At 50.6% G+C, this 121,896-nt stretch overlaps 4 protein-coding genes across 7 annotated transcripts in view; 1 reads left to right on the forward strand and 3 right to left on the reverse strand.

The window, feature by feature from the left end:
* Window positions 1-30,376, reverse strand: part of MAPK4 (mitogen-activated protein kinase 4) — a 67,718-nt gene extending 37,342 nt beyond the window's left edge. Inside the window, exon 1 of one of the 2 annotated variants that reach the window (XM_064736016.1) lies at window positions 30,290-30,376. The gene's annotated coding sequence lies outside the window, so the exon portion shown is untranslated. The other variant, XM_064736015.1, reaches the window with a different exon arrangement.
* A 28,055-nt stretch (window positions 30,377-58,431) lies between these two features.
* SKA1 (spindle and kinetochore associated complex subunit 1) lies at window positions 58,432-75,404 on the reverse strand. 2 transcript variants are annotated; one of them, XM_064735792.1, is made up of 8 exons: window positions 75,055-75,404; window positions 74,189-74,292; window positions 73,456-73,580; window positions 72,410-72,498; window positions 68,850-68,996; window positions 64,065-64,234; window positions 60,024-60,181; window positions 58,432-59,288 (listed from the first exon to the last, which is right to left on the reverse strand). In XM_064735792.1, exons 2-7 carry the CDS (start codon window positions 74,286-74,288, stop codon window positions 60,033-60,035), a joined length of 780 nt encoding a protein of 259 aa, XP_064591862.1. In that variant the 5' UTR covers window positions 74,289-74,292; window positions 75,055-75,404; the 3' UTR covers window positions 58,432-59,288; window positions 60,024-60,032. The 2 variants fall into 2 exon arrangements, with proteins under 2 accessions (XP_064591862.1, XP_064591860.1); XM_064735790.1 differs by lacking the exon at window positions 58,432-59,288 and adding an exon at window positions 59,625-59,766.
* A 1,697-nt stretch (window positions 75,405-77,101) lies between these two features.
* LOC135460061 (tetraspanin-36-like) lies at window positions 77,102-94,187 on the reverse strand. The gene is made up of 7 exons (XM_064736704.1): window positions 94,052-94,187; window positions 82,478-82,669; window positions 81,551-81,625; window positions 81,000-81,095; window positions 80,242-80,394; window positions 79,247-79,330; window positions 77,102-78,419 (listed from the first exon to the last, which is right to left on the reverse strand). Exons 1-7 carry the CDS (start codon window positions 94,109-94,111, stop codon window positions 78,333-78,335), a joined length of 747 nt encoding a protein of 248 aa, XP_064592774.1. The 5' UTR covers window positions 94,112-94,187; the 3' UTR covers window positions 77,102-78,332.
* Window positions 94,188-104,493: 10,306 nt separating this feature from the next.
* On the forward strand, window positions 104,494-121,687 carry CFAP53 (cilia and flagella associated protein 53). 2 transcript variants are annotated; one of them, XM_064735838.1, is made up of 8 exons: window positions 104,494-104,628; window positions 105,991-106,220; window positions 108,436-108,612; window positions 114,171-114,474; window positions 117,246-117,464; window positions 118,466-118,682; window positions 119,131-119,233; window positions 121,101-121,687. In XM_064735838.1, the coding sequence occupies exons 1-8, from the start codon at window positions 104,524-104,526 to the stop codon at window positions 121,321-121,323; spliced, it is 1,578 nt and encodes a 525-aa protein (XP_064591908.1). In that variant the 5' UTR covers window positions 104,494-104,523; the 3' UTR covers window positions 121,324-121,687. The 2 variants fall into 2 exon arrangements, with proteins under 2 accessions (XP_064591908.1, XP_064591910.1); XM_064735840.1 differs by lacking the exon at window positions 104,494-104,628 and adding an exon at window positions 104,654-104,850 and having other exon boundaries at window positions 105,924-106,220; window positions 121,101-121,601.
* The last annotated feature ends 209 nt before the right edge of the window (window positions 121,688-121,896 follow it).

Raw genomic sequence — 121,896 nt, forward strand, 5'->3', positions numbered from 1 at the left:
GGATCATCAGTTATCCCCTCCCAAGGCATGCAGCACCACCAGCATTTTTCAGCTGCTTAATTTTCCCTTTCCCATTTGTAAGATGCAGAGAGCTGCAACTCTTCCTTTCCCCTTTGCTGCCCTTACTTTTTTCTTTTAAAAGATTTTCTTGAAAACATTACAGAGCAATTTGCAGTGGCTGCATGCACAATGTGTCATGTCAGCGACTGCCCAGGTAAAGCACACAGCAAAACCAGCACAGAAACGAGGGTGCAAACACTCCCTGCAGCTGAGAGAGCCACGGAGCTTTCCAGGGTATAGCAACCAGAGTTACACCCTTTCGAGGGTATAGCAACCTGAGTTATACCCTTTCCAGCAGGTAACAACCAGATCTGCTCAGGCAAACAAGGAGATTTTTTGCAGAAAGCCTTCAGAAGTGTCCGCGAGGATGTGGCACCCCCTGAACTCAGGTCCCACAGCAAATGGTGGCAGCAGCCCTGGGGATGCCATCCTGGGCTCTCTGAAATTACAGCTGAACAGGTAGATATACACATATTTACATATGAAGGACATAAAGTTTGTTTTCTCCCCCACTAAGGCATTAAGAACCTGTAACTGGTGCGTGTGGACCCAAGAGCAGCTGGGTGAGCAGTGGCAGCAGGGTGAGCCATCTCTGGAGCCCAGGCCCAGATCCCAGAGCTCTCTGGAGCCCAGGCCCAGATCCCAGAGCTCCCTGGAGCCCAGGCCCAGATCCCAGAGCTCTCTGGAGCCCAGGCCCAGATCCCAGATCCCAGAGCTCTCTGGAGCCCAGGCCCAGATCCCAGAGCTCTCTGGAGCCCAGGCCCAGATCCCAGAGCTCTCTGGAGCCCAGATCCCAGAGCTCCCTGGAGCCCAGGCCCAGATCCCAGAGCTCCCTGGAGCCCAGGCCCAGATCCCAGAGCTCTCTGGAGCCCAGGCCCAGATCCCAGAGCTCTCTGGAGCCCAGATCCCAGAGCTCTCTGGAGCCCAGTCCCAGATCCCAGATCCCAGAGCTCTCTGGAGCCCAGGCCCAGATCCCAGAGCTCCCTGGAGCCCAGGCCCAGATCCCAGAGCTCTCTGGAGCCCAGATCCCAGAGCTCTCTGGAGCCCAGGCCCAGATCCCAGATCCCAGAGCTCTCTGGAGCCCAGGCCCAGATCCCAGAGCTCTCTGGAGCCCAGATCCCAGAGCTCTCTGGAGCCCGGGCCCAGATCCCAGATCCCAGATCCCAGAGCTCTCTGGAGCCCAGGCCCAGATCCCAGAGCTCTCTGGAGCCCAGATCCCAGAGCTCTCTGGAGCCCAGTCCCAGATCCCAGATCCCAGATCCCAGATCCCAGAGCTCTCTGGAGCCCAGGCCCAGATCCCAGGTCCCAGATCCCAGAGCTCCCTGGAGCCCAGGCCCAGATCCCAGCTCCCAAATCTCTCTGCCCTTGGGCTGTACCCACAGCTCCCTAAGCAGCCCCAGAGGAGTCTCTCAGAGCTGCAGAGGCTCAGGAAGGAGCCGCTGGCAGCTCGGAGGGGCAGAGCCTCGCCTCTGTGGGCAAACACCAGCACTGCTGGGCCCAGGGTGTGCCCCAACCAGAGGTGCCCAGTGCTGGGCATCTCCCTGACAGTGTCCTTGTCTGGCGGCAGGTGGCCATGCAGAGGTGGCCAAGGCCAAGGGACCATTTCTCACAGCTGCTCCAGCTGGGGAATGACAGCTCAGGGCCCTCAAAGCACTTTAGTTTCCCACTGTGGTTTTCACCTCATTTGGGAGCAGAACTGAACAAAGTGTCTGAAGCAGGAGGGAACAGCCGGGCTGATCCTCCCAGGTGATCAGCACAGGGTTCTCAGTGCACTCAGTCTCCCTGAGGCTGTTGGTGAGTCTAGAGGAACAAGGACACCTCTCCTGCCCGAGCCTGGCCCCCATCCTGCTCCCAACACCCCTGACCCCTTGATGCACCCCATTTTCACCCTTGTGCCACCCCCTGAGGGTCCTTTCAGGCCAGGGGGACCTGTGGGACCACCCGGCTGCACAGGGGCCGACCTTGCACAGGGAGGCCCCAGGTTACCCGCTGGGCCCAGCACTGCACAGAGGAGGAACACTGAAATTAAATTAAAATAAAATAAAATAAAATAAAATAAAATAAAATAAAATAAAATAAAATAAAATAAAATAAAATAAAATAAAATAAAATAAAAACAATTAAAATGAAAAATAGCTTAAAATAATAATTTAAATGAAATAAATTTTAAAAATGTATAAAGTAAATTAAAATAAAAAAAAAATTAAACAAAAAACCCATAATAATTACAATTAAATTATAAAATAAAACAAAACAAAATAAAATAAAATAAATAAAGTAATAATTAAAACAAAACAAATTAAAATAAGATAATAATGAAAATGAAATAATAAATCAAAATAAAATAAAGTAAAATGCAATAAAGTAAAAATTAAAACAAAACCAAAACCAAAATAGAAATAAAAAAATAATCATTAAAATGAAATAATAGTATAAAATAGTAATTAAATTAAAATAAAATAAAATAAATAAAGTAATAATTAAAACAAAACAAATTAAAATAAGATAATAATGAAAATGAAATAGTAAAATAAAAAATTAAAACAAAATAAATAAAAATAAAATAATAATTAAAATTAAACAATAGTACAAAATAATAATTAAAATTAAATAAAGTAAAATAAAACAACTGTGGATCTGCTCCCGTTGTGTTCTTCATGCCAGAACGATGTCTCTGATAGACCCCTGATCACCAGAGCTGCTCCATTGACCTGGCAGAGGGTTCACAGCCTGGTCCTATGCCCTGTGCTCCCAAGGCAGTGCTGCTGGGACCCTCATGCTCCCTGGCAGAAGTCAACAGGAACAACAAAATAGCAGGGAAAAGACAGAATAAAGAAATAGCAGGGAAAAGATTGAAGGCTGAGCAATCACCCTGTGCTGAGGGTGGATGAGAACGGCGGCGCTGAGGGGATAAGGGGAGGGAGCCAGCTCGCAGCTGAAGCGAAGGCACACCAGAGGGAGGATGTGGGCAGGGCAGGGATACCCTCCCAGAGCATCTGCCAGCAGCTACCGAGCTGCTTGGCAAGCGCTGCCTGCTCCTCCAGTCGGGAAACAGAAATAATTACAGCCTCTGTGCAACCCAGCAATTATCCAATGCTGGCTTTGGCACGCAAGGACCCAGTAGGGAGAGCTGCTGGCGCTGTCAGGGAGCGGGGCAGGCACCAGAGGGGCAAACCAGGGGGCAGAACCGGGTGGGGAGACAGGGAGGAAGGGAACAGGGATGCGGATAAATCCTGGGGCTCTGCAAGGAAGGAGCGGGAAGGTGCCCCAACTGCAAGGCCACAGAAAGGGAGAAGGTGCCACCATGGAAAGGGAGAGGGTGCTGCTGAAGCCACCACCAGAGCTGCTCTGGGGGCTCTGAGGACCACGGCAAGGCTCAAGGGCAACCTGGGATCCGCTGAGCAACCAGGGGCTGCAGCAGCACTGGGGCTTTTCCTCTGTGGGCAACCACCTGCACTGCAGACCCGCGTCTCTGCAGAGCGCTCTGGGAGAGAGCCTGATGACAAAAAACCAAATAAAAGTAACCAAAACCAAATAAAAGTAACCAAAATCGCCTGCTGGCAAGGGGAACTGTGTGAAATAGGGCTGGTGTTGTGGTGGCTGTGAGACCCATCCTGGCACCTCATGGTGGCCCCAGCATCCAGCCCACAGCCCCAGCCCCAGCATCAAAACTCAGCCCAGCCCCAAAACCCAGCCCAGCCCCAAAACCCAGCCCCAGCCCCAAAAGCCTGCTCAGCTTTCTGCTACTCCAGGCTCATGGTGGTGGGACTGGAGGGTCCCGGGGACCCTTCCCACCAAACCCTCCTGCTCAGCTCTCTGCCACTCAGTCTCATGGGAAGTGGGGCTGGGTGGTCCCGGGGACCCATCCCAGCCAACCCTGCTGTGGTTCTGCCAGCAGAACCCCGGGGTGCTGAGCCCCGGTGGGGCTGGGCAGGACCCAGGGTGAGCTCCCACGCTGAGCTCCTTGGCTCGCTGCAGACGCAGTGGAAAGAAACCAAGTTCTGCCTCGTCAGCCTAATTATTAATAATTAGTAGAGCTCTTGAAGCGCTGGAAGCAAAAACGCAACATATGAGGGGGAAAAAAGAGAAGAAAGAGCTCTGTTTTTCCTCACAAGAAGAGCGACGGCCTTTGTGGTGCTCCGGGCTGTGCCTCATCCCCAAGCTAAGCCAGGATCCCACGAGATCCCATGGGATGGGAGAGAGGCAGGAAAAGGGAAGGGATCCTGCCCCTGTGCCCCTGGGCTCAGGTGAGAGCCCACCTGCAGAGCTGCCCCAGCCCTGGCTCCAGCAGCACAAGGAGCTGGAGCTGCTGCAGCCAGTGCAGAGGAGGCCACGGAGCTGCTGCCAGGGCTGGAGCCCCTCTGCTCTGGAGCCAGCCTGGCACAGCTGGGGCTGCTCAGCTGCACCAGAGAAGCTCCAGGGACACCTGAGAGCCCCTGCCAGGGCCTGCAGGGGCTCCAGGAGAGCTGCACAGCCCCTGGGGACAAGGCAGGCAGGGACAGCAGCCAGGCAATGGCTCCCAGGGCCAGAGGGCAGGGACAGATTTTGGCCCATTGGGAATGAGGAATTGCTGGCTGGGAGGGTGGGCAGGCCCTGGCCCAGGGTGCCCAGAGCAGCTGTGGCTGCCCCTGGATCCCTGGCAGTGCCCAAGGCCAGGCTGGATGGGGCTGGGAGCAGCCTGGGACAGTGGCAGCTGTCCCTGCCCATGGCAGGGGTGGGATAAGATGACCCTAAAGTCCCTTCCCACCCAATCCTGGGACTCAGTGACCTCTGCCAGCATCAGTTCTTATCTCTGCCTCCTCCCACCCGAGACAGCAGCAAACCCCTCAGACCAGGCTGAGCAGTGCCCGGGGAAGGCCAGAGGTGGCTTCCCTGCCTTCCCCATTCTCCTGAGCACACCTGGCTCCTGAGTGTCCCCAGCAGCCCCGGGGAAATGCCACCAGCAGCCCCATCTCTGCTGTGCTGGCCCCGGCTGCTCTAATGAACAAGTGTTAATTTCCTAATGAGCGCTGCTGCCGCTCCCAGCAGTGCCCAGTGTGGCACAGGGAGGGTGCTCAGCTGCTGTGGGGCTGCAGAGCAGAGCCCAGGAGCTGTCAGGCTGCTCAGCCCAGCTCTGGTGTCCACCCAGGGAGCCAAATCCAGTGGGAGCCTCCGGGGAGCTGCAGCAGGGCAGGGCCAGCAGCTCCTGCAGCACGGCGGGCAGGGAGACAGCACTGACAGGGTGTGGGAGCACCAGAGGGGTGTGCAGGGAGCAACCCAGCATGGTGACACAAACCCAGCCTGGTGACACAACCCCAGCCTGGTGACACAAACCCAGCCTGCTCACAAACCCACCCTGCTGACACCCAGCCTGCTCTCTGTGCCCCACAGAGGGACAGCAGAATACAGGGACAGCAGCTCCTGCAGCACGGCGGGCAGGGAGACAGCACTGACAGGGTGTGGGAGCACCAGAGGGGTGTGCAGGGAGCAAACCCAGCCTGGTGACACAACCCCAGCCTGGTGACACCAACCCAGCCTGGTGACACAAACCCACCCTGCTGACACCCAGCCTGCTCTCCGTGCCCCACAGAGGGACAGCAGAACACAGGGACAGCAGCTCCAGGGAACAAACCTGACCTGCTGACACCCAGCCTGCTCCACAGAGGGACATCAGGGATCAAATCTGATCTGTTCACAGCAACCCAGCCTGCTCTCTGTGCTCCCCAGGGACAGCAGAACACAGGGACCACCAGCTCCAAGGGGACAGTAGAGAAAGCGACACCAGCTCCAGGGATCAAACTCACCCTGCTGACACAAACCCACCCTGCTCCCTGTGCTGCACAGAGGGACAGAAGAACACAGGGACAGCAGGGAACAAACCCACCCTGCTCCCTGTGCTGCACAGAGGGACAGAAGAACACAGGGACAGCAGGGAACAAACCCAGTTTGCTCGCACAAACCAACCCTGCTCTCTGTGCCACACAGGGACAGCAGAACGCAGGCACCCCAGCTCCAGGGCTCTGAGGGAGTGCTAGCTTCACTCCCAGCCCCTGTCCCAGCTGCTGTCAGTCCCAGCTGGAAGAGAGGGAGGTTCTGGGTGCCCCCAGGAGGCTCACACCAATGGTGCCGACCGTGGATCCCCTGATTAATAAATATATAAATTATTATATAAATGTCTGTGATGGCCATCACCAAACCACAGCTGAGGGAACAGAGCCCCGTGGTGCCAGCACCTGTCCTGCAGCCACCAGGCACGAGGGGACACGACAGGGACCAGGAAAGGACCAGGGGGAGAGTTAAACCACCCAATTTAAACACCAAAGCACTCTGCATTTGAGAATAATGCAGAGATGTGGAGCTGCTCCCCACAATGAGCACAGAGTGCATTTCACAGGTTCAATTCACCCCTCACTCACTTTTTCACTTTTTCAGCTCCAGCAGCTGCCACAGAGGCAGAGATTTTATGATGGGCACTCTTAGCACCATATAATACAGTGATGGGGGAAGAATTTAGAACTTTTCCTTTGTTCTTCCATCCTTCCTGTCTCTCCCCTGTGTACCAGGGCAGCGTTTGCCCTGACGGTGCTGCTGGGATTTGTGCTGGGATTTGTGCTGCCTCCATCCTCTGAGGGCCTGGGGAGCCCCCACAGGGCTTGGGGGGCTCTGGGTGCCTTTGGGGGGGGCTCTGGGTGCCCTCACAGGGCTCTGGGTGGGCCCTGGGTGTCTTTGGGGGGCTCTGGATGCCCTCACAGGGCTCTGGATGCCCTCACAGGGCTCTGGGTGCCTTTGGGGGGGGCTCTGGGTGCCCTCACAGGGCTCTGGGTGCCTTTGGGTGGGCCCTGGGTGCCTTTGGGGGGCTCTGGGGCTGTGTCAGAGCCAGCTGTGCCCTGCAAACAGCTCCCCAGGCTGCCCAGGGGGATGGTGCTCCTGCTCCCCTGAAAACACCACTTATCAAAATGCCTTTGCTGCCAGGAGCCACGCAGAAACTCATCAGCAGAACGAGCTGCCAGCCAAAAGCCAGAGGGCATCAAGCAGCACTGTCACAGGAGGACAAAATCCTCATTTTGGGGGAAAAGGGATACTCCCAAACCCAAGGGAAACAGCACAAAACGACCCCAAATCCTGGCGTGGCCAGCAGTGAACACACATGGGAAACCATGCACTGAACAAGCATCACCCAGCCCTGCAAAGCCAGCTCTGCTGCCCAAACCTGACTCAGGGAAACAGGAATTCTCCCCCTCCTGAACAGCCAGGGCAATTGTGGGCAGGCCAAAATACACTGAGAGGAAAAAAAAATAAAAGGAGAAAGGAAAATCAGAGAACGCTCGTTAGCTCAGAGAAAGAACAGAAAACAAAGGAGAACTTGCTGACACTCGCAGGGGCCTGGGGCAGTGTGGGAAAGCCATTGCTGTGTCCCGAGCAGGGGCCAGCCTGGCCACTGAGCCGTGCCGGGCCGAGCAGGGCCAGCACAGGGACAGGCCCTGTCCCCGTGGGACACAGCACTGAGGCTGCCCTGCCTGCAGACAGACACACGGACACACAGCCACACACACGGACAGACAGGGCCTGAACAAACACAGCCAGGCCTGCCCGGGGCCAGCAAGGCCGCCCCACTGCCGGCCCCACTGCCCCTGGCCATGGGGCACCCACTGTGCCACACACACAACTGCATGGCCCAGCAGCCTGCGGCCCCCATGGCTCACACACAGACCCTGGTCACACACAGACCTTGCCCCTGGTCAGCCTTAGTCCCTTGGCAGGTCCTGTCCCTCTCCCTGGTCAGCCCCAGCCCCAATCTCTCATCATGCCCAGCCCCAGTCCCTGGTCAGTCCCAGCCTGTGGTCAATCCCAGCCCCAGCTCCAGTCTCTGGTCAGCCCTGGTCCCAGTCTCTGGTCATCCCCTGTCCCTGTCTCTGGTCAGTTCCAGTCCCTGGTCATCCCCAGCCCCAGTCCTTGATCATCCCTGTCCCTAGTCAGCCCCAGTCCCTGCCCCTGGTCAGCTCCAGGCCCAGCCTCAATCCCTGAGCAGCCCCAGTTCCTGGTCAGTCCCAATCCCAGTCCCTGGTCAGCTCCAGTCTTTGCCCCTGGTCAGTCCCTGTACTTGGTCAGCTCCAGTCCCTGCCCCTGGTCAGCCCCAGTTCCTGGTCAGCGACAGTCCAGGGTCAGTCCCAGTCCCTCATCAGTCCCTGTCCCTTGTCCCTAGTCAGCCCCACTCCCTGTCCCTGGTCAATCCCCGTTCCTGTCCCTGGTCAGCTCCAGCCCCTGGTCAGCCCCAGTCCCTTGGCAGCCCCATTCTCTCTCCCTGGTCAGTCCCAGCCCCAGCCCCAGTCCCAGGTCAACCCCAGCCCCAGTCCTGGGTCAGTCCCTGTCCCTGGTCAGCCCCAATCCCTGTCCCTGGTCAGTCCTTGTCCCTGGTAATCCCCTAGCCCCAGTCCCTGGTCAGTCACACCCCCTGTCTCTGGTCAATCAGAGTCCCTGACCCCAGCCCCAGTGCCTGGTCAGTCCATGTCCCCAGTCAGCAATCGTCCCTGTCCCTGGTCAGTTCCTGTCCCCTGTCAGACCTAGTCCCTGTCCCTGGTCAGTCCCAGGCCCAGTCCCTGGTCATTCCCAGCCTCAGTCCCTGTCCCTGGTCACCCCCAATCCCTGATCATTCCCAGCCCCAGTCCCTGGTCATTCCCAATCCCTGATCATTCCCAGTCCCAGTCCCTGGTCAGCCGCAGCCCTGCCAGCTGTGGTTCCCATCCCACACATTTGCTGACTGACACCACATTGATTAAAAACCAGCAGAATTATCTCCGTTACCAAAATAAAGCAGTTCCTGGAACGGATGACTCAGAAGCCTCTCCCCTCGCCATAAATCAGAGCAGAAACATGATACCTCAACGGGGCAAATCACTTTGCCCTTTTGGCTTGGCACCTACAGCCTTTTCTTCTAGAAAAAAGGAGATTAAAATCCACTCTGAGCCAGCGCTGTGTCAGAGAGCTGAGCCTTTCCTCCCCGGGATGCCACGGCCAGGGCTGAGCCTCTGTTATCACTGGAGGGGCTGGACCAAGATAAGCAAAAGCAGGATGGATATTAAAAAAATAATTTTTTGAAAAACACACAGAAACAGCCCTAGAGGGTTTTCTTACTGTCTCTGAGAAGCCTGCGCGAGGAATTTGCCCCAGAGGAGGTATGTGCAGCATGTGCCAGCAAGGCAGAGCCATGGCAGAGCGGCTCCTCCAACCCTCCACGGGCCCCAGAGATAGGTATCTGTGCAGAGAGAGCTCTGTCCTCTCCAAACACGGCTCTGGGATTGCTCAGGAGCCCTGCACCGCCGGGCTGTGCCTCCCCTCTAATCCTGATGGCTGACAAATATCACCCAGCTCGCCTGGGGCTGCATTGTGCACTGATCTGCACACCCAGCATGGGCAAACAGCAAAGAGGGGCTTCGTGGAGAGGGGGACAACACACATTTGTCTGCTCAAACTGACTGGAAAAGGGGTTCCACCCTGCTGCTTGTTGCGGTGTGCTTGCAAGGTTTACCCCAGAACCAGGGTCCCTCCCTGATAATTCCCTCCCAGGTGTGTTATTTCTCCTTTCCCCTCCCAGCACTGACTGTCAGTCCTGGCATTCCAGGTGTGATTGGCAGATCCAAAGGATGCCCTCTACCCCCGGGGGACATTGGGCCATCCAGGTGTCCTTTGTCCCTTTGTCCCTCCCCTCTTGTCCCTGCTTGGTGGCTCCCTGCCCCTCTCTCCCGGGTTAAAGGAGCAGCAACCACGGGCCCAGGGAGTTCTGTTGGAGTTGGTGCTGCATTCAGAGGCCTGTGGGCCTGAATAAAGCTCTGCATCCAAACCCTCCATCAGAACCCACTCCTTTCCTTCACCATCGCCTTAAAGCTTCTCTGCCACAGGGAAACCTGAGGAGCAGCCTCTGTTATGGGGGGAAGCTCCATCCCAGCACCACCAGAGCTCCTGCAGGCCTGGAGCTCTCTCCACATGCCCAGCTGCAGCACCCAGCCAGCCCAAAGTGTCTGTGGGGTGAAACACCACACACCCAGCCAGCCAAAGGTGTCTCTGGGGTGAAACACCACACACCCACAGCCAAAAGTGTCTCTGGGGTGAAACACCACACACCCACAGCCCAAAGTGTCTGTGGGTGAAACACCACACACCCAGCCGGCCCAAAGTGTCTGTGGGGTGAAACACCACACACCCACAGCCAAAAGTGTCTGTGGGGTGAAACACCACACACCCAGCCGGCCCAAAGTGTCTGTGGGGTGAAACACCACACACCCACAGCCAAAAGTGTCTGTGGGGTGAAACACCACACACCCACAGCCAAAAGTGTCTCTGTGTGAAACACCACACACCCACAGCCCAAAGTGTCTCTGTGTGAAACACCACACACCCACAGCCCAAAGTGTCTGTGGGTGAAACACCACACACCCAGCCGGCCCAAAGTGTCTGTGGGGTGAAACACCACACATCCACAGCCCAAAGTGTCTGTGGGGTGAAACACCACACACCCACAGCCAAAAGTGTCTGTGGGTGAAACACCACACACCCATCCGGCCCAAAGTGTCTGGGGGGTGAAACACCACACACCCAGCCCAGAGTGTCTGTGGGTGAAACACCACACACCCAGCCAGCCCAAAGTGTCTGTGGGGTGAAACACCACACACCCACAGCCCAAAGTGTCTGTGGGGTGAAACACCACACACCCACAGCCAAAAGTGTCTGTGGGGTGAAACACCACACACTCAGCCAGCCCAAAGTGTCTGTGGGGTGAAACACCACACACCCACAGCCCAAGGTGTCTGTGGGGTGAAACACCACACACCCAGCCAGCCCAAAGTGTCTGTGGGGTGAAACACCACACACCCACAGCCCAAAGTGTCTGTGGGTGAAACACCACACACCCAGCCGGCCCAAAGTGTCTGTGGGGTGAAACACCACACACCCACAGCCCAAAGTGTCTGTGGGGTGAAACACCACACACCCACAGCCCAAAGTGTCTGTGGGTGAAACACCACACACCCAGCCGGCCCAAAGTGTCTGTGGGGTGAAACACCACACACCCACAGCCCAAAGTGTCTGTGGGGTGAAACACCACACACCCACAGCCCAAAGTGTCTGTGGGTGAAACACCACACACCCACAGCCAAAAGTGTCTGTGGGGTGAAACACCACACACCCACAGCCCAAAGTGTCTGTGGGTGAAACACCACACACCCAGCCAGCCCAAAGTGTCTGAGGGGCGAAACATCACACACCCACAGCCCAAAGTGTCTCAGGGTGAAACACCACACACCCAGCCAGCCAAAGGTGTCTGTGGGGTGAAACACCACACACCCAGCCAGCCAAAGGTGTCTGTGGGGTGAAACACCACACACCCAGCCAGCCCAAAGTGTCTGTGGGGTGAAACACCACACACCCAGCCGGGCCCAATGTGTCTGTGGGGTGAAACACCACACACCCACAGCCAAAAGTGTCTGTGGGGTGAAACACCACACACCCAGCCGGCCCAAAGTGTCTGTGGGGTGAAACACCACACACCCAGCCAGCCCAAAGTGTCTGTGGGGTGAAACACCATACATCCTGATCAGACACTGATGTACCTTCAGGGGTGACAGGGACAGCACCCAGGGACAGCTGGAGCTGTTTCAGGAGGTTTAGGTTGGGTATCAGGGAAAGGCTCTCCCCCAGAGGGTGCTGGCACTGCCCAGGCTCCCCAGGGATGGGCACAGCCCCGAGGCTGCCAGAGCTCCAGGAGCCTTTGGGCAGTGCTGCCAGGGATGCCCAGGGTGGGATTGCTGGGGGTCTGTGCAGGGCAGGAGCTGGACCTCCTGTCCAGCTGGTGATCTGTTGTGGTGTGTTGCAATGTCCGGTTTTAAACTTCCGGGGCCCTTCCCATGTGTACCTATCCCTTCTCCCTTCCCCCTCACCCCTTGCTGAGTGTGCCCTGTCAATCAGGCTAACATACCAGCAAGGCGTCGTGTGATTCGTCGATTTCAAAGGATGCTCCTCAGGCCTGGGGGTCATTGGCCTGTCTAAGTGTCATCCTCCCTTGAGACCCTGCCCCCTTCACCTGGTTGGTAACTCACCTGTCCCCTCCCCTTCCCCTGTCCCCGAGCTTATAAAATGTGAATGAGACCATGCGGCCTTATTCTGTTACCAGCAGTGGCCCAGTGCAGACGTATCTGTACTCATGGAATAAACATCTGGCTACCTTCTAGCAGAATCCATTCCCTTTCTCTCCACCATCGCCAGAAGCTCTCTCCTGAGGAGAACGGAGTCCTGTCTTGTGCCCCGCTGCACTCTGCCGCCAGCCAAGGTATCTCTGCGGTTAAACACCACAGTGCTGCCTGTGGCCCAGCAGCGAAGGTCAGAACTGGCCTGGGCACCATCTAACTGGTTATATTGGGATACATATTCCAATAGTGATCCATCTCATTGCTCCTCCACAGGGAACAATGAGCTTCCCAAAGCTCATTGCTGTGGCGTTCTCCTCCCTGTCTGCTCAGCCACGGCTCTGATCCACACCCAAGGGTGATCCTGGTGGGTCCCTTCCAGCTCAGGGTATTCTGTGATTTGATGATGATGGGGCAAGGCCACCAAGCAGAGCCAGAACCAAGCAGAGCCAGAACAGAGCAGAGCCAGAACCGAGCAGAGCCAGAACCGAGCAGAGCCAGGACTGAGCAGAGCCAGGACTGAGCAGAGGTAGAACTAAGAACAGCCAGTACCAAGCAGAGGCAGAACCAAGCAGAGGCAGACCCAAGCAGAGCCAGACCCAAGCAGAGCCAGACCCAAGCAGAGCCAGAGCCAAGCAGAGCCAGAACCAAGCAGAGCCAGAACCAAGCAGAGCCAGAACCAAGCAGAGCCAGACCCAAGCAGAGCCAGAACCAAGCAGAGCCAGAACCAAGCAGAGCCAGAACCAAGCAGAGCCAGAACCAAGTGCAACCAGAACCGAGGAGAGCCAGAACCAAGCAGAGCCAGGACTGAGCAGAATCAGAGCCAAGCAGAACCAGCACCGAGCACACAGAGCCCTGCACCCCACACTGCCCAGCCAAGGCTGCCCAGGCCCTGGGGAGCACCAGCAGGACCCCAGCACTGCCCAGATGCAGCAGGGCACAGGAAGCACAGCAGGGCTTGGCAACTTCAGCCAGCCCTTGAGCCGAGCACACGGAGCCTCTCCTGGGATGTGCCCTCTCCCTGGAGCCGCCTTCCCAGCCCAAACTCCTGCTGCTCTTCGCTCAGCCAGCTTTCCACACATCCAGCCTGCCTGGTGAGGCTGGGCAGGTCCTCCCATTGTGGGGAGGCATCACTCAGCACCCCAAAATCCACCTTTTCCTTGGGCTGACTCCCGAGGGAGAAGGGCTGCACACACAGCTGGAATCTCACAGCACACGTGGCAAAGCTCCCCCTCATCTGTTGTGCTGCCAGAAACCATCCCTGCTGCTTTAATGCTGCCCAGTGATTTTGGGAGACCCTGCTACACAGCCATGGGGTGCTAGCAGCCAGCAAGGCTGAGGGATGGGAGCAAAAACGCGCTGGAACTACCACAGACAACACAGGACATCTCCTAGGGAATCAAAACAAAAATAGGTAGGTCCTGCCCCTAAAATACACCGACCAAACCCAAAATATGCTCCCAGTGACTTTTAGCCACCCACAGAACAGACAGGGAATAAAGGGCTTTGCTGGAGCACTGCTAAAGCTTGCTGTCAGTATAATCACCTACTACTATAATGGGATTACATGGATTAGCTGCATTTTAAGGAAACATCAATGAGCCAGGCTGCCTTTCTAGGCAGGATCTTGGGGCTGCATGGGATAATACCGGAAAAAATCAGGAGCTGGCTGTTTTTAGAAAGCATTTCTCCAAATGACCTGGGAGGGGGGATCACAAGGCAGCAGAGGTGTGTTAATGCAGGCAGGAGCTGAATGAATGGACTCTGCAGAGGGAAACAGACCCACCCCTGGCCTCCCTTGGCTGAGCTGCACCAGGAATTCATTGAGGCCTGCATTCCCCCCGTGCTGAGCTGCGGGATGGGCTCAGGGCTGGAGGGGAGCGGGAGCACAGGATGCACTGTGGAAGGGATGCCAAAGCCAGGCTGACCAGGGATAAACAGCTTGTGCTGGGTCCCCTCGGGGCACCTGCACTCCCAAGCCCTCTCTCTGCCTGCACACAGGAAAATGTCCCCAAAAACAAGTCTGAAATTAGACTTCTGGCCCCCATCACAGGGTGGGACCTGCAGCTCTGTCCCACGGAGGGCAGGGGTGCCAGCCTGCACCTGGAGGGACAGGGCTGCCAGGAAAATGTCCCCAAAAACAAGTCGGGAATTAGTGGCACCCATTGGCAGGTGGGACCTGCAGCTCTGTCCCACACAGGGCTGGGGTGCCAGCAGGGCTCCCAGGAAAATGTCCCCAAAAACAAGTCTGAAATTAGACTTCCTGGCCCCCATCGCCAGGTGGGACCTGCAGCTCTGTCCCACACAGGGCAGGAGTGCCAGCCTTCACCTGGAGGGACAGAGCTTCAGGAAAATGTCCCCAAAACAAGTCTGAAATTAGACTTCCCCTGCACCTGGAGGGACAGGGCTGCTCTGCAGGCATCACATCCTCACCCAGGACATCCCACACCCTCATCTGCTCCCAGCAGCCCTCAGGATTTGAGAGGAACTCTCAGGCAAGCAGGTTTTTTTTTCATTGCTTTTTGCCCTTGGACCGACCATCCAAAACAAACTGTGCGCTTCATTTTCCAAAGTCCTGTACTCTTCCTTTCCAGGATGGATCCAGCCTGGAAGCCTTGGGGAGCTGCAGCCTGGACATTTTGCTCCCCATGTTCCATCCAGCACCTTCTCCCTCTCGTTGTGACTCAGCTAGGGCTGGTGAATAAAACCCAATTAGGGATCAAACATCAGAGCAGCACAGCAAAGGGATGGTCCCTACCCCAGGCAGCTCACAGCCTGGGATCTTCAGCTCCCACCATGGGGAAGCGACAAAAATAACCCATTAAAAAGCCACTTTAATTGCCTTGCCAGCGGTTTGCACAAACTCCAGCTAAAACTGGAGGTAAAAATGAATTAAAAGCCTTAAATAGAAAATTCTCTTTCACTACTCCCACTTTAACCCTTAAATTTTAATGGGGTCGTGGTGAGGGAGGAAGCACACCCCGCCAGTCCTCCAGCTCCCCTGCCACAGCAACCAGGCTGGGCTCTGCTGGGTTTGCCACACCATGGCCTCCCAGGTGCAGGGACCCAGGCCAGGAGAGACAGCCAGGTACCCTGGGACAGACAGACAGACAGGCTGTCCTGAACACCCAGGCTGTCCCGAGACAGACACCCAGGCTGTGCTGGGACACCCAGGTTGCGGCCAGGCACAGCTCAGGCCGCCCTCAAGCTCACATTCCTCAGGCCAAGCGAGCCTTAAAACCAGGACAACAAAATTCAGAGGGTGATCCCTGCACCAGAGTCCCCCAGAGCCCTGGAGCTCTGTCCCACTGTGGTTTGCGCTCCTCAGCCACTGCCAGAGCGGAATCCCAGCAGGTGAGGAGCTAATGTTCATGTCCCAAACAACAATAGCTTGGGCATGGTGTGGAGCCAACCAAGGGTTTTTGGGAATTACAAGCAAGCACTTGGTAGAAACACACCAGAGGAAGTCCAGGATGTGGCTGGAGAAGGGGCCATGTGGGAGCAGGGCAGCATTCTAGGGACAAATCTCCTGGTTGTGGCTCCTGCAGGAAAGCACAGCCTGGCACAGGGACAGGGCCAGAAGGGCCGGGCACTGTGGGGGGAACTCTGAGCCCATCCAAGGGCCCAAAGCCCCAAACCGTTTCCAGAAAGGCCTGAAGGAACCACTGTGAATGAGAACTGACTTGCACAAAAAGTGGGAAACTTCTCCCCAGGGAGTGGAAGATTAAAATGTGCCCCACAAAGCCCAGGGCCCCAGGACATCCCATCAGCTGGATCCACACTGGAGTCAGGACTGGTGATCTCTCTTTTCTTCTGTCTCGCTCTCTCTTTTCTTCTTTAATCCATCTTTGTTTCTCTCTTCCCTTCACCCAAGCCCCTCTGCTGTGTGCTTGCACTGGAGATCAAGCCCTAGCACACCAATTCCCACGCCAAGGTGCAACCCACCAAAAATCTCTGCCAGCTTCTGCTGCTCCTTCCAGCCCGTCAGTCCCGGGTGCTCCCTCACGCCTGCACACACAGCACTGCGTGTCCGGGCTGGATCAGGAGGAGAAGTGCTTCACCACCACCCTTTGGTGAAGAGCAGGAGCCAAGCAGGAGGTGGGCAGAGGTCTCAGACCCCAAAGATCCCTCAGGGAATCATAGCCCAGTGTTGGGAAAAATGGAACAGGAAATTCTTATAAATATGATTGTCTGGCAAAAGATTTTGAGAATATGGAAAGTATGAGTGAGATTGAAATGAAAGCAAGCTTTGAGATGCCTCAGTTACTGAACAACTGGAAAACAATGGTGTGGCTAGCTGAAGGTGATCCCCTTTTGATGGAACAACATCCTCTGCTTGCAAGCAGCTCCAAGGGTCAGAGCAGACCCGCCAGCTTGGCAGAAGGGCCCAAAGAGGAGTTTGTAGGGTTTGAAATGTAACACAGTGTGGTAATGTAATGATTCTTATAGGCTGTATGTAAATGCTATAGGATTTGCATCTTGTACTAGATTGGTTAGTGAGAATCAGAATATTCCGCACAGAAGATGATTTATTGTATTGTAATGGGAATTTCACTCTCTTACTTTTCTATGCTCTTAGCTCTTACCTCTTGTCTCTTAGCTCTTGCCATTTACTCTTACCCCTTTTACTCTTACTCTCTCACCCTCTCATCCTCTCTCCCCCTCTCTTCTCTCAGTCCTGCTCTGAGCTGTGCTCCCATCAGGGCCCTGCACCCAGGCCCTGTGCAATAAACCCCAAATCCCAGCAGGGCCCTGCACCCAGGCCCCGTACAATAAACCCCAAATCCCAGCAGGCCCCTGCACCCAGGCCCTTTGCAATAAACCCCAAATCCCAAAAGGCCCCAGCACCCAGGCCCTGTGCAATGAACCCCAAATCCCAGCAGGGCCCTGCACCCAGGCCCTGTGCAATAAACCCCAAATCCCAACAGGGCCCTGCACCCAGGCCCTTTGCAATGAACCCCAAATCCCAGCAGGGCCCTGCACCCAGGCCCTTTGCAATGAACCCCAAATCCCAGCAGGGCCCTGCACCCAGGCCCTGTGCAATAAACCCCAAATCCCAGCAGGGCCCTGCACCCAGGCCCTCTGCAATAAACCCCAAATCCCAGCAGGGCCCTGCACCCAGGCCCTTTGCAATAAACCCCAAATCCCAGCAGGGCCCTGCACCCAGGCCCTTTGCAATAAACCCCAAATCCCAGCAGGGCCCTGCACCCAGGCCCTGTGCAATGAACCCCAAATCCCAGCAGGGCCCTGCACCCAGGCCCTGTGCAATAAACCCCAAATCCCAGCAGGGCCCTGCATCCACGCCCTTTGCAATAAACCCCAAATCCCAGAAGGGCCCTGCACCCAGGCCCTGTGCAATAAACCCCAAATCCCAGCAGGGCTCTGCATCCACGCCCTTTGCAATAAACCCCAAATCCCAGAAGGGCCCTGCACCCAGGCCCTGTGCAATAAATCCCAAATGCCAGCAGGGCCCTGCACCCAGGCCCTGTGCAATAAACCCCAAATCCCAGCAGGGCCCTGCACCCAGGCCCTGTGCAATAAACCCCAAATCCCAGCAGGGCCCTGCACCCAGGCCCTGTGCAATAAACCCCAAGTTCCATGACCAGGCTGCAGAGATGTCTCGTGTCCATCCGTCCTGACCATCCTGCCCACATTGCTTCTACAGCCCAGCACTGCCTGCCCGCTGCCAGCCTCACCAGGATCACCTGAGCCAGGTGTGACCCTGCTCCCCACCCAGGCTGGGGCCCAGAAGGGAGAATGGAGGGGGCAGCACTCACAGCACAGCTGGGAGGGAGCTGCTGGAGGTTTTTGGGTGATCTGCTCTGCTCCCAAACCCGGTGGTTTAATTGCAGGCTTGGAGCATGGCCTCGCTGAGAGCAATGCAATCAGGCTCCAGACCCCACGGTGCCCAGCATTTATTTAGCTAAATACTGCCCTGAAACGTCCCTTCTGCTCTGCCCAGGATTGTGACAGAGCCATCAGGATGGAGCAGTCTCACACCTTTAATCCCTTCCTTCCCATTTGGCTCCAGTGGGCAGCAGCAGGGCCATTTTGCAAAAGGAATGCAGCCAGGGAAACCTGGCTGAGGGGTTTGGTTTCTAAGTCCCAGAGACTCATTTTTCCCCCCTCCCCTTTCAATCTCTGTTGCTCAAAAAGGTCCTCATGTTTCCGAAGCATTTTGCAGCTCTTACAGCACTTTGCTGGGATGAGGAAAAGCTGACACACATATCACGGCGGCAGCAAAGATTATTTTTGCTGTCTGAGTAGTAGCAGGCACGTGAGATTTATTTGGATAAAGGAGGTCAGAGTCGGAAATGAGCTGGGATTCCAGGCTGTGAGTCCAAGCCCCTGGGAGATTCGGGGTCTCCAGGGGGAGCCCAAGGTTGTGTCCTGTGTCAGCATCACCCCACAGCCTCTGTGGGGTCAGTGGGGCTGCCTGGCACCCTCAGCCTCAGGAGAAAGGTGGGATGGGCACAGGCACCAGCCCCGGCTCCTCCACAGGGAAAAATGAGCTTCCCAAACTTTGGGATGAGTACAGGCACCAACGCAGACTTGTCCAAAGAGGAAAACGAGCTTCCTGAACTTTGGGATGAATACAAACATACCAGCCCAGGCTCCTCCACAGGGAAAAATCTTCCCAAACTTTGGGATGGGCACAAGGACCAGCCCAGACACTCCAGAGGGAAAAACAAGCTTCCCAAACTTTGGGATGAGCACCAGCACCAACCCAGGCTCCTCCACAGGGAGCAATGAGATTCCCAAATTTTGGGATGGGCACAAGCACCAGCCCAGGCTCCTCCACAGGGAAAATGAGCTTCCCAAACTTTGGGATGGGCACAGGCACCAACCCAGGCTCCTCCACAGGGAACAATGAGCTTCCCAAATTTTGGGATGGGCACAAGCACCAGCCCAGGCTCCTCCACAGGGAAAATGAGCTTCATAAACTTTGAGGTGAGCCAAACCAGGCTCCTCCACAGGGAAAAATGATCTTCCCAAACTTTGGGATGAGCACCAGCCCAGGCTCCTCCACAGGGAGCAGTGAGCTTCCCAAACTTTGGTGTGGCGTTCTCCTCCCACTCTGCTCAGCCACGGCATGGATCCTGGCAGATCCTGGGATCTGCTGGAACACACAGCACCCTCATGTCCTGAAATGATCCTGTGAGTGTTATTACAATCGGGAATTCCTCCCAGCTGCTTCTCTTTTCCACAACACGGCCTGTGTTTGAAGCAGACAGCAATTTGCTTTCCAGCTCAGAGATTTGTGATTTTTTTTTTAACCTTAGACCCATATTTAGCAGAAGAGATTGGGGAGGGTGCTGCTAATGACTCGGAGAGACAAAGACTCAAAGCTTTTCCAGAGAGCAGGATAACACAGGAGATAAAGAGCTGCTGGAGCGCTGTGATCCAGCAGGGAATTTGGGAGCAGATATGGCCAGCAGGGATTTTGGGAGCAGGGATTTTGGGAGCAGGTGTGGCCAGCAGGGGTTTTGGGAGCAGGGATTTTGGGAGCAGGGATTTTGGGGGCAGGTGAGGCTGCCTTCTCACCCTCGGTGATTTTGTGTCCTTTTCAAACAGGTGGGACAAGCCTCTGACTGACAAGGTTCAGAATCCCTCAGTCAGGAAAATCAAAATTGGCATTTTCTGGCAAGTATAAAGGCCATCAAGATGCCCTTTGCGACTTCCCTGCCCCTTGCTCAGTCAGAAAGGGGATGACCCAGAGATGGCACCGTGCTCATCTCGATCCCTTCATGGTCACCACCGACCACTCCAACTTCATTTTCCCAAAGGAATCTCACCCAATTTCACATTTCCTTGGCTCTCCCACCAAAGCACCCAAAGCTGGCACCAGCTGTAGAGTGAGCTTGGGGGGAAAAAGGAGAAATGACAATTTTGCACTGAAATGTAGCTCACTGGAGTTCAGGATTTGGTGTCACAGGGGTGAGGGAGAGAGGAGCACACCCCAGCCCTGTGCTAGCACAGCTGGATGCACAGCTGGCCCCAGAGCTGCAGCACAGCTGGATGCACAGCTGGCTCCAGAGCTGCAGCACAGCTGGATGCACAGCTGGCCCCAGAGCTGCAGCACAGCTGGATGCACAGCTGGCCCCAGAGCTGCAGCACAGCTGGATGCACAGCTGGCCGCAGTGCTGCAGAACAGCTGGATAGACAGTTGACCCCAGAGCTGCAGCACGGCTGGGCACACAGCTGGCACCAGAGCTGCAGCACAGCTGGACGCACTTCTGCACAGCTGGATGCACAGCTGCAGCACAGCTGGATGCACAGCTGGCCCCAGCGCTGCAGCACAGCTGGGCACACAGCTGGCCCCAGAGTTGCAGCACAGCTGGACGCACTTCTGCACAGCTGGATGCACAGCTGGCCCCAGAGCTGCAGCACAGCTGGACGCACTTCTGCACAGCTGGATGCACAGCTGGATGCACAGCTGGATGCACAGCTGGCCGCAGTGCTGCAGCACAGCTGGATGCACAGGTGGCCCCAGTGCTACAGCACAGCTGGATGCACAGCTGGCCCCAGAGCTGCAGCACAGCTGGACGCACTTCTGCACAGCTGGATGCACAGCTGGATGCACAGCTGGATGCACAGCTGGCCGCAGTGCTGCAGCACAGCTGGATGCACAGGTGGCCCCAGTGCTACAGCACAGCTGGATGAACAGCTGGCTCCAGAGCTGCAATACAGCTGGATGCACAGCTGGCTCCAGAGCTGCAGCACGGCTGGGCACACAGCTGGCACCAGAGCTGCAGCACAGCTGGATGAACAGCTGGCTCCAGAGCTGCAATACAGCTGGATACACAAGTGGACACACAGCTGGATGCACAGCTGGCCCCAGAGCCCCTTTCAGCCCGGCAGTGACTCCAGGAGCTACAGGACCCCTCTCCATCCCACAGGCATTCCTGCTTCCCAAGAGTTCCCTTTTCTAGCCCCCCCAGGAACAGCTCCCTGGCCACCATTCCTGGCTCCCAGCTCTCCTGGGCACGAGGACAGCCCTTGCCTGCTCACTGCCTCGCTCAGAAGACATCATTATTTCTAATTTATTGTATTTCTGTACTCGGCCTGGGAGGTTGTGTGGAAGGGAGCTAAGCCTGGCCTGCTCATTGCAAGCTCTGATAAAGCCTTTCTCAAGTTGATATAACCTCACACTGAAAAAATAAAAATAAAAAAAAGCCAAACAAAAAACTGCGGAGAAAGGAGAATTCCCAGAGAGCAAAAGAACTGCAGTTCTAAAATTATCTGAAAAATAGTCTCCTGGGTACAGGTGCCTGAACACAGGTCAGATCCAATGCTTGTAAGAAAAATGCAAACCAGTGACAGAATTCCAGAATGGCTTAGGGTGGAACAGACCTCAAAGCTCATCCTGTTCCACCCCCTGCCATGTGCAGGGACAGCTCCCACTGTCCCAGGCTGCTCCCAGCCCCATCCAGCCTGGCCTGGGACACTGCCAGGGATCCAGGGGCAGCCACAGCTGCTCTGGGCACCCTGGGCCAGGGCCTGCCCACCCTCCCAGCCAGCAATTCCTCATTCCCAATGGGCCAAAATCTGTCCCTGCCCTCTGGCCCTGGGAGCCATTGCCTGGCTGCTGTCCCTGCCTGCCTTGTCCCCAGGGGCTGTGCAGCTCTCCTGGAGCCCCTGCAGGCCCTGGCAGGGGCTCTCAGGTGTCCCTGGAGCTTCTCTGGTGCAGCTGAGCAGCCCCAGCTCTCCGAGCCATCCTCTGGCCAGCATTCCCCCTGGCTCAGGCCCGAGGAGCTGCAGCACATCCATGACCTGGTGAATTTCACTGGCCCAGGACCACAGCTCTGACCCCCAGAGGTGCAGCCCCTTCCTCACCCGCCCATCCCAGCACCGCTTCTGGGATGCAGGGTGGGAATTACAGCAACCTGGGACAAAACCTGGAGCAAACCAACTTTTCTGGGCACTGTGGGCAGTGGGAGACGAGCCCAGCACTGAGCCCAGCCCAAGGTTTCACGCTGCAATCCCCACAGAAACGCACAGATATCTGCCTGTTTTTCCCTCGTCCCATTCTCCTTGATCTCATTTTAGCTGGAAGCAGTCCCAGATGGATCCCATCCCGAGCAGCCCAGCACCTACCCTCTGTCCTTGGAGTAATTTTGAGCCGGGACCTATTTCCACACCAGCATTCCCAGCCCTGCCCCCTCGCAGCAGGGAAAGGGTTTAATTTACCCTTACCGGAAAGGGTTTAATTTATCTTTAATTTACCTTTAATTTACCTTTACCCAAAGGCACTTTGTGATGATGGCTCAGAACTTCCCATGCCCACTCAGTGGAGCACAGAGCCCGCAAAGCATGGGGGGATTTCCAGCCTGGCTCAAACCTGGTCCTGCCCCCAGAGCACCCGACCAGGGCTGGGAACACCCCTGGGCATCATCCCAAACCCAGAGGTGGGCAGGGGGAGCAGCCTTGTCCCCAAGGCTCAGCCTCCCTGGACATTGCTGCATTCCCCAGCCCCATTTCAAGGCTCAGCCTCCCTGGCTCATTGCTGCATTCCCATTTCACTCATTTCACAGAGGAACAAGCCTCACTCGGGGCTGGGAACACCCCTGGGCATCATCCCAAACCCAGAGGTGGGCAGGGGGAGCAGCCTTGTCCCCAAAGGCTCAGCCTCCCTGGACATTGCTGCATTCCCCAGCCCCATTTCAAGGCTCAGCCTCCCTGGACATTTCTGCATTCCCCAGCCCCATTTCAAGGCTCAGCCTCCCTGGCTCATTGCTGCATTCCCATTTCACTCATTTCACAGAGGAACAAGCCTCACTTGGGGCTGGGAACACCCCTGGGCATCATCCCAAACCCAGAGGTGGGCAGGGGGAGCAGCCTTGTCCCCAAAGGCTCAGCCTCCCTGGACATTTCTGCATTCCCCAGCCCCATTTCAAGGCTCAGCCTCCCTGGCTCATTGCCTCATTCCCCAGCTCCATTTCGCTCGTTTCACAGAGGAACAAGCCTCGCTCGGGGCTGGAGATGACCTGCAGAGCCTCCTCCGGGGAGGGATTTCCGAAGGGCTCAGGAAGCCTCCAGCTGGAAGCAGCCTGCACGCCAAACCATGAAATTTGATTGGCCTTTTATCTCGGTTTACATAGCTAATTGTTGCAGGTGTATCAGTTGCCATGAAATTAATCCCGTTGTAAAACCAGGTGTAGCCAAGAATTAAACTGTGCAAATAACCCAGACCGCTGGGACAGATGGACACCAACACAGGGCTCAGCTCGGGGAGGGGGTGGTTTGCTGCTCCCCGAATCCAGAGGGGATGTAAGGTGATGCTGAAACACGGCCCAGCCACTCCCACGGGAGACCACAGGGACCTGGAGTGCCCGTGGAGCAGAGCCAGGCTGGGGGCAGCAGGAGCTGAGGGCTCACCTGGCGCATCAGGGCAGGGCAGGTGAGGCGGGGTGGCCTCAGGACACAAGGGCAGCGTGTGTGACACAAGGCGGCCGGCCCAGGAGGGGACAGCCGTGCCCCGAGGAGCGTGGGGCACACACGAGGCACTCTGCAGAGCTCCCTGCTCCTTCCCGCCTCCGGGAACGAGCCGGGAAGAGCCGGGAAGAGCTCCGGGCTGCGGCAGCGGCGTGGGCTGCCCGGCCTCCTACGGAGATGAGCGCTGTGTATGGAAATATAGAAACCGAGCTGCCTGTTCCAAGCACAACCACGCCGGCTGCTTTTTAAAGACAGGCTGGGCTCGGGTGGAAAGTGCTGCAGGAAGGAGCGGCGCTAGTTCCCCCCGCAGCCTCCCAGCCAGGGGAAGCTCTCAGTGGGGAGCTGGTCCCGCTCCTGATGCAGCCCCGGGTATAGGGAGGGATGGCAAGGTCACCCTGGCACCTTTCAGCCGGGCTGAAATCGGCTCCTGTAAATCCTCCCTGCCTGGAAAGCCCTGGAAGGAGATCAGTGTTTAATCTCAGCCTGGCGCTGGGCAGGGGGAGCCCTTGGGGAGCCCAGCCCAGGCTGCACCACCAGCACCACTGGCAGCACATGGCCAGGTCTGAGGGGTGCCACGGTCACCTGGGAGAGCAGCAGGAGGCACAAATTAAAGAGTTCAGCATGCCAAAATATTTCTATCGCGTGGAGGATGTGATTTCCCTCCTCAGCGGTGTCAGACACAAACACCACAAGCAATGAATTTCACTCTTCTCCGTGCACACCTTGCCACCATCCATCACATCCACACACCCAAGGGGTGCAAATAAAAATGCCACCATGCAAACAACTCGTGAGTAACTGCTACCAGGCCCAGAGAGCTCACAAATCTTTGGGATGAGAAGTGGCTGCTGGCACAAGGAGCGGGTCACGTTCCAGTGTTAATTGCCCATGGAGTGGCAGCAGGTCTGCGTGACAGGGACGAGGCCAAAATGAACTGCCATGCCTAATGCAAGTCTTCTTCTATTATAGTTTCTCTCTGCTTCTCTGCTGCTCACGGGAACAGCGAGCCCAAAATAACGGCGGCAGCGTATGACTTTAAAAGGGCAAATTTTAAAAAGCCCAGAGCAGTCGCTGGCATCAGTGAAAGCAAGGAACCTGCTTAAAGCTTCTACCAAAGACCCCGAAAGTCACAAACCTGGAGAAGCAGCAGGATTTAAATAATGAAAAAGCCATTCTGGCAAGGATGAGACGTGGAAAATGCGTGGGAACGTGATCTTTCTAGGCACAGGGAAGGAGAGAGGAACGGCACTGGAAAAGAAACGTCCGGTGCCGGTGACTGATGGGGACCTCTAAAGGAATCCATTAAATCCGTACAGCTAACAGAATTAATTGAAAAATAAGGCACTTTTTAAGCATGCCAGGAATAGAGAATTAGATATCTGCCAGATTCACTATTAGGTACCGTCAGTGAAACTGATGGAACAGCTGCCAAAGAGGAGCAGGGAAGCCCCCAGACCAAGCACCATGTGCACCCCCCTGTGCCAAGGCAGGGCTTTTCCCACCAACCCCCTGGGCAACCTCTTTAAAACCCCTCAACGACCCCTTAAGGCCCTTTGATGACAGAAATTTCAGTATGGCCAGGCATCTGCCAAAATAAAGCATTTTCAGACCAACTGGTGGAACTCGGAAACTTTGTGCAGTCAGAGTATTTGGGTGAAAGGCAGGAGCAGCAGGCAACCCGGGGTCAGCTCCAGCTAGAACAGCAGGACAGAAGTCTCAGGTAAATACACGAACCAGAGACTAAAAATACAATTCCAATCAGCCAGCTGAGTTTCCTGGAATTAGATCTATTTAGGAGCCTTATTATCTACCTAAAGGCATTACTGTTGCCTCGACGCAGTGTTTGCCCACATTTCTCCAGAGCACAGAATACCCCCGAGGATGGATCCCACAGCAGGTGCAACCAAACTCCACACAGCATCAGGTGTGGCTGCTCCCTGTGCAGAAAAAACATCCCAGCACCTTCCTCGGGGATTTGTGTCACTGCCTATCCCGTCCCCGACTCCTTCCTGGGATTATATTAAATGTAAATCTCTAACACGGAAAGCCGCAGTAACTCATGGATGGTTGGTTGGTTGGTTGGTTGGTTGGTGGCCCAAATCACCTCAGAGAGGTCACAGTGGGACAGAGCACGGGTTTGTGTGGCAGGGAGATGGACACAGAGCTCTGCCAGGGCCAGGAAAGGTTTGGGATGAGCACGGAGCGTCTCCCGCCTAAGGCACAGCACAAAGCGTGTGTTCCCTGAGGGGACAGCGGGAACGCGTCCCTAAGGATCAGAAAAGCGAGCTCACACCCACGGCTGCACCCAGATGGGCACTTGGCCACACAGCCACGTCCCCAGGGTGCCACATGAGAAGGGACAGCACCCTGGGGCTCCCGAGCAGCGGGGATGGAGGGGACAAGGAGCAGGCAGTGACCTCCGCGGTAAGGACACGGCAACATCCCCCACCTTGCAAGCCAAAACTAGATAGGTTCAACCTTGAAATGAGATAGCATCTCTCCAGAGTGAGAGCAATTAAATGTTGGCACAAGGTAGGGAGGAAGAGGGTGGCGGAGGGAGGCGGCGGGGGGGGGAAATCGGCGTTGCTCAGAGCCATTAACACAAAATTAACAGGCTGCTTGTTTAACCCGGGCTTCTGCAAGGAGGATGAGCTGCAAATGCTTCCCTGCAGTTGCATTTCTGCAACACCTCCCACCTGGGGGGAGGGTGGAAACTTTCAGAAGCATTTTCTGCGCCTGAGAAGAGTCCTGAGTGGTAGGAGAACAGCAGGGTCGTGCTAAAAAAAGGAAAGATCAAGGCGAAAAGTCTGAAAAGCAAGGTTTGCAAGCACCGGGTGAGATGTGAGATTCATCTCGCTTAAATTTAGACCTCTCAAGCTCAGCTATCCAAATCAGAACCAGCACCCTGAAAGGCATTTGCCTGGTCTGCATGCGAGGCTTTCCGAGGAGGGAAACAAGCCTCATTTGGAGGTGCCTGTCACCCCTTTTTGGTGGGGGACAGCTCGGAACAGACCCTTTTAGGGCCCTCAGCAAGGGCAAACAAACAGCATCCACTAGAGCAGCTCCAAGTGCAAGCGAGTTGGCTCCCGCAGCCTGGAAATCTGAGGGGTAATTCCAGCCCTGAATACCCGCTCTAGAGATTTTGGCAGCCCAGGGGGCAGGAGCTAATCCAGCTCCTTCAGGACTCTGTTCTGGGCAGAAGGAAGGGACAAACACGACCCTCTGCCTGGAGGACTCGGCCTGCAGAGCGGGATGTTCCCAGATCAATGTCGTTCTTTGCAAACACGGGTCATTGGATTGCGATTGCAGGTTTTATCAGTCCTCGCTAACAGCCCGGGCTCAGCTGCAGGAGGGAAAGGACTGCGATGAATCACAGCCAGAGGCTCGTTTAGGTTGGAAAAGCCCTCCAAGATCACCGACCATTAACCCCGCACTGATAAACCCACCTCTGACTCATACCCTCAAGTGAGCCCGACTCCGCTCCGCTGTGCCTCCAAGCCCAGAGCAGGGCACACGCTGACGGCTCTCCCAAGCACAAGGGCATCCGTGGAACAGGGATAATCGTGTCCCTTTGCCCCCTTCTCTTTTGTGGGGATGGGGAATGCTGATGCTCACTGGCTGGGTGTGACATTTATCCACAAAGGTCCAGCTCTGGTCCTTATTCCTGCAATATCCTCATTACAGTCCTGACCTCCCTCTCTCCCTGCAAACCTTCACGGGGTTTGTCACCTTCCCCCTGACTGACACCTGTCCAGCCCTGCAAGGTCAGGGCACTGCAGGTCTGAGCTGCCACCCCTGATCACGTCCACAGGGCTCAAAACGATGTCCCTGTCCCCAGGCCTTGCTCTGCACGAGGCTGCGATCCTGCCCAGACCAGGACAGGGAAAAGCACTCTGGCTTGCTGGGACGTTCCCAGCGCCAGACAGGATTAGTCGTGTCTAATTAACTGTGAGCAGCACAGAGCTGACTGCAGAGACCCCATCCCTCGCAGCAGCCAAGCCAACATCCCACTACCGAGCCAGCTGCTTGGACAAGGGGGGGCCCTGCACATCCCCTCCTGTGGCCACCATGTCCCCAGGCACAGCCAGGCTGGCAGAGGCTCCCCAGCACCTCTGACAGCCAGCAAAGGCCAAGCTCTGAGCTCTGCAGCCCGGGGAGCCTCTCCCCTGCCAGCCCCACGCCTCGGGGAGGAGGGAGGGATCCTCTGTGTGTGTGGGGACAGCCCAGCAGAGCCACTGCCACACCAGGGTCGGGTTTGCCTCCCCCTTTCTGCTCCTCACACCACAGCAGCCCAGGGATGGATGTCCGCAGCCAAACTCACCTTCCCCACACGCCAGGCATGTCCCAGTGCCATCAAACCTGGACTGTCACCACCTGCCACCTCCCCCCCAGGTGAGAGGAGATAAACCTGGTGGAGAACAAACGCAGCGTGCCCTGGAGCAGGGCAGAGGGAGAGGAGCAACCTTCTCTCTCTGGGCACAGGGAAGGGCTCCAGGGACCTGCCAGGCAGTGACAGCGGGTTTGTCTGGGTGAACACACGGGTGTGCACAGAGGGACACACGTGGCACGAATGGCACACACAGGACCTGCACAGAGGGGCACACATGGCACGAGTGGGCACACAGGACCTGCACAGAGGGACACACATGGCACGAGTGGAACGTGCACGGCCATGGGGCACGAGTGGGCACACAGGACCTGCACAGAGGGGCACACACGGCACGAATGGCACACACAGGACCTGCACAGAGGGACACACGTGGCACGAGTGGGACGTGCACAGCCATGGGGCACGAGTGGGCACACAGGACCTGCACAGAGGGACACACATGGCACGAATGGCACACACAGGACCTGCACAGAGGGACACGCATGGCACGAGTGGGCACACAGGACCTGCACAGAGGGACACACGTGGCACGAATGGCACACACAGGACCTGCACAGAGGGGCACACACGGCACGAGTGGGACGTGCACGGCCATGGGGCACGAGTGGGACACACCAGACCTGCACAGAGGGGCACACATGGCACGAGTGGGACACACATGGGACCTGCACAGAGGGACACACGTGGCACGAGTGGGACACACCAGACCTGCACAGAGGGACACACATGGCACGAGTGGGCACACAGGACCTGCACAGAGGGACACACATGGCACGAGTGGGACACACACAGGACCTGCACAGAGGGACACACACAGCACGAATGGCACACACAGGACCTGCACAGAGGGACACACGTGGCACGAGTGGGACGTGCACAGCCATGGGGCACGAGTGGGCACACAGGACCTGCACAGAGGGGCACACACGGCACGAGTGGAACACCCATGGGACCTGCACAGCCATGGGGCATGGGTGGGACACACATAGGACCGGCACGGGTGGCACACATGGCACGAGTGGGCACACAGGACCTGCACAGAGGGACACACATGGCACGAGTGGGACACACCAGACCTGCACAGAGGGACACACATGGCACGAGTGGGACACACACAGGACCTGCACAGAGGGACACACACGGCACGAGTGGAACACCCATGGGACCTGCACAGCCATGGGGCACGGGTGGGACACACATAGGACCTGCACAGAGGGACACACATGGCACGAGTGGGACACACACAGGACCTGCACAGCCATGGGGCACGGGTGGCACACACAGAGCCCGTTCACAGGGCACGAGTGGGCGCACAGGGCGGGTACAGCCCATTACGGCACCCATGGGTGGATGGATACAGCTCACAGGGACACCCCGGGGCACGCAGGGACTCACAGGGCAGGTACAGAGCCATGGGGACCGTGGGCACACACAGCACGTGTGGGCTCGCAGGGCACGAAAGGACACAGAGGGACCGTGTGGGCAAATAGGGCACGTACGGACACACACCGCCCAGACAGACAGACAGACAGGGCACATACAGACGCATGCTGCCCGGACAGATAGGGCACATACAGACACACACCGCCCGGACTGACAGACAGGGCACACACGGACAGACAGACAGGGCACATACGGACACACACCGCCCGGACTGACAGACAGACAGGGCACATAGAGACATAGATGTCCAGGACAGACAGACAGGGCACATACAGACAGACATGGCCAGGACAGACAGGGCGCACACACGAACACGGACAGACCGGCAGGCACGGACAGACAGATCGACAAGGCACACACAGACACACACAGAGCCCGGACAGAAGACACACAGTCAGACAGGGCACACAGAGACACTCGGGCACGGACAGAGCCGCGAGGCACGGACACACAGACAGGGCACGGCGCCCGAACGAGCCCACAGGGCACACAAAGACGCACCGAGCCCGTGTGGAACGGCGGAGCAGCAATGCCGGTGTCTCCGCTCGCCCTCGCAGGCAGCCCGCCGGCGCTCCCGGCGGTTCCAATCCCTCCGTTCCGGGCGGGGGGCTCCGGGGCACGGGAAGGACGAGGCGACACCGGCACCGCTCCCAGGGACGCTCCCGCGGGCGGTCCCGCACGGGGCACGGACGCACGGACACACGGACGCACGGACGCACGGACGCACGAACACGGACCCGCCCGGCCCCGCTCAGCGGCAGCGCCCGCCGGGGCTCGGGGGCAGCGCCGGGGCCGCCGCACTCACCGGGGCCGCCGCGCTCGGCTCCGCCATGGCCCGACCGGCACCGGCACCGCGCCCGCCCCGCCTGACGTCACCCCCGGCCCCGCCGCGCCGGCACCTGCGGGGGGCGGGGCCGCCGCCGCCACCCCCCGGCCCCGGAGGCACCGCCGCGCTCCGGGCATCCCTCGCCGTGCCCGCGAAACGACGCTGCGGAGCTCGGCGCCCCCCTCGCCATCCGCGGGAGGAGCCGCCCGCGGGTCCCCTCCTCCCCCGCCGTGCCTGCGAAAAGCCGCCCCCGCATCGGGAACCCCCACCCGTTCCGGGGAGGGACCGCCCGGGGTCCGGCCATCGCTCGCCATGCACAGGAAAAGCCACCGGAGGGGAGCGAGCCCCTCTCGCCATACCCGGGGGAAACACCCTGGGGTCGGTCCGGTCATCCCTCGCCATCCCCGGGAGGAAGCACCCAGGGGTGCGCTCACCCCGCTCCCCCCTCGCCATCCCCCGGTAAAGCTGCCCCAGGGGTCCGCTCTCCCCTCGCCATCCCCGGGGGGAGCGGCACGGAGAGGTCCGATCCCCCTCACTATGGCCGGAGGGAGCCCGGTGATCCCGAGCATCCCTCGCCATCCCCGAGAGAGCCCGGTGATCCCGAGCATCCCTCCCCATCCCCGAGAGAGCCCGGTGAGCCCAGCATCCCTCCCCATCACCAAGAGAGCCCGGTGAGCCCAGCATCCCTCGCCATCCCCGAGAGAGCCCGGTGATCCCTCGCCATCCCCGAGAGAGCCCGGTGATCCCGAGCATCCCTCCCCATCCCCGAGAGAGCCCGGTGAGCCCGAGCATCCCTCGCCATCCCCGAGAGAGCCCGGTGAGCCCGAGCATCCCTCCCCATCCCCGAGAGAGCCCGGTGATCCCTCGCCATCCCCGGGAGAGCCCGGTGATCCCGAGCATCCCTCCCCATCACCAAGAGAGCCCGGTGAGCCCAGCATCCCTCGCCATCTACGACACAAGCCGCCCAGGGGATCCGCTCCCCGTTCCTTGGAGGCACCGCCTGTGCGGATCTGGTTCCCCGCTTGTGCCCCAGCCGCTGCGAGGAGCCGAGGGAGGGGGATCCCGCCTGGCCCCCGCCTCGGGGCATCCCTCGCAGCGGAGGGTGCGGAGCAGCCGGACCCTCCAGGCTGGGCGTTCTGCCCTTTCCTCTGCCCGTGCCCAACGTGCACTCGCTTATCAGTTTTAACCTGTGGGTTTCTGGGTCTGCCCCGAGCCATCGTCCCCGTGGGACCCGTTCTGGGGCCGCTGTGGCCCCGGGGGCTTGGCAGTGTCCCCTCGAGTCCCTGCCCTCCGGGGGTGTTCCCTGCGGGGAAGGTATGACGGATCACAGGTGAGGCAGCTGAGCTCTTCCTACCCGCGGGTGCCTTCACCCACCGAGCAGCCTCAAAGGGAAAAAAAAAAAAAAAATCACCGTGCTCTGTATTTACAGCGTGAAAGAGCAATTAAAGGAAGCTGCTTCAACAGTCTAAGTGGAGGAAGCGTGATAGCTCAATAGTTATTGATCCCCTCCAGACAGGCACGCTGCTTTGTTGGAGCTGAAGGAACCCTGCCTGATGCAAGGGAAGTGGTGAGAAAAAATAAAAAATGGTCCCGTAAATTAAAACTCCCAGGGAATTACATGGGAGGAAACGAAGGTGTATAAGCAATTTCTGGTGGCATAGTAATCTGTAACTCTACTGTTTTGCTGTCTAGGATTAAAATGAATGTTCCCATCTGGTTTCCCCGTGAGCAGGAGGGTATTGAATGGATGCTTGTGCCTTGTGTGGATGGAAGAGTGGAAACAGAGCAGAAAGAGGAATAGGAGCATGAGCAGTTATAGTTAAAACCTCCCAGGTAATCTGCCCCCATGTGCTCTCTGTGCAAAGTGTGGAGGTTATTTGGCCCCAGGTGACAAACACGCAGCCAGGGACACTTAAGGGCATCCTGGGGCCCTCCTGGCAATCCCAGTGCTGAAATACAGGGCTGTTTGGGTGAGGGTGTTCTCACGCAGGGCTGTTGTGTGGCAGAGTGCAGCAAACACACGGTGACATGCCCGGCTCCAGCACCGTGATCCTGGTCTGGCCCCCAGCACAAGGTTCCCAGCTCTGGAGTGGCCAGCAAAGGGCAGAGTGGGAGCAGGGGATGATAACTGGCCACCCCAGCCTCAGGATGAGGCCAAAGCTCACAAACCCTGTGCCATGGGAGTGTTCCTGGCACCTGCCCTGCTGGGGTGAGGCAGCATCTGAGGGCTCTCCTTCCACAGCTCCAGCCCTTTGGCTTGTGGCACAGGCATGGGCTGGTGTCTGAGCACCTGGGCCAGTGAGATCTGGAATCACAGAATCACAGACTCACAGCATCACAGCATCACAGAATCACAGAATAATGAGGTTGGAAGAGGCCTCTAACATCAGAGTCCAACATGTGCCCTAACACCTCAACAAGACTCTAGCACCAACTGCCGTGTCCAGCCTTTTTTAAAACACATCCAGAGATGGTGCTTCCATCACCTCCCTGGGAAGAGCGTTCCAGTGCTTTATTACTCTTTTGGTGAAATTTTTTTTTTTCCTGATATCCAGCCTCTACCTTCCCTTACGCAGAGGACGTCACCAAGAAGATCAGAGGGCTGGAGCACTCCTCCTATGAGGAAAGGCTGAAACAATTGGGATTGATCAGTCTGGAGAGGAGAAGATTTGGGATGACCTAATTGTGGCCCTCCAGGACCTGCAGGGACTGACAAGAAGGATGGAGAGAGATCATTTACAAGGCATGGAGTGACAGAACAAGGGGAATGGGTTGAAACCTAAAGAGGGCAGGGTTGCATGGGGTATTGGGGGTATTGGGAAGGAATTGCTGGCTGCGAGGGTGGGCAGGGTGCCCAGAGAAGCTGTGGCTGTCCCTGGATCCCTGGAATTGTCCAAGGCCAGGTTGCATGGAGCACCCTGGGACAGTGGAAGGCGTCCCTGCCCATGGCAGGGGATGAAGAAGATGCCCTTCAAGGTGCATTCTGTGACTCCATGATTCCCTCTTACAATTAGCAGCAACAGCACTGAAACGCTCATATTTTCTTCTCAGGGGGTAGGCATTGGTTTGGTTGTTGGGAGCTTGGTTTGGGTGAAGAGCCGGGGTATTTGGGTGTTTGTCACCAGCGCTGCAGGAAACGAGGGCAGCACCTCGCGGGACCTTGGCAGCGTCCCCGGCGCGGAGAACAACAAACGCTGGCAGTGCCCCGGGCTCCCACACCGCCCCGGCAACTGCAGCGAGGCTTGGCAGGGTCAGCGCCCAGCGCCCAGCACAAAGGGGCTCTGTGCGGAGCGGGGATTAACCCGTCATCCCCGGGAGCATCCTCCCGCAGGCTCCGGCGCCCCGGAGCCCCTCCGGAGCGGGGATTAACCCCTCATCCCCGGGAGCATCCTCGGGCAGGCTCCGGCGCCCCGGAGCCCCTCCGGACCCATGATTGACCCCTCATCCCGCGGAGCATCCTCGGGCAGGCTCCGGCACCCCGGAGCCCCTCCGGACCCGGGATTAACCCCTCATCCCCGGGAGCATCCTCGGGCAGGCTCCGGCGCCCCGGAGCCCCTCCGGAGCGGGGATTAACCCGTCATCCCCGGGAGCATCCTCCCGCAGGCTCCGGCACCCCGGAGCCCCTCCGGAGCGGGGATTAACCCGTCATCCCCGGGAGCATCCTCCCGCAGGCTCCCGCACCCCAGAGCTCTGTGCGGAGCGGGGATTAACCCGTCATCCCTGGGAGCATCCCCCCGCAGGCTCTGGCGTCCCGGAGCCCCTCCGGAGCGGGGATTAACCCGTCATCCCCGGGAGCATCCTCCCGCAGGCTCCGGCACCCCGGAGCCCCTCCGGAGCGGGGATTAACCCGTCATCCCCGGGAGCATCCTCCCGCAGCCTCCGGCACCCCGGAGCCCCTCCGGACCCGTGATTGACCCCTCATCCCCGGGAGCATCCTCGGGCAGGCTCCGGCGCCCCGGAGCCCCTCCGGAGCCGGGATTAACCCGTCATCCCCGGGAGCATCCTCGGGCAGGCTCCGGCACTCCGGAGCCCCTCCGGACCCGTGATTGACCCCTCATCCCGCGGAGCATCCTCGGGCAGGCTCCGGCACCCCGGAGCCCCTCCGGAGCGGGGATTAACCCGTCATCCCCGGGAGCATCCTCGGGCAGGCTCCGGCGCCCCGGAGCCCCTCCGGCAGCAGGAGCCGCCGCTCCCAGCCCGCGCTGGGTGCCAGGGCGCATTTCCAGGCGGGATGGAGACCGACAGCACCACAAACAACTTAATTAAACACCGCGGAGCCTGACGAGATAATCACGGCCCCTGACTGGATAATCTGCGCGGCATCCTCACGCACGAGGGATGGTGCGCATCTCTTCTCGAGCAGGGGAAGGAAAGCTCTCAGAAAGCTGCCGGAGTGTTTACATCAATTTCCCGGTGATTGCTGAGGAGGGCTCTGGCACGCTCGATCAGAGCCGGCGGTGCCTGGGGTGCGTGTGGGTAGCGGGAGCCGTGACCATCTCTTTTTCTCACCCTGGCGCTGTGGTTTTTAATCCAGGCTCTCTCTCTCCGCGGCGAGAGACAGCCACGAGCACAGGTAAGGCAGAGGCAGCGAGGCGTGGCTTTAGTCCTGCCTTGCCAGGCGTGGGCTGTCGGATGCTGCCTTCAGGGAGAGGATGCTTATCTCCATTTCCAACACTTTTATTGTCGTGGGCAGAGGGAGCATTTTCGTCTCCCAGCCACAGCCCCACAGCCCAAGATCCACCTCCGTCACAGGCGGAGGAGCCAAGAGGCACGGGAGGGATGCTCAGGCTGCTCTGGGGGCCTGTGCCCTGTCCGGGGCTGGATTTCACCGTGCTTGTACAAAAGGGCTGTCACATTCACTGCAAAGTGCTTGTCTTGCACAATATCCCTCTGTCTCCCATCACAGGATGCATTCAGCCTCTTTCAGGGATTAAATCGCTGGCTGCTGAAATAAAAGGGACTGGAGTGTCTCGTCAGGAGCAAGTTTCAGACATCCCCTGCCAGATCCGGGCGTGCTGACACCGGTGAAGTGACACCAGTCAGGCTGGCACTGTCGCTGCCCGCTGGCTACAGCACACTCAGCACATCCTCCTCGGCAGCCGCGGCACCACCTTCTCCAGACACATCCCTGGAGCTCCACCAGCCCTTGGAGCACCATGCAGAGCGGGTGCAGCACACCCCGGGGTCAATCTTTAATGCCCTGGATGAACCCTACCTGCAGCAGCACACTCTGGGGTGAATCTTTTAACATCCTACCTGCAGCAGCACACCCTGGGGTGAATCTTTAACATCCTACCTGAGCAGCACACCCCGGGGTGAATCTTTAATGCCCTGGATGAATGCTACTTGCAGCAGCACACTCTGGGGTGAATCTTTAACTCTTTTAACCCCTTGGATGAACCCTACCTGCAGCAGCACACCTTAGGGTGAATCTTTAACATCCTACCTGCAGCAGCACACCCTGGGGTGAATCTTTATTGCCCTGGATGAACCCTACCTTCAGCAGCACACCCTGGGGTGAATCTTTAACATCCTACCTGCAGCAGCACACCTTAGGGTGAATCTTTAACGCCTTCACAGGCCCAGACACAACAGAGAGCAAAGGCAGAGTTCTTTTTTCCAGAACAAAGGCAGAGTTCTTTTTTTTTCAGAACAAAGGCAGAGTTCTTTTTTTCCATAACAAATACCGTAAAATGAAGAACTGGTGTGAAACCAGCCGCATTTCCAGAGGTGCTAAAGCCTGTCTGCTGGGCAGCATCTCAATGCCCTTGGGGGAAAAACCACATTATAAATCAACATTGAGTGGGCTGACCTCTCTCTGTGTGGATGGAGAACCCTTAGGAATTGCTCTCCTCGGATCAGTTTCCTCACAGGCTTCTCCAGTGGAGTGCTGACCATCTCCACGCATGGCAGGATAGGGGGAAGGGGATTTGTGAGCCAGGGTTTGTGTGTGAGGCAGCTAAAAAAGCAAACAGTGTTTGTGGCCTCGGCAGCCTCCTCTGCCAGCTGCAGGCTGCCTACCCCACATCCACACGCTGCTCACTAAATTTTAGCTTTCCTCAGCACTTCGAGCTCGCAGCCCAATTCTGTTCTGTCAGCTGTATTATTAATCAGCAAGCTGCAAATTATGTTGCTGTAACCCACGTACTTTTTATATTTTAAATTCAAAATGAAATAAATTGGCGCATAGTAAACAAATCCCAGCTCCCTGGGAGCAGCAGGCGGCTGAGCCGGGGAGCTGTGGGGGATCTGGGGCCAGCACAGATGGGAGCCCATGGAGAGCCACCCCATCTAGGCTGGAAAGGCATGGAGGGGCTGGAGCCCCAGGGAATGGAGCTGGGAAGGGAATGGAGCCCCAGGAGAGGCTGAGGGAGCTGGGAAGGGGCTGAGCCTGGAGCAAAGGAGGCTCAGGGGGCCCTTGTGGCTCTGCACAGCTCCTGACAGGAGGGGACAGCCGGGGAACAGGGACAGGAGCAGAGGGAACGGCCTCAGGCTGGGCATGGGGAGGTTTAGATCAAATATTGGGAAAAATTCCTCTATGGAAAGGCTTGTTCAGCCCTGGCACAGCTGCCCAGGGCAGTGGCGGAGTGCCCATCCCCAGAGTGGTTTAAAAACTGTGTGGATGTGGCACTTGGGAACATGGGACAGTGGTAATGGTGGCCTTGGCAGTGCTGGGGATGGCTGGACTCCATGGCCTTGGAGGGCTTTTCCAACCTAAAGGATTCTGTGATCCTTTGATTTCAGCCCAGCTGCCTCACAGAGAGCTGGGTACAGCACTGGCCTGAGTCACTGCCTCAGCCTCGCACTGCTCTGAGCGAGCAGCTCTCCAAACAGGGAGAAAAGGACAACATGAAACATTTAAAAAGCTCTTTTGACTTCCTAACCTTTCGTGCAGGAGCGCCAAAGGAGAGGCTGATTGATGGCCAGGCCAGAGCGAGCCTCCCATGCCCATGTTTCATATTCAGGCCTTCATAAAGGTCAGTTTGTATTTCCAGCACACAGAACAAAAATGCCATTTAATAATGCATGCACCTTTCTTGCCCTGCCTGTTGCTCAGAGGTGCCTTGCTTGGCAGGGCTCTGGCACAGCTTTGGTGTGGTTTGCACATTGTTGTAAAGCTTCACTGGAGTAGTCCGGGTGCCCTAAGCCCTGGGTTACTCACACCTCTGAAACTGCTCTGCCTTCCCACTGCTGCCACCAGGAAAAGATTAATTCCCCAGGGAAATGTGTGACAGCAATGTGTGATCAGCTGCCCCAGAGTGGTATTAATGTAGAAGAATAAAGTGGAAATTAAAAACAGCAGGACAGAAAATGCTGTGAGTGTCAATCTGGGGAAATAAAACTGCTGCGGCTCGCCGTGTGCTCTGCTCAATCCTTCTCACACACTCTCATCTCTCCCCTGGGTGTTATAAATCAGATTGATACTCAAATATCAGTGTCTAGGAAGCAGCTGTGCAGGTGGGCAGCTGTGCATGGAGTGCAGCAGCCCCACCCTGCACCTGCTGGGTCACGGTGCTGCAGCACCAGTGCTGGTGCAGCTCCAGGTCAGTTTATTGGAACAGAAGGAAAAGGAAACCTCCCAGGAAGCTGATGCTAAACCGGTGACAGTCTGGGAAATCAAAGGTTGGCTCTTGGCTAGTTCTGCTGCCTGTGAGGTGGAAGGAGCAGCCTGGGATCCCTTGCAGCTGGTCAGTGTCAATGCTCACCACCTTGGCCTGGTGCTGGGTGGGAGCCCCAATAACAGCATTAAATCAAATGTGATGTGATGGGGACAGAAGGTACTATTGTTCTATTTGTCCTTACTTTTCTGCTTCTTACATAATTTTTCTGCTGACCTATCTCATGGCTACTGCTTAGCTCTAGTCACAGTTCTGAGTTCTGCTGTCTCTAAAGCCTGTCTTTCACAGCTTTCCCAAAACCCTGTAATTGTATAAATTCCCACACTAAACTGGTGACAGTTTGGGAAATCAGAAGCTTGGCTCTTGACTAGTTCTGCTCCCCGTGAGGTGGAAGGAGCAGGCTGGGGCAGTCAATCCCAGCTTTTGGGGCAGTCAATCCCTCCCTCTGCCTCCTTACCTTTGGGGAAGCTCAGGGGCTGAGTCTGAGCCTCTGAGAAGGGATCAGCTGCTGCTGCAGGCCAGGCTCACCTGGGGCTGGTGGAGCAAAGCCAGCAGTGTGTCAGGGCCCCTGCCCTGCCCACAGCTCTGGGCTCAGACCACTGTGGGACACCAGGACACAAGCAAGGCACTTCCAGGGGTGTCCTCTGGGGAAACAGCTCCCACCACAGTCTGCCTCATGGAAACGGGAATGCTTTGAAGGAGGAGATGTCAGAGCTGCCTTGGAGCAGCCCTGGATGCAGGGCTGGGTGGTGTGGCAGAGCACAGCACAGAGCAGCTGGTGTGACAATGATGGAGTGGTGAGCAGAGATGATGTCCAGACATGGAGTCCCTGGGGCTGGGTCTGTGTGGAGAAAGAAAAATCACAGCACAACCCATCTAGTTCTTATTTATTGCAAGTTCTTGTTCACGCTCTGTGCTCGCACTGTCTGTCCCTGTGCCTTCCTTCCTGCCCCACAGCTGCACCCAGGCCCCCTGGCATCCTGAAATGACAGTTTATTCACTCCTCCCTCCATTTTCTCACATCACATTTGATTTAATGCTGGTATCAGGGCACCCACCCAGCACCAGGACAAGAGTGGTGAGCACTGGCACTGACCAGCTGTGAGGGATCCCAGCCTGCTCCTTCCACCTCACTGGCAGCAGAACTAGCCAAGAGCCAGGCTTCTGATTGCCCAGACTGTCACCAGTTTAGTGTGGGAATTTATAATATTACAGGGTTTTGGGAAAGCTGTGAAAGACAGGCTTTAGAGACAGCATAACTGTGACTAGAGCTAAGCAGGAGCCATGAGATAGGTCAGCAGAAAAATGATGTAAGAAGTAGAAAAGTAAGGACAAATAGAGCAATAGTACCTTCTCTCCCCATCACATCACACTTGATTTAATGCTGGTATTGGGGCACCCACCCAGCAGGGGCACCCACCCAGCACCAGGCCAGGACAAGAGTGGTGAGCACTGGCACTGACCAGCTACGAGGGATCCCAGGCTGCTCCTTCCACCTCACTGGCAGCAGAACTAGCCAAGAGGCAAGCTTCTGATTTCCCGAACTGTCACCAGTTTAGTGTGGGAATTTATAAAACTAGAGTGTTTTGGGAAAGCTGTAAAAAGAGGCTTTAGAGACAGCAGAACTGTGACTAGGGCTAAGCAGGAGCCATGAGATAGGTCAGCAGGAAAATGATGTAAGAAGTGGAAAAGTAAGGACAAATAGAACAATAGTACCTTCTGTCCCCATCACATCACACTTGATTTAATGCTGGTATTGGGGCTCCCACCTACCCCCAAGCCAGGGTGGTGAGCATTGGCACTGACCAGCTGCGAGGGATCCCAGCCTACTCCTTCCACCTCACAGGCAGCAGAACTAGCCAAGAGCCAAGCTTCTGATTTCCCAGACTGTCACCAGTTTAGCACCAGCTTCCTGGGAGGTTTCCTTTTCCTTCTGTTCCATTAAACTGACCTAAAACTGCCAATGCAAAGGAAAAAGATGAAGCCTCTCTCACGTTGTAGGCAGGATTTGTCTTTGTAAATCCTTGGGATTGTCACAACTTCCGGGCACCGGGGGAGCTTCTCGCTGCCCACCCACATCCCCACCACTTCTCACCTCCTGCTGCTGTTTTTTAGGTGCTCTGCGAGCACCCAGAGCATGCTGGAGAGGAGGCAGCACACAGGACACCCCTGAGGTGACAGCTCCAGGTGCTCCATCCAAGGATGGCCTTGGAGGGCCCAGACTTTGCCACAGCCCCTATCCCAGCCCAGACAGTGCTGGAGCATTTTGTACTGGGCAGCAGGAGCTCCCTCACACCACAGCACTCCTGCCTTGCCCAGCATCCTTCCTGCTGGCAGCACAGCCCATTTATGCTGGCACTTTGCTCATTAATAAAGGCTCTAATTGAAAGCACAGCCTCTGCCTGCTCATAGACCCCACAGCTTCTGGACACAAAGACATCATGGACAGGGAGAGCCCAGGCACAGCAGGAAGGCCCCACACTGACTGTGGGGTGCAGATTTACAGTTCTGGGAGAGCCCAGGAACAGCAGGAAGGCCCCACATGGATTGTGGGGTGCAGATTTACAGTTCTGGGAGAGCCCAGGCACAGCAGGAAGGCCCCACAGGGATTGTGGGGTGCAGATTTACAGTTCTGGGAGAGCCCAGGCACAGCAGGAAGGCCCCACAGGGATGCTGTGGTGCAGATTTACAGTTCTGGGAGAGCCCAGGCACAGCAGGAAGGCCCCACATGGATTGTGGGGTGCAGATTTACAGCTCTGGGAGAGCCCAGGCACAGCAGGAAGGCCCCACAGGGATTGTGGGGTGCAGATTTACAGCTCTGGGAGAGTCCAGGCACAGCAGGAAGGCCCCACATGGATTGTGGGGTGCAGATTTACAGTTCTGGGAGAGCCCAGGCACAGCAGGAAGGCCCCACATGGATTGTGGGGTGCAGATTTACAGTTCTGGGAGAGCCCAGGAACAGCAGGAAGGCCCCACACTGACTGTGGGGTGCAGATTTACAGTTCTGGGAGAGCCCAGGCACAGCAGGAAGGCCCCACAGGGACTGTGGGGTGCAGATTTACAACTCTGGGAGAGCCCAGGAACAGCAGGAAGGCCCCACAGGGACTGTGGGGTGCAGATTTACAACTCTGGGAGAGCCCAGATCTGCTGCATTCCTGACCCTACCCACAGCAGAAATCCAGCCACAAGAGGTAAAATGGATAGCATTATTTCAAAAATGGTGGTTTTCCTTCTGAAAGCAGAGGCCTTTCTTTTGTCATGGCTGTCCCCACAGTGTCAGATGGAGATGATGCCCAGGTGAAACAGCACCATCTCAAATCTTCTACTCCCCCACCCTTTGGAGTAAATCCCTTCCAATACCTGGATCCCAGCTGAGCTTTAAGAGAGGAGCTATCCCAGGAACAACTCACCTCCCCACCTGGTTATCCCTGAGCTCCTATCCCAGCTCCCAGCACTTGCATTCCTGGCTGTTTGCAGGACTGAGCCTGCAGAAAACAAGCAGCCGGGTTATCCATTGTGTGGACTTTCACCAGGCATTGATCCAAATTATCTGGGAAAAGCATGGGAAGCAGAAGAGAAATAAAAATGAGACTTAGTCATGGTCTTCCTATTTATTCACAGATTATTTTTCCTGTTAATTATAAGAGCGCATGCTTCAGAAGGGGAGCTGCCTCCCTGTGGTCCCAATTAAGCAGGATGGCTCTGCAGCAGCCCCGGTGGTGTCTGAGGGGCTGGGGCAGGGGGCTGATGGATGGCACTGATGAAGGAGCTGTCTGGACCCTCTCCAGTGGCCTGTGTGCCAGGAGATGCTCTCTCCTGCAGGGACAGCCCACCTGAGGCATCCTCCATGTTGAAGATTGCAACCAAGATGTTTTCCATTACCATCTGTATGGCAGATTACCTTTGTCAAGTGGGCAGTTTGCCTTATCTCTCTCTCTGAGTGGCCACATTCACACCTCCCTCGGGAGGGGATGTCTGCTGATAACAGCTATGGAATATCACTGCATGGCTGATAAGAACTATAACATCCCATTGTGAGAAGCTCCACCCAGAGGGAGGAGCCAAGCATTGCTACCCAGATATAATCCAGAGGTTTTTAGACACCAGCACGGCTTTCTCCACGGGATTCCCCACAGGAACAGCAGATATCTCTTCTTCCACTGGATCTTTAGAGAAAAAATACATCCTTCTCTACATATTCCCCTTGCTCCAACAGAGCCACACATGACACTCCAGGAGGGCTGCAGCCACATTTCCAGTTAGGCTGCCACCAGCACCCTGACCCACAGGGTGTCAGATTGGGTTCTGGCTCTGTCAATGTTGTCTAGTGTACTGCACTGTTTATTTTATCCTTTTTTTTTTTTTTCCCTATTAAAGAACTGTTATTTCCTGCTCCCATATCTTTGCCTGAGAGCCCCTTAATTTAAAATTTATAGCAATTCGGAGGGGTGGGGAGGGTTTACATTCTCCATTTCAGGGGAGGCTCCTGCCTTCCTTAGCAGACTCCTGGCTTTCCAAACCAAGAAACTCCAGCCCTCTGTGCTCCAGATCCAGCGCCTTGGGAGAGTTCCAGCCTCAGAAACCACCACCATGCCAAGTGCACACCAAGATAACTTTTTATTTTTTTAAACTCCCCCAAGACTGGCCATTTTCCTGCACTGCTGTTCTCATTGCAAATAGTGATTTAGAAGCTTAAAACCTGTTTTGGAGGTGATGGAAGCTGCCCAGCCTCCCTGATCCCAAGACACACTGAAGCTGAGCAGTGTCCATCTGTGTTAGCCTTTCCATAGGGGGCAATTCACACCCGAACCCCAAACACTCCACATCTGGGACTGCAAAGGGCTCCAGGAGCTGGCACTGACCTCCCTGCAGAGAAACTTCCCAGCCAGCACTGCCAGCAGCATCCGAGAGTCTCATGGGGAGAACACTTGAGATAATGCCCAAGGCAGCTTTTAATTAACACTGCTGTGCCTTTTCTAGAGGTTCTTAGCTGGGAGTTCACAAGCGCAAGGCAGGCAGTGAGGCAGAGCTGCTCTCCACCCCAGGCTGAGCACATGGAAACACCCCACATCCAGTCCTATCTCTTTATCCAAGCCACTCTGCTGTGTGCTTACTGTGGGAAACTAGCAACAATTCCCATTCCAAGTGTGTAATTTGCAAATAAAACTTCGGGAGTTCTTGTGGATTTTCTGACATTGCAACTCCTTCCAACCACAAGCATTTACCGGCCTTGGGTGTTCCCTTCCAGCAGCTTGCCCTTCCAGGAGGTCCAGCAGCCCCAGGATGGGATGCAGGCAGTGATGCTGTGGATTGCTGGCACATGTGGCAGCATCCCCAGCAGCACAGGAAAATTTGGCTGCTGCTGAGATGGAAATGATGGCAGAGCTGGGAGTCTGCCCTTCCCACCAGCTGGGGCTCACCAGCCACATGGGCCTGGGCAAGGCTGGCAAGGCCATCCCTGGGGGGCTTGAGCCCCAAAATCAGGCAGGGAACACAGGGCAGGGCTGGGCTGGGCTGGGCTGAGAGTCCCCAGATGTCCCAGCCATCTCCTCACAGGTCCCTGGAGCTGGATTGTGCTGGAGGAGATGTCCAAAAGGCACAGGAGGCCACTGCTCACTCCTCCTGGCTGTCTTCTCCTGGTGGAGATAACTGCTCACAACTCCTGGCTGCTTTCTCCTGGTGGAGGCACCTGCTCACACCTCCTGGCTGTGTTCTCCTGGTGGAGGTAACTGCTCACACCTCCTGGCTGTGTTCTCCTGGTGGAGACACCTGCTCACACCTCCTGGCTGTGTTCTCCTGGTGGAGGCACCTGCTCACACCTCCTGGCTGTGTTCTCCTGGTGGAGGTAACTGCTCACACCTCCTGGCTGTGTTCTCCTGGTGGAGGTAACTGCTCACACCTCCTGGCTGTGTTCTCCTGGTGGAGTAACTGCTCACACCTCCTGGCTGTGTTCTCCTGGTGGAGGAAACTGCTCACACCTCCTGGCTGTGTTCTCCTGGTGGAGGCACCTGCTCACACCTCCTGACTGTCTTCTCCTGGTGGAGGTAACTGCTCACACCTCCTGGCTGTGTTCTCCTGGTGGAGGCACCTGCTCACACCTCCTGGATGTCTTCTCCTGGTGGAGGCACCTGCTCACTCCTCCTGGCTGTGTTCTCCTGGTGGAGACACCTGCTCACTCCTCCTGGCTGTCTTCTCCTGGTGGAGATAACTGCTCACAACTCCTGGCTGTGTTCTCCTGGTGGAGGCACCTGCTCACACCTCCTGGCTGTGTTCTCCTGGTGGAGGTAACTGCTCACACCTCCTGGCTGTCTTCTCCTGGTGGAGGTAACTGCTCACACCTCCTGGCTGTGTTCTCCTGGTGGAGGTAACTGCTCACACCTCCTGGCTGTGTTCTCCTGGTGGAGGTAACTGCTCACACCTCCTGGCTGTCTTCTCCTGGTGGAGGTAACTGCTCACAACTCCTGGCTGTGTTCTCCTGGTGGAGGTAACTGCTCACACCTCCTGGCTGTCTTCTCCTGGTGGAGGTAACTGCTCACACCTCCTGGCTGTCTTCTCCTGGTGGAGACACCTGCTCACACCTCCTGGCTGTCTTCTCCTGGTGGAGGTAACTGCTCACACCTCCTGGCTGTGTTCTCCTGGTGGAGGTAACTGCTCACACCTCCTGGCTGTCTTCTCCTGGTGGAGATAACTGCTCACACCTCCTGGCTGTCTTCTCCTGGTGGCTCCAGGCACTGCTTTTGTGCCTGATCAAGCCAGCAAGCCTCGTGTGTCCCCACTGCTCCTTGCAGGAGTGCTCTGCTCTGTGGGACATGTGGGCTGCTCCTCCCAGGCTCTCTTTTCCTGGGTGTCTGCAGCAAAATGTCACTGTCCTGGGGCTCAGCTGATGTGGTGTCAGAGCTCAGTGCATCCCTCTCGGTGTCCAGAGCTGCCGAGGACCCCGCTGGGGGGCTCAGAGACCCTGGCACACAGCCCAGAACACCTGGGGATTTGATTTTGACCCCTGGAGCAAGTTGCCAACTTTGTATGAGGATGTGAAAGTCACACAGGCTTGAATGGTGTAATAACAAAATGATCACAGGGTGAAAATGTAGATTTTGGGATTTTTTGTTATGGGGACAAGATGGAGGAACTTGGGCGTGTCCAGCCTTTCTTCTTCTTCTTCTTCTTCTTCTTCTTCTTCTTCTTCTTCTTCTTCTTCTTCTTGTTCTCCATTTTCTGCAGTGATGTTGGCACTTTGGGATTGGTTTAGAGTAGAAGTGCACTGTCTAACATAGGTGATGGGTATTGGGAATTAATGTAAATATGTTATATGTACTTTGTAGTATAAAAGGACAACACTGCCTCGGGGGTGGTCAGAGTGCCTGTTGCTGTCCTGCTGAGCAGACTTTGGCTGGGCAGAAAGAAAATTTTATAGATAAGAATTAATAAACAACCTCAAGACCGAAAAGTGAAGAGTCCAGACTCGTTCTTCAGCTGCATGGGCTGAAGCAGAGACATCCTGCACATCTTGGGGATGTGGGGCTGTGCCTCTCAGCCTGGGGCTCCCATTTCCAGGGGCACAGCTGATGTTGGGTCCCTCAGTCTGTGGCTGCCACTTCTCCTCTCAGTGCCCCCAAGCACTGTCCAGTTTCGCCATGGAAAGGATGTGGTTTGTCCCTGGGAAAGGGTCTGTGTCAGATCTCAAGATCTCAGTCCTGAGATGCTGAGCCACCGAGACCACCTTGGGGGGCTCGGGAGTCCTGGAATGTTGCCAGAAGTGTCTGGTGGCTGGACTTTGGTCCTACACAGGAGACGACAAGGATGAGGGCTTCACAGGGTGAATGGTGAAGGGATTAGTTAATTAGAGGGTGAGACACAGGGTTTAGGATTTATGTACAGGGGGGTTTAGAGGAGTAAGATGGAGGAATTGGGGTGTGTCCTGTCCTTCTTCTTCTTCCTCTTCTCCTCCATCTTCTTTGGCCACGGTGGCACCTTTGGATTGGTTATTACTGAGGGTGCACCCAGCAATGAGAATAAATGGTATTGGGGAAAAATGATAAATATTGTACACGTAACAATGAGTATAAAGATACGTAGCTGCCCGGGAGGGCAGACAGTGTGTGCTCATGGCTGACTGCTGAGCAAATCTCTATTCGGCTGAAAGAACATCTTTTAAATAAACAATTAATAAACATAAAAACCGAAAGAAGAACTGAAGCCTCTTCTCGTCCTTCGATATGCGGAGTGCCCCAAGGCCACCTCGGGCCTTTCCAGGCCCCTCAAACAGCCGAGATAACCGGACAGGTCTGGATCAGCCAGAGCTGCTTTGGTGAGGGCTGAGGGCAGCATCAATCCCAGCTCACACGGACACACAGAGCCCTGCACGCTTTTGCCGTGCTGGTTTCACCTCTCTGCTCCTTCCCAGATGCTTCCAGCTGAAGAACAAACCAGAATTACCAGCTGGGCCACTGGTGCCAGGCAGAGCCTTTGGTCTGGAGGAGGCTGCAGCTGCCAGAGCCAGTCCTTGGACAGCCAGGGGACCCTGGCCAGGCTGCTGTGGAAGAGGCAGAACAGCCTTGAGAGGACCCTGGAGCACCTCAGTGTGGCTGTCACCAAGGGCCAGTGACAGCACCTGTGACAAGAAGCAGGAAGACACTCCAGGATTTTTTTGTATGCGACAAATTAATCTGTAACTTGATGTTTAAAGCCAGGGAAATTCTACCTCATCTGAGGAACTCTATTTGTATATTCTCTGTGTGTTTGTGGGCTGCTGCTCCCACCAGCTGGGGCTAAAGCCTGGCCTCAGCAGAGGAGAATAAGAGGTTGGAAAAGCTCCCATGAAAAGCACGAGCAGGCTGAGGAGCTTTGTGTCTGGGTGCTGCCATTAATCAAGCTAATTCACATAAGTGAGCCATTCAAGTAATATTAGGCCCAGCAAGAGCAGACAGAGAAAATTAATTAAGGCTTTGGGAGAATAAAGGAGACTCCTGAATACACAGATCAGATTTCTGATGGTTTCTGTGGGCTCATGTAGGAAGCCAGAAAACCAGAGGGACCGACGGCCGGGATACACTTGGGGGTCAGAGCACAGAGGATTTGGTGGCCACACCAAGCAGGAGGGACCCTCCAGTAGCTGGATCCGGGTGCAGATTGGTGCATTTTTTAAAAATAAGTGGTTCAGCTGGAGATTTTTAAGCACCCTAAGAACCCTCCCTGCAGCCACCAGTGCCACCACTGCCTAGGGGCCCTCCCAGGCATCATCCCCCAGATGTGGGCACAGAGAGGAGCCAGAGCTTCAACCCCTTTCCTCACTGCCTTTGGGATGAGAAGACATTTGGTAGACCATTTGTATCACGCCACATCAGGGTTAGGTGTTAGGGAATCAAGCCAGATGAAATCAAAGGATAAAAAGTGAAGATAAAGGATGGCTGCTCAGGCCACCTTATATTTCTTTGTCACCTCCTTCTGTGTTTGTGCCTTGCAGTGGCACTTTGTAGAGGTGAAAAAAGCAGGACTTGTCTTCCCCAGCCACCAGGGCAAGAACTCCCTGCCTGGGCTCCCCATCCATCACGGGAGGCAGCCTGGTGCTCCCATGCTGCAGAAAAGGCAGGACCTCAGCTCTGACGGGGTGAAAACATCCCTGCTGAAAGCAGATGAAAGGAAACACTGAATCCAACACCAGAACAGCTTGCAGCAGTCCTGAGCTGAGCTGAGCCTTCCAAAGCCAGTGCCTTAAGCTTGATCTGCTCCAAAATCTGAGCCTTCCAAAGCCTGTGCCTTAAGCTTGATCAGCACCAAAAGCTGGCTCTACGAAGCCTGTGCCTTAAGCTTGGTCTGCTCCAAATCTGAGCCTTCCAAAGCTGGTGTCTTAAGCTTGATCTGCTCCAAATCTGAGCCTTCCAAAGCCTGTGCCTTAAGCTTGGTCTGCTCCAAATCTGAGCCTTCCAAAGCCAGTGCCTTAAGCTTGATCTGCTCCAAAAGCTGAGCCTTCCAAAGCCTGTGCCTTAAGCTTGATCTGCTCCAAAAGCTGGCTCTACAAAGCCTGTGCCTTAAGCTTGGTCTGCTCCAAAATCTGAGCCTTCCAAAGCCTGTGCCTTAAGCTTGATCTGCTCCAAAAGCTGAGCCTTCCAAAGCCTGTGCCTTAAGCTTGATCAGCACCAAAATCTGAGCCTTCCAAAGCCTGTGCCTTAAGCTTGATCAGAACCAAAATCTGAGCCTTCCAAAGCCTGTGCCTTAAGCTTGGTCTGCTCCAAAATCTGAGCCTTCCAAAGCCTGTGCCTTAAGCCTGGTCTGCTCCAAAATCTGAGCCTTCCAAAGCCTGTGCCTTAAGCTTGATCTGCTCCAAATCTGAGCCTTCCAAAGCCAGTGCCTTAAGCTTGATCAGAACCACAATCTGAGCCTTCCAAAGCCTGTGCCTTAAGCTTGATCTGCTCCAAATCTGAGCCTTACAAAGCCTGTGCCGTAAGCTTGGTCTGCCCAAAAGCTGAGCCTTCCAAAGCCTGTGCCTTAAGTTTGATCTGCTCCAAATCTGAGCCTTACAAAGCCTGTGCCTTAAGCTTGATCTGCTCCAAATCTGAGCCTTACAAAGCCTGTGCCTTAAGCTTGATCTGCTCCAAAAGCTGGCTCTACAAACCCTGTGCCTTAAGCTTGATCAGCACCAAAATCTGAGCCTTACAAAGCCTGTGCCTTAAGCTTGATCTGCTCCAAATCTGAGCCTTCCAAAGCCTGTGCCTTAAGCTTGGTCTGCCCAAAAGCTGAGCCTTCCAAAGCCAGTGCATTAAGTTTGATCTGCTCCAAAAGCTGAGCCTTCCAAAGCCTGTGCCTTAAGCTTGATCAGCACCAAAAGCTGAGCCTTCCAAAGCCTGTGCCTTAAGCTTGGTCTGCTCCAAAAGCTGAGCCTTCCAAAGCCTGTGCCTTAAGCTTGATCTGCTCCAAAAGCTGGCTCTACAAACCCTGTGTCTTAAGCTTGGTCTGCCCAAAAGCTGAGCCTTCCAAAGCCAGTGCATTAAGCTTGATCTGCTCCAAAAGCTGAGCCTTCCAAAGCCTGTGCCTTAAGCTTGATCTGCTCCAAATCTGAGCCTTCCAAAGCCAGTGCATTAAGCTTGATCAGCACCAAAATCTGAGCCTTCCAAAGCTAGTGTCTTAAGCTTGGTCTGCTCCAAATCTGAGCCTTCCAAAGCCTGTGCCTTAAGCTTGATCTGCTCCAAAATCTGAGCCTTCCAAAGCCTGCGCCTTAAGCTTGATCAGCACCAAAAGCTGGCTCTACAAAGCCTGTGCCTTAAGCTTGATCTGCTCCAAAAGCTGAGCCTTCCAAAGCCTGTGCCTTAAGCTTGGTCTGCTCCAAAAGCTGAGCCTTCCAAAGCCAGTGCCTTAAGCTTGGTCTGCCCCAAATCTGAGCCTTCCAAAGCCTGTGCCTTAAGCTTGGTCTGCCCAAAAGCTGAGCCTTCCAAAGCCTGCACCTTAAGCTTGATCAGCACCAAAAGCTGGCTCTACAAAGCCTGTGCCTTAAGCTTGGTCTGCCCAAAAGCTGAGCCTTCCAAAGCCTGTGTCTTAAGCTTGGTCTGCTCCAAATCTGAGCCTTCCAAAGCCTGTGCCTTAAGCTTGGTCTGCTCCAAAATCTGAGCCTTCCAAAGCCTGTGCCTTAAGTTTGATCTGCTTCAAAATCTGAGCCTTCCAAAGCCAGTGTCTTAAGCTTGATCTGCTCCAAAAGCTGGCTCTACAAAGCTCTGCAGGTTTGTGTTTCCCCCCTCACCTCTGTGTGCTCCCAGCTTCCAAAAGAAAGCCTGGTTTGCTGTTTCCTGATCCTTCTGATAACATTCTGCTGAGTGTGTCTCCCCTGCTCTGTTTCCAGGAGATCTTCCCGAGGCTTGTAAAAAATCCAACTGTGGGGCTGCAAAGCCACATCCAAGGGTGCAAATCTGAAGCTCGGCTGGGAGAGGTGGAGAGGCACGTGGCTGCTCTTGGGAAGAGCTCCTGCAGCAGCACTTGCATGGGATTTGGAGGCAAGGAGCCCCAGAGATGGTGAAATTTCCCATTGTTCACCTGCTTCCCATCTCTTCCCCACTTCTGGGCACAGACACCTCAAAGCCTTCCTTTGAGGTGTCTTCCTTTGACTTCCTCAAATCAAGAAGAACCAGAAGAACAGTACAAACACGGAGAAAGCCCCCAAATCACAGAAGATGCACATCCTGCGTGCTCAGGTGAGGACCCAAATCAAAAGTTCCAGACCATTCGTAAGGGAATGATTCTGGTGGGAAATTCACCCCATTCAGCCTGGTGTTCCTGGCCATGAGCCGGGTCTGCAATGCTTGGTCCCACAAATGGTGGCACCAAATTCCACCAAGCAAAGTGGGAAGGGACATTCCTGCCAATTCCTGGCAGAAGCATCCCTGGCTGGGGAGACACCAGGACAAGGAGGGAGAGCAGGTCTGGCATAGAGAAGAGGGAGAGGTGCAGGGCCAGAGCTCGCACTAAGCAGCCCCCAAGGCCAGACACAAGGCTGAGAGGTTTTTCTCAGCCATGGCTGGATTTAAGCTGAATACTGGAAAGGTTTTTCCCTGTTAAGGCAGAAATATCAGGGCTTCCCGAGCTGAAGGGGCAAAGGTGCAGTCAAGTGGTTTTAATGTGGAGCTTGTCAAGTTCATGAGCAAAAATCATCACAAAAAATCCAGCCTTCTCCTTCTCCTTCTCCTTCTCCTTCTCCTTCTCCTTCTCCTTCTCCTTCTCCTTCTCCTTCTCCTTCTCCTTCTCCTTCTCCTTCTCCTTCTCCTTCTCCTTCTCCTTCTCCTCCTCCTCCTCCTCCTCCTCCTCCTCCTCCTTCTCCTCCTCCTCCTCACTGTTTGGCATAGGTGGTAGGTATTGGAAAGTAACTGTAAACATGTTATTATATGTAGTTTTAAGTATAAAGAGATGGCACCGCCCTGGGGGCAGGCAGAGTGCCTGGAATTGTCCTGCTGGATGGACCTCAGCAGAGCGGGAGGAAAATCTTTATAGATAAGAAACAATAAACAACTCTGAGACCGAGAAATGAAGAACTCTGACCCATTCATCCAATGCGTGGGCCAAACCAGAGACCTTTCACACGTCTCAGGGCTGCAATAAACTGCAACCCTCTAAGGGAAAGCCGCGCTGAATCCCCAGCCGTTCCCAGATTTCCCGTCTGGCCAGGAGGGCCCCAGAGCTGGGCTGGGATGGATCCGTGACAGGACCCTCAGGTCCAGCACCTGCCCAGCTGCTCTCATGAGCATTTCCATCGCCCACCCTCGGCGTGCAGCCCGTGGGCAGCTCCCGGGGCTGCTTCCCAGCCGGGAGAAATTCCCGAGCCTTTCTCTCCTCAAGCAACCGAGCGACAACCAGGAGGAAACGCCGCTGCAAAGAATAAACACAAAACACAAAGTATTTCCAGCTTGTAACAGCCAGCGTATTATTTAATTAAAAACCCCTATTAAGATCAGTGTGCTTTCCCAGAGGGAGAACATATCTAAATTATTTCAGCAGCTGATGCTCGCTGCTGCTGAGACAGAGAGACAGCTCTGCCCCAGACACCCTCGGCACCAAGGAGCGATGAGAGCAGGAATATTTTTAATGCCATTTCTTTGTGCAGTCAGGTTACAGGGCCACCTTTGTGTTCGTGAGTCTTCCCAAGCTGCAGCACGGGCTGAGAATTCACAACCCATTTATTCAGACATGCCTAAACAAGTAACCTCAACCCAAGGGGTTTTTTTGGGTTTAGCAGGATACTGCAGGAATACATTACTGGGCATTGCTAAAGAGCTAGAAAAATGAAATTTTGATTTAAGCTCATCTAAATGCAGATAACTGCAGCACCTAGAAGAGCAGTTTTTTCTTACAAGCTTTCCTGAAGCTCTCACCAGGCAGGACACACCATCCCAAATGATTCTAATTAAATAAACCTGCTTAATCCACCATAAAAGATGCGGGTCTTGAGCAGAGTATTTTTCAGAAATGAGAAACTCCTATGGCAGCAGGAGGGGATCTAGGGGTCCCATTAATGCATTAATTTCATTTATTTCCTTCCTTTTTAGCAAGGGTGCAGAACGGGCTCATTAGACCTTCGATCCGGGCTGCCAAGACAACCGGCACAACCACGCTCTTCCCAGATGGAAGCAGACAGAAGACTAGCAACAAACCTGCTCTTAATTAAACATTTGTCTTGCAATTACATACTTCTGTGTAATTATCGCCATCAAGGCAAACACCAACTGGATGACAGCAAGAAAAGACGGACAGCAAAGGTTAATGGGCCTTTTTCTCCCTTTGCAGTTATTCCCCAGGTCTGGCAGAGGGAAGGGCAGGACGTCCGGGATGCCGCTGCTGCTGCAAGGGAGGAACAAGCCCGTTCCAGGAGCAATTAGCCTGAGCTAGCAGACTCTGAAATTACATGTCTGAGAGGATGGATGATGAGCTCTTTGAGGTCTTGCTGCAGGCTTGGTGTAACAGAGAGCGTGGCCTGCTGCAGTGCTGCTGCATCATCCTCCTGCACTCACACCCTCCCGTGGTTCACCACCCTCCAAGATGCACCACCGAGGGTTCTGCATCTCTCTCTACACCAAATGAGCCCAACTCCTTGCTTTTCACTTTCATCCCTTCCTAGCCATCACTACTATGTCACAGCTCCTCTTGAATTTCTCCTACCAGGAGCCAGGACCTCACAGAGAGTCCAAGCCCAGTCCTCACTGTAATTAGGATGTTGACTGACTACTTTACATTTCTAACAGTTTGGTAGACCAGATCCCATCTGTGTGTACTGGCTCACTTTGCCATAGCCACACCGATGGATTCCGGCTTTAATTGTGGTCTGCTGTGGCCATCAGGTCTCCTCTGACCTACCACTGCTGGCCAGCTCATTCCCAGCCTCTGGAGTGACTCATCCCCAACCTGCAAAGCTCCTCATTCCCATGGGTATCTCCGCCTGCCATCACCCCAGGATGTGGCACCAGTGTTAGGTGCCTGAGGGAAGGGAAGCAGGCATGTCTGGATACTGGATTTTAACAAATTTTTAACAAATTTCACCGACACAGCACCTTGAACACCTGGATAATTCATTGCACCTGCTTGCGATTGAGAACAAGAGGATGCCCAGGTGAAGCCCGTGAGTAACAAGACTGGGATTTAGCACTCTGATTCTCCCACAGTGAGTCCTGTAGCAGCTCTCAGCCCTCCTGACATCCCTTGTGACACAGCTGAAAGCACCACAGAAAACCAGACTACTGAAACAACAGAAATAATGTGGATTATTAAACCAAACATCTGACTGGTCTGAATGAATCTCAGACTTGCACAACAACCAAGCCACGCTTAGCTGGGGCCGCTGCTGTGAAATGAACCCCCCCAGACGGACGGCGCAGGTCTCCCCCTGCTCAGAAAGAAAGATTTTGCTGCTGTAAGAACAAAGCTTTGCACGTAGCAGCAGCCTCGGTGTGTTCCCAAAGGTTAACCCCGCGTGCTGAGCCACAGCTGAATTATTTATGGGCAGGGGGGCAGTTTGTGCTGAGGAAGGAGCACACAGGTAGCGACCACCAGGCCGGCAAAGCCTGCTGGCAGCACAGCTCACATCCCCCAGGCTGCTCGTCCAGCTCCTGCTCGGGCCACAGGGAAATTTAATTATTTAGGTTTCTCAGCTGCTGCATAACTATCAAACATAAGGCATTAGCTCATAGCCGGAGTGCTGCTGCTCAGCACAGGGCAGGAGGAGCTGCATCAGCAGGGATGAGCGAGATGAGGCTGGCCAGCACGAAAAAGGAGATGGGAGCAGGAGCTGGGCTGCTCCGGGGAATGGATTCCCCCTGAAATCTGGGAAAAAGGGAAATAAAAAGGGGAGAGAAAGGGCAAACCTTGGAATTGGATCAATCCACAAAACTTGCATGAAACAGCCTTAAAACAATGCCGGGAGAGTCCAAGCAGCTTTGGTTCAGGAATTGATGAAAAAGCCTGGACTCCTCATCACTTACCAGCCTCACATCAATTAAATAAGACACACTAGTCAACTGGAACAGACAAAAAACTGTGCTGCTGTTCAGCACTATGATATTCCACTGATTTTTCTGCATTCTTTAAATTCACGATGAATAGAGGAAGTGGGAAAACCAATTTTCCTCCTGCAATTCTCTGTCCATAAAAACTGAGACTACCACCTGATACACCGAAATACAAATACACTAATTGGTTTCGATCCCAACTTTCCAAAATACTGAGTTTTATTCAGCTTTGGAAGCAACACATGCAGAAGTAAACTTTTTCCATGTTTCTGTCTGTACATAAAATGTTACAGAACCTCTGCCTGCACATAAACCCCAGCATGTTTAAAGCTGTTTTGTTTAAACAAGTTTTCCTGCATTTTAACTGCATCCCAATTCCCAGGAAATTCAGTGTGACACAAAAGTTAGATTAAAAAAAAAAAAGCCACTTAATAAGGGAGCACCATTTTAATGTGGAAAATGGTTAGCCTAATTATGGGATATTAATCTTTGCGAGAGCTTAACTGTATATTATCCTGGTTGTGACACACACAGATCCCAAATTCAACATGCAGAGCAAGGCAAACAGATCTTTGATGGCAATCACTGTGGTTTGTCTGGATTATTCAGTCCCACGAGACACAGCATGCACCATCCTGGACAAAAGGTTTTATACTTTTTAATTCATTATATATTTTTTTTTTTCAAATTAAGAGAAAAAATTGATAAAACCTTTTATGGGGGAGAAACCTTTTCCAGCTCAGGGACTGCTCTGTGATGTTCCTCAGTATCCACGAGCTTCTTTGCCCAGTTCCCTGGCTCAGCATCAGCTCCCTGCGAGCGGATGGTTTTATACAAAAGGTTTTATACTTTTTAATTCATTATATATTTTTTTTTTCAAATTAAGAGAAAAAATTGATAAAACCTTTTATGGGGGAGAAAGCTTTTCCAGCTCAGGGACTGCTCTGTGATGTTCCTCAGTATCCACGAGCTTCTTTGCCCAGTTCCCTGGCTCAGCATCAGCTCCCTGCGAGCGGGGATCCATGAATGACATGAAATGCTCCTTTTCTCTCCCTCCTCACGGGCGCAGTGAAAGGGAACATGTGCTCTCACAGATGGAAATCACTGCCTCCCGAAACAGCGCGCAGCAAAAATACTCAGGGGTACGAGCTGCTCCCAGCATTGATTTCTGCCGATAATTATTTCCATTAGCGCCTCCTCAGAAGAGGAGTTAAGGAGAACAAAACATTATTTATTTTTAAATTATTTTTTTTTCTTAACAGACAAAACAACAAAGCAGCAGGAACAAAGAGCATTTTAAAAACCGGCTTGGTTTTGTCTCAATTTTTTGGAGGCGTGCATGAAGAGAAAGAAATTGACACTGACCAGACAGAATCCTGTGTTTGAATGGGATTTATGCATCATGTATGAGGTGTATGAATATGCAACAGGCTGTTGCTTTTAATGGTCAACCCTCTGTTAACATGGGACCTTTTTTGGGCTTATTTTGCCCAGAAAAGGTACCCGGAGGTCCATAACTCTTTGTTTCTATTGTCTCACATTGTCCTAATCCAAAGCGTCCAAATTTTTGTTACTCTAATTGTATTGCTATTTTTATAGCCATTTTATTACTATTAAACTTTTAAAATTTTAAAAACAGTTTTTCACACTGACCATCCTGGCAGGATTCAGCATCCACTTCTGTCACCTCTGCCGGGACACCCACCACAACAGGATGTCACCAGCACTGTCACCCTGTTTATCTAGGCCAGCCCAGACTTTGCTCCCCAAATCCATATTCAATGACTTTACTCCCCAAATGCATATTCAGTGACTTTGCTCCCCAAATGCATGTTCAATGACTTTGCTCCCAAAATGCATGTTCAGTGACTTTGCTCCCCAAATGCATATATTCAGTGACTTTGCTCCCCAAATGCATGTTCAATGATTTGCTCCCCAAATGCATGTTCAACGACTTTGCTCCCCAAATGCATGTTCAATGACTTTGCTCCCCAAATGCATGTTCAGTGACTTTGCTCCCCAAATGCATATATTCAATGACTTTGCTCCCCAAATGCATGTTCAATGACTTTGCTCCCCAAATCCATATTCATGACTTTGCTCCCCAAATGCATATTCGATGACTTTGCTCCCCAAATGCGTATATTCATGACTTTGCTCCCCAAATGCATATATCTGATGACTTTGCTCCCCAAATGCATATTCAATGACTTTGCTCCCCAAATGCATATTCAGTGACTTTGCTCCCCAAATCCATATTCAATGACTTTGCTCCCCAAATTCATATTCATGACTTTGCTCCCCAAATGCATGTTCAATGACTTTGCTCCCCAAATGCATATATTCAATGACTTTGCTCCCCAAACCCATATTCAATGACTTTGCTCCCAAATGCATATATTCAATGATTTTGCTCCCCAAATGTATATATTCAGTGACTTTGCTCCCCAAACACATGTTCAATGACTTTGCTCCCCAAATCCATATTCGATGACCTTCCTCCCCAAATGCATGTCCAATGACTTTGCTCCCCAAATCCATATTCGATGACTTTGCTCCCCAAATGCATGTCCAATGACTTTGCTCCCCAATAATGCATATATTCATGACTTTGCTCCCCAAATCCATATTCAATGACTTTGCTCCCCAAATGCATATATTCAATGACTTTGCTCCCCAAATGCATGTCCAATGACTTTGCTCTCCAAATGCATATTCGATGACTTTGCTCCCCAAATCCATATTCGATGACTTTGCTCCCCAAATGCATGTCCAATGACTTTGCTCCCCAAATCCATATTCGATGACTTTTCTCCCAAATGCATGTTCGATGACTTTGCTCCCCAAATCCATATATTCAATGACTTTGCTCCCCAAATGCATATTCGATGACTTTGCTCCCTAAATGCGTATATTCATGACTTTGCTCCCCAAATGCACGTTCAATGATTTTTCTCCCAAATGCATGTCCAATGACTTTGCTCTCCAAACACATATCCAATGACTTTGCTCCCCAAATTCATATTCAATGACTTTGCTCTCCAAACACATATTCAATGACTTTGCTCCCAAATGCATATTCGATGACTTTCCTCCCCAAATGCACATATTCAGTGACTTTGCTCCCCAAATGCATGTTCAGTGACTTTGCTCCCCAAATGCATATATTCAATGACTTTGCTCCCCAAATGCATGTTCAGTGACTTTGCTCCCCAAATGCATATTCGATGACTTTGCTCCCAAATGCATATATTCAATGACTTTTCTCCCCAAATGCATGTATTCAATGACTTTTCTCCCAAACGCATATATCCAATGACTTTTCTCCCAAATGCACGTTCACTGTTCATCACCCCCGCGCTCTCTCCGCGGTCCGGGGGGCGCGGGGGTGAAATCACGAGCAGAGCCCAGGGATTGGGGCTGTGGGATGATCACAGCTCCCTCCTCGCTCGTTGCTACACCAGGCAATTAAATCGGCGCTGCCTCTGCTCCGTGCCCTTGTTTTCGGCAGCTGCCACCAGCAGTGAGTGAGCACACGGGCTGCGCTTTCAGGGGTTTTAAATTGAACCATCTGGCAGGGCTGGTACGCGGGGCTGTGCCTTCTGTCTGCCGGTGAGTGATGCAGGGAGCCCTGGACAGGCAGGAATCACAGCACATCCTGCAGAATACAGCAAATTTTTAAGGCAACTTTGCAGCCACTTGCCCCTGGCAGACAATCTGGAAATTGGCAAACTCTGCTGGATTTCTCCAATACTAAAGCTGCCAGCAACTAGGAACCTGCAAATCCTTAGTGTCCCAAAAGCCACCTCCTTGCTGATACCCACACCCAGGCAGTTCCTGAAAGCTAAGGTTTTGTCCCCAAAATGCCTTGGACACAGCAAAAAGCTCATCCAAGACAGGAGACAGGTGCTCACCGAGCCCCTGGGACAGCAGGGAATTGCTCTTTTCCAGCTCCCTGGCCAGAGTGAGCTTTTGGAGGAAGAAAAGTGGAAGGGCACAGTAGGTGACCACAATCCATGGGCAGAGCTCCTCGGGAGAAGGAAAACACAGCGTTAGGACAGGGAATTAAAATAATGAGCACATTTGTGAGAATCTGCCCGAGGGAAAATAGTTCAGAAAATTAAAAACTCCATAGTAACAGACCGAAAGCTGTTAACCAACATCTAATTAAGCAAAAACTGCAATCCCCACAACAAAACAAGAAAAGGAGGGGAAAAAAAATTCATGCAGCAACCAAGCTTACCCAGACCAAGTACTAAGGAAATAAAAATAAAAAAACACTGTTTAGTGACATCTGAAGAGAAAAAATCCTGACAGGACTTTACAGTGAGTAGGCAAAACCAGGGTAAAGTTGCATACTATCTGATCTTGCTTTTTAATACCCATCAGAAGCCAAGAACAATCTCTAGGGTCCTCAAATATATTCCAATAAAATGCAGAGTAGAGACCACAGCTTGGATCTCTATGTTCCAGAGCAAAAGACCAAAAAGCAAAACCCCAAAATGCAATACACACAAAGGGAATCTAGAAACTCAGCAGAATCTCTTTATTGACAAAGTTCAAAGATCATTTAGAGTATTTTGCACATTAAATTTCATGTTAATGCTGACAGGGGGCAAAAGGAGGCATTCTAGATGAGATGTTAGGATAACAGCAGACATAGGCTCATGAAAGAAAAAGAACACAGCTTTTCTTATCAAAACAGTTTTTGTTACTTGCAGAGTTTATATTTATCACAATAGATCTACTCTGAACCATACTACGCTAATAAGTAATTTGAAAGCAACAAAAGCTGTAATAAAGACTTCTATAATAAAAACAGGACAAGTTTGACCTGAATTTTCATGATTAATGTGAATATTTTCATTTCAAACCCCAACTGTTTCAGGCCAGTCTGACTATCTGAGGGAAAAATCTGTCTGCATGAAGAAGGTGGAAAAGCACAGGACTAACAGAATCACCAATCAGTCTAGAAGTATTTGGATCTCCTCAGATCTTCCTGTTCAGGTGATGTAGAAAACTCCGAAATGTACAGTTAGTATAAGAAGAAAGATTAAGAAAAGCAAATCTGGAAATTGCTTTGATACCCCACAAACCCTGTCCCAGCCTTTTCCCGCCGCTGCAGTTCCGCTCACTGCCAGCAGGGGCGCCGCTGGCTGCCGGCCGAGCAGGGCGCAGTGATTCCTCCGCGGCGGCAGGGGGCGCTGTGCGGCGGCAGCAGCAGCAGAGAGAGCACCCCCGGGGTGGTGAGCAGAGCACAGCAACGACCCCAGAGCTTGCCAGGACCACAGGGTTCCGGCGCTCACTGGGTATCAGGTCAGGTGAAAGTGGAGCAAAAAGCCAGCAGTGGGGGAGAGCAGTGGGGCGGTGGCAGTCGGGCTCCTGTGAACAGACAGGAGATGATCTCTCCCTCCAGAAGGGGTCAGGGTCCTGGGTTTCTCCTGAGGCACTTCAGCAGATGGGAAGGGTCCCTCCCAGTGAGGCTGGGGCTTGGAAAGGTGCCAGTTTGATGGCTGCTGTCACAAGCAAAGGCGCACTCACGCCAAGGAGAAGCAGTGCAGGGCAGTAGCAGTGCAGTGCAGTGCAGGAGCAGTGAATTCTCTCTGCAGCACAACCCAAAACCACAAACCCCACCTGTCTCCCCTCCAATCCTGAGAGCACTGAAGGCCAAGCCCAGCCCCTGACCCCCAGCCCAGGCCCCTCTTTGCCTTTCCTAAGAGAAATCCCCCCAGCTAAGGGACAGTGCCAAACTGCATCCCTTTTCCCCCCCACCTCACAGTCCCACCCCTCTGCTGCCACATCTTTTGTCTCCAATATCCATTGTTCTCATCTCTTAGGCAACAAACGGGAGAAAAATTCTCTGAGAGAAAGAGAAAAAAAGAAAAAAAAAAAACACTCAGAAACACAAAAGGACCAAAGGAGCATGGTTAAAATGCAGAGAACTTTACTGACCATAAAATGCGCCTAGCTGACTTTCTGGTGCGGGTTTATAGCTCCCATAACTTTGCAAATTAAAACTCATATACTTGAACGCCACTCCTAATTTAGGGTAGATGCCCGAAAACCCCTGTCTGTCTGGCCCCGCTGGAGAGCAGGGCAGGGTGTCTGGTCACTCACGGGGAGCTGTTAGCAGATGACGTAGCGGATGAGCCCCGAGCCACGAATCTCTCTCACTCTCTGGCAGTGCCTCAGGATGCTGAGGATGCTGTGGAACTTCTTGTCCAATTTCAGGTGAGTGAACATCTTGATATCATCCTCCACAATGAAAAACGATCCTGGAAAACGAACAACAGTTTTGTTACAGAAATGACTCTGCTGTGGGATACACTCAGCGTTCCACAAGTGACAGCACAGCCTCTTCTTCATCGTTCCACAATGTACAATTCATAATTCTACAGTCAGTAGGATGGCTCCACACTAAATATTGGGAACTTTGTTCTAGTTTTAAAACCTGTCATCAGAAAGAGAATTGCCAGCCTTGCCCTGAAGTTCAGACACTCTGCATCATCCACAGGCCCCGCTCCATGAGCTCTGTCTCCCAGCAGGCTCTCACTTTCTGGAATGAGATCTCTGCCATAAGGACAGAGCCCTGCATGCATCAGAGCTATGCAGCCCACCATTCCCTTGACTTGTATCCTATTTGAAAAAGAATGGTCCATCATTACTTAAGAAAACCAGGGGAAAAGACTCATCACTTGCAACATCATCCCTGTGTCTCCAAGAAAATGGCACAGGGAAGTCCTGCATCAAAGCTGAGAGCTCCCCCCTTGTTGTAGTTGATTAACTACTTCTGTAAGCAAATTGTCAATAAATTTCAGGCTGCCCAGGGCAGTGGTGGAGTTAACATCCCTGGAAGTGTTCAAAAAACCATGTGAACGTGCCCCTGGATGACGTGGTACGACATGGTGAATATGGTGCTCATTTGACACCATATTGTTGGAATTTATGATCTTAAAAACCTTTTCCAACCTAAGTGATTCCTGAATTATGTGTAGTATATCACGCTTCCAAGTCTAATGGGAAGGAGGACACAAGGGTAGGGGTGTTTCAGCTTAGAAAAAGAAGACAGCATCCTCCCTTCTTGTTTTATCCTTAACACTGAGGCAGTGACATCTTGGGAAAAATGGAGCATCTCTTCCTCCTGTTAAGTCCTTCCAGCTTCACTGGGATATAGCTGATACAAGCTGGAAAGCCGATGCTGCCAGAAAAGGACTGAGGTTTCAAGAATTATGTTTGTAAGTGCAATGTCCCCCAAAATCTTGCTCAGACAGAGCTGAGAAATAACAGATCATGTTTTCTCACAGCCTGGGCCTCTCATGAGAGTTGGTGGCACACTTGTCTCACAGGGAGTAGAATCTTCCAGAGACAGCAACTGTCAAAATCTTAGAGATATTTCCCTGGAGAGGAACTCTGCTGGAATCTCAGAGCTTGTAATGCCACCAAATCCACATACAGATGAGAAGTAGGAAGTTTGTTTACTAGGAAAAGAAAGAAGAACTGCATTACTGCTCAAAATAGAAAATGGTCTCAAATAGAGACCATTTACAACTTCCAGGGACACCAACACACCCAAACAGTGTTGGGAAGCCAGGCATAACCTGCCTGCTGCCTTCACAGTCTGTTACATCTGGGGGAGCATCAGAACATCCTGAATTCTGATAAAACAAGATTCCTTCTTATATTTGCTCGCAATCCAGAGTGGCAACATTCAGCAGAGCAGGATCTTTTTTGTGAAGAAATGAGAGCTGGGTGAAGGGCAGTGTTTTGGTCCACGTGCTAAACAAGCAGCTAAACTCACTGAACCACCTGAGTGGCTGTAAGTGACCCCGATAACCCAGGCAGCATCTTCTCTCATCTTGAAATCAGAGAAGAGGTCAGCTGGCAATCGGCCCAGGCTGAGAACCAGTGGGAATCCTAAGCAGAGAGACACTCACAGGAGAGATTTAAACAAACAAATCAATGGATGCGGAACGTCATCCTGAAAAATGCAATGGATAAAGACATTTAATCATTTTGTGCTGGCCAGATAAGAACCATCTGACAGCCTGCCAGGACTTTTCTCTAGGCTTTCTAAATGATTAATCACAAAAAAAACCCCCAAACAAAACCATCTACCACACAACTACATACGCTCTATCAGATGCTGAATGTCCTAGTTTTCTAACTGAGCTTCCCAAGATAAACAAGAAATAAAGACCATCTCTCAGGTACTCAAAGCAATTAAGCACTTCAGTTTTTCAGACTTAAGGCCCCCAGCTGACAGAAGATTCTCTGACCAGCTGTAGCTTTCTCATGTTGCTAGAATGGCTTCTTCCCTGAGCCAAGACTGCTGTGGATCACAGTGCAGACTGAGCAGCACTCCAAGCCCAGGAGGGCCCTTCTAGTGTTCAGCCTCTCTTCTACACCTGTGTGCTCAAACTCTTTACTACTGTCCTAAGGACAGGAACAGTGACACCAAAAATGTGCTGTAAATTAAATTGATGAAGCCAGTATTTTAAGAAATCCAGATTAATATAAGCTTCTGTTCAACGGAGGCAAAACATGCTTAGAGAGAAGCCAAACCATCACAGCCCAAACCAAAAGTCAGTCACACAAATTTATCTAGCCGCATTAGTATGAATTTACCTAGCTGCATTCTGTGCTTAGATTGGTTTTAATAAAGCCCTTTACAACAATGACCTTTGTATGGCAACTGAGATCTCCTCTGGAGTCCTGTGTCCAGCCCTGTGACTGCAGCATGAGAAGGAGCTGGAGCTGCTGCAGCCAGTGCAGAGGAGGCCACGGAGCTGCTGCCAGGGCTGGAGCCCCTCTGCTCTGGAGCCAGCCTGGCACAGCTGGGGCTGCTCAGCTGCACCAGAGAAGCTCCAGGGACACCTGAGAGCCCCTGCCAGGGCCTGCAGGGGCTCCAGGAGAGCTGCACAGCCCCTGGGGACAAGGCAGGCAGGGACAGCACCCAGGCAATGGCTCCCAGGGCCAGAGGGCAGGGACAGATTTTGGCCCATTGGGAATGAGGAATTGCTGGCTGGGAGGGTGGGCAGGCCCTGGCCCAGGGTGCCCAGAGCAGCTGTGGCTGCCCCTGGATCCCTGAGAGTGTCCCAGGCCAGGCTGGATGGGGCTGGGAGCAGCCTGGGACAGTGGGAGCTGTCCCTTCCACCATGGCAGGGGGTAGAAGTGGTTTAATATTGAAGGCCACTTCCAACCCAAACCATTCTGTGATTCTGTGTTTATCTTACGGGTCTCAGAACAAAGTGCCAGCATGTCCATCAGATGAGAATTCCCTCCCTACAGAAAAGCTGCATTTAGAACCCAGAAGTCACTGATGTTAACATCATACTGTAATATCTACAGCCTTGAAGAGCAGCAAAACCAAAGGAAGGAAAAAAAAGTTGCAGTTTATCTTCAGGGCCCTCCCGAGTGCCCAGTGAATGCTCAGGGCAGAAGCTCTAGCATTCTGTCCAGGGCTAAAACAGAAGGTGGGTGCCATGGTGCTGTCAGAGACAGCTCTTTTTATGGGAGACAGAAGACAGTTTGCTCTGCTCTTTATGCCTGAACTTGGAAACATGAGGGCATTCTAAGCTGGGTACGAGCACTATGCCCCCAGGAGTAATTATGTACTTGTTCTCAAGAGGAAAGGCATGCCAAAAAGGAGATTTTAATATTAGAGACTTACTGTGCCACATGTTTTTGGGAAAACTAGCCTGTAAGTGCAACTTTTCAATTGAAAGAAAGGTATTTTGGTTTTCACTCCCTCTATGCTTTTAAGAGGAGAAAATTTTTTTAAGATTACCAGACAGACTTACCTCTTCCACAAAGCCACTGCAGCACAATTAATTAGCCAGATTTCCCAACTTCATAAAAAATTTTTAATAATTCATGTCCAACCAAGTTTAACACCTGAGAACACATTTCTATGGTTTGGTTATCAAACTAAGAGTTTCCAGAACTTGTAGCGATTCCAAACTAAATCTTTGTGCACTCAGAGGTTCTGCCATGACACATCATCAAAGGGACATATTTTTCAAGGAAAACATTGAAAAAGTGAGCCAATCACTATGGGAAACTTCAGTCAAAAATACTGAAAAAAAGACCAGTATTTTTATACTTCTCCTGCAACTTCCAAGTGTTATGAGTTTGGTACTAACAAGGAAAAAAAAATACCTTTTGTATCCCTAGTTTCTTCTTCTATGAACCTGTGGTAGAGGTTTCTGACTGGTGCACTCATAGACTTCAAAGGCTGATACAAGATCTTGTACTTGCCCACCACGGCCTTGTTAATCTCTTGAACAACTGCATTAATCTGATCATATGTTATTCGGCCTTTCAAATACCTACAAATAAAAATAAGAATCAGTAACCAGAAAGTCACAAAGTTCCGTGTTTATTCTTCTCTTTCATCTGCCTTAACTGAAGAAGCCATTCCTAGTTAGAGGCAGTTTCTCCTGTTTTGTATAAATGAATATATCTAGTAGTTAATTCTGTTCATTTCCTTGATTGCTTAACAATCCTGAAGGTAAAAAGGCTGTGACAGAACATAAACCAGAAAGATAAAATATTAGGAAGTTAAATTAGGAAGCAGAATGCATTCAGTGCTTAAGCTGTAAAAAGCTTTTCAAAATGGAATAAAGGTTGCTTTTATAGCGTACCACTTAAACACAGAAAATTAAAGCAACTTTGCAGAAAACAGCATGAAATGAAATGTCTGCCTAGGAGCACAACTTGGCTCATATTATCACCACAAATGAGCTGTGTTTGATGTTACAGCCATTTATTGTTTGGCCAGGGCAGTGAACAATCCGGCAGCGGGCATGGATCGGGGCCGGAGCACAGCGGCCCCGTGCCCACCACGGGCCCTTTTAAAAATTTTTTGTTGGTTTGTTAATGTTTGTTTGGTTGGTTTTTGCTTTGTTTTTTTTTTCATGTGGCACTAAGTGCCATGGTTTAGTTGAGGTGTTAGGGTATGGGTTGGACATGATGATCGTGGAGGTCTCTTCCAACCCAGTGATTCTGTGATTATTGGGTGTTTTTTGATGAGCTGCTAGCTGTGTGTTGCCTTCTGTATATTTCTGTGCAGCCTACTGAGCTGTGAAGATAAGGTTCTGCACCACCAGCATCCATTTCTGAACTCTCAGAGCTTTTCATAATACTAGTACTAGAAGAATAAGGTCTGTTGATAACAGCCTAGAGGTACAGGAAGCACAGAAGATAAAGAACAAAGTGATGTGGAAATACTAGAACATTGGAAGATTTGCAAGTAAGGCTATTGAGTATTTATAGATGTAAAGTCATGCCTTCAAGGAAAAGGAACTGTGCTGCACACTGAGAAACCATTATATAAAAATGAAATCTGAACTCTAATGACAAACAGTAAGCTAAATACAACAATACTTTCCTTCCCCCCAAAAACGGCAGTAAAGGCTGGGCCAGCCCTGCAATCTGCATTGTCCCGTGGCCTTCATTCAGTTGCTACAAACAACCCAGCCTGGCTGTTTGTGTTTTGTTCAGTATCGGTTTGCAGATGTGAGGAATTACACAAGTGTTACAATTCACTCTGAGAATGAATGCTCTAGGTCAGTAGAGCAGGTGGCTCAAAGCTGCGGGACAGCAAGACTGAAAACATCAATGAACAGCGAGTTCCTCCCTCGTTTTAATCTGAGCAGACAGGCTCAATCTTTGGGGAGCACACAAAGAATTCAAAGCAGAAGTAGGTAATCAATTACAAGTTCTGTATTCCAAACCAGAATTCAGACAGGCATTCTGCAATTGCCAACTCAAAACAAGTGCTGTAGATTTCAACAGCAGCCAGTCCCTGCCAGGCAGACAGGCCGGCTAGTTGTGTGAAACTGAATTCAAAGCAATTGCTCTGCCTCCAAACCGAATTTGAAACTTAGTAGCCACTAAGTTACTTGCAACCAGCTTTCAACTTTATTGCTACCTCGATGAATTCAGGAATTCAGCATTGGAGGCGCAGCCACCCCGTAGCTATAAAATCGCTCTACTTTGCCCAGTGACATGCAGCCACAGCCGGAGCACAGCCTGTAACCACAGCAGGGCTCTGCCTGCTGCATTAACTGCTGTTTATTGCTCTCTTTTTCCTCCCTGCGCCACAGGAGAGCGTGCCGAGCCAGGAAGGCTCAGCCCAGAGGTAGAAAACAGCTTTATTTAAGTTCCTGTGCTCCCACTGTCAACACACAGACAGTGTGCACTTAAGAATGCACTTAATAAAGGCAAGGCAGCACCTCAGCTCATCCTGAAACTGAAACAGAGAGGCAGGACTGGGCTGCCTAAACCTAAACACAAATGTTCTTTGAGAGGCCCTCAGGCATCCAAGATGCTTTAATCTGAAATTAAAAACCCTGTCAAAACCAAATGGAATTTTTATTCTGTGCATAACTAAGGATCATAAAAACTCCAGCTGTCCCACAGCCCTCTCATGTTTCTACACAACCATGGCTGGCAAACCCGTTAATGCTGACATTTATTTCAGTCCATACGTACGCTAATATAAAAATACAAAGTTGAGAAGTTCCAAATTCAGGCATTTAATTTAGATTAAAAATAACTTTAAAATCTGCTTCACTATTCCAAATGCAGTAAAATTCAAAACTCTTCTAAAAAAGATGCAGTCAGTTTCTTTTTTTAATCCACAGAAGCCCTTTTTCAAATCATTTTTTCTATAGGTATGAAAACCAGAGCACAGTGCCATGTTCCTCAGAGAAAAGAATAACATCAATATAACACATATATACCACTCTAAAAGAGATAAAGCTTGTAATGGCCACCCCCTGCTCTCTCAAAAATGGTTGGGCTAAAATAGCCATGTATTCTCCCAAGCCACTGTCTTTTGAGACTTGAGAGTTATAACGAATGCACAGAATCTAAAATGCTTTCAGCAGTAAAATTTTTAGAAAGGAATAAAAATTCTAGACACAGAATAAAGCAAACATTTTCCTCTGCCTCAAAGTCAAAAGTTAACAAAGACAGGTACTGTGAAATGCCCTTTATCTTCCTCCAAAAAGCACCTTCCTGCAACAGATTTGAAGGGTAAGATAATTTGCAGGTTTTTTATTGTGCAAAGTGCTCTGTTTGATCAGGGTGCTCCACATCTGCCCCTTAACACAGTGTGTACCTTTGCTAAATGCCAGCTGCCCAGTCCTAGGACTATGAAGTCACTGAAGCCTGTGTTCCTTTTAAGTGGCCTGATGGTGTTAGGAATAGATTTTCTTTCATGTTCAGCATAAAGCAAGTGAAAACAGCCTCCATTTTTCAGTGGCAACCCCCCATCTCCAGTGCTCACCTGAAGAAATGGGCCCTGAACCAAATTCTAATTCTTCCAAGAGAATACATTCAGTGTAAGAGAATTTGTATTACAAGTATTTGCTGCTTAGATTTGGTCAATCAGTATGTGAAATTGCAAGTACTCCCTCAATCTTGTACTACAACATTGCCAGGCAACAGAAATACTGGTAGATTAATAGATCTATGTAAATTCATGTAAATTTTCCTCAACAGAACAAACATGCTTCTCCCATCTGAATAAGATTAAATTATTTCTAGAGCTCTACCAGCACAGTCCAAGCTGCAACCTTTCCGTAATGGGTACCTTCCAACACAGCTGCAACATTTTCACAAGGGGTGCCTTCCAACTCTGCTTATTCTGTGGTTTTGTGAATCTGTAATGGATCATCTGGCCTCTGTCCCCGTCCTCCATGAACAGCAGAGGAAAACCTTCCACTTTCAAGGGTTATCATAAACACCTTTAGGTGGGAAAAGGCCTCTGAGATCATCGAGTCCAAGCTTTCCCCCAGCATGGCCACGGCCACCACTAAACCATGCCCCTAAATGTCCTTCCACCTGTCTTGTGATGTGGAAGATCATAGCCTCAACTGGAAGTTAAAACAGTATTTGTCTGGAATGGTCTGTGTCTATTTTTCTTGCCACCGCAGAGATAAAGACTAAAAATTCCCAGGCTCCGGCTTTATTCTCTTATAATTTTATCAGGAGAGAACTACCTAAGGGAGTAAATCCACAAAATACCTGACGTCTTCTGCAGAATAAAAATACCAGGTGCATGCTCTTCTAAGGAGTCCTTTATTGTTAGCTCAATATTCAGGATAAGGAAGAAAATGGGCATTACTCACCTGAAAATTTTGAAGGCTATAGAAAAAAATTATTGGAAAGCTTTAAATAAAGTACAGACTGAAAACCATATTTCTTACGAAACAGGTATCGTCAGGGAGCACAGTAAATCTAGAATCTCAATAACAATTTAGCCTTAGGCATCAAGAGAAATTTCTTCTTCTTGCAGAAACATTTAACCCTGCCACCCAAATGCCCTTTAAGAAGTTATTCCTATATATCAGACTTCAGACAAGGATATCCATTAATCAGGTCCTGATGTTAGGGGAAAACACCCACAGCTTTCTATTCCAGAAATTTGGGAATTTTAGTGCAAAGTGGGTTTTTTGCTTTTAACAAGTCTGATTCCTTTTCCTGTCTCAAAACAGAGTGGTAAGTCAACCAATATTTGGGTCAAATAAAACCAGTATTTATCCCTGTTTTTCTTTTAATATGTAAACAAATCCTCCATGTTATGAGATGATGGCTCTTTTTTTTAATGTCAGTTCTCAAAACAAGATGAGGATTCACCTGTTAGCTAATAAATCTCTGTTCATACAATTACAGTGACTTTTGAGATAAGAGGTTTGGGTTCTGACTGATCAGTTTTCATCTTCCCAATACCAGCATAAAGAGGAGCCCAATTAATTAATTAGATTTTCAGGTTTGCTAGCAATGCCTTTAAACCATTTGGAGCTGTTGTCATGTTTCACCCCATGAAATATTTAATCTCTGTCAGTCCCAGTTCTGCAAGAGGTCACTCTCCCAAGCCTATGTGTGCCACCCAAACTGATATGCCAGGGTACAAGGGAAGCCACGCTTACTTACCCAGGAACACTTTCAAACTCCTCCATGGTTATTAATGGTGCTTCTTTAATGGGTTTTTTCTCTTTTGCAGGTTTCTTCTCTTTCTTCTCCATGATGGGTTCTACAGCCTCTGTTTCTCCATTGTGTTTCACAGCTGGCACGGTGTTGCTGTAAAATGAAGGAATATTCAGTGCACAAACAGCAGGTAAGTAGGAAAGAGAATTCCACTACACTGCTTAGTCACAGACCTAAGGTCCATCCTGTTAGGCTGGATGAACACAATTAGTGATATTTCACAAAAGAAACATCAGTAAAGCAAGCCTATTCTGTTTCAAATCATATCCTTCAGCTGACTTCAGCACAGCTCTTGCTTTCTGTGCTACAGAGGCTGCTAGCAGGTGAGCTGGAAGCAGTCCAAGTGCAGCATGGCACAGCTCAGAATTCAATGTACCATTATATTTCACACAACGCAAGGCCTGGCTTTTTATCGGACAAAACACAGCCCAGAGCTGCAGCCTTCACAGGCAGATTTGAAATACTTCATGGCTCTTTGAAACAGGTTCAAATCTTGGGAAGCCTGACTCATCCATTAAACTTTTGAAGCAAAGAAATTCTACACCACCTAGCAGACACAAAAAAAAATTTTTAGGCAAGATCCAAAAGGTCAAAGAATTTCCTGATTTATTCCTGATTATTAGAACATTATTTTATAAATTCATCCTTCCTCTAAACCCTCAGCTTAGAGCCTCCAACCCCAAGGGATTTGCCAGCCACCCACCCAGCTGCTCCTGAGCAGGACAGCAAAGGTGATGCATATGGCCAAATCCACTGTCATCAGTGGGCATTACTGGCATGTGCAGCAGAATTACATAAAGCACTACAGAGATGACCTGGACAAGGAAATAATCCTCTGCTTGGATCTGACCGTCCCAAAGAGATCATGGCTGCAGATGGGGTCCCACGGCAGTGAAGGGCAGTGCAGTGCCCCACCTGTCCCCCCACAGGGGCAGGATTTGAGGCGTCGCTGCTGTGCTCCCCGAGGAACAGGACAGGACAGTGAGAGGACAGTGAGTGCCACCTGCTGGCTCCCACACCGCTGACACGGGGATGGGAGCGGCTCTGCTCCGCGCTGGGACACCGCACAGAGCCCTTGTGAACCAGCACATCTGCAGCCAAACTGTAGCAGATGTCGTCATCTGGAGAACATCTGTTTGCGTCTGAACAACAACAGAAGGAATCTTGGCACCCTGCAGCTAGCAGGGAATGTCAGCAAACTGGAGGGACAGGAGAGGAGGGAGCATTTAGGGTGGTGGTGGTGGAGGTGGGTTTGGAATGAAAGGATAAACACAAGAACCAAGGAAGTTCACATCTTGAAACTTCATTCCTCCCACGCTCCAGTCTCCTGCTGCCTATCACACTGCAACAAACCTTTTCCCATATCCAAGCACTCTTCCTTTGTGTTCCCACCCACTCCTTTGCCCCTGCACTGCTGCAGTGAGGTGGTACACACACAGTTCACCACTGACCTGAACCATGAAAAGGAAATATTTATGCTTGTTTACAAAATCTGGCTCTGGTGGAACGAGAAACTGAATCTCAACAAACGCAGGGAATACAAAGAGCTTGAGAGATATTGAACTTGCTTTTTTTTTTTCAGTGAGATTCCTCTGGTGAACAAGAACAGAAAACCCAAGGATATAGGAGAGAAACAGTAGCTAAAGCCATGAATTGCTGAGTTTCTCTGTGTGGGTGTTTTCATTTTCCCAGGGACTTCGAGGCCTGTCTCACCAGCTTCTCTGCTTTCTGCATTATCTCACAAAAACCACAACATTAATATTCACAGCCCCATACATGCAGGGACAGAAAGAAGAGGAAGGTTTGGGGAAGAGGCCTGAAAACATATTTACACTGATACAGTGGGTTTTGAACAATTATGTCCCTTACACTTCCTTGACCCTCTGTTGCACAACAGAGTGAATATCAAGAAGTGACAAAACGGGGAAAAAAGAAGAAAGTGTGTTTTGACAAATGGCATCATCACACAATGTATTATTAGTCAAGAAAAACCAGCAACAAACTGACACTGACAGAACAGCAGCTGTGAGCTGGCTGAGCACAATCTGTAGAAAATTATCAGAAAAGCTTGGTTGGTTTTACATACTGCGGTTCTCTCTAGAACGGGAAGAAATGGCTAAAGTCATATTAACTTCCTAATCACAAGCAGGACAAGACTGTAAGGGAAATAACATCCCAAAAAATCTTTTGGTGTCAGAGGTGGCACAATCACTGAACAAGCCTCCTTTACATCTAAACAATTTCCAGGAGCTAACACAAAGTTAAGACAAAGGATTTCCCACAATAAGAAAGTAAGTTATGACAGGAAGGCAGAACCCAAGTGGTAATTTCTGAGAAACTTCAATTCTTACACACAAAAAAGCAACATCTAAATTGAAAAGGAACACATCACCCCTAGAGACATTTTGAGAGGCTGTTTCCTAAACTGAGGGCATCATCTCTAAAGGGTGAGAATAAGAATAGTCATCCCTTCACCAGCTGAGAACAATTTCAATACAATATCTACACCAATGACCCTACTGCTACACACCAACAGAAATTACCATTTATTTTTCTCTTTTAGAACCCTTTTTCCACACATTTAACCTTTTACTTTGCTGGAATATGTCTGTCATGTTTTGAGACAGGTTTCTGTGGCATGAGGAGCCAGGCCAAGTGGAGCTGGTTGATTCAGGGGCACATACTGGAAGCACTGAGTTCAAACTAATGCCTTGCCTCCTGACAAGCGACAAGGCGGGAAAGAAAATCTGGGATCCCCAGATAATGAGGGTCACTCTGCAAGTGACCCCACCTGACACACACTAATAATACTCTATAAAAAAAAGCAGCTCCAAAGGATGGAGAAAAAGATGAGAAACTCAGAGTTGAAATGTCTTAGAAGTCTTCTGAGTAACAATAATTCTGTTGAAACTGTTAATTCACATCCTTGTCATTTTCACACACTTGAGCTACTTGACTCTGAAAAGCTTCTTACCACAGCCCTCTCTGAGGCAAGCTAGCTGGAAAAAAATGTAGGAGTCGTGTAGGGAAAAGGGAACAAAACTCCCATAAACACAATTCAAAGTCCTTCAGAAAGACAACTGAGTTAGAGGATTTTTGATTTTGAATTGTATTTGGAAGGGCAGTGGTGAACTTCACTTCTAGTGACCCAGCATTTGAGTGACTAACCCTTTAATGAGTAGGTACTGCAGTTACAAAAGTGGTGTGTTTGTGATTCCAAAGGAAGGGATGCCCAGACTCAGAGAAGCACTTGCTTTCTACTACATCACACCTGTCCCTGGAAGCTCCCTTTGGAACAACCTGGGATTTTACAGACTTGATCTGACAGATTTGTTGGGGTGCTGGCACAAGCCTGGATGAGATCCAACTCCAGAATCAACAGACACAACAGCTTTGGCTCCCAGAGTTCCCCAGTTAACATGGAGTGAAAGGAGCACAGCTGTACAGCGCTGCAGCTGGACAGTGCTAGGAGCAGCCCAGATCCCCTGGGCTCAGGTACCACATACCAGCTCTGGGGTTTAGGCAGATAGCGTGGAATGTTTTCAAGGAGGTGCTGTGCTTCCTTCTGATCTCTCTCAGCAGCCTTCTGCATCTCCTGAAATTGATATCAGACTGTATCAGAAATCTCATCCTGCTACCACCACGCACGTAAAACTAGGGCAATAGTAAATTAATTTTCAGCTTTTTAAAGAGATGTCTTTGTTTTCTCCCCACCATCTTACCTCCTTATCCCATAATTTCCCCAGGAAAACTAGTAAAGATACAAAGGAAGAAGTGTCTGTCCTTGCCCTCAGAATATCAGAGAAATTTGAGCAGGCAAAAGGAACTTTAGCAATACACCCTGCGCAAGGTCTGGTTGGGGAATGGTGGTGGTGAAGATGAGATACTGTGGTAAACTCACCTCCATTCCCCAGATAACATTTCCACAAAAGACTTAACAAAAGCACCGTGAACATACAGTAGAAAACCAGACAAATATTCTAATTGAATACTTTGTGCAGCTATTGCAAAGATGTGTAAGTAGAACTGCTCTTTAGATCACCGTATCTATTATGATAAAGACATGTTTTCAAGGCCAGTGATAAACACATGATTTTAATGTCCTTAGGATGAAGGAAGGTAGACTTAGATTAGATATTAAGAACAAATTCTTCCCTGGGAGGGTGGGCAGGCCCTGGCCCAGGGTGCCCAGAGCAGCTGTGGCTGCCCCTGGGTCCCTGGAATTGTCCAAGGCCAGTCTGGACAGGGTTTGGAGCAGCCTGGGACAGTGGGAGCTGTCCCTGCCCATGGACGAGCTTTAAGGCTCCTTCTGATTCAAACCATTCTACAATTCTATGATTCTATGCACAAGCCTTGAAAAATACAATTTTTAATGTTCATTGCTCTGGAGAACTGCTTGACAAACTGCCAGCAAGCCTGTTCCAAGCCCCAGTTTTTCCTGTAAGCACATGTACCCCAACATCACTAAGAATCCAGGGGAAAAAGTGACATACGTATCAAAGACTTCTTTGAATCTTTCAGTATTTTATGAACAGGAAAAGAAAAAAATTACTTTGAGTGAATCTTTCAGTTTTTCTTGCTGTTTAACTTCATTTTCCATTTTATTCAGGAGATCATGTACAAGGACCACCTCATTCTGTATTTTACGGAGGATAGGCTTGTAGAAATCATCCTCACCTGTAAAAGAGAGAACATGAAGCTACAAGGCCTCCAAGAAAAAAACAAATTCCAATATTCCTCCCCTTCACAAGCAGTGATTATCTAACTCCCTGCTCCTCAGCCACCATACCCATCCAGGAGAAGCAGCAAACCAAACTGTCAGCCTTGTACTCCACGCAGCCAACAGAGTTCATGGAATCACTTAGCTTGGAAAAGCCCTCCAAGACCAGGTCCAACTAATCCCCCAGAGCACTGTCAAGGCCACCACTAATCCATGTCCCAAGTGTCACAGCCACATGGCTTTGAAATCCCTTCGGGAATCAGGATTCCACCACCTCCCTGGGTGGATTCCTGACCTCCCTTTCCATGGGGAAATTCCTGCTGATGTCCACCCTGAGCCTGCCCTGACCATTCCCTCTGCTCCTGTCCCTGTTCCCCCCGGCTGTCCCCTCCTGTCAGGAGCTGTGCAGAGCCACAAGGGCCCCCTGAGCCTCCTTTGCTCCAGGCTCAGCCCCTTCCCAGCTCCCTCAGCCTCTCCTGGGGCTCCAGCCCCTTCCCTGCTCCAGCCCCTCAGGGTCTTTCCTGGAGTGAAGTGCAAGCCAAATGCCACTGCTGCTCTTGTTTACCTATATCTCTCAATAGGAGACACTTTTTAATTTCTGAAATCTTCATATTGATGTGGAGGCATAAATCTTCCAGTCTTGAGGATGCCATATCCTTCATCATCACGCTGAGGGGAAACAAAAATGAAGGTAGGAATTTAACAAAGACCCGAGTTGCAAACATTGCCTACAAAAGCAGAATTTTTAGAAAGACACTGATCTGTCACAGAAGCAAAGGGAACATAAATGAAACAGTAAATGGAGTAATTATTTTTTATCTTTTTTATCTAAATTGAAGGCAGGAAAGGAAACATAAAGTGGCATTAGACAAGGCAATAATTTTTGCAGAACTTTGGACATAAATGCAGTGTGATATCAGTGCAGTGATTTTTCACCAGACAAGGAGCATCCTTATTACGTTGAAGTGTGCAGTAAAAAAGGAGCTGGAATTTACTGCAAAAACCAAGAAATACCTGGCTTATGTGAGGCAGTTTTAGAAGACTCTCTCAGGGAGACTACATCAGATGATTGATGTTTAAAGAGGTGTGTTTTTTAAAAAACATAATTAAGTAAAAAAAAAAAGTGTCAGCAGAGTTATTAGTGAAGTCTGAAGGCATCAAAAAGAGCATTTTATATAGACTACTATATTGTCTATAATAATAGAATTATTAACCCTCTTATAGACAGGAATTGATTAAAAGAAAAAATTATACAATGTGACAAACACCCGCATTTAACACTGTGGCCCGGCGCTGAGCGCTCACACAGCTCCGTCCGGTGGCTCACACTTGGAAACTTTTAAAACGTCTTTATTTCCCTTTTGTCTTAAAATACTATCAACTACCGCGCTTATTAAACCCGTTCTTAGAGACCTGCCTCACCCTCCGTACCTGCGTGGAACTCCGAGGCGGATCGGGATACCCTGAAGGGATCGAGCTCACCCCTGCGCCCCCGGCAGCGCCCGTTTCTCCTCAGGTTTCACCAGGCCCAGCGCCGGTGATGCACGGCCTCCGTCCCTGTCCCACTCCCTCAGGAGGAGGCCGCTCGGCCGGGGTTGGAGGGCGCTCGGCAGGTGTTGGAGGCCGCTTGGCCGGGGTTGGAGGCCGCTTGGCCGGGGTTGGAGGCCTCTCGGGCGCGGCTGCCGCGGCCCGAGCGGAGCCCCGGTTTGAATCTGCCGCGCTCGGGCGGGCGTTGGGGAGGGCGGGCACGGCGCGTGCGCGCTGAGGGCCGCGCTCAGGGCGGGCGGAAAGGGCGGAGCGGGAGCTGCGCTGAGGGAAAGCCGGGCGGGGAGGGCGGGAGCGCTGAGAGGGAGGCGGGGCGGAATGCTGGGTACTGTAAAGCAGGTTGTGGGCCAGGTGAGGCTCGGTGTCTTTTCCCAGGCCGCCAGTGATAGGACAAGGGGATATGGTCTCAAGCTGTGCCGTGGGAGGCTCAGGTTGGACTTCAGGAGGAGTTTCTTCATGGAAAGGGCGTTTTGGCCATTGGAAGGGACTGCACGGAGAGGTTTGGAGTCCTCATCTGGAGGTGTCCAAGGAAAGCCTGGACGTGGCACTCGATGCTGTGGTCTGGGTTACAAAAGGGGATCAGTCAGGGGTTGGGCACGATCTCAGAGGTGTTTTCCGGCCTTTGACTATAATTCTGTGAGTCTGGTGGGGCTAGGAGGAAGGGCGTGAGGCGGGAGCTCTGGGGGGAGCGGGAGTGTGGAAGGTATTGTTTTTAGGAGCTCTGTGAACAAAGAGTTCACTTTAGAAACAAGACATTGTTTATTCAGCGCAGCGTGCGAGGAGGACGTTCCAACTAATCAGCTTGCCAGGGGGTAAAAAGTTACATCTGTTATACAGTAAAATTCACACGAACACGCCCGCTTACTGCATATTCTCCGCCCACCTAATAACACATTTATTTGGGTGATGTAATCTTAACGCACAGCTTGAAACAGGCTCTTCCTTCACTAGGCAAACTCCTCTCGTACAAGTAATTTCACATAAGTTACGTTAACAAAAGGCGAGAAAAAACCGGAAAGTCATAAAGGACAGCGGGAAAGGAAAGGGAAAGGGAAGGAAAGGAAAGTGGAGGCTGCTGAGAGAAGGAGAGCAGGAAGGCCAGGAGGGGGAAAGAGAGGCGGGATCACCGAGGAGAGCGGCAAAGAAGGGCGGAAGGCAGGATTGCTGAGTGGAGCCGGGATTGCCGAGGGGAACGGAAGGAAGGCGGAATTGCTAAGGGGAACGAGAAGGGAAAGAGGGATCGCTAAGGGAGGCAGTAAGGGAGACCGGGTCGCTGAGGACAGCCGAAAGCGAAGGGAGGCGGGATCGCTGAGGGGAGCGGCAAAGAAGGCGGGATTGCTGAGAGGGACGGGAAGGAAGGGCGGAAGGCGGGATTGCTAAGGGGAATGGGAAGGAAGGGCGGAATTGCTAAGGGGAACGAGAAGGGAAAGAGGGATCGCTAAGGGAGGCAGTAAGGGAGACCGGGTCGCTGAGGACAGCCGAAAGCGAAGGGAGGCGGGATCGCTGAGGGGAGCGGCAAAGAAGGCGGGATTGCTGAGAGGGACGGGAAGGAAGGGCGAAAGGCGGGATTGCTGAGGGAAATGGGAAGAAAGGCGGGATTGCTGAGGGAAACGGGAAGGAAAGGCGGGATTGCTGAGGGGATCGGTCAGGGAACCGGGCGGGAAGGGAAAGCGGGATCCCTGAGAGGGGCGGTAAGAGAAACCGAGTCGCTGAAGGGAGGCGGGAACGAAAGGCGGGATTGCTGAGCGGAGCCGGGTGAGAAGGAGCCGGGATCGCTGAAGGCAGCACCGCTGAGGGTGGGGGGAAAGAAGGGCGGAACGCGGAGTTGCCGAGGGAGCCGGCCGGGACCTTTCTGAGGCAGCGCCCTCAGCCTTCCCGCTCAGGTTCCGCCCCTGAGGACTTTACTCCTCCGGAGAATTGTGATAGCATTGACCAACAACCGCCTCACTATTTATTACTTGGTTGAATAAATTCAGTTTATTTCAGCATTTAACAGAAGACAAAGCCCTCAATAAAAAATCAGTTTTCTACATACATATGCTCATGCTGGTGTGTCTTCTATAGAATATTGTCACCCATTGCTGTTTTTTTTTTTTTCTCTTGGGGTAGGGATGGAGATAGTTAAACAGTTTACACTGATCTCAAGCTACTTTTTTTCTTTTTAGCCATAAATATAAAGGTTTATTTTACTGAGGACAGGCTGCTTATCTCTCCAAGGAAGGAATCAACAGAATGTCTTGCTTTTCCACAATTCCCTGATACATAAAAGCTCACAGTTCCCTCTGTTCTCTATCCCCAAAATTCTGAAAAGCTTATAAACAGATTAACATACAAATGAGTTAAAGAAGGACTGTGTTAAAGCAGGGATACAATCCAATCTGTGTCCAGCAGAACTAAGGAGAACAGAAATGTACAAAAGCAGCGCTACAGCATATTATTGAAATTGCTTAGTACAAGAATTTATCTTTTTAGTATTTTAGCAGAAAAGCATGGTCAGGGCGGAAATGTGGCACTAATTCCCCCAGGCAAACCATAGAAAAAGGAGGAAGAAAATGTTCAAAAGCCCTGCTTCATAAGGAATTTTTAATGTCAATAATTAAGAGATTGAAAACAAACCAAAGAGAGACGGTTCTGAGCCCAAAAGCTCAAAATCTGTTTTTTTTCATCTTTGCTAGCTGCTCCAAACAACCACACAAATGCTTGTTCTAGACTTTAAGCGCGGGGTTGTCTTGCACTAACAACCTCTCCAGTAAACAGAATTATAACATGTGACATAAGAAAGGGGAAAAAATCTGAAACTGCACAATCAGACACAGAAAAAAACATACTACTGATCCCCATGCCTGTGAAGAGTATTTAAACCTGGCATTCAGAAGTTTCTTTTGTTGTTCAAGCCACATCATGGGAGTGATCTGAGGTTTATGCAGGCAACTGAAACCCCTCCTGAGGTCTCCACCCTTTTGTTGATTAAAAGATAAAGTTTCTGCTGCATGTTTTTGGGGCAGAGGAAAGAAAGTCAGAAGAAAGTTTCTTTCTGGAGCCTACTACACCACCTGGTGCTACCAGTAGTCACAGGTCCAAACTTAGCATAACGTTTCAGAAAGCTGTGGTGTGATCACAAGTCAGTTTCATCATCAGGAAGCAAGGTTGTTCTTCTCGGTTTACTAGGCAAACACCCCTGAGTAAAGAGGCTGATATCCACTTTCTTCTTTCTTGCAAGTAAGCACACAGACGCTCAGCATGCCGAAGAACTGGAAAAGAGGGAGTGCACAAGGGACTAAGTCCTGCTGTGTTTGTTTCAGTTGTCAGACTAAACACCTACACAGCGGATGACTTCATTATATGGAAAAAACTCATTTAAAAATACATCTGCATAAAGTGTTATTTTTGCATACCAATTCCCAGTAATAGTTCCGGCTGGAGTGTTTCCTCTCTGGTTTGTTCCATTAATTAGTACATTCACATTAATTAATATTTATCTTGCCATGGGGAAAATTTCAGTGAAAGGCTAGGATTGTTTGGGGATGAGTTCTCCAAACTATTTAAGCACACCTTTGGACAAGGAGTGACAGGAATGGCTTTCCACTAGGAAAGGCAGGGTTAGGTGGGATATTGGGAATGAGGAATTGCTGGCTGGGAGGGTGGGCAGGCCCTGGCCCAGGGTGCCCAGAGCAGCTGTGGCTGCCCCTGGATCCCTGGCAGTGTCCCAGGCCAGGCTGGATGGGGCTGGGAGCAGCCTGGGACAGTGGGAGCTGTCCCTGCCCACGGCAGGGGTGGGAATGGATGGGTTTTAAGGTTCCTTAGCACCCAAACAATCCTGGGATTCTGTGACTATGATAAAATGGACTCCACAGTGAATTTCCATCCCAAACCCTCTACTATTTTTTGAATCCCTCCCATCATTGTGAAGCAGATGAAACGGAGACAGTGGGAAAAACACAAGTGAGGAGCAGAGGACTGAGTCTACTCCAGAGGCAGAAGAAAGCTGCAGGCTGTTAGTACAGTGAAGATGAAGAAGACCTGAGATCCAAGGGCAAACAGTACTATTTTCCATGAGGGAGGAGACAGGAGTGTTTACCTTTACGATGGCAAACCCCAGGATTACAAGCATGGCATAGCTGATAACGCTCTGCAGCCCAGACTCCAGTTCCTGTGCACAGCCCTGCCATGAAAGACAGAGGTAAAAACATGTTAAAAGGTGTTCATCCAGCAGGAAGTTTTTATTATTCCCCCCAGCTCTCCCAAGGCAGCAGGGCCTGGTAAGGCCTGTCTAATCCACACTGTAGGTCTGAGGAACTCCATTCTTGTCTTCCAGACCTGGTGGCTTATTTCCTCCTGTGTGAGGAGAGGCACTGACAACCTGCAATTTACTGACATTGCTGCGTCTGAATTTCCTCTGGCTCTGGTCATTTAAACCAGACCCCAAAACTCGGGGCCAGAATGGCCATCAATATGATCTATGAAAGTCAGCTTAGGGCTTTGTGCCCTAGACTGGAGAACGCGGTATGGCGTCTGGAATGACAAAGTGTTTGGGTTGGAAGGGACTTTACAAGATCATTCAGGCTCCCCCTACCATGGGCAGGGACAGTTCCCACTGTCCCAGGCTGCTCCCAGCCCCATCCAGCCTGGCCTTGGGCACTGCCAGGGATCCAGGGGCAGCCACAGCTGCTCTGGGCACCCTGGGCCAGGGCCTCCCTATCCTCATATCTGATCTGCACTGATCTTCTAGCTTAAAACCATTACCCTTTGTCCTGTTGCAACAGGCCCTGCTAAAATATTTGACCTCATCTTCCTTATAGGGCAACCTCTGGGCCCTGGCAGGGGCTCTGAGGTGTCCCTGGAGCTTCTCTTGTGCAGGTGAACAGCCCCAGCTGTGACAGGGGTTCCAGGGCAGAGCACTGTCATCCTCCAGATTCAGTGTGGTCAATCCCAGATGAGTTGTTTCCCTGACCCAGATGTGTTTAAGCAACTACACCTATATCCCTGAACTGTGCCTGGCATGCTTCTCTCCACAGTTCCACCTGGCTGAAAATGAACACAGCCCAGGTGTGACCCCGAGCCCCTCATCCTCACCCGTGTGTTGAGTTCCTGCAGCTGATCCAGGTGCCCGGTGCAGTTCTTGGCCTCTTGCTGGCAGCAGCTCTGAGGAACACTGTTGTTCCCAGTGGAATTAAACCACTGGGTGGTGGTCCAGTCGCTGTAGTTCTTAACCCCGCAGCAGTGAAGCTATCAAACACAGGACAGTGACACAGCAGTTACTGTTACATAGCATTATACATATGTATTACTAGTTACATTATATATATGTAATATATGTTGATATATATGAATGCTCGTGGTGAGTTAAACTTCTCTTAGGCATAGCCAGAGCTGCCAGTAGCTTGCAGCAGATTTACAAGCAGCGGTGCTTCAGGAAATCAATCACAGATGTAATAAATCAATCTCCATACACTATCATGTCCCTCTTAGTTTATTCTTTGTGAAAGCTCCAACAGGAAGGTGACAAGTTGAAGGGCAGAGTCTTCCATCATCTCACTATTTTATGGTGGGGTGCTCTCAGCAGCAGCTATTCCCATGCACTTATTTGCCGTGATGCAAGTGTCATTCACATCAGCCACATCCCTGCCTGCATGAATGTCACACCCACAGCCTGGACACACCAGCTCTGCAAAGCGAGGCGCACCCTCAGCTGCCTTGGAGAATTGGATGCTAAACACAGAGCCAAGCTCCAGGATACTGCCCCACTCATCCTCTCCCCACCTTTCCCAGCCTAAATTCCTTGTTTAGGACCCAAACATTGCTTTCCAAACAATGCTTAAGTATTTTCTTACCTGTTCTTGCAAGTAATCCACAACCCTAGACTCTGGGTTTTGGCCATCATACTTCTCAAAGACAGAGCGCATTGTACCTTGCACATCAGTTTTTACCTGTTTAGACAGAAAAACAATGCAGATGATTTTAATGTGAGAGCTGAACATTTCATCTGGTGGAAACTGCAAAAGATCTGTATCTCAAATAAGTCAAGGGGGAAAATAAGAAATAAGAAAAATCAAGCAATGTTTTAGACAAAATTCAGGTGGCCCTTAGTCAGAATCATGTTCCTGGGTAGAAGCTTGCTGCCCTTGATGGAAAAGCCCTCCTTTGAGAGCATCAACAACTGTTTGATCCAACTCAGAGACTGTTGTAATATCTGCCAGGTACTTTATATATTCACTATGTTCCCAGAAAAGACATCCCCATTCCCATTTGCTCTGCAGGTTGCAGGACAGGGGATGGAGTAAAAAAAAAACAAACAACCCAGATAAATTGGAATGATTAAACAATGTGAGATCTGTTCTTTACTTTTATGTTGGGACAGAGATGCTAAAAATTCTTAGTTTACCTTTTCTCTGTAAACAAATCCCAAGACAAAAGCGGACACTTCTGCAATGAAGATAACCAGGATAATGGCCAAGAACTGAAAATAAAAAAGAGACAGTAAGAGAAAATCCCACAGTGCTTGAATTCAACTGCACAATACACTTCACATTACTTTACAGCAGCGATTGTTATCTCTTATTGTCTCTCCAATCAAAATAGTTACCAGAATATAATTTAGAATAGAAGAAGCTGTGGCTGCCTCACCCCTGGAATTGTTCAAGGCCAGGTTGGACAGGGTTTGGAGCAACCTGGTTGCATTGATTGGTCTAGTGGAAGCTGTCCCTGCCTATGGAAAAGGGGTTGGAACTGGATGAGCTTTAAGGTGCTGTCCAAGCCAAACGTTTTGGGGATTGCTGTGCGTGGCTGGGACGATGACTGTGGCTCCACAGGCTCTGTGCCTGATCCTGAGCACTGCCACAGTGTGACCTGTGTGAAGAGCCTGTGGAACACTTCACAAGGCGGATTTCAAAGGGGAGAGCACACAGATAAACCAGCAGCCAAGTCAGGTACATCGTGCGCTCCCTGTTGGGCTCACATTGCCTTCAGGGCATGAAGCTACTCTAAGTGAACCTTTCTGGATTTTTAAAAGTAATTCTGCGAGCAGTCAAGGCACGAGGATTAAAGCCTGCAGAAAGACTGATACACATCTGGTTTACTCGCTTGCTTAGAAACTCGTATTTCCTCCTGTTCCTTCACCACCTCACTCCTCCAAACTTGCTGCTCCCGCACTCATCTCCCCTGCGCCAGCTGGGGCGGACCGGAGCATCCCAGCTGTAGGTGACTCGCACAACCCATCAGTGCTTCAGCAGCGCTACCGCCAGGACCTTTCCCTGCGTTCCGCTCCCTCCCGTGCCGGCGGGAGGCAGGCGACACCCGCGGCGACACTCACCAGCCCCAGGCCGACGCGGGACTCGCGGAAGGTGGCGCAGCAGCCGATCAGCCCGATGATGAACATCACCACGGCCACGCAGATGATGATCACGGCCGGCAGCAGGGCGTACTTGTCCTGCAGAAAGTTGTCGTAGCTCTTGTAGGTGTTGATGACGTACGCCCCGACATAGCTGAGGCCTGCTGCTGCCGCCTGAAATGCAACAAGGGAAAGTGATTAGCAGCTGCTTATTAAGCCTCTGACCTGGAAACGAATCATGGATTGTTTTCTAATAGAGATTTTGGAAATAATGGCTACAGTGTGCAAAGAACTAGATGGAAAAAACCGGTGAATCTGAAACTATTACTTGAGGCATTCAAACTTGAACACAGAGAAGACAAAATTCACTGTATTACTCCACTCCCTTGATAATAAGGCACCACAGGAGCTGAGGTGAAAGATGTCTGTAGATGTCTGTAGACTTGCATCAATGTCTTGCAGAATGCCAAGCTCACACTACATCCCACCCAAGGCTGCATTAACGAGAATCAGATCACCACATGGTTGGTTTTTTTGGTTTTTGTGGTGGTTTTAAAATTTTTTAAAATTATTTTTTGAGAAAAACTCATCCTTTCCATTCTCATTAACCACTAAGGCAGGCCCAAATGTACCTAGTCTCAGCAAAACAGTCCCTCCTTTTCCTGCAGGAAACAGATTTCTGCAGCCTTTAAAATAATCTCTCTCCCAGAAGGATGTTTTGCTGATTGAGGCCAAGGTAGAGTGCATCAGTGGCAGCTGCCCTGGAGACCAAAGACTTGTACCCCCTGGACTGGGTATAGCCCTGGAAACAACACCAAAAGGCTCAGCCATGGCACTGATGGCACAAAAAAATTCTCTCAAGAGCAAGAGAATTCTCTCATCCACTCTCTGTAATCCTGCAGCACAAGGAAAGCAGCACCCCCCGTATTCACATTCTGGAAACTTGAGGGAAACCAGACAGATTGTTTTCAACAGGTCACAGCAGGATTTCGTCACGCAGCCTTGGAGCAGTTCATTACCTCCCCAGCACTGTACGTTTTAATTAATCAAACACTCCTCATGCTGGAGCTGGGACTGGCTAATTCCTTGACCTTGTTTGGCTCTTTCCCCTCCAGCCAGGTCTGCTGCCTGCCCTTCAATTACCTCCAAGTGCAGGAGCATCCTTTGTTTCAGGCAGCTCCCATCCCACAATCCTGCATTCCTGGATGCTGTCTGTACCCCAGAATTACTGGGTCAGATGCACCAAGTGATGAAGCCAGACATTTAGTACAGGACCTGCAAGGTCCCGCTGCCCTGGGGCTCAGATACAGCAGGTCCTCTGCAAAGTGGGATATCAGGAAAAGGAATGGGATTACCAATTTTCAGGTTGTTTTTCTTCTCTGTATGCACTGGGTTTTCAAATGTGCTGATGATGAAAGTGGTTGTTAAAGCTTCCTTTCATTTTTCCTCTCTTTGAGGGAAATCTCTTTCCTATTTCCCTGTCTACAGGTGTAGGGTGACAATGACTTTTTCCTGTCACCCCTTTTTAGGGATGCAGGGAAAGGATGAGACCACTTTATCTCAAAGGGCACTACTGCCTTCTCACTTCACCACAGGAGTGAGGAGTTGAGGAGAAGCAGCCTCACCTTCTGCCTCAACAGTCTGTTCCTGAACTGAAAGTGGGACAGGAAAAGTCCTTGGAATGGCAGCAGCAGTAAAGTGTCACAGCAACGGGCCCCTGGTTGGGTAATAATCAACATAGACTCCATGTATTCACAGAAGGCTGATAATTTAATTTATTAAGAAACCCATTGCTTTTTTATACTTTAGTTTTCTACAGGTGGAATTGATTGCTCCTCCAATCCAAACACCATCACCATTGGCTAATTAAAAAAACCACCCTTTGGTAAACAAATCTCCATAACACATTCCACGTGTTCACAACAACAGGAGCAGCAAGTGAAGATAAGAGTTGTTTCTCATTCTTTTCTCTGATCTTCTCACAGCCTTTCCCAGGCATGGCTCTGGGAAAGTTGTTTGTTCCTCTACTGTTCCTTTTTCCTTCTATGTGTTCCATTTGTTCCTTTACTGTGGCCAGAGAGCTGCTGCCACAGTAAAGGTGGAGGTGGGGACTCATCACCTCCATCCCCCTTTGCCTTCAGTTGCACAAGAAGAATGAAGGGGCATGACTCAAAAAGTGTGTGCTGTATTTCTGGCCTGGCTGGAAGGCTGGATGCACGTGTCTGTCCACCTGTTCTCTGCTGTGAAACAGCATCATCTGGGCGAGGACAGTCACAGAGGGGCAAGCAAAGTTGTGCCAGGGTCTCACAACCACAGGGTGGTGATTCCTCCCCAGTATCCCACCTCACTCCACCCTCTGGCAGTGGGAAGCCATTCCCCCTTGTCCTGTCACTCCAGTGTCTTTTCCAAGGTCCCCCTCCACCACGGTGAAGAAACATTTTTCATTTTTAACTCATACTTCATTTTCCATTCATTTCCAGTGTGCTCAAAAGGCAATGCAAAGGAAGCAGCACAGGGCATGCTAAAGAACAAAGCTCCCAGGCTGCGGGGAGCTAAGAAAGACCTTGCTGCAAGTAAAAGGCTGCCAAGAATTAAGAAAAAAAAAAAAATAAACTATGAAGCCAATTCACAAAGGCCCCTAAAGCCAGGACCAGCAAAGCTCCATGACTGCAAGACAAAACCAGAAGTTCTAGTGTTAAGTTCAAGGACCTCGAATATAAAGCACTTTCACAGTGGGTTTTATTGCAATACTCAGGATTGCCTTGTTTCTGGTCAGAGACCAGGCATAACCAGCAAGAAGTTTACTAAAATTTCCAAACTTCTGCTTCCAAGCAGAAAAGGGAAGAGTAATGAGGCAAAACCAGAAGCCTTTGGGAAAAGACTTAAAGGAAGATGACCACAGATACTGCCGCAACTTCACCCATGGTTTTTAATTAATTTGGAAGAATCCTGAAGCCTTGAAGAGCAGGGTCACTCAGGAATAAAAGGCATCAAAGATAATGACCTCTTCCCTGATTTTTGCAGGTGAGTCCCAGAGAGAATTTTTGAGAGCAAAGATGAAAAATACTTCAGAGCTTAAATCAGAACTCTTCCCTTAAGCCTTTCCAGAATTTAAGTCAAATTCAAAATCTGGTGGAGGGATTTGTTTCACCTTAACATCACAAAACCTGTAGCCCATTTCTAGATCTAAGATGAAGATGTACTAAGATGTACTTCTCTAGAAGGACAAGTCCTTTGCATTGCAAAAGATGAATCTCAAAGTATGTTTGATTAGGTTTCTGTTGGGTCTCAAGAAATAAACAATCCCACAAACACACAGGCCAGTTTGAGCAATTAGTTTTGAGGAGGAATAGACCAAATACATCCTTTTCCAAGATCAGTCAGCCACCTCCTCAAACCCATCTAAAATGATACAAAGGATGCTAGGATTATGCCAAGAAATACACATTTTGTCACAATTTTTGTTGGTCTCCTGCTTTGCCAGCGTGCTTGCAGCCAGGCCTGGTGCCCAGCAGGCTCACACAATGTGGCACCAGCCTCAGGAAACTGCTCCTGCTTCTTTTCAGTGCTGGCAACTTCCTCAAGACAAGATGACGAGATGAAGCAAAAGGAAATTTTGCAAGAAAACCCCTTTCCACAGCTGGGCAGCTCTGCTGCCTCGCCCCTGCGGCTCGCACCCTCCAAGGACCTAGGGCCAGCATCACTCAATTTTTCATATCCCACACCCTTGACAGAGAGCAGAAAAACTATTTGAGCGTGAAAAAGTGAACTCCTCGGGGCTGAGCGAGAAGAAAGCCGAGCTGTGACAGTCAGCAGATTTTCCCAGGCTGAGGTTTGGGCTCACCAAGCCCTTCCAGGCTCAGCTGAGCCAGGGAAGCAGGTGCACAGAGGACAAACACAACACGGGGGGACTCTCAGTCACATAACACACACACAGCACCGTGAATATTCACTCCCGCCCATGAAACAGAACCCTGCGCTGTTTCACTGATGCAGAACAGGACAGCTGCTGGAAAACACCAATTTTATGTATTTTTTAAAATGCAACAAGCCTCTTTGTGTTCCACTCTTTTTATATGCTGATGACCAAAAGTCCCTACCCTGTTCAGGAGGCTTTTAGCCATGCAAATACTTCATGCCACCTAATCACAGACATAGAAGGGGCTGCTTAAAGCTTCCTCTATACCACTGCTCTGAAATACATGCAAATGTTTCATATATATATATATTTTTTTTTTTCTATCAGTGAGGCAGAACAGGTGCTTTTCCACCTTTACTTCTCTGTTTTCATAAGCCAACCTTGCGTGATGGCTGAGAACAGAGGTTAGTGTTCGTTCACAGTTATCAGCAGGCTTCTTTGTCCCCTTCCAAACTCAGATAAGGTACAGCAAAGGAGCCAAACTACTAACTGTGATGTTAAAAGGCAGTGTCTGCTGCTTGGAGGATTTGGGGTACTTTTTTAAAGGTTTCTCCCAACATCCTCCCATGTCAGAGTGTTCATTCTATGACTTGACCTGTTACTGCAAACTGGTACAAGACTTTATTTTGAAAAGGCTGGAAAATTAAAAATACAGAGTAACAAAGCTGTAGTGTTCAAAGGAGAAGTTTAAGAATAGGGTGAATTCCGAATTCACCCCGTGTGTCCAGCAAGATGCAGCATCTGTACAGTAAAAAATTGAGGCCATGAGACTTACAGATATTTCTCCTTTGTCCAATGGGACTTTCCCAGGGCCAGCACTAATATCCACCACAGCACAAAACTCAGTCTGGCTGGATTTTTCCTATATCATTAACTTTCTATGGGCAAAGACAGATAAGAGAAATAATACCGTTTTTCATGACTCAGTAAGAGAGGCTGTCTTCCACAGCAAACTACTGCAAATACAAACTGGAGGAACTATGAATAGCCCCATAAACCCTTTCTGAACCACTGCCACGAAACTCATCATTAGAAAGTCAGCTCACAGAGCTGTCTGAGTTAATTTTAAGGCTCAAATCCCACTTTTTTTACAGTATCTTTGCATAGTCAGATGAAAATTATTACTTCAATTATTCTTTAATTATTACTTTGCCAATTACAATTATTACTACTGCCCTGTCCCCATATCTCTCATATCTAGAGTCAGCCCCCAGCAACACTGGCCTCAGTTACAGGCGCCCATCCTCTCCCTAATACAGAAGACACTCCATGTCTTTGTTTTTTGGCTTTTTTTCTGCGTACAAGAAGTGGTTTTGATTTACCTTGACAGGTAAATCTTCTGCTCAAAAGACTTTGCACATTTCCTCCATAAATAATGTATTTTATTACCCAACAGCCAGCTTGCATGGCAAAGAGAATTACTACCTGGCTCCCTTGCTGATTTATTGTACTACAAGATTTATTCTTCCCATTCACTGCCACAGTTTCAAGTCCTCCCTGGCTGCTGCACTACTCCATTTTCAGGGAGCAAGAGGTTTTCTAAGGATTTTAGAGGAAAAGAAAGACACTGAGCACTTTTGAGAAAGCTTTTTTCGCTTTATCCTCATTTTAACAAGTTTAAACTCCCCTTGGCCCTCAAGGACCAGACAGTTCCCAGAACTGAGGGTCCCTTGGCCTGAGGCAAAGCTGGTTTCTCCCAGCAATGAGAGCGACCCCAGCTCAGCACCTCCCATCCCACCTGCACAACTTTCTCTCCCTTTCTCCCTTTTCCATCCTGGATTTAGAACTCTGCCAGCTGGAAGGGACCTCCTGGCTCCAGCTACCATTTCCTACCCTAATTATGGTATTAATTTCTCTAAATGATAGATCAGGTACTGCCATATTTGTGTTCTGTGGCATCACCCAGGACAGTGTGTTGAAAAAGGTTTGCAGTGAAAAAGGTTTTTGATGTTCAGAGGGACCATTTGCTTGCAGAGGAGCAAGCAAAGCTGCTGTGCCAGGATACCTGTGCCAGGGCCTGCCCACCCTCCCAGCCAGCAATTCCTCATTCCCAATGGGCCAAAATCTGTCCCTGCCCTCTGGCCCTGGGAGCCATTGCCTGGCTGCTGTCCCTGCCTGCCTTGTCCCCAGGGGCTGTGCAGCTCTCCTGGAGCCCCTGCAGGCCCTGGCAGGGGCTCTCAGGTGTCCCTGGAGCTTCTCTGGTGCAGCTGAGCAGCCCCAGCTGTGCCAGGCTGGCTCCAGAGCAGAGGGGCTCCAGCCCTGGCAGCATCTCCGTGGCCTCCTCTGCACTGGCTGCAGCAGCTCCAGCTCCTTGTGCTGTTGGAGCCAGGGCTGGGGCAGGATGGGGTCTCCTGTTAGTACACAAAACTGCTATGTTCCCTCAGATCTTCACATTGTGAAAACACTGATTTACAAAATAATAAAAAATACTGAACTCAGCAAGCTGGAGCTGGCTTTGGGTTGGAGCAAAAAGCACCAAAGCTGTGAGCTCCTACCAGGCTGCCCTCGATTCCAGCAGCACCAACAGCCCCAGGAGAGAACTCCTGCCCATCTCATGCCAGTCATTACCCTCACACTAAAACCTTCAAATCAGTTTTCTCAGGTGAGCTACAGAGGTGGGACGGAACCCAGACAGCAGTTCTGAGCCAAGCTAAACCAAGCCACAGCAGACTCATCAAGATCTGTTACACCCAAATATTCAGCTGGGATGTACAGCTGAGGGGCATGTTTCAGCCTGCCCCCAAAACACACCTCAGGCTGCTTGCTGGGTATGGTGGGAATTGCTTGCTTTTTCCTTTTCTTCCTCAAATGAAAACAATGTGCATCTGCCAAAAGGCTCTGAAAACCTATGCCTCTCTTTCAGGAGAAAAAAATCCCCAAACCTAAACCAACATTTTCTTGCAGTTTGCGTGCTGCAAAACCACACACTCAGAGGGGATTCTGGGTGTAGTGGGCTTGTTTTCAGGCTATATTAAGTAAATATCTGCCTTGAGAGTTGTTTTAGCATGCTGCCTTTTGTTCTCCAAGCCTAATTCCAAGGTTATTTTTCATTCCCTAAAAGCCAGCATGTACCGAAAAAGCACACATGGTGGGATGTCCTAAACTGAGACGCTGTACAGAAGTGCAAAGCAAGGAATCCTGCCCCAATTCCTAATGCTTAATCCCCTGCCTTGGGGCTATGGTGCTGCTGTTAATCACAATCACAGAGGCAACAGGACCAGGAGGAGGAGAAACCCATTTTCACTTGTCAGAACCCCCATTTTCACTCGTATTCTCCCCAAACACACAGACTGCAGGGCATGAGCTTGCAGGGAGTGTAACTTCAGCTGGGCATGGACTGGTTTATCAGCCAGTGCCAGGCTGTTTTGGATCTGAGCAGCCTGTCTGGACACAAAACACCCTGTAGTTCAATATTTGCCTTCCGAACCACCCCAATTTCTCAATCAGCTGCTCCAGACTCAGACACTGGACGCTGCAACTAAACCAAGGTGCGCCTAAATCACAGCAGAGCTAATCCTAAATCTTGCTACAGAGGTACCAAAATGAGCCCTTGTAATGACCACATGGACTTCCACAACATGGAACCACAGAATCCTAGAAGGGTTTGGGTTGGAAGGACCTGCAGAACTCACCCAGCTCCACCCCGTGCCATGGGCAGGGACTCCTTCCACTGTCACAGGGTGTTCCAAGCCCTGTCCAACCTGGTCTGGAACACTTCTGCTCTCTGGGCAACCTATGCCAGTGCCTCACCACCCTCGCAGGAGCAATTCCTTCCCAACATCTACCCTGAATGTCCCCCCTTTTCAGTGTGAAGCCATTCTCCCATCAGTACAGCTCCTGTATGGTTTCCTTGCAGCCCCTGTCAGACACAGGAAGGCTGATTTCCACGTGGCCTTCACACAACTTCCTCTTCTTCAGGCTGACAACCCCCACCTTCTCAGCCTGTCAAACTGTGGTTTTGGTGACCTTTGATGAGACCAAAGTGCCTTTAGAGATGGATACACAGCCTGGCCATCCAGGGTCCCTTCACAGCCACAGGGACCCTCTGGCTGAGGTTGTTCCCTGGAATCTGCATCACTGTCCCCACACCTCCCCTGTGCTGACCACACAGCACCAGCACCTTCATTTTAGTTTAGTCTGTGAGGCCCTATACAATACAGCAAAGCCCATTTTCTTCAAAGCCAGTTCAGTTCAGCTTCCTGATTTTGGGGAGAATAATTTTAAACAAGGATCAACTTTATCCCTTCAAGGCATGCTCAAAAGGATCACACCAAAGTGCCCAGGCATCCGCCCCATCCTGTGACCACTGCATCATGTGGCTGCTCTGCTCTCACCATTCAGAAATGAGCTAGAAATCACAGAATGGCTGGGGTTGGAAGGGACCTTAAAAATCACCATGGTTCCAGCTCCCAAGGAACCCTGCCAACCATCTTCCCCTTCCCTTCCTCAATGTAACCTTTGCTATTCAATACATTGTTAATTAAAAGTATCCAGTACATTGTTAATTAGAAGCATCCAGATTCCTCTCTGACTGAGACTCCAGAGCAAGCATTCCCAAAGTACTCATTACTAGCATGAGTGATTTTAAACCATTCACACATGCAGGAATTTTTCTTGCGGGTAACTTTATACCTCCAAATCGCTAAAAATAATTTAGAGTGAACCACAGCAATATAGTATTTCCTTGAGCAACCTGTTCCAGTGGAAGGCGCTCCTGCCCATGGCAGGGGGCTGCACTTCTTGCCAGCAGATCAAATGCTGCTCTCTCAAGTCCCCTGGTCCCACTGAAGCACCCTAGGCAGGAATTTGTCCTTATGCTTCTCCCTGCTGTTGGGCAAGTCAAGCAAGGAGGCTGGGGAAGTGCCCACCTCTGCTTAGAAGTGAATGGGAAATCTGGGAAAACAGGATTTTCACTGCAGGAACACCTAAGGCAGCCCTCTGGAGATGAATCGGAATATCTTGCGTTGGAGGGGACCCACAAGGATGGTGGAAGTCCAGCTCCTCATCCTCAGGACCACCAGTGGATGCCAAACCCCCTCTGAAGGCAGAGACCTGCTCAGTGACAATGAAGCTGAAGGTGAGCAGGGGCAAGGTGCTGGATGCTTTGAGGTTAACAGCGACTGGAAGGTGCTTACTGCATTATACAGAAATACTGGAGCACGAAGCTTCCATCTGGTTTTAACATTCCCAGTTTCTTCCCTTGGACCAGGAAGTGAATCCCAGCATTCCACCTCTCTCCTTCAAAAGGAGCATCGTCACATCTCACCCAGCCAAGTCCCCTCAAAAGACATTGCCAAGAACATCATGGTCTGCTCTGACCCTTCCTCTCCCTCTTTTGGGACCCATGAGATAAACCTGCATCCCCAGCCTTCCCCTGGAGCAGGCCAGCACCCACTTACCAAAACTACCACTCACTTGCACCTAATTGGTAGGTGCTCAGGAGCAGAAGAGGAGGTGGGAAGAACTCCCACAGCCTGAAGCACCACCTGTGGTAACCTTATAATTAAATAATCTTTAATCACTGAGTTTTTGGGGGGAGTTATGCATAGGTGCCTAACCTGCAGAATGACCTGCACGTATGATGCTGAGCCGAGTGCTTAGGAGAAAAGCTGTTTTTTCACCTCGTTTAGGAAGCCCAATTTGTCATCGTGGAAGATCTGACTTCTTCACTCTGCATGATAATGATCAGATAGCCAAAAGAGGATTTTTTGCCTTTTTAGGATATTCTTAAGTAATAACTTCTGTCAAAGAGCAACATCTGCACCATCTGCTGACTACGCAGGTGGTGAATTATTTTCCATAATCACTTCTGAGCTGGGAAAGATCTGCAGCATGCAATGTCTGGACATGAATTACTCCTTGGAGAAGGGCTCTGATGTTCTTGGCAAATCCTGTTTTCACAATCATCTGGAGCCTTGTACTTACAGAGCCCTGACTGTTAGAAATGTTCTGCAGGAGCATAAAAGAATCAGTCCCTCCATCTCCACCCTCCTAAACCAGAATTCCAGGTTCTGCAGTTCTGCTGCTGGAATGTGATTACCACACATAATGGCGGCAGCAGCATCTAAATGCCACAGGTACCAGGCTGCACTGCTCTTACTGGGATGAAAAACAACCCAAAGGGCTGCTCTGGGTCACCCCAAATTCAGGGGCCAGAGACGTGCACAAGGATCATTGCTGACAGTCCATGGAAGAAGATCACCAATCACAACTAGAGAGTGCTCCTACAGCAGAGGGAAAAGCACCAAGAGACATTTCTAGGAGGATATAAGGCTGTTTCATTTCCAAAAAGCCAAGCAATGATGCTTAGCTGAGGTACACCTGTTCTGAGGCTCAGGGGCTTTCCACATACAAACAGAGGGATGCTGCGATGTTTCTCTGTGGCTACTTCAAAAAAAAACAAAAGAAAATCACCACCAACCAAGCAGACACAGTGAGACCATGTCACCTGGTGTGCAGCAGTGGATTGGCTGCAGCTCCATTTGTGTCAGTGGCTCAGGAGCTACATGGAGCACACGCAGCAATAAACTGTGCTGGGCCTCATAAAGGGGGCACAGGATGGAGGGGACGAGCTCCTCACCACCGCCAGCAGCAAGTCATGTTTTTACAGAACGGCACCACACCCCACGAAGCCCCAGGGATTAATTAGAGCAGGATTCCTTCTTTTGCCTTATTTTTTCTCTCCTCGTGTAGCCTCTCTCTTTGGCAAACTTTGGTCCTTCTCTTCAGAAAGAGCCCCTGCTTCACCCAGAGCAAGGGGCACTGCCACGCTGAGCCCAGCACGGCCGAGCAGCTCCAGGCCCTGGCTGTCACCGGCAGGCTGGGGCATCCCTGGCAAAGCCCCGTCTGGAAAACACCCAGGTGCTACAGAGCAGCCGTGAACCCCCAGCCCACGGCCCGACACACCTGAGCTGTGACACGGCCCTTCCTACAGCAGCACACAGGTCCCAGGACGGTCCATGGTGATGGTGGGGGTTTTCCAAACTTCCCCATGCAGGGGGAATGCCCCAGCCGGGTTACCAGAACAACCCCCAGAACAGCCACCAGCCCCCGCTGTCACTGTCCCGAGGCACCGTGCCACGAGCCTCCGATGCCGACACCCCCAAACCAACGCGGGCTAGGCTAAAAACTATACAAACCACCCTCATTTTCTCACTCGCTTGTAAATAATTATCGCGGAAGGGATCTGGAAAGCCGTAACTGTGCCAAGGACACAGCTGGAACAAAGTTCTCAGCAGTTTTCCTCCCCAAAAGTCTTCTGGCCCCAAATACGGAGCACAGCCCTTGTACAATGCCCTCGCTTTGCGGCTTCATTTCCTTTAGACCACAAAACGCGGCTGTAGACTGCTGTAACTAAAAACACTACTAAAATGCCGGGAACATTAAAAACACGCCACGAAGAAAAAAAAAAAAACGAACAAAAAAAAGTAACAAGCTCTGACCTTGTTTTTTTTTTTTTTCTTAAAAACTTAACCCCCTAAATCTCCTTGTTCTTTATAAACACGTAATTAGGCGTTGCTACAGAAATGTACGAGCGCGCACAGCTAAGCTCCATGCCCGGCTCACTGCGGGATCGCCCAGCAGCGTGTCCCCCTGTCAGACCCGGTCCCCCCCGGCCCGGGACAGCCCCGCGGTACCCAGAAGGCGAGGCTGAGCAGCAGCAGCACGGTCTTGGAGGTGATGACTCCGCAGTCCATGTTCGCGCAGCTCTGGGGCTGAGCCGCCGTCGCACCGGCCCCGGCTCCCCGCGGGCCGCCCCCGGCCCGCCCCAGCCCTGCCCTGCCCTGCCCACACACGGGACGCGTTTCCCCGTGGCCGAGCCGGCAGATTTCCAAGCAGGGGGTGGGGAGTGCCGGGAACAAATGTCAAAGCAAATTACTGGTGACTTCGTGGTTTGGGATTTTTTTTGGTGCTTTTTGTTTTTCCCAAAACTTCTGCAACTTTCCAGCGAAGTTACACTAAGCCCTGTGAGAAGCTCTCATTGCAGCACAAAGGTTTACATCAGATTTGCCTTCCAGGGTTGCTAACCCACAGCTATCTCCCCTTCATCCAGCTTGTATGTTTTGGTCTATCTGAGGCCAATCTTCCCAATCACATGCTCCATTGAACAGCAGGAATATCTGGATCAGTGGTGGGCATACATGGATCCATGCTGAGTTAACAACTGGATTTGGTGCCCTGGGCTGATCCCCCAGCGTGGGCAGCAGGGCAGGGGGATTCTGCCCCTGTGCCCCTGGGCTCAGGTGAGAGCCCACCTGCAGAGCTGCCCCAGCCCTGGCTCCAGCAGCACAAGGAGCTGGAGCTGCTGCAGCCAGTGCAGAGGAGGCCACGGAGATGCTGCCAGGGCTGGAGCCCCTCTGCTCTGGAGCCAGCCTGGCACAGCTGGGGCTGCTCAGCTGCACCAGAGAAGCTCCAGAGAAGCCCCCTGCCAGGGCCTGCAGGGGCTCCAGGAGAGCTGCACAGCCCCTGGGGACAAGGCAGGCAGGGACAGCAGCCAGGCAATGGCTCCCAGGGCCAGAGGGCAGGGACAGATTTTGGCCCATTGGGAATGAGGAATTGCTGGCTGGGAGGGTGGGCAGGCCCTGGCCCAGGGTGCCCAGAGCAGCTGTGGCTGCCCCTGGATCCCTGGCAGTGTCCCAGGCCAGGCTGGATGGGGCTGGGAGCAGCCTGGGACAGTGGGAGCTGTCCCTGCACATGGCAGGGGTGGCACTGGATGAGGTTTAAGATCCTTCCCAGCCAAACCATTCTGGGATTCTTGGATTCTGTGACCAGCAGAGTTGCCCACCTGGACAAGAGCAATCAGGAGAAGTGGATGGGGAACAGCTGACTTGGAAGCAGTTCCTTGGGCAGAAATAGATGATCACAAGCTGGGAGTGAGTCAGCAAGGCCACGGTGCTGCAGGAGAAGGCAGAGAACTCTGGTGATCTCTTCATTACAACCCTTGGGGAACACACTGCATTTCCAGGCATTTCAAGAGAAACAAATCTTAGCGGGAGAGAATGAGTTCTGGAAAGTAACAGAACTGGCAAGTTGTTTAGTCTAGCAGGAGGAAAACAAAATGGACATATTTTCAGATACGTCATCTCATGTGCAGGAAGGAATTTTATCTTTACATGGTGGCTGTCTGGTGGATAAGGGGAGATACGAAGGCACTTTTCCTATCACATGTTACAGCTTTCAGTACAAACCACTGAGCCACGCTGCTGAACGTGCCATAAATAAACCAGTGGGAAACCTGTTGTTTTTCCACTATGTTTCCTAAACTGATCTCAGACTGAAATCCAGCAAACCCAGACCAAATTTACCCAAGGCAAGGGATCTAAGGCAGGCAGCAGCTCTGGAAACACAGCCTCCTTTGAGGCTTTATCAGGTTAGGTAGTTTTCATTTCCTTTTTTCCCCGTCTCCCTTCCAAAGCTGACTGTGAAAATTCCAGCTTACTGCTGTTTTAAAATCTCATGTTCAACAGGGATCTCTTGATTTTAATACTAATTTGTTAGGAAATTATGCAGAATATCACAACCATGGCTTCTTGTGATGTTTGGGATACATCTCTAAGGGCACACATTTTGTTCTGGTGAGCTGCTTCTAGATCACCTATAATAAAAAGTCAGCCACAGTTGATTTTAAATAACACTTTGCTCTGAACAAGCAGCATACAGGTAGTGACATTTTGTTAAGGATCCCATTTTATTCTCACTGTGAAATTACCATTTTTATATTTCTAATTAAAAAGTTTTCGTGAACTAACAAGTGACAGAATTGGTAACAATATCTGGATATTAAAGAAAGGTGAGGTTTGGCTGGTGTTTGGTTGGTTTTGGTTTTATTAATTCCTTTCTATTTCATTTTAAATCAAACATCAGACTTTGCCCTTCCATTTTTCTTCAAACTATTTCCCCCAGATTACCAATTATTCCTATAAAACTAGGAGAAATGTTTTTCAGATGATTTGTTGTTTTGTTTTTTTTTTGCTTTGTCCGCTTGCCACACTACAAGGAAAAGTGAAAGTGCTGATTTTTAAATTTAAAAATACTCCACAATTACACACTTTGTTAATATTTAGTGCTGTAATAGAAATTATGGTGGCAAGGAGAGCCTTGCTGGTAGGAGGAGCTCTATGAGCAGTCCTCAAGTTTTGACTTTGTGCTGATCTTTTCTCTCCAAGGAATTTGATGTTGAATATCAGCTTCACCCCACTTTCTGCACTCAGATTTCTCTTTTCAGCAGCCAGCACAGTCAGTCTGCTGCCTTTCAAAGAAGCTGTAGCTTAAACTCATGGGTTGTGGACAGAGGCTGTCCATAATCTCCCTTTCCTGCTTTCCTGCGGGAGAGCTGGTTCAGCACATCCCCTGCAAAACCCATCTGCCCCAGAAGACACTGCATCACACGATTTTTGCCAGGAAGGGGCAATGGCAGGAAACTCGTTACCGCTGCATCCTGCAGCCCTGCCAAGGGGTGGGTTCAGCTCAGTTCGGGCTGCCAAAGGTCTGCTCTGAAAAACAAACCCCTGGCTGCCAGTCTTGCACCTCAGGCTTGTTTGTAATAGCATGAGGCTTGGCTGATGAGAATAAAGCAACATTTGCAGCTCTCTGCAGTCACTGAATTCCAGTACCTCTCCCTATATCTGCTCAGCCTCACATTCCAGCATTTGGGATGTGTTCTGAGTGTCCAAACCTGTGTTGTGGAGTCACAGAATGATTCAGGTTGAAAGGAACATTCAGCACCATCTCATCCCACCCCTGCCATGGGCAGGGACAGCTCCCACTGTCCCAGGCTGCTCCCAGCCCCATCCAGCCTGGCCTGGGACACTGCCAGGGATCCAGGGGCAGCCACAGCTGCTCTGGGCACCCTGGGCCAGGGCCTGCCCACCCTCCCAGCCAGCAATTCCTCATTCCCAATGGGCCAAAATCTGTCCCTGCCCTCTGGCCCTGGGAGCCATTGCCTGGCTGCTGTCCCTGCCTGCCTTGTCCTTTCTGCACCATGTCTGATTTTTCAACCCTCTCCTCCTGGTCCTCCAGATCTCTTGGCAACTCTATTTCTGTTGCAGTCCTTGTCCTTAACACCTCCATGTCCTCATCACATAAAAAATTCTCTGTTCTCTTCTCCAGGTTATTACTGAAATTTACACCCCCAAGGGGTGGGACAGTAACCCAGGTGACACCAAGCCACGGGTGGGGGACCCAGGGGTTGTTCAGGACAGGCCACGGGGATGAAGGTGCTGTGGGGCATGGGGAGGTGTTAGAGGCCTTATCCCATTAAATATACAGCTTCTTTCCCCACAAGGCCTGTTACCCATCATAGAAGGAAATGTAATTAACATGAAACAGTTTGTCCTTGACGTATCTATGTTGCCTGCTATTTGTCTCTGTATTTTCTTCTTGTCTGCAAGTGATTTCCCAATTACTTATTCCATGGTCTCTTTGATGTTGTTAATAAGGAACTGAAGTTAACTGGTTTGTAATTTCCAAGTGTTTGGTTTTTTTTCCTCAGTCTGCCAGCACCTCACCTCCCTTCCAAAAGCCCCACTCCAAACAGTTCTTAGATGGCTAGACTCGCTTTCTAAGTTTTCTGGGAAAAAGCCCATACCACCGAATTAATTTGAAAGCCATCAGTTGATAAAACCTCTGTGTAACCTGTCCTTTCCTCATTCTCCCACTGACTCTTCCCCTACTTTTGCTGTGCCAGCTGCTGATTGTGCTGGACATTTTGGTGCTCCCACTGCAAGGAGGACAGAAAATCAGTCTCCCATGATTGGCACATGAGGATGACGCAGAAGCATCTTCATAGTACATGACCTTATTTCTTGGAGTCATTTGGGTCTGTTGAAAAGACTAATGTAAAAATAACAGGAAGGAAAATTTACAGTCAGCAGAGATTGCTTTCTAGCTAAAAATAATAAAATAATCTATTGACATCATAAATTTAGCAGGTAGCCAAGTTTGAAAAACTCAAATACTTTCACTTCCTCTTTAAACACTCCAGCTGGGTTACACAGTCAGTTCTTGTCTCAGGCATGAAAACAAGTGTGTTTCCCAGCACAAATATTCACATTTTTGTAGTAGGGAAATTGTTCCTGCCTGGAGTTGGATTAGGAAGGGAAGGACTGTGCATGGCTCTCCATCCCATGCCAGCAGAGAGGTCAGCAGGGCAGCATTTCCCTGGAGTGTTCGTGTGCAAGGATCCATGTCACTAGCTTGGAATTCTGATTTCTGCCACACCTCATCACTCTGCCACAGGTAGCACTGCCCCAGCCCCGAAGCTGTGCCTGCAGGGAGCTGCAGCCTGATGCTCTGCTCTGCTTCAGCGATGTGATTTGCTGGGAGGGGAATTTTTACCTCACTGCTGATCTCACCCACTGTGTGAGCTGTGGCTGAGAACAGCCAGGCAGGATGTAGGTGGTGAAACCCCAAACGATGCCTGGTGAGCTTCTCTGTTATATCCCCTTCTAATCACAAAATACAGATAAAGCAGCTTGGAGATGTACAGTCTTCCTGGTGAAACCTGGACCACACAGGGAGAGTAAGGAGATGTTTCCTGATATGGATCGGCTCTTGGGGCAGTGAGGTAGGGAAGGACCACAGGCAGTTCCATAAAAATAAAGCTGTAAATCCACTAGTAGGCTTTGGTCTGTCTTAATCACGCTGGAATTATTCACCCCCTCCCTCACACCATGTTCCCTTTTTGTAGTCACCCTTTGCTCTTTCAAGGCTGAGAGAAAGGAAGGAGAAAAAGATCTTTTCTGCTCGCCCGTGGGTGTGGAGAGAGGGAAGCAGCTGATCCTCCACCCTCCCACCCCCTTCCACAGTGGGGATTTGGGGTAAAAAGGAGCATTTGTCGGATGGCGCCTGGCTCAGACGTGGTTGGGGAAGGACTCTGATCTTTGCACTTCCACATCTGCACCACAGTGACCAAGCAGGACTCATGCACGCAGCTGACACTGCCAGCCACAGCCAAAGGCAGACCTGTCCCATCAGCTGCCTCCTTCATTCACTCGGAAAGTTCAAAGAGCTCTTTTCACTCTCCAACTCAAAATTCTCAGTCCTCCCCTGAAGCTCAGAGTCAAATAATTATCAAGGACTACCTGAATTTTATGTGCCAGTGCTAGAAATTTGCATCTTGCTGCCATTGAATTCCATGGGGAGATACATGGATGAAACAGAAACATGTGTTGTGTCACAGGTATGTGAATGATGAATCAACGGTGCTTAAAGCTCCACCATGAAACATCTGTGGGACTTCCAGGCTGCAGAACTTAGTGCCAGCATGAATTTAAATTAATCACAATGGGGAGAGAGGAGAGCCAAGACATGAGGCTGCTGTCTCAGGGGAAACAGCACAAGAGACATGAAAAACATCTGTGTATTTTGGGGGCTCTAGTCATGAGAAGGAGCTGGAGCTGCTGCAGCCAGTGCAGAGGAGGCCACGGAGATGCTGCCAGGGCTGGAGCCCCTCTGCTCTGGAGCCAGCCTGGCACAGCTGGGGCTGCTCAGCTGCACCAGAGAAGCTGCAGGGACACCTGAGAGCCCCTGCCAGGGCCTGCAGGGGCTCCAGGAGAGCTGCACAGCCCCTGGGGACAAGGCAGGCAGGGACAGCACCCAGGCAGTGGCTCCCAGGGCCAGAGGGCAGGGACAGATTTTGGCCCATTGGGAATGAGGAATTGCTGGCTGGGAGGGTGGGCAGGCCCTGGCCCAGGGTGCCCAGAGCAGCTGTGGCTGCCCCTGGATCCCTGGCAGTGCCCAAGGCCAGGCTGGATGGGGCTGGGAGCAGCCTGGGACAGTGGGAGCTGTCCCTGCCCATGGCAGGGGGTGGCACTGGAGGGGCTTTAAGGTCCCTTCCAGCTCCAGCCATTCCAGGGCTCTGATTCCTGCCACAGCCAGGCCTGCGTGGCTCTGCACCATGACACGTGGTGCCAGCTGGCAGGTACTGCCTGTGACCAGCAACGTAAGGGAAAGATTTATATTTAACTCACATTTTTAAAATGTATTAGTAGAAGTTCTGAGCTTTGCTACTGATGCAAAGCGTGTCATGTCACTGTGACACACTTTTATATTTATGTGAGTTTCCTGTTCCTGACTCAGCCAGTCATGTGGATCTGAGCAAACAGGAAATCCTTCACAAAAAAACCCAAAAAACCAAAAAAAACCCCAAAAAGCCCACTCAGAACAAATGTACCCATAAGACAAAAAAAGCCAAGAGTAATGGATTCCCTAAGCAAATACTTTGAAGATTGCCTGGAGGAAGAATCACAGGAAAGCCTGGCTGGAGGAACCTGAGATGGTGTGGAGTGTGACCAGTGAGGAAACCTCAGGGGTATTCATAACCACAGAGGAACTGGCAAATTCTGAAAGCCCCGGCCTGGAAAGCCAGGGGCATCTGCAGGACAGAAGGACATTGATCCCGCAGAGGGAAGGGGGCTGGTGTGCCCCAGCACTGGCTCATGTAGCCACCACAACCCCAGACAAAGAGAATAGGCAGCCATTGTAGGGAAAGTTGTCTTTTATGAGGGGTGGGGAGGACTTTGGTTCCCTTAAATAGAGTTAATTTTCCTTCTAGAGGAAGAAGCTGAAAGTTTCTTTTGTACAAAGAGGGAATTGTCCGTCAGCTGATATCAATCAGTTTCTCATACTTCCTTGAAGGACAGAAAGGCCCTACTGTCCTTGCCAGATTTTCCCACTGCAGATTTTGCCCCTGAAAATGGGCTCTGGTTTGCTGAGTTGCTCCATCTGTCAGCGCTGCTGTCCTTCTTCCATGCCTTCCCAGCCCTTCCCTCCTGCCAACGGGGCTTGGAGCACCCTGGACAGTGGGATGTGTCCCTGCCCATGGCAGGGGTGGAATGGGACAGGATTTAAGGTCCCTTCACACCCAAACCACCCTGGGATTCTGTGGTTCTGTGAATATATGAAGTTTATGGGCCATTCCTTTGAGAGAGGTTTCAGGAAGGAGAATTCAATCCAGCCAATCCAGAACAGACCATATCCTATGTATATCCTATATCCCATATACATTCCCAGTGAGGAAAGCCAGTGACCAGGGTCCTCTCAGGCACCTAAGTTAAGGAGAATCTGTTTTTTCATCAAACATTAATGTAAAATAAAGTCACAAGCCATCTGCCATGACTTCAGAATAAGCCCAGTTTTCAGGAGGAAATGTTCTCAGAGCTGGTGGAAGGACTTCACAGAAGAATGGGGACTTTAGAGAATCCACACATCCCTGTTTATTTTTGGAGGTCAAACAGATGGCAGTGCTGCACATTTGTACAGTCTATTACACATAAAACTAATTGCTGATTTTGTGTAGATCTTAAGACTAAGGCAACATTCCCCATTAAACACACCATAGAATATGAGGCAAAACTATAAAATACCAAGAAATTCAGCCCTCCCTCCACTCAAATACAAGTTTTCAGGGGGGAAGTGATATGAAGTTTTTTCTTTTTGACAAATATCTCAAAGACTAAGTCACGATAGTATGACAGCATTAAGTCTCTACTGAAATAAACTCAAAAGATTTCATTTCAAGCACTACCATGGTGGTAAACATATTCTCCAGTTTGTAAACCCTGTGTATCAAACTGCTGTATTTGACTATGCAAGGATCACATTGTTGACACCAGAAGTAATTGCACGGGGTTTTAATTGGATGAGAACAAGCTTTACAGCCAGGTTAAACATTGACCTTTCTTCCCTGGGATAATTTTTTTCAACTTGCTATCAGGCAAGCTAATGTGATTATGCACAAGAAAGCAAAGTTCTTGGCAGTGTATGTGTGTGTGTTCCAGAGCTTCAAAGCTTCAGCAACAGCTTTTTCTCATGACTCCTTTGCGGGCAATGAGCTTGAAGCAATCACTGATGCACAGCCAATGTTTTACTACCCATTTTCCTCCAGCTCAGGCAGGTCTGGAGCCTGGCATCAGCAGGATGTGCTGCAGGAGGTCTCTGTGACAGTCCTGACCTGGGAGCTGTGGGTTCACTCCGCTCCATCACCTGTGGGCACAGAGAACCCATTCTCGTCATTAGTTCTATTTCACAGAGTCACAGAAGGGTTTGGGTTGAGAAAGACCTTAAAGCATATCCTGTTCCAGGCCCTGCCATGGGCAGGGACAGCTCCCACCGTCCCAGGCTGCTCCAAGCCCCATCCAGCCTGGCCTGGGACACTGCCAGGGATCCAGGGGCAGCCACAGCTGCTCTGGGCACCCTGGGCCAGGGCCTGCCCACCCTCCCAGCCAGCAATTCCTCATTCCCAATGGGCCAAAATCTGTCCCTGCCCTCTGGCCCTGGGAGCCATTGCCTGGCTGCTGTCCCTGCCTGCCTTGTCCCCAGGGGCTGTGCAGCTCTCCTGGAGCCCCTGCAGGCCCTGGCAGGGGCTCTCAGGTGTCCCTGGAGCTTCTCTGGTGCAGCTGAGCAGCCCCAGCTGTGCCAGGCTGGCTCCATAAGATAAGTCATTAACCTAAATCCTTTCCATTCCTGTGCCAGCCTGTCCTCACTAATGCCCCAGCACTGGTACCCGGGGCTGCACCCTGTGGTCCCTTACGCCGTGCACGGTGGGGACGGGGCTCCTTGTGGCTCCCTTCCGACTCAGGATATGTTATGGTTCCATGATCAAAGAACACCCTTTCTTCAGAAACTTTTAGGTATTCCACATTGCGCCACATGGGCGGCAGGGCTGCCCACAGTGCAGTGGCAGTGCAGGAGCTGAGGAGGCGCCGGGCTGTGGCTCGGGGAGCCGCGGTGTGGTGGGTTCGGAATTACAGCGGCAGTGCTGGATCATCCTGAAGGTCTCTTCCAGCCCTGACAGTCCCCTGACCTCGGGACACCCCTCAGCGCCCTCGGCCTGCCAGGACATCCCTCAGCTCCCCTGCCATGCTGGGACACCCCTCAGTGCCCCCGCCATGCCGGACACCCCTCAGCTCCCCTGCCATGCTGGGACACCCCTCAGTGTCCCCGCTATGCCAGGACACCCCTCAGTGCCCCCAGCCGGCCGGGACACCCCACAGCGCCTCCTCCATGCCAGGACATCCCTCAGTGCCTCTGCCATGCCAGGACATCCCTCAGTGCCCCTGTCATGCCGGGACATCCCTCAGCGCCCCTGTCATGCCGGACACCCCACAGCGCCCCCGCCATGCCGGACACCCTCAGCGCCCCCGGCCTGCCAGGACATCCCTCAGTGTCCCTGCCATGTCGGACATCCCTCAGCTCCCCTTCCATGCTGGGACACCCCTCAGTGCCCCTGTCATGCCGGACATCCCTCAGCTCCCCCTCCATGCCAGGGCATCCCTCAGTGTCCCCGCCAAGCCAGGACAGCCCTCAGTGCCCCTGCCATGTCGGACACCCCACAGCCCCCCCGCCATGCCAGACACCCCTCAGCTCCCCTGCCATGCTGGGACATCCCTCAGTGCCCCTGCCATGCTGGACACCCCTCAGTGCCAGGACACCCCTCAGCGCCCTCACCACGCCAGGACAATTCCTTCAGTGCCCCCGGCCTGCCAGAACACCCCTCAGTGCCCCCGCCACGCCAGTGTCAAAAATAGGTTAGAAACTGTTGTAAAATAGTTAATTGTTAGTTGTTAATAGGCAATTGTTAAACATGTACTGTTAGTTTAGTTATTCTTTGTAAAAGGGCTTAAAAGGGTAGTTATAAGAAATACGGTACTCAACATACCGTATTATACCTAAGCAAAGTGCACCACCATCCCAAGCTGAATGAGCCAGCCTGGACAGAACTGTAAAGGGCCAATCAAGAGCCTTAAACCTTCGTGCAAGTGAAAGGATCCCAACAGAAACCAATCCAGAGGGACAAAAAAAGTGTTCCGGTGAATGTGTGCCGCTCCACCTGGAACATCGGGTACACAGCTGCTCACGAAGACGGAGCGCCGGCGCTGCAGCATCCTCGACGGGAACACTCCTGCTTGACCCGCAGGCTCCCATGCTTTAGGCCTTTTTATTATAATAAATGCTAAAATCACTTTAGTACCGGAGTGTGGTCCCGTTTTTAACGCCGGGACACCTTCAGCACCCCCGCCATGCTGGACACCCCTCAGCGCCCCCGCCGCCATGATGCCATTTCCGTCCTGCGCGCGTCCCCTCAGCAACGGCGGTGCCTCCATCCGCCATGGCGGCGCGGCCCCCGCCCCGTCCCCAGCCCCCTCACTGCTCTCACACACAGAGACGCCGGGAGTTCACCGGCTGTGGGCCGCTGCCGGGCGAAGTGGCGGTGGTGAGGGGCCACACCGGGGGCTGCTCTGCTCCGGGGAGCTGCGGGGACGTGGGGGCCGAGCCCCAGAGCGGGGCCGGCTGAAGCGGGACCCTCTGGGAGCAGCTGGGAGGGGTCCCGGAGAGCCCGGTGCTGTGTTTAAAGGTCCCGGAGAGCCCGGTGTTGTGTGAGAGCTCCCGGGGAGCCCAGTGCAGTGTTTGAAGGTCCCGGGGAGCCCAGTGCTGTGTGAGAGATCCCGGAGAGCCCGGTGCTGTGTTTGGGGGTCCCGGGGAGCCCGGTGCTGTGTGAAGGGTCCTGGGGAGCCCGGTGTTGTGTTTGAAGGTCCTGGAGAGCCCGGTGCTGTGTTTGAAGGTCCTGGGGAACCTGGTGCTGTGTGAGGGGTCCCAGGGAGCCCGGTTCTGTGTTTGAAGGTCCTGAAGAGCCTGGTGCTGTGTGAAGGGTCCTGGGGAGCCCGGTGTTGTGTTTGGGGGTCCCGGGGAGCCCGGTGCTGTGTGAAGGGTCCTGGGGAGCCCGGTGTTGTGTTTGGGGGTCCCGGGGAGCTCGGTGTTGTGTGAGGGGTCCTGGACAGCCCAGTGCTGTGTGAGAGCCCCCAGGGAGCCTGGTGCTGTGTGAAGAGTCCTGGGGAGCCTGGTGATCTTTTTGGGGGTCCTGAGGAGCCCGGTGCTGTGTTTGGGGGTCCTGAGGAGCCTGATGCTATGGGAGTGTAGGCAGGGCTTGTCTAATTTAAGAGGAATTTCTTCACAAAGAAGACATTCAGGCCTTGGAAGGGTCTGCCCAGGGAGGTGTTGGAGTCCCTATCCTTGGAGGTGTCCAAGGAAGGATGGGACATGGCACTCAGTGCCCTGGGCTGGGTGACAAGGTGGGGACTTGATGATCTTGGAGTTCTTTTCGAGCCTCAGTGATTCTGAGATTACTCCATAATTACTGTGAACTCATCATTTGGTATTAGGTACTTGCACAGTCATGAATTCAACTGAAAAACGCGCAGACTTTTCACCTGTGAATGGTTTGGGTTGGAAGGGACCTTAAAGCTCATCCAGTGGCAACCCTGCCATGGGCAGGGACATTTCCCACTACCCCAGGTTGCTCCAAGCCCCATCCAGCCTGGCCTTGGACACTTCCAGGGATCCAGGAACAGCCACAGGTTCTCTGGGAAACCTGTGTGGGTGCCTCATCACCGTCACGAAGAAGAATTTTTTCCTACATTTAGCCTAAATTTTCCCTCTTTCACTCTGTACCCATTTCCCTTGTCCTGTCACTACAATTCCTGATGAAGTCCCTCTCTGGATTCACTGTAGGCCCCTTCACATCTTTGGAACGGTGCTACGAGGTCTCCACGCTTTCTCCATTTCCTTTCTCTCGCAGCTAGCCAAGCCCACCAAGAGAGACCTGTTCGAAGAGACGATTTTGGCCGAGAGGGCGCTGGAGGAGGAGCAGCGTGAGTATGAACGTGACCTGCGGATGCTCCGCCACTACCGCAATGTCTCCGACTGGCACAAGGGCGGCGAGGAGAAATGGATGCAGCGCGCTGCCGAGAGGAAGGTCCGGGCCACGCTGCAGCAGTACCTGAAGGAGATCGAAGTGAGGAGAGACAGGTAGCAAACAAGTAGCCAGTGCAGCGCCCCTGCTGTTTTCGGTGTGGGCTCAGAGAGCCCAGCGCCCGTGACATGTGTTCAAACACAGTAACTGTGTAGCTGAGGTGGGATTTGGAGCCTCCTGTCTGCCACAGACAAGAACAGAAGTAGTGGCATAGCACTTTCATTCCTTGATTTTTAAAGAAGTTGAAGAGTACCTTGATACAGTCATGAAATGATGGAATGGTTTGGGTTGGAAGGGACCTTAAAGCTCATCTTGTTCCAAGCACCCCGGCAGGGACACCTCCCGCCAGACCAGGTTGCCCCAAGCCTTGTCCAAACTGGCCTGGCACATTTCCAAAGGTGGGGCAGAGAATCATAGAATTCCAGGGTGGATGGGCTCATCTAGTTCCATCCACCTTGTCGTGGACATTCTCTGTTTCTCTGGGTAGCAAAGTGTCAGAAATTCTCTCAGTTCAGTGTCACTGAGGGTTTTGCTGCAAACTCATCAAGCTGATGCTTAGCTCCTACAAATAACACTCTGCGGCACAGTCAGCTGAAAAAATTAAAATTTTCCAGAAGTCTTCAAAAATATTAAAGGTGAAGCACATTTCTGCCATGTAAAGAACAGAATTATGCTGTACTGATCTTTGGAAAAAATATTGTGGTTTAATTTCTCAGTTACTGTTTCATGTCAAGTGACTTTGTAGCTGTGAAGATCATCAGTTTGGTTAGAAACTGTTTGGTTAGAAACTGTCCTGGTCTAATGTGCCTTCAGGGGAATTGCACATGGTTCCACAGAAGCACTGGGGTTAGAAGGAACCTCCTGAGATGATCTGGTCCAGCCCTGGTGTCACCTGGAGCAGGGTGTCCAGGAGTGTGTGTCCATTGGGTTTTGCTTGTCTCCACACATGGAGACTGAATCACTTCTGTGAGCATTGTGTCCAATATCTCACCCCAATCACAGTAAAAAGAAAAATAAATGTTTTCTTCTGTTCTTTAGAATTTCATGTGGTTTAATTTGTGGCCCCTTGTCCCACCACTGAGCACTGCTGAGGAGTAGATGTCTGTCTTTCCTGCATTCCCTCCCTTCAGGACTTTAGGTGCATTCCTAAGATCCCTCTGTGCCTTCTCTTCTGCAGGCTGGACAGTCCCAGGAGAGAAGGAACTTTAGGAGAGATGCTCCTGTTGGGAGAGGTGCTGCAGTCCCTCAGTGTCCCTCCACTGTCACCCTCTGCCGAGGCCGTGTCCTTGCAGTGCTGCAGAGCCCGGAGCTGGAGCCAGCGCTCCACTGGGGTCTCAGCAGTGCTGGGAGGAAGGATGCCCTCCCTGGGCCTGCTCGCAGTGCTGCTCCTCCCGCAGCCCAAGCTGCCTGTGGCTCTCTTTGCCACAAGGGTGCATCATTGGCCTGTGCTCAGCTCGTCTGCCGGGACCCCCAGGGCCCTTTCTGCTGAGACCCTGTGGTGTATTGGCTGAAATCAGTGATTTCTGGACTCTGCAGCCCCAGGTTTCTCACTGCTGGGATTAACAGAGAAGTAAATTATGATGTGTTTAAAAACTGCCTATCTGACATAATTTTCTCATCAAAGATATTTCAGGATGAAGTGTTCTGCAGAGTGATGCAAAAATATCAAGAGGTCATTTGAGAGAAAATGCAATTATAGATGCATAGAGGAGGGAGGGCATCAGGGAAAGGCTTTTCCCCCAGAGAGTTGTGGGGAACTGGCAGGCTCCCCGAGGCTGCCAGAGCTCCAGGAGCCTTTGGACAGCACTGCCAGGGATGCCCAGGGTGGCATTGTTGGGGTGTCTGTAGGGCCAGGAGCTGGAATGGGTGATCCTTGGGGGACCCACAGCTCAGGGTGTTCTGTGGGTCTGTGCTGAAGGATAACCATAGCACAAAATCTAATTGTTATCAGCTGGTGAGAAATGTCGTCTGAGAAATAGAATAATTTGATGAATGGGGAACTGAAGTCATAAAGCAGCTTTGAAAGTGGGTTTGCAAAATCAGGAGTTTAGACTGTGCCTGGACAGGATCACTCATGTTGTGCTGTAAGATTCCCTTGATGGACACAACATGAATGATCCCTGAAATAAAATTTGATGTTCACTACTCTGACATTTGTAAGAGGTGTTAAAAGGAGCCCAGTACCCACTTTCTGTTAATAACAAATAGACAAAAACTTTGTCCTTCGACTGAAGGATTGATTTAGCCTTTATTCAAATGTTTTCATTACAGGCTCCGTGACTTTCTGGAGGCAGAGGAGAGCAGGCACCTTGCTGAGGTGAATGCACTCGATGAGGAAAAGGCACAGCAGAAAGAAGCAAACTTGAAGGAACAAGCAAAATTACTGAGGGAGAAGAGGGAGCAAGAAAGACTACGAGTCGTGGCTGAAAAACGAGAGCAACAGTTCAGGTATTGCCATAAAAATATCTTATAAAAGAGCATTTGCCCAAAGTAAATATACAGGAACATTTTAAAAAGAAGGTGGCAATAATAAACGGAGGAAGGAAAGATGAAAGTGGTTGAAACAGTAAGACAGAAAAAGTCAGAGTAGTTAATTTGTACAAGTGTACTGTGTCCTCCTTGTTGCACATGAGCATCCCTGTATTTCCACCTGCCAAGTCAACCCTTTTTGTAATTCCTGTTCCAGCTTTATACTGTTGGAGTGAACAGGCTGCAGGGAAGGTTAATTTGGCCTAAATCAAGCTTACTAAGATAACATGTCAATAAAGATTCTTGAAATGTAAGATTGTCCGAACAGACAGTGTTTTTTATTTATTGCATACTTTTCAAGAGTAGCAGCTGCTGCTAAGGGTTTAATGCAGCCTGAAGTTCTGTGCCAAGTCTTCCTGACTGAAAGCAGTAACTTGCAGGTACTTACTAGGACCTGAGGCTTTGGCATGAAGTCTGCCTTGTCCCATTCTTGTAAATCTGGTTTTCCGAGGGAGGGATGAAAGAAATAATAATAATGTTATTTAACTGTGATTATTGGAAGTGTCTTTCCCAGTCTCCCACGGTACTGTGAAATCTACAACACCTGCTTCTCAGTGTGCCCAGGCTGGGGATAAAAATCAACATTGGCTCTTACTTGTGCATAACCACTAATTAACTAATTCCACAGGTAAATATTTGTTAAAATGTGGGGTTTATTGACTTAGACAGGTGTTAGAACTTCACATGGTGGTTTGAAAATGTGGCCCTTGCCTTTTGCAACTTCTGGTTTGTTCTCTATCACATAAAGTGGTCGAAACTCACTTTTAAAATAGTCAGGAGGGGGTGCTGCTGGAATGCATTTTATTTTGTACTTGTAGCTTGTTTTACACACCAGGGAGATGTTACCTAAAGGTAGGTAAGTCTCAGTAGTGGTAACTTTATATTCACTGGGAATCTGCATTCCTGTTCTATTCAAAACTTCACCAAAATCAGGACAGTTACAGGAACCTAAAGTCAGTCCCAAACAGGCTTATCCTGCCCTGTCAGCTGGGCTGCACCCCAGCCTCTACTGACTTTAATTAGGTTCTCATTGATCAGAGTGGGAATTTAGCACATATGCAGATTCCTGTTCAGATGTCTAATTTTAGATATTTTAATTGCAAAATGAATCACGCCACTGAACTCCATCATCTGGTGACACACACTTGAACTTACACGCTGTAGTTGCCTGTCCTAATGTCTCAGGTCCTTTGTCCTCCTAGTGTAGCCCTGTTGATCTATGGCTCACTCAGTCTCATGGGAATATTTCATCTTATATTGTCCTTTCACCTTTCCCACTCTGCTCTGGGATCTAAGCCATATTCACACCACACAGTATCCTGTTAAAATTGTTGTTGAAACTTTATTGTGGTTGTTCTGCTGGCTGCCTGTTTCAGAGGATTTAGAGGCAGTGAAACCATCTCTCCTCACAGCTGTTGTGGGTGGCAGTCCTGGTGTATCTGCATCTATTTGTCTTAAGGAGTCCCAGGTGTGCTTTTTTTTAGCTGTTAGATGTCACTCTTCCTCCTAAACCATCCTGGTCCAGGCAGAGGTCAGGGAGCAGGATTTGCTGCTCAGGAGACCAACACTTACTGAAAATCCACAAGCAGGAGTCTGTAATTGTGTCATAGCCTGTCCTCTGGAGCAATGGCCTCCAGTCCTCTGACTGCACCCCTCTGGATGTAAAAGCTTTTAACATTCACCCCAATATGTTTATTTATCAACTATATAAATATGTAATAATATACTGTACTGATATATCGTGTACATTATAAAACATATGCACAAATAGAAATTAAAAAGGATGAGGTAAAGATTAAATAAATGCCAGTTTTTACTTTTTAATGTTACTTATCAGTGATATAAACCATATTCTCTTCCTGCACACCTGCCCCCCTTTGGAGATGATTACTCCAGGGCACACCCAGGAGTCCTGGAAAGTAGCAGGTGGATACACACATGATTTTCTGTTTCTCTTTGCCTGTGGATTTTCAACTCTTTTGAATATCTTTCTGAAACCTGATACAGACTAATTTGTATTTCCTTTAACTCCAAGCAAGGTGCTCCAGGCATGGATTCTCAAACCTTGAGGTATAGGAGCACCTACCCTGTCAGACATTATTCCAGAGCATTTTTTATTTTTTATGGTTGGTTGCCATGGCCTAAGGGTACAGGTGTAACAGCTTCTCAGTAGTAATGTTAACCAGGAGGAGTCCTTTGTCACAAGGTGACAGAGGGGACAAGGCTTGGACCATGGGAATCCTGCTGGAATTCATTTTCAGGGAGGGCTACACCTTGTCTGAGAAGAGACTCAGCCAGTGCTAGCCTGAGGGCATGTTCATCATTGGTAACTTAAAAGAAAACTGCAATGTCTTAAAATTTGCATAAAACACAGATCACATCCTCTTTCTTGTGGTAACATCAGAAGCATCCATATGGGGTAGGATGTTATCCCAGCAACATTGTGCTGCAGCCATAAAATGAATGAATAACTGGGGAGGTTCTGTCTTTGGGAAGTAGCCACATCCAGGAACAGTTTTAATGTTAAGAAGCTTAGGATAGCAAAGTGAGGAAGAAAACCTGCCATCTGGGGGAGCAGATGTTTATGGGTTAGTGTAAAAGCTGCTTTGAGGGAATTATTTTGATGAAATCAAGCAATTACAGGGTTATTTTATATTAAAATTCTAACAATGCTGAACATAATTAACTTCTACTCCCCCGTGGGAATTCAATAAATATCAGATTAGTTTATAATCACAGAAAAGAATAACTAGTTCTTTATTCCTTCACTGCTGAGAGAACCTTGAACCATTGTGTTAATACAGTGATTGATAATTGTAAGATGTAGAATCTTAATTATAGCAAGATTTAGAGTCTTAATAATAGCATGTTTCCCTCACAACATTTGAGAAATATGTTTTTCATGGAGACTAATTAGTGCTGTGGTCTTTCATCACCACTAACTCCCGCCCAGGAGATGAAAGATGGATTCCAGTGGTGAAATGTAAGAAAACCATCAATGACATAGTACGTTTGATGATCTGCTGGGAGCAGGGGTGCTCCTTGAAATGTGCCATGGCTCATCCCTGTGCTGCTCTCTGCTATTATTGCCGGGTTAAACAGTGGTCAGGAGGTTCCTGTCTTGTCCAAGAGGTAAAACAACCATCCCTTTTCACCAGTCTGCACTGGCACTGAACTACAGCATCTCATCATGGAATGGTTTGGATTGGAAGGGGCCTTCAAAGTCATCTTTGTTGTGGGCAGGGACAGCTCCCACCATCCCAGGCTGCTCCCAGCCCCATCCAGCCTGGCCTGGGACACTGCCAGGGATCCAGGGGCAGCCACAGCTGCTCTGGGCACCCTGGGCCAGGGCCTGCCCACCCTCCCAGCCAGCAATTCCTCATTCCCAATGGGCCAAAATCTGTCCCTGCCCTCTGGCCCTGGGAGCCATTGCCTGGCTGCTGTCCCTGCCTGCCTTGTCCCCAGGGGCTGTGCAGCTCTCCTGGAGCCCCTGCAGGCCCTGGCAGGGGCTCTCAGGTGTCCCTGGAGCTTCTCTGGTGCAGCTGAGCAGCCCCAGCTGTGCCAGGCTGGCTCCAGAGCAGAGGGGCTCCAGCCCTGGCAGCAGCTCCGTGGCCTCCTCTGCACTGGCTGCAGCAGCTCCAGCTCCTTGTGCTGTTGGAGCCAGGGCTGGGGCAGCTCTGCAGGTGGGCTCTCACCTGAGCCCAGGGGCACAGGGGCAGGATCCCCCTGCCCTGCTGCCCACGCTGGGGATCAGCCCAGGGCAGGGGGTTCAGGCTGGGCAGGTTCAACAAAGAGCAAGCAGAATGGAAATGTTTTCACAGCAGTGCTGCCCCTTTTGCTGTTTGTGTCAGTGCCCTTCACCTTTCGGCATAGGCTCCATGGCACTGGGTGCTTTAGCCAAGAGGATGAACAGAGAGATTTCCTTGTCCCCAGGGAAATTTGAGGCAGCGACTGTTGAATGGCAGCAGGGAGAAAATGTGGTGAGACCTCTGCTCTGAAAATTAAATAACTACCCTGATATGGAGATTGGTAATAGCATTGAGGTAATTGCCTGATGAATATTTAATATTTTTTTTACACAGGATAGTTAGCTAAAACTTGTGTAGTGTCATAGTATTTCGCATTGCGCAGGTAACTGCTGCTGCTGTCAAGTTGTTCATGATTCAGGCTGTGATATCTTCCGTGAATTCCTAAACACCTTTGCAATAATCTGCACAGATAGTTTCATTCAGCATGAAATTGTGAGATATCTTTTCACTTTGCAGCATTCACATGTGTCTGTCACACATCCTCAGACTTGTACATCCTTCACACTTGCTGGTCTTCACCTTTGTCTGCCAGTTTCACATTCTGACTTAATGAAAATCTATATCCTGTTTATAGAACAGAATTAAAGTGCCTGCAGATTGTTCAATTTAAATAATGTTTGATGGCATGTGTTGATCTCAACAGTGCTTTGTTTGCAAAAGTAAAAGCAGGATCTGCAATTAGAGTAGTGTTCTTCAACTGAAGATAAATTACCTCTTTATATGCAACTCAGTTGCAGAGAGTAAATGAGAATTGAAAGCTGCATTACTTGTTTGACTTTCTACCTTCTCCAGGCTTTTATTGTGACTTGTCTGAATTATCCCATAGAACTTCACTTTAAAAATTAATAAATTTCTAGTGGTTCCTGCTCAACCGTGTAACCCACATTTCCACGGTCACAGTATTTTCTGAATATGAATGAGCTTTCAGGTGACTTACCAACCTATTCTGTCTTCGTTTGAATAGAGACCAACGTACATGTTTGAATAAGTGTAGCAGGCATATGTTTTATATGTTAATAAAAGGTACAGATGCACACAACCCCCCATGTCCCAGCTATATGTGGAGTACACATTGTGTATACAATGTGTGGATGCATTGTGTGTTCATTTACACTCACAGAATACCCTGAGCTGGAAGGGACCCCCAAGGATTGTCCATTCCAGCCCCTGCCCTGCACAGACCCCCAACAATCCCACCCTGGGCATCCCTGGCAGCGCTGCCCAAAGGCTCCTGGAGCTCTGGCAGCCTCGGGGCTGTGCCCATCCCTGGGGAGTCTGGGCAGTGCCAGCACCCTCTGGGGGAGAGCCTTTCCCTGAGATCCCACCTAAACCTCCTGGAACAGCTCCAGCCATTTCCATGGGTCCTGTCCCTGTCACAGGGAGCAGAGATCACTGCTGCCTCTTCCCTTCCCCTTGTGAAGAAGTTGATTCAGGCCTTTTTTACAAATTCAAATCCTTCAGCTCATTAATGTCAAAACCTCCATCAAATCAGGCTCTCTGTGGTTCCTTAGGTTCCACAAAAATCAATGTCAGACCAGGGATATAATTGGTGTCTGGGGTTGCTGTATTTTGAGCAGTGATGAGCTGAGAGCCTTCATTCACCACACACCTCCAAACCTGCTTATTGTTTTGAGACTTTTTAAAAAAAACTTTTACGTTGCCTTCCAGAAACCGATGTCACGAGTATCGCGAACACTGTAAAAAACTGAGTGAGAAGGAGCTGGTTGACTGCCAGCTGGCCCAGCAGGCTCTGAAGGAGATGCTGAAAGAGGAAGAGAAGATGCAGGAGCGGGAGCTGGAAGAGATTTGTGAGAAGGAACTGCTGGCCAAGGACCAGGAAGCGGAGCTGAGGGCGCAGGAGGCGGCAGCGCGGACACGGGAGATGGTGGATGTGCTCGATGCCCAGGTGGCCGTGCATGCCGCTCGCAGGGAGGAGAAGAAGCAGGAGATCAGACAGGAGGCTGAAAGGATGGTAATTTCCACAGCGTTCTGCACTCAGGCTTGGGCAGAAGGCCCTTCTAATGATAGGCTTACTAGACATTTAAACTAATCCATACCTTATTTGTGTCTTTACTGATACCATTAGTATCTGAGCCTGTGCTGTTGAACTAAGCCTCTTTTCAGAGCTGTGGCAAAGGCATTCCCGTTTACAGAGGGAAATACTTCTTTTGAAACTCAGCATTCAAAAGGGTTTTGGCACTCAGTCTCTCAGAGGTGTTGTGGGAAATGGAAACATTTTAAAGCTTTTGCCAAATACCTTTGTTGCTTTTTGATTTCCAGTTTCCTGGAGGAAAGCGGGGAATCTTGTTTCCCAGCTGAAATATTTATTTTATATATATTTTTAAAGCAAATTAGCAAGCAGCACTTAAGCTCTCTTGCCTGTTAGACCTGCCTGCTGTTGAGCTCACATCACAGGAGGCATTTGGCTACCTTGGCCCAACTGCTCAGCCAGTACCTTCTATTTTCATCATCCTTATCCATCTCTCCTGCTGTAGTTTTGCTGGCTTTAGTGTGGCTTGCTAGTTCAGTATTCTATGTTGACTTTGACTTATGGGAGGCTATTTAGCTCAGACTCAATCTTCATTTTGCAGCTGTTCACATATAGAGGCTGAATGATCTCTCATGATACTCTGTTAGACACTGGAAGCTGGTGCTGGCATCATACATGCTTCCCCATTTTATAAAAATGAGACAATAATGAATCTAAAGCTCAGAAAATGCTGGCTGTGAAAATATTCCAAGCTAGACTAATGTTTTGCTTATTTAAAAACATGTAGAACAGAATTATTTTCTTGTAACAGCTTCTAAGGCACTGCCAAACCTCCCAGGCAAAGAATGCTGTTCCTTAACTGGCCTTTTCAGAAAAGCACTATTAGAATAGAAGGCTCTGCATCTTCCCCTGGAGACAGCAGCCTGGGGCTCTGTCAAGGAGATACATTTCTAGTGAAGTGGTTGAGTCTCTGAAAAAAAAGAGCTTTCTTTGAAGGAGAGTTCCTGTATGGAAAATGCAATGTAATCCATTCTCAGCAGAGTGGCAGATGGTCTCATTACAAGTTTTTCATTGCAGGCTGGTAGCCCCTAATGACCAGGAGTTTCATCTGGGTGAATGGGCAGCTAAGTGTGCATAAAGGTTTCTCCTGGTTGTTGCAATGAAAATAGAATATTTAGTGAAGGAAAACTTGCACCTTTGGCAGGGTAGACCACATGCGTGCACCAGGATATCTCACAAGTGGATGACAAAGCAGGGACAGCAATTTTTGCTTTAGCTACATCACCTACATTAGCTGCCTTCCTTCTTTGTCCTATTTGTGCCTTAAAGGATTGTGATTTCTTGGAAAGTGATTGACTCCATGTTCTCCTAACTGTAGTGTCAAGTGTTTCTGCCGTAGCATTTGGCCCTGGCTTGCAGAAGGGTGGTTGGTAACCACTTCTTTGCACATCTGTGACATTGTGTTCCTCCAGTGAACAAACTTTCATGGATCCCATCCTTGGCTGCTCTCACACAGCTTCACCGATGTCAGAATTCATCCAAAGACAGGTGCCAACTTGCACAGCTGACTGCTAACTATTTCTGCTTCCTTTCCACCTTTGCTGTTCAAAGCTTTTTGGATTTCTAATGCTATTCCTCAAATTATATATATATTGAGTTTCAAAGCTGTTTCACCAGCTTCTGAAAGTGAATTTGACAGTTCAGGCAGTTACAAAGTCAGCTTTGGCTCTGAAATACTGCAGGAACCTGTGGGTGCTTTATGTCCAGAATAAAAAGGGATTTTTGTTAGGGAGTGCAGCTTCTGCTTCCCTATGGAAAGATTAGACATGCTGTTTATGACAAATCTGCTAAGACATTTTTAAAGACTCATTCACATTACAAAAGAGACATTTAATTTAAAAACAGGTTAACAAAAAAGTGTGTGCCTTAGAGACAGCTGAAGCATGATTTCTGAGATAATACAGTGCTAATGATGGTCACACACTGTGTTATGACTATATTTCAGTGCAGTTGTGCTTATACACTTATTCAGTTGTCCAGAAACTATGCATATGAATTACTTAATGATGCTACTTTTGAAAATTTTTTGTGGCTAAATAATCTTGAATACACAAATACTTATTTGATCTCAAATATGCATTTCTGATTTGTCATTGTTTCTTTTTTAAGAACTTAGTTTCACTGTACGTTTTTTCAATATAAGGTGGAATATAAAGTTCTTTCCCATATGAAGTGGGATGGTTTGAAACCATGAAAATTCAGTAAGTGCCCATCAGAACACAAAGATACAATCACTGACTTGTAGCAGCCTTATGACTGGTAGAGATGCAGTGCTCTGAACACCCAACACAGGCAGAGGACACAGAATATCTACAGAAAAAGCAGGAACACATGGCCCTGTTATTTGTCAGTGCTTATGGATGTGTATGAACACTTGGATATAGATCAAAGGTGCTGCAATGATACTGATTTCCCTAAAGAGATTACTCTGTCTATCTGTCTGAAACATTTGTAAAATACCAGGCACAATCCCGTTTTTATATTGAATTGCTTGTGATGGTTACTGATAAAAATCCTGAATTCTAGTGAAAGATATGCTAAAATATTCAGGCTTTACCACGTCTAGTGGATGACACTAATTGTGTGTTGCCAGCAAGGCTTTTCTCTTCAATGTTGCAATAAACTAACTTTAGACAGCACTTAATTTGAAGTTACACAGCAATTTTACAAGCTGGCTACTTTTATCCGTGTAGGAAAAAGAGCTGCACCAGTTCAGGAAAGAAAATGAAGACCTTGAGAGGAAGAAGTTATATCAGCAGAAGAAGTGCAGGGAGATGTTGCTCAAAGCAGTGCAGGACAGGCAGAAGCATCTTGCTGCAGAAAAACAAATTCAACTTGCTGAAGAGAAGGCGGCCTTGGAAAATGATTTGGAGGACACCGACAAGGAATATGAGAAGATCAGAAATAAAAAAGTAAGGTGTTTCATGGTGAGCTTGTGGGGCAATACCTCGTGTAGACCAGCTCTGTGGTCCTGTGAGCTGCACAGGGTAACAGAGAACAGACACAAGCCCTTCTCCCTGAACGAGATAATTCTTTTCTTGAGCAGCCTGCTGCCTCTCCTCCTGCCAGCACCCTGCAGCTCTGCAGAAGCCCATTAGCTGTTAAAACCACAGCACTTTAAAGCCTGCTTTGCAATCAGCAAGGCTGCCAGGCTGGATAAATGAAGTGGGGGCTCTCGGGAAATCCTGGAATTTTGTCCCTGCATGCTGATTTCATTGTGTAAATCACCTGAGCTTTATCATCCTTACACTGCACGGACATAATAGAGGCTGGAAAACTATTTTTTGTTTCATGGACCTGATGTAGCAAGTATTTGTAACTGCAGAAGAAAGGAAATATTTAACTTATTGTAATTAATGAATACTAAAAAAATTACATTTTTTAGAAACATTATGTAGATAGATGCAAACTCTCATGTTTTATTTCTTGGAGATGCCATGAATCAGTGGATGTGTCTGTCATTTCCTGAAGTTAAAACAAGTAGATTGTCCAACTTTAGCATGCAAACAAGTCTAGGGTATTTAGGACACAGGAGAGAGGTGGTTAGGAACTCCTGTAGGTTAGGAACCTTGCATCAACTCAGTGTTAGACTTTTCTGCAGAATTACAGGAGGTAATATATATTATATTATATTACATGATTATATTTAATGCAAGTGATACTGGAGAAGCCTGGTTTGCTGTGGAGAGTCTGTAAAAGGGGTGTGTTGTAGGCAGCTGAGCTGCTGTGGGTAAGGGATCACTCTGTGTTTGCCCCGTAGAGGATTCTGAGCAGTTCTTTGCTGTGGCAGGTTCTGGAATGGTCTCTGGGCTCCCAGGTCCCACAGTGGCTGTGAGCCACCACTTTTCTTCAGGGTTCGAAAGGCTTTTTTGAACTAATGTACTCAGATTTGCAAACGTCTGTGTGTTTGCAGCAAACGCTGTTGAAGGAGCAACTTTCTTACCTGGATTATCTGGCCGAACAGCTGAGGAAGGAGAAGGAGCAAGAAAGAGAGGACGAGCAGATCTTCAAGGAAGAGAGGGATAAGATTTGGGCCGAGAGGGTTGAGAAACAGAAGCGAGAGAGGGAAGCTCGGTTTGTCACGCTGAGAGATGTCCTGATCGCAAGGCAGGCGCAGATGGAGGAGAAGTGTAAGTGGTTGAACTCACATCTGGGCAGAGGCAGCTCAACACCCTGCTGCTGGGAACAGCATTGCCCCAGCACACACTGTGTGACAGAGTGGACAGCAGTGTGACCCTCCCCGAGCCTGTTCCCAAAATGCGCTCCCACAGGCATTCCTTGCACTAATTCCCCATTGCCATCACCACAGCAAAGCCTGGCAAAGTGAGGATTGCATGGGCAAACGGTCATTGCTATTAATTATATTATTATGAAGCCCTGAATGTGAAATCTATCCAGGTCTGAGTGGATGAAAAATAAATAAGCTGGGAATACACCTGCTGTTGTTTGTGTGGCACTTCAGAAACAACAAAACTCAAACCTATTATTTAAGCTACTTAGCCCAAATGCAGTCTCACTGGCCCTTCAAGCTCAGCAGAGCTGTTACCTTCTAAAAGGATTTCTGGTTTTGTTTTCCAGTGCAGAAAAAAGAAGAGAGGAAAATAGAGATTGCTGAAGAAAAGAAGGCAATGGCTGAAGCAGTCAGAAAATTTGAATGTGAGGAGGAAGAAGAACGTAAAAGGTACTTTTCTTCTATGTCATCAGGTCATTTCTTTGCAGACCAATCTTTTAAACTTGTGAGAGAGCTGATTATTGTTTTCTGATAACTCTAGAGCGCTGGGTGGACTTCTTTCTATTTAGAGAAGGTTTTTCACCATGTACCTTATCAGTTCCAAACTGCCCAAGAGCAGACTTGTGATGCTGCAGCTGGTATTATTAAGTCATTAATTCTGACCTCAGAAGATAGTGGTACATATCCTTGTGTCGGTGTTTTTAATCATCATGTGACTTACATCAATCATATTTCCTAAGCACATCCCCTCACACTGTGAGCTGTTGTTACAAGTGACTGGGGAGGAGGGTTAATGAAAGGTTTGTTTGTTCCTGCCCCAGGAGAGCAAGTGTGTCCGGGCTTATTGCTGAACCCCACCCACAGACATCCCTTGAACGATGCTGTGTCAGCCACCAAAACACCCGGCTGCAGCGCCTCGGGATGGGCAGAGCCTTACACGCAGTAGCTGGAATGTTCCTCTGGGTGTCATGCAAAGCCTTGGGCAAAGGGCTTCGTCTCGCTCACTTCCCTTTTGTACTCCTGCCCTTTCTCCTCTCTTGTCCGTGGGACACAAGTGGCTCCTTCCGGAGCCGGTGTCTGTTGTGTTCTCTGAGGGCTCTATTGGGAACAATCTCCTGGCTGTGGCAGAAGTGTCACCCTTGTGAAGGAAACGCGCTGGGCTCCAGCTGGGATGTGCTCCACTTAGCAGAGATGGCACTCAGCAGTGTCAGGAAGGGTTTGTGGCTCAGCTCTGTTGAGTTAGTGCACAAGTGCTGACTACTCTGCTGGCATTCAGGTGTCTGACTCCTGCTCCAGAAGGGCCTGAGCACGTAAGGCTTCCTCTGCTTCTCCAGAGGGGACTGAAAGCAGCACAAATGACACTTGGCACTGAAAGCTGCCAAATGCCAGCCTATCAGAAAACTGGATTTGAAGAGGGATGAAATTTTATTGTATCTTGATTCAGGATGTCATTAAATGGTTTTTTACATTTTTATATCCAAATAGATATGTTGGTGTATGTATACACACACACACATATATCCGTATGTAAAATATTAACAAATCCAAAGGGGAAAGTTGCTTGGACTGTCAGTGCACAGAACAGAGCAAATTGAGGGACTCTACCCTGGATTGGGATAGACATCATTTTCTGAAGTTGTAGTTTAATGTGCTGTTCTGGGTGTGGCTTTTCTTTAGTATACAGAAGAAAACCAAGATATGTTCTGAGCCTGCTAGCAACTAGGGTCTTTAATGTCTGTCTACTGAGGGATGTAAAGTTATTTTACAGGGTATTTACACTTCCTTTCTGTTCAGCTTTGGTGTCCCATAATTTTTGATGAGAGCTGTGTTATACTCCATCTGCACTTGCAACGGACCCCAGGAATCACACAAGTCCTGAGGTGCAGTGGAAGATTGATTTCTCCTGACAGGCACTTGCAGCAATTTCAGTGCAGCAGGGAGTTGTTCTCGGCAGGAGGGTGAGGACGGGTGTCAGCAGCAGCATGAGCCCGAGCCAGGGATGGACTGAGACCCAGCACCCCCATCCTCCATCCTCTCACCACGGCATGCTGATTGCAGGGAGTTGTTCTTTCCCTCTTTCTGAGAAAACACCAGTTTTACAGTTTGCTTTTCAGGGCACAACAGAGTGCAGTTAACTCTCTGCAGAACATAAGGTTAGCACGCAGCGTTCGGTTAATAGTGGCAGTTATTTACTGCTAAAAGGAGCTTTGAATGGTTCTTTGGTCTAAGCTCAAATGCTAGCAGATTACATAATAATAATAATGTTTATCCTTTTTACCCACACTGCTTAAATAACCTATTCATTTGGCATTTCCAGAAAAGCACAGAAGGCCAAAGAGTACAGAGACCAGCTCACAACTCAAATTGCCTATCAACAGTTGCTCCAAAAAGCTGAAGAAGAGAAGAGGAAGAAAGAAGAAGAATCAAATATGGAAGCAGAGAGACAGTACGAAGAACAGATACGGTTCATTCAGTCAATGACCTACAAGTTTGAAATAAAACCCCCCACTGCAGAAAAGGCACTAAGGCCTGCCTCTTAAGGGCATCTCTTACTTTGGTATTTTAGCTCACTCAGTTGCCTTTTAAAACATTTTCTTAGGATGCTTATGCCTGACTTGAGTTGGAAGAACCTTCTCCACTGTGATACTCAAAACATTTAATTGGAAATTACAAGAAACATAGTATTTTAAAGTTTATTTTTCCCCCATGGATTTTTGTTTTTACAAATCTGATCCAATCCAAAGTGCTTGACATTTTAATTCAAAAATACTGTCTGCCCTCTACAATATAATAGTGTATTATTGTGACATGAAAAAAGCACTGGTATTCTTTTTAATCTGCAAAAAGAAAAAATGTAGAAAACTTTCAGTGAACCTTTATTAAAATGTCTTTCAAACTGAAAACATTTGCAAAAGTATCTTTTTTGTATTTAGATACCAAGTATAAAACTCTGAATGTATTTTACTGTGGGGTGAACGTTAAAAAGCTGATATTCTTTTCCAAGATTTCGGTATCTGTGGAATACTGGATCCCAAGTCTTGTGAGTCCTCTGCTTGGGCAGAATTAAGTCTGCAGGGCTGAAGTTAGAGGTGTCTCGTAAAGAGGTTTATTCT

This window comes from Zonotrichia leucophrys, chromosome Z (genome assembly GCF_028769735.1).
Source record: "Zonotrichia leucophrys gambelii isolate GWCS_2022_RI chromosome Z, RI_Zleu_2.0, whole genome shotgun sequence".
Classification (NCBI taxonomy): Eukaryota; Metazoa; Chordata; class Aves; order Passeriformes; family Passerellidae; genus Zonotrichia; species Zonotrichia leucophrys.

Excerpts from the sequence above, each read along its gene's own strand:
- CFAP53 (XM_064735838.1), top strand. The coding sequence starts at position 104,524 with ATGGCGGCGCGGCCCCCGCCCCGTCCCCAGCCCCCTCACTGCTCTCAC. Across the intron at positions 106,221-108,435 it reads ATCGAAGTGAGGAGAGACAG|GCTCCGTGACTTTCTGGAGG; the intron begins GTAGCAAACAAG and ends TTTTCATTACAG. Across the intron at positions 117,465-118,465 it reads AGAAGATCAGAAATAAAAAA|CAAACGCTGTTGAAGGAGCA; the intron begins GTAAGGTGTTTC and ends GTGTGTTTGCAG.
- LOC135460061 (XM_064736704.1), bottom strand. The coding sequence starts at position 94,111 with ATGGACTGCGGAGTCATCACCTCCAAGACCGTGCTGCTGCTGCTCAGC. Across the intron at positions 81,096-81,550 it reads GATTTGTTTACAGAGAAAAG|GTAAAAACTGATGTGCAAGG; the intron begins GTAAACTAAGAA and ends CTGTCTAAACAG. Across the intron at positions 78,420-79,246 it reads TGGGGTTTGCCATCGTAAAG|TTCTTCGGCATGCTGAGCGT; the intron begins GTAAACACTCCT and ends CCTCTTTTCCAG.
- SKA1 (XM_064735792.1), bottom strand. The coding sequence starts at position 74,288 with ATGATGAAGGATATGGCATCCTCAAGACTGGAAGATTTATGCCTCCAC. Across the intron at positions 73,581-74,188 it reads TCTCCTATTGAGAGATATAG|GTGAGGATGATTTCTACAAG; the intron begins GTAAACAAGAGC and ends TCTCTTTTACAG. Across the intron at positions 68,997-72,409 it reads CTGCCTAAACCCCAGAGCTG|CAACACCGTGCCAGCTGTGA; the intron begins GTATGTGGTACC and ends TTCATTTTACAG.